Here is a 143,185-nt window from a genome sequence, read left to right on the forward strand (position 1 = left end):
CCACCAGCAAATCAACAAATCCCACTTATCTCTAATTTATTAGCTTTGCATTGATCTAACGCCCTTCAGTACAAAGCCCTATAAACACACACTGTTTTCCTACTGACTCCCAGCCAGGTATGTGGTGGGGAGCTGGGCCAGCTGGCAGGGAGCACCACCCTGGCCAGGGAGGCAGGCAGGGATGCAGCCAAGTTTTCCTCCTCTGCTCCTCTGCCTGGCCAGGGCACTCATCTGCAATCAGGCAGGGGACAAGCTGGTTTTGTAGGCAGCCTGGGTACCCCCTACAGCTCACCTCCCCACCCTGGTCAGCTGCATCATGTTTAAAAGCTTTGCAAGTGACAGCCATGGGAGGGGCAGGGGGTGCTCAAGTTCTGTTCATTTCAACTGGCAGCAAGTTTGCTTTCTGTGTGCCACACAAATTCCTGCTGCCTGTCGACGCTGTATCAGTTTGCTAGTGCTGCTGTAACAAATATTCACAAGGTAATATTTCAACAACAGAAATGTGTTGCCTCTGTTCTGGAGGCTGAAGCCTGAAATCAAGGTCAGCAGGGTTGCTTCCTTCTGAGGTTCTTGTCTCTTCCTGCTGCCCATGAGGGAGAATCTGTTTCATGCCTCTCTCCCAGGTTCTGGCAGGATTAGGCATCTCTTGGCTGTGGACTCTTCACCTGATCTCTGCCTTGTCTTCATGTGGCATTCTCCCTGTGTGCATGCAGCTTACCCCCAGCACAGGGTAAGCAAAGTGACCCAACCCTGGAGGAGAGTGCATCTTTGTTTAAAACAATCATCAATTTTTGAAACCATTTGAGACTCTCCCTGTCTGTTTTGGGTGTCAAGGGAAGTGGCCAGGCAGAGCCATCTGGGGTTCTCAAAATGCACATAAACGCTGGCCACAGTGAAGGGCCCCTTTGGAACCTGGATTTAGGAAACAAAGTTGTCTTCAAATTTAAACTCTAAGACAAACAAAGCTAAGGTCAGTTAGCGACCAAGACTTTGTTTCACTAGATTGACAGACAGTATTAACACACCCCAAAAAATGTGGTTGTCAGATGTAAGTGTGTGTGTGTGTGTGTGTGTGTGTGAGTAGAAGCATGTCTGTGGATGTGTAAGTTTCTGTGATTTGCACAATTGTGTGTGCAATCGTGTGTGTAGCGAGGGGACAGCCAGGGAGGCCCAGGACAGAGTAGCTACCCTTCCCTGGGGACAACTGTCCCTGATTAACTGGTACTTTGTTCACTCTTGGAGCAGACAGTTAGGGCAGGAGTTGGATACCAAGTTCTCTGAACAGCCACGTGGGCTCCTTCTTCATTAGTTTGGAGGGCAGTGTCCCTGAGCATGGCTGGCATCCTCTGATTCCAAGTGTGTTCCAGGGACCAGCAAAATCAACTGAGCGAGGGGCTTGTTCAAAATGCAGAAAACAGGGCCAGATCCATGGAATCCCAGTCTACCTTCCAAGCAGGTCCGGGATAGCCATGTGCATAGTAAGCTGTGAGGCTGCTGCTCTGGAGGAGGCGCCATGGGGACCTGGAGTTTGGTCATTGCTAAAAGAAACTCCAGCATTTGGGAACTGCTCCTTCTTCCCCCTCCAGAAGGTGCGTCCACGTAACGGATCCACCCAGACAAGGCTGCCCTGGGTAGGCGCGGGCCCTGGCTTTTTGCTTCTTGTCTCCCCTCTCCCCTCCCCTCTTTTCAAACTCTTTCACCTGTCAACAACCAAACTGTTACGCTGGTCAACAGCCTGGTTTTCCTCATGATGATAATGAAAAACTTCTCTGCTGTCTGCTGACTGACTGGTCTCTACTGATTTTAAATTCCACGGGAACCATCGTCAAGGCAAGTTATACTGCAGACAGTTTTACTGTCCCTCTGTGGGTAGCCCAGACCCTGGCATGCACCTTGTGATGCCTGAGGAGCTAACGGCCTCCTCAGCCTTCCTCCGCACCTCGCCTCCCGCCCGGCTGGGCAGAGATGGCACCGGGGCACTCCCTGCCTTGGTTCTTCCCCCTCTTACCTGCTTTGGAAAAACTACAAGCAACAACAATGGCAATGCACTGAAACCTGATGACAGCCAGAGAACTCCTAAATCTTCCCAATTGCCACCTGCGCTTCCTCTAACTTGTCGCCCTGGCATGCCCGCCCCGCCCTCCCCCATCCGGTCCCAATATTGTAATCTGCCACCTGCTCCTCCAGCCGCTTCAGGGAAATGCTGGAGCTCCAGGTGCCAGCCTGTTCCCAGCACACCGTCCCAGAGTGGGATGCAGTAAGGAGCGGGGACCCCGTGGGGTGTCAGGAGACAGTGTGGCCTAGAAGGCACCCAGATCCAGCTCATTGGGAAGGCTCCTTTGGCTTCCCACATGGAAAACCAGCCAAGAAATGAAGGGATCCAGTGCATCTTTCACAGGTCAAAAAAAGAACTCCTGGTGGGTGGGAAGGGAGCAAGGAGAAGCTACCTTCTTCCTGCACAGCCCCATGCTAGGTGTGGGAGCTCAAAAGGAAGGTTAGAATTTTCCTCCAGCAGCTAGAGATTAAGCCTCTGCCCGGGGTTCAAGTTGAACACAGAGGCTGGATTTCTGGTGTCAACTTTACCGGAGAAAGTGGGTGGAGAAAGCCCTTGGCTTGGCATTGACATGACCTGCAGCTGACTCCTGGCCCCAGCACTGGAAAAGGGCTTTGGGAGACCTGTGCTCCCCAAGGGCCCCTCACTTGTCAAAGGTGCAGAGGCCAGCCCTTGGCCGCCAGTGCTCCTTTGATTTTAGAGAAGAATCTTTCAATTTAGGTAAGGAGAAGCAAGGCCATCTAGTCTTCATTTCTTAATGCAGAATGTTGTTGTTGCAAACCTTCCTGTCCCTTTTACCAGCTGACCCTGTCATTACAGCGAGATCACTCTTTCTATGACATCTCCCCATCGAGGTCCATTAGTTAGGACCTAAACAAGAGGGCACTTTTATATCAGAGCCTTTAAGGACCATTTACAAGGGTGTGAGTGAGGTACTGGGAAACTGAAGGGCATGCTACAGGGTCCTGGGGTCAGTAACTTAGTGAGGCTCTCTCTACCCTGGACCTGAGGGCTGCTAACAGGAGGTGCACTTTCTGGATCAGGTAGAAGATGATCCAGGAGAGCAGGGGCCTCAGAGGAGCAGGAACCTTCAGCCCAGGGGTGCAGCTGGCCTGAGATGACCCTGAGAGGAGGGAGACAGGGAGAGTGATCCTAGCCTCACCTTCCCCCTTCCCTGCTGTCTTATGCCAAAGTCCCCAGTGACTGGACTCACCCGAGAGGCAGGGGGGAAGGAGCCTGGGATGTGACATGCCCAGGGCAGAAGGGCAGGATGGAGAAGGTCAAGAATGGATCAGGAGGGACCAAGAGGAGCCACCTGGCCCCCAGGCTGCCCTTCCATCCATCCATCCTGGCCCCATCAGATTCAATCTGTGCAGCCGTGTAGACAGCTGGTCATTTTACTCTTGCACTGTCCACTTCTTATCATCAACATCACTGTACACTGCCAGAGAGCCCATTGGCCGAGGCAGCTCATAAGCTTTTCAGGGACAGAGATCACATCTACCTGGGATTCTTTCTTGGCCTTGGGTGCCTCCTTTGGACAAGAGAGGCAAGTGTGTGTGTACACACATGCACGTGTGCACATGGGAGCATCAGCAAGGATAGGTGATATTGCAGTGACTACCACTAGATCTCAGCAGCTTTGTACAATAAATGTTTTTTCCTGTTCACATTACCCATCTGTCTTAGTCCGTCTTCTGTTGCTATAACAGAATACATGAGACTGATAAATTATAAAAGAAAGAATTTTATTTTTCTCCATGGTTTTGAAAGCTAGGAGTCCAAAAACATGGTAGCAGCTGGCTTGGCTTCATGTATCACGTTCGTGTGCTGAGTTATAACATGGTGGGAGGCCAGAAGGAATCACGTGGTAAAAGAGGATGAGAGAAAAGCCAAGGAAACCAATCACTTATCACTTTCCCGATAACTCCCTCCTCCTGAGAATTAACCCTCTCCTTTGAGAAAGGAGGGACTCGCTCTTCACCACCTGATCGCCCTTTAAATGCCCCACCTCCCAACGCTACCCCCAATGACCTCCAAATTCCACAAGAGCTTGGGAGGAGGCAAGCCACATTCAGTCCACAGCACCAACCGTTGTGGGTCTGCAGGTCATAATACTTTGGTACCCGTGATGGCTTCATCGAGATACTTGCATCCACAAGAAGATGAAGAAGATGGAGCAGATTGCATGCTGGCCTGAAGTTTCTGTCAGGTGTGACACTTCATACATTTCATCGTCCAAAGGTTCACGGTCACACCTTTTACAGGTAGGAAGGCAAAATCCTTGCATACTCAGAAAAGAGAGCAGAAATACTCTTGTGAGTAGTCCCAACAGTGGGTGAGGGTGGTCCCACAGGGAGCTATGAAGGAGTGGGTGATGTTTTTGAATTTAATTTAACAGCAATTGTTAATAAAAATTAAACTTAAAAGTAACCTATTGTCTTTTTGACATACTCAATATTAGTTGTTTGACTCAACAATAGCAACAAGTGTTCAAGAATTACAGAAGTCAGAAGATTTTTTAAATGCACAGACTGGTTTACATTACAATGCTCTATTTTGGGCTGGTTTTCACATAGCCTGTTTTGTTTGATAGGAATTGAATTGTCCCTGGAGAATGGATTCTTCACCCCTTCCCCCAATCAGGTTATCATTTTCCAGATTCTCACGTCCTTGGCTGTTCTTTAAGTCTTGGATGGATTGACATAGATCTGCTCACCAATCTTGATCCCTTTGGCTCAGATCCAAGGACACTCCCTTCTCTGCCACTTGTGGAGCACACCCAGAAATGATACCTGCAATGTTCCCAGGTGCTGGGTTACAAACTTGCCCAAGTCTGGGTCCCCAAGAAATCCTGTACCTCGAAGGAAATCACCTTACCTCAAAAGGGGGGAAAAGTAAAAAGATGTGAGGACCTAGGCAATTGCTCCATTGAATGAAAATTTAAAAAGCAAACAGACAGACAAATAACCCCCCCCAAAACATCAAAACCAGTTCTTACCATTATTGTCAAAAGTAGAAAAGCATCTTCACCCATCTTCAGAGATTGTCTACATCTAGGAACTGTTCGGGTGGTGACCCTGGCCAACTGGGGTAATCATCCAATTGGCTCATCCAATCAGTTTCCCAAAGGGTTTACCTAATGAAAACAGAAAGAGATTGCGGCTCAAGGTGTAAAAGATGGTTATATTAAAAATAACAAAAAAATGAACAAACAATAACAAAAACAACAACAACAACAACAAAATAATATCTCTTCTCTGTTCGCTCCTACTTTTTGGTTATTTTTTAAGCCCTGAAGGTAAATGCCAACACTACTTCCTCAAAGTGTCAAAGCAATTTTGGTGGGTGGATTTAGAAAGAGAGAAGTTTCATCTAATTCATGGGATCTCAAGGGGCTCTCCACAGTAGAAGAGAAAGGCTGAAATGGACCCTGGGGTTCAGGGTGCACAGGACCTCAATGATAAGGCGTTTGCTGCAACCATTACAGAAGTGTATGCCACTTGAGTGGCTAGCTGCATCCTCCCCTGACCCAAGGCCCGGGGCAATTTAGCTCTGGGGCCTCCTGGAGGGTCCTTTTGTGACCCTGTTTCTCATCCTCAGTTTTTTCACTAGTTCAAATTCTGATATAACCTGTCAGGGAGGGCGTGGGAACCATCAGAAAGAGCAATCCTCACTTTTATAATTCCTTTACCTGATAGTAAAAGTAGTGTATGCTCATTGCAGAGAATTTTAAAACCATAAAATGTAAGAGGAGAAAATAAGAAGAAACTGTGTTTCTCCACCTAGTGATGATCACCATGGATTGTTCTCATATCTCCCGCCCCCTTTTTGATTTTTAAATTAAGTATTTTAATCATTCGCCCATCTTTACTTATTGGTCATCTACTTTTGTCCCGTTCTCAGTGTGAGTGATATAAATAGTAGAAGAAATGTACGGTCCTGTTCTCACGGGGATACAACCTCAAAGATGATTATTGAAATTCAGTGGGCAGAAAGACTACAAGAAAATCTCCAAACCCTCAGAAGTTCAACAGCATATCACTGAATACTTCATAGGTCAGAGAATCTCAAAGAAAATAAGAAATACTTGGCACTCTGAGGTGCAACTAAAAATGCTGACCTTAGAGCACAGGAAATCAACCAATAGTCAAAGTTCTCACTTCAGGAAACGAGAAAAAAGGCACAAAATTACAGTCAAGACAAGGAGAAAAGAGAAATCAAAATAGGAGCAGAATCAATGAAATCAAAAGTGGGAAAATAATAGAAAAAAAAAAACAATGGAACAGAAAGAGCTGATAAATCTCTAGGAAGACGGACAAAAGTTAAAAATGAGTGTCAGCAATTACCAGTATCAGCTATTACACAAAGGATCTCACCACAGATCCCGCTGTCATTAAAAATATAATAAGCAGATACTTTGAGTAACTTTATGCTCATAAATTCAACACACCCTAAAAGAAATGGGCCAATTCCTCAAACACTGCAAATTACCCAAATCCAACCAGGATGAAGCAGACTATAGCCCTATAACCATTAAAGAAGCAGAGTTCGTAATTTAATAAGCTTCCAAGGTAGCTTTACTGGAGGACTCTTGCAAATGTTTAAATAATTAATACTCATTTTACACCCCTTTTTCCAGAAAATAGAAGAGGAAGGAACATTTCCCAACTCATTTTTGAAACTAGTGTCACCCTGATTCCAAAATAGTTAAGGATGGTACAAGAGAACCACTGCCCACCATCTCTCATGAACTTAGGTGCAAATGTCCTCAACAAAATAGGAGCAATTTGAATCCAGCAAAGTGTACTGAGAAAATGAAATGGCAGGCCGAAGAAGTCAGTGCAAGTTATCATTTTCCATATTTGTCTCTGTTTATTTCTTAAAGAGAAATGGAATGTCGTGGATATAGTCAATGTCTACTTCCGCGATGGATGTTAGCATGAAGTGGTTAGAGTGTATCTTTCTGTTCCAAGTTTTTAATAGTATTGCTACTCAGATATATGTTAGGTGTAATTTGTACATCATTATGTGCCTCTTTTAAAAGAACATAAGTGGCATTATATAGTATCTATCTCTTAACAACTTCTCTTTTATTCTTTTAATGTGGGTGTAGACCTACACATAGTTTTAACAATCAGGAGCATATGGAATATGTGCTTCTAGAAGACTGAACACCTGCTTTTGAAAATTCAACATTGATTGCCTGTCAACCTTACATCCAACTGGAATATAACTTATTATGCTTTCAGCACACATGGGCATATGACACATAGTAGGAGCTCAGTAAATATCAAAGACATGAATAATGGATTGATTTCTTAATTCCCACAACTATTTATGAGTGGGGTAGTGACCTTCCCATTGAGGTGGAACCTGGGAGATGGGGTGGAAGTGGCGAGGCAGGGAGTCGGAGCTATACCACTGGCCTCCCAATCTCTCACCTCTCTGCACTGCAGCCAGTATTAGTCAGGTGTCCAGTGAGCCAACAGATGGTCACCTCATTGCAGGCAGGGCCGTAAAGGTCTCCCCAGCCCTGCTGCTCCATGGGAGCCCAGGTAGAGGCCTGGCTCCAGTCCGCAGAAGGGTGGATGATGGAAGTGCAAGGAGCAGGAGGAGAGGCTGAGCACAGCCTGCTGGAGGCAGAGGATGGGGCTGGGGCTCCTGGGCCTGGGCAGAGATGTGGGGACAGGAGAGGTGGGGCTCTGGGGGGAGGCCAGCAGGTCCTGGGAAGCAGGTGCTCAGGCAGGTGCTCTGGGTGCAGGTTGCTGGGTGGGGCTGATGCTAGGCACAGAATGACGCCTCAGATCCTTGGTGAGCGTTTGCTCAGCATCACACCCATCATTGGTGTGGAGTGCACCTGGTTCACACCCACACTGGCACATCACCTGGCATAGGTGGTTTGACTTAGTTTCCCCCCATTTTATTTACGTATTCACGGAATGAAGAGACTTGCTGGAGGGGCCAGTGTTCTTGATGTCCAAGTTTTTCAGATGTCTTGGCGTTGGGGACTCTCTTTTCCTTCTCTGAAACAAAAGCCAATGCTAAGGACTCACAGTTGGTCCTTTCCCCCTAGATGTGCGCACTGAGGAAATGCACAGAGAGAGGGCAATGGTCTGCAGGCCAGGAAGAGCCCTCCCCGAAGCCCAGCTGGCCAGCACCTCCCAGATCTTGATCTTGACGTCCAGGCTCTAGAACTGTGAAGAAATGAATCCTGTGTTTCTGTCGCCCAGCCTGTGGTATTTGTTACAGCAGCCAGAGTAGACCTGCTAGACCCCACTCTTCTCTCCAGTCACCTCTCAGACTCCTCCTCTCAGGCTCCCTCCCTCTAGCCACCCGTGTCCTTGGTACTCCCTGATGCAGGGAGTCCATGCCAATCTCAGGGCTTGGCACTTCCATCCCCTCTGCTGCAGGTGACTCTCCTTCCATGGCAAATCCCGTCACTTCCTTCAAGTCATTTCTCAAAAACTGATAACTACTTAAATTTGCAACTCACCTTTCCCACTGCCCAGCACTTCCAATCCCTTTGCATATCCTACTTTTTAATTTTTTCCATGCACTTATCACTCTGCAAGAATATCACCCAGAAGAACGGGGATATGCATCTGTTTTGCTTTGTGATTAATCCCCAGCACCCAGGACTAGGGCCGTGTTCCTTTTCCGTCAGTATTTCCGTTGCTTAGTCAATGAGCCTCTTCATCCCTGGAGAATTAGCCTGCCATCTGGGAGACCTGCCATGCCAGCACTGCCCAGCAGAGGGCAGCAGACGCACACCAGACTGGAGCTCAAGGTTTTCTCAAAGAAGTGGAAGAGACCTGGGAGATGGAATCCTATTGGACTTTTCTCCTAACCCAGACTCCTCTGTGTGCCCAAGAGGCTGAATGTAGGAGGTGAGCTGGTGAGCCAATCAAGCCATTAGCTAGCACAGGAGGCTGTATACTCAAAATTCTGGGGTAAAAATTGCAAACTGCTGTTGAAAAGAAACAAGCTCATTCTTCCCACCATGGAGAAGGACTGTGGTCATGGATCTGTGTCACTCCTCCAAATGATGGGAAAATGATACTTGCCCACTACTACCAAGGAAGAAAAGTCAGCCCCTAACCCACCACTGGGGTGTGATGATTCTAGTCGTACCCCCAGCACACCAGAGACGCTTGTCATGGAAACTTCAAGTCTCTCTCTGGGTGCCTGCAGAGTGACCTCTTCCCAGGTGCTTCTGTTACCCATTCAATCAGGAACTGAGTAGCAGTTGACCATAGGCCCTTCAAAAGCCAAGTTCAAGGTGAAACTACCTTAGATCCAAGTCAGCATTCGAGTGTCAAGTTAGGGTGAGGTTCCAAGGCAGATACTGCTCAAGAAACCTGAGTCTAGGGGCTGGGGATCTAACTCAGTTGGTAGAATGCTTGCCTTGCACTCACAAGACCCTGGGTTGAATCCTCAGCAACACACACACACACACACACACACACACACAAAGAATCTGAGTCTACTACTAACCCAAAACAATCCAGCCAGTTGCTCAGTCTTGTTACTACTACAATGACTACGAGAGCCAGAATTTATCGAGCTCTTTCTTTGGGCAGGGTGGGTGTGTCACCTGCATTGCTGGGCTCATTCTCCTGGCAACTCTCTAAGTCCACATTCTTCTCCTTCTCATCTTGCAGGTGGCATAAGATAGGTTGTCATTCACCCAGGGACCCAGCTAGTTGCTTTGCAGTTCAACTTCAACCCTTGGGAGGAAAGAATCTGCTGAGTAGACACGCCATAGGTGCTGTCAACGTCGGGGAGCACCTATTCCAGCCCCCTCTGTGACAGACAGAGAAGCTGAGGGAGGGAACTGGCTCCAGTTCATACAGAGAACCCCAAAGCCTAGGCACAAAGAAGCATCCTGAGCCTTCACATCCCCGACTAGTGCTGTGAGGTAAACCGCAGGTGTTTATTTTGCCTTCCATATTTCCATCAGTCCTCGCTGGCACTAGATTCTTGTGCAAGATTTGTGAAAACAACAATTTGTCTCTTACTTTAGGAGTTTTGTCAACCCGTAGACTGTCCAGCTGGAATAATCACTGGCCTCTCATATGGTGAATTTGCTTCTGTGGCTCTTAGCTGGTGTCCTGGTCAAGCCCGTCAACCTACAAGCTGATTCATTCATTGGGAAGAAGGAAATAATGCTAGTGACCTAAGGATGCCTTGGGTTCTAGGCCAGGGATTCCAGCGCAAATGGGAGCTGCAAATGCAGGCCACCTATGTAATCTTAAATTTTCTAGTGGCCACATCAAAAAGAAATAAAAAGAGCAGGTGAATCAATGCACCACTCACCGGCTTTAATTTTTACAATTGTTTTACTTAACTCAATATCTTCAAAATATCAGCAGGTCAATAGGCAGTTGTTAGTGAGATCCTTTATGTTTTGATTTCATATCAAACCTTCACGATCTGGTGTGTATTTTGCATCAAAAGCACATCTGATTTGCACCAGCCACGTTTCAAATGCTCCATAGGCACGCATGGCTAGTGGCTACTGTATTGGACAGACCTGTCCTAGGTCCTTCTCTGACCTCCGCAGGTACCTTTGGAAACCGTCCTTGCCCAAATTCCTCTCCCTCAGTGTCACCAACTGGACTTATTTCTTCCCTGCAGAAGTTCATTTGATCCTCTGTCTCTCTCAGCAGGAGTTTTTGTAACCAGCAGGACAGATTGTGATATAGGGAGGTGGGAAGGCCCAGGAGGGTGAGGTGATGGGAAAATTTGAAGAGCCAGTCCTCCCCAAGGTCCCAGGGGTCCTGGATCCAGGGCTCTGGGCACCATGAGACCTGGGCACTAAACTAGCTTATAAGCTCCCCTCAGTCCACCCCACTCAACTCTGTGGCCTGAACAGAAACACCCTCATTACAAGAGCACCCCACCCTTTGTGGCCATTACTGACATTTGATAATTATTGTGTGGAAGGCCTGCGATTGTGCATGGGCTGCGCTCAGAGAAACGTAAAAAGGGTTGGGACGGGTGATGGGAGGCAGTGTTGCCCGGGTTCTCCTGATGGCAGTGGTTCCTGGGCTCCTAGAGAGGGTCAAGGTCAGGCCAGTGGTGCTGGAGCTACAGAGGACTGACAAGGACAAGGAGGGCCCCTGTAAGCCTAGACTGGGACCAAGTGGGAAGCGCAGATGGGCCTGCTCACACACAGGGCTTTCCAGCACCTGGGGATGACAGAGACCCATCCCTCTCCCTTCACCCCCAGCTTCCAGATGGTACCTCCTTTTTTCTGGAAGGCAGTGGCTGGGGCCCAAAGTCTGCATTCAGACTGCCTGGGTTCAAATCCTGACTCTTCCACTCATTGTGTGAATCCAGCAATTACCTCTCTTAGCCTTGGTCCTCATCTGGGACTCCTTGCTGGGGTTTCTGAGCATTAAATGAGGCAATAATGTGAGGCTTAGCATCATGCCAGACTACTATTATTATATTTTACTGGGGAGTGAGCTGGTTCCCCAGCCCTTCAGCTTGTCCAGGATAGAGGCATCCTATTATTTTTTTTCAATTAACACATTTTATGAGTTAAAAGCACAATATTAGTGTAAATCTATGCTGATAGAGAACAATCTGAAATGCATCTTTAAGTTAAAAAAGGAAGTGCAGCTAGTATGTAATATGGACCAACATGGTGCTGTATGTGTGGCTTGGTTTTGGAAAGGCAGAAAAGGCACACTATTTTGTAAGGGGTGACTGGGGTGGGGATCTGGGGACAGGGTGCCAGAGAGGTTGACTTTCCATTATCCAATTCCTCATATTCCCATTTTACTATGGATGTGCATTACTGCTTTTTGAGGTTGCATTACTCCTTTAGTTAAAAGTAAGCATTAACCCCTTCACACCTATCACAAATGGTTGCTGTGGAAAATGTCTGAATTCTGAAGGCAGTTCATGAAAACATAGTGCATTTCTCTGTGGAGTGTTTGAGGATCCAGGTCCCTACTGGGAGAGATGGCTTGTTTGATTCTAAGTTCATTTTCTGTGTTTCACCCTTTGCGCACCTATCAGGATATAAATCAGGCAAAAAGAAAATACCAAAGGGTCCATTCATACGTGTACATGTAACATACATGGGGCCACTCACACATGTGTGTCCAATGTGCCTGGGATCATCCACGCATGTACATGTAACAGTCATGCACTCAACAAAGGAAGCATGTCACATGCTCACACGCATGTGCAATGTCAGCTACACACGCACCCCTCAAACAAACTACTCCACACCTACATATCAGCAGCAGAAGGTCTACCTCCACTTTACCCACCCACGTCCCAGTTCCCCAAAGCACTTTGCACCTACAACTACACACACACTCCAACAACCAAGCCTGTCTTCACATGCCCATCAACCAAAGCGCTTCACACACCCCCAGTAATCAAAGCACTCCATACATGCACCAATACAGGGTCACACACACACCAATAAACAAAGCACATCACCACTATATACACCCCAGAGAGCTTTACTCCCCCAACCAAGTGCTTCATACCTAGCCCCCAGCAACCAAGATATTTCCTGCCACCCCCCCAGCCCAGCTCCCCACGCAGCCCCCAGCCCCCAGCCCCCAGCGCGTGGGTTTGCTTTCTGCAGCAGCAGATACTTGAACACTAAAACACTAGGCTGCGACTTTCTTTTCAGATTAATGAGCAGAAAAAGATTGGAAGAAGGGGGGCTGAGAGTGGCGGGAGAGAGCAATTACACCCAAATCTTTTCTCTGTTGATTAGGGATTCCTTCTCCAGCCTGCTTTGGCTCTGGCTAAATCTTTTTCTAATGAGATGTGGCTTATCCAGATCAGAGCGCTGAGAAAAAAGTTGCAATTAACTTTAGGAAGAAAAGGAGTGAGTGAGAAAGAGAATGAAGTGCAGGGGGTGGGGGGTGTGGGGGCAGGGCCTGTGCGTGGGGGCAGGGACAATGGGGCAGACAGGGAGCCCAGCCAGGAAGGGCTTCCGGCAGGTGGAGGGACACAGGCCAGTCTCACCAGGACCTCCAGCCTCTCTGAGGCCATGGCTCCTGCCCCTTGGATTCCAGAGCTTAGGGAACTCCCACGAGGCCTCCATGTGTCTGGGTCAGGACTCAGGGCCTCTTTGGGCACAAGTAAGGCTGGAAGATGGCAGGTCTTCTTGGGTGGGGTCTGCCCACGCCAGAACACCACCCCTCAGTGCTTCTCTCCCTTTTGCTTGCCCATCCTCAAGAAGACACGGGCCCTTGACCACCCGACAGGACCCTAGGGCCCCACGTCAGGACAGCACCAACTCTTGTCTTAGGAGCTGCCCACTGGTGGCCAGGGGCCATGGTCCAGGAGGGGCCTGAGGATCCAGAGCCACTGCTGGGATGGCCCAGGCCTGCCTCACTCTTCCCACCTGAGGCGGGCCCTCAGTTTTATTTTCATATGAGCCACTTGAAAGGGCAGGGGACGCTGCCACTGAAGAGGTGTAAATGCCTGCGGCCCCGAGAACCAGCGCAGTCCACCCGAGTGCGCCTTTCCACAGCAGAGCCCGAGTGTGGCCAAGCCACAGCTGCGGACCAGCTTCCCCCTGTGCCCAGCGTCTTCATCTGTAAGAAAAATCAAAGAGGAGGACAGCGGGCTCCATAGCCTCTGCCGGTCCTGGCACCCCTCGGTCAATCACAGATGTGGCTTCTGTGTGTCCGCACTTGAGTCACGGAGCTTGTGTCCCCTGACTTCCTTTCTCTGCTTTGCATATCCACGGGAGACTTTTACCTTCCTGCAAGTTCTTGTCCATGAGGAGACTGGGTTTGGCCCTATCTGGTCATAAATACCCAGCAATGCCTGACGGACGGCTCCAACCTGGCACTCGTGTGGGCTCTGGGGTCTCAGGTCATAAGTGGATGTGGGTATGCCAGTGGAGCTGGGGACCCCAAGCTCGGACCAGCTGGAATTAGGTGAGGAGGGGTGGGTGGAAGGGCAGGAGTGGGGTGCAGCCTTCGTCCTCTTCCGTCACACATGCACACACATAGCCATGTATGCTGAAGGGTCCAGGCAGGTCATCCAAGGCGGGACCCTCTACTCTCCTAGTCACAGCCTAGGTTTTTCCAATCCTCTGTCTTCCCAGTGTGACTGGGAAGGGCTTTTTATTGATGGCACTGCTGGTGACTCCGTTGGAGCCAGTAAAGCTGGGCCTCTGAATTTTGCCCCACCTGATGAGCTTGTCTGATGCCCAAAGAAGGGCCCCTGTGTGTGTGTGGCCACCCGCAGACACACAGCTCCCCCAGTGGCCCCAGACTGGGGACACACAAGCTGAGGCCATTTTTCCTATGCCTAAGTGCAAGAGTCCCAGAGTTCCCACCTTTAAGCCTTGAAGCCTGGTACCTGGGTCCCAGGCAGCCCTCCTCTCTGCCCCCTGCCCTCCACGGCACGAGCTATGGGAGTCAATCGTGGCTTTCTCCCACCTCTGCCTGGCCATTGTCAATCCAATAAGCATATGTGTTAGAAATACTAGCTGGAGTGCTAAGTTAGAAATCCCCCTTAAACATATAGCAAGGTCAGATGAAGGGAAAAAAAAAATAGAAAACAAAACACAAAACCCCGAAACAGAAATTGGACACAGAAGGGCAGATGTGGACTGAACAGGAAGTGCCGGCCCTGAGCTAAATGAAACAGCTGTCACCATTGTTCTGGACCTGGGACAGCCTCTGCAGGCTCCATGCGGCCCGGCTCAGAAAGCAGATGTTAATAATTACAGCACATGAAACGAAGGGCACAGGATTAGGCAAGTGACGAAAAAGAAATGGTACCAGTAGATTTATAACTCACTCAGGCAAATCTGCCTGGGTTGGGGTGGGGGGTGGGCCAGGGGGCCTCACGGCAGAGGCCCCCTCAATCCCCTCCCTAGCTCTGCCTTTCGACTCCCGGGATGGTCTCAGAATTGGGGGGTTGTTCAGGTTGTTTTATGGCGGAGGTCTCTCCTAGCTGCTGTCCCAGGGACCCCAAGACTACAGGGCCACAGCCAACTGCCTCCAACCTACAGGAAACAGATACAATCCACAATATTCTGCCTAAATGCCAAAATGGGATCTCAGGGCAAACTAGAAGTTGGATGGCTTACTGGTGAGAAGCGACTTTGAATAAACTGGGGCTCTTGCTCTGACTGCAGGGTTCATGCTTTAAATCCAGGAGCTGACGTTCTTTGCAGTTCAAGTTGATTCAGGTTTTCAAGTGGGCCAGCGGCTCGTGCCTTGGGGAAGGTCAGGTAGCGCTGGGAGAAGGCTGGGACCGTTGCAGAAAGGAAACGAGTCAAGTTTGGGGGCTAATTACGTAAGTCGAAAAAGCAGAGTCTCCACGTGTTTTCTGAACACTCCTCTGTGCTTTTCCACGTGAATGGTAAAAAGCAAAACACGACAACACAGTGACACCCACCAAAAAATCCTCCTCTCCCGCCGCCCGCCGGCAAGAACGTCTCTCAGAAAGGTTAGAAAGAAGGTAAGGCATGTGTTTACCATCTTTCTGCCTGATATGGAAACCATATGCTTAAATACACTAGCAAACATACTTAATATAACACTCTCTTTTATTAAATGTGGTTTTATAAACGCTCTCCCCAGCCAGGGCACCTCTGCGGAGCTGGAGGCTGGAGCTTGGCAGAATAATTTTCCCGCTGTTCCATCTATTGATACACATTTTTTTGAAAATGAGTCTCGGACCCTTGGAAAATAGACTGGTTCTGATTATTATTGCAGGAGGGAAGGGGCGCACGAGGGCATCTTTTTTTCCTCTGATAAATTAAAAGAACTGTAACGGGTGCGTTCTGCAACCTGCAAAAGGGCAGCGCCATCTGTGATTCATTTAGCAGCCCCTTATAGAAGATTTATTTGATTAATTCGGTCAGAAGAGAGAGAATATGGATTTTTCCTCTTCTCGGAAAGGCACATACACGCACACACGCTCCCACCCATGGGTAGATATCTGAGGAATGAAAAATGACTAATCATGTTATTGGAACCGGGGGCCGTGGGACCGTGTGGTGAGAGAGCAGGCACCCGCCCTGCCGATGGGAGGGCTGGCTTCAGAGTAGATTTAATGTCCTCAGGCCCAACGCCACTGAGCGAGCCCAGAAAATAATGCCAGAAGGCTGGGTGGCTTGGATTAGGCGCGATTACTGGGTGCCAGGCACTGCCCTGAGCTCTTTGTATAATTATCTCACTGCTTGGTTCCAATGTCCTCACTGGGAGGTCAGTGGGGGAGATATTATCGTCATCAATGTCCAGACAGGGCGACAGCTCCCTTCCCAGCTACCTCTGCTCAAAAGTCTTTCACTTTTTTTTTTTTTTTTTGGTACCAGGTATTGAACCCAGGGGTGCTTAACCACCAAGCCACATCCCCAGCCTCTTTTTATCTTTTTAAATATTTTATTTATTTATTTAAAGGAGAGAGAGAATTTTAATATTTATTCTTTAGTTCTCGGCGGACACAACATCTCTGTTTTTATGTGGTGCTGAGGATCAAACCCGGTCCGCACGCATGCCAGGCAAGCGCGCTACAGCTTGAGCCACATCCCCAGCCCTAAATATTTTATTTAGAGACAGGGTCTTGCAGAGCTGCGTAGGGCCTTACTAAGTTGCGAAGGATGGCTTTGAACTTGTGATCTTTCTGCTTCAGCCTCCCACACTGCTGAGATTACAGGCGTGCACCACCGTGCTCAGCTTTTTTCACTTTATTTTTTAGATGTTATTTGACTTTCTCTGTCTTCCTCACCTAAACCGGGCTCAAGGTGTGTATTATTACCATGTCTGCTTTCTGATCTGTGGGTGCCTCTCTTTTAGGCTTATTTCTGGTCTCCAGGACAGCTAGCCTCCCCAACCTTGGTGGTCTGTAACTCGCATGGCCCATCCCCTCAAACACCGTCGTAACTTCCTGGTGGATGGGTCCTCAAAGAAAGCAGCAAAACCAAGAGGAATTATAAAATTATACAAGATAAATACACATGGCAAGTAAATGTGCCCCTTCTCTCTATCCTTTGCCCAGAGCAGGCATTACTAATTGATCTCAGCTATCCTTCAACATCTTCTCAACACAGCCCCCCAGGTGGCCTCCAAGTAGGTCAGCATTCGCACCTGAGCTGAAAGTTGGTAGCAGTTCCTTTTGGTTGAAACAGGAACCTGGGGAGAAGTCAGCTACAAAACCAGGTAGGAAGTGGTTCCAAGCCTCCCTTCTCTTTCCCACCCCCACCCCCACCATTTTTTTTTTTTTTGGTATCTACTCCAGTGAGGCAGGACCAAGCCAGGCACAGTGGGTCACAAACCTCTGAGTCTCTGCTCCCTTTCCCAGTAGATAGGCACCTAAGCTACTCGCAGACCTGGTAAAATCTTTCCCAGGGAAGAAGGCAGAAGACTGAAGGTCTCTTTGTTATTTTAAAGTAATTAACCCCAAACCAAGATGGGGTGGGGCGGCTTGAGCCCATGACATGTTACAGCCCAGGGTCCAAGAGTCTAGAAAGCAATGCAGTTTTTCACTGAGGGAAACTCTGGGGTCAGCAGACACTCCCCACTCCTCACTGGCCTGACCACAGGAAATGCCAGGATCAAAGGCAACCGAGACTCAATAGGCTTAAGGTATTGAGGGCTTGTCTAGCTGCGGCTGCTTTTTCTGCGAGGCAGCCTCTCTCCGTGGAAAGAACAACAGGGTTCTGAGAAAGGAAGAGGGAGTCTCCACGTCCAGATTCCCCTCTGCAGCCCCTGTCCTGCTGACCCCGCCTGACGGTAACTGCTCCTCAGCCTGGGGCCGCTCGGGGGACTTGAGGCTCGCTCCCTGAATGTCTGATTGGCAGGAATAAAGCCTGTCCACAGGGGAAGGGACACTGTGAGCCAGAGCTCTGGTCCCGCGAGCCAGAGGGTGAGTCTGAAACAGCACATTGCAACGAAGGCATAGGTGGTCAGCTCACTGTCCAGGTTGCCTGGGGTGGGGGAGGGGACGGACCTGCTTGAAGCCTGGATGTGAGTGGGGGGGACCGTCCTCACAGTGCCTGGGAGCGCAGGTTGCCATCTCTGAGGAGGCTGGGAAACACTTTGTTTAAGCCTGATTTCTACAATCTTGTTTATACTCTGAATTTCTGCTTTTTATGAAGAAAAGTTTACTAACCAGATCCCACACTAGCTCCGCACAGTCTCTCTAAAGGAGCACAAATATTGAGTTAGTGAGGTCCTAAAGAATGAAGGACTTTACAGGGATCAATAATACCCCTTAAAGGGTTTTGTAGATCAAACCTCATGTGTTGACTAAAGATGTTTGTCTCGATAGCAGGAGTGTTTTTTCTAGAATGTTCCTGACTGAGGGGGTGATTGGATCGCTCAAAGAAGGAGCCAGATTGCAGGGGAGGTTGATGAAGAGAGGCCCTTGGGCCATTTTGAATTCCACTTGGGGATAAGGAGTGGACTTAAGGGTGGATGAGTCGTCCCTGCCAACTGGGAGTCACAATCAAACTCCGGAGCTAGGCCGATATTCACTAGCTATGTGACCTTGGGCAAACCAGAGAACCTCTCTGTGCTTCAGTGTCCTTCTTGGTAAAATCGGGGTAACCATAGCACCTATCTCCTAAGGTTGTTGTGAGGATTAAATGAGATGAAGCACTTAGAACAGGGACTGACACATAGCATCAAGAACATATCATCTTCCCAGTGCCCACCGAGGACAAGTGGACACAGAAGGTGGAATATTCATACAGTGAGATTTTATTCACCCAGTGAAGTATCCACACGTCCTCTAAGGTGACGCATCTAGAAAGCATTACATTAAATGAAAGGGCCACATATTGTCCAGTTCCATTCAGATGAAAGATCTACAACAGGCAACTTCACAGAGCTACAAAGCAGATCAGTGGTCACTTAGGGCTGGTGGGGGAGGTGACAGCTAACAGCAGGGGGCTTCCCTCTGAGGTGACAGAAGTGTTCTAAAGTTGACCATGGTGGGGGGTGCCAGTATCCAGTTCACTACTGAAGAGCATCTGTTGACACCCTAACTGGATGGACGGTGTACTCTGTGGCAATCTGAATAAAGCCATTTTAAGATGAAACCAAGATCTTCTTTTGACAGTAACAGGGTGGTAGAAACTGATAACTGGAGAGTGCTTGTCTCACCTAGAGACCCTCAGAAGGAAAAACTCATGAGACAGGCCTGGGGGGTGCCAAGCCCGGCCTCCGTATCCCCATGTTCTAGAAGGGAAAGAAGTTCCTGATGAGATAGTTCACGGGAGCACTCGGCACACCCTAGGCACTAGGGAGGCAGAAGGGACGTCATCATCATCCTGTTAGACTCCAGAGTTCATGTGGCTGGTGTCTGGGGGACAATCCTGTTGGAGAGTGGGGGAGTCACATAAGGAAGTGGTAACACCCGCAAATCCAGCCTACAAATCAGCCTAGGTCCTGGGTGACAATAACAAGAAATTTGCAGTTTTCTAAGGTGCTTTCGTTCTCTCTTCTCATGAGGTTGCAAACACATCTACATCACATAATAACATGATTATTTTTTAAAACTTGGGGCGTCTTTGATGGGAGGCTGGTGCAGACTTGGGAGGAATCCATGTCTCCCTGCTCCCTGCCTTCCACCACCCTGTTAAGGATGAAGTGCTTACGACAAACAGCACTGTTACAAAGGGCACCTGAGAATCAAGGCTGATTGGACCCGACTCTGACGCTCACTGACTGCAGGACTCAGGAAAAGGACTTCCCTGGAATCCGGTGTTTTGGGCTATAAAATGGGAAGACATGGGTGCCACCTCTGGGTGTCCTTCAAGCTAAACTCTTCAGCGTCTATGGCAGTGGACTGAATCTCACCAGTGGTCAGGGGAGCCAGACCTGTCTGCTGTAGGCTGGGACTTGCTCCTTCTGTCCCAAGGGTCTTAGGTTCTAGAATCTCAGCTGGAAGCACACACTGGCTGTTGCAGCCACCAGATTCTCCTCCCAAATCCTGTCCTCCAGAATCTGCAAATGTGACCTGGTGTAGAGATAGGACTTTTGAAGATGTGATCTAGTTACGATGTGATCCTTAGGATGGCCCCTAATCCAATGATCAGGCCCTTCTAAGGGAAGGGAGTTTGGAAGCAAAGACACACAGAGACACAGAGGGACATGCCACGTGACAAGGGAGGCAGAGAGGGGAACGAAGGTGCTACCAGTCTAGGAACACCAAGGATGGCCAATGCCTCCCAGTAGCGAGGGGAGGGATGGAGGACAGATTCTCCAGAAGGCACCAGCTTTGATCCTGAACTTCCAGCTAAGGATGTACCAGACCTGGCTGCAGGGTGGTTGAGATTGTTCTGTAGATTCTTGAGCATTTTTTTCCAATTTCTGAATCTAATGGAGATGGTGGAGCTACTCCCAGCCGGGTCACTCGGGCTTCTGGGCACGTCACATTCCTTTGCAGTGATCTGAAATGATATCAGCTGCACACAGCGTTGCTCATTCTCCTGGGGGGGGGGGGGGGGGCAGAGCTGCCCAGATGGCAGCACTGCAGCCAGAATTAACTTCTTGCAATAGCAAAGCAGTTAGTACACGATGAACGCTCAGCAGATAGACACTTTCAAACTGCAAAACCCACTGTAGGAAGAAACAAAGGGATCTCGGGGAAAGGAAAGCCCTTGCACTTGATTTATAAAACACCTTTGATAGCACCTGTGCCAAACTCTGTGCTTGGTGCTCGGAACAGTGATACACAGGAAGGTCCCTGCTCCCTTGGAGCTGATGCAATCACTACAGGAGAAAGACAGTCCATGGGGACAAAAACATGATCTTCTTAGGCACTTAATAAAGGGTACCAATATAAATGTCCCACAATAGGGTTCTGGTTTGGTGTATTTTAATATACCCACACCTTATGGCCCTATCCTGGGCTCTAGAGACAGAGCAAGGAGCATCTGAAACCTTGGACAGATTCCCTGCTGTTTGGAAATTTATATCCTATCAGGAGTAACAACTACCAGCCTTATGGAAAAAGATCCAAATGGGAAAAGATCAGATGGAGGCAACAAACAGGGTGCCATGGCAGACTCCCAGGGAGACAGGAGGGAGCTGCTGGAGCAGGTGGTCAAGGAAGGCTGCCTGGAGGAGGTGACCCCAAAGCTACGACTGACCAAGAGGTGACCAGCAAGCAGTTGAGGATTTCCTGCAAATGATCATCTCTCAAGGGACAAGTGAGGAATCAGGGTCTGGATTTATGCTTAGACATGGCAGGTCAGAGTGGTGGGTCCTGCGGGGACCAACTGGCTTTTCTTTTTTTTTTTTTGATATTTATTATTTAGTTGTAGTTGGACTCAATACCTTTATTTTATATATTTACTTTTATGTGGTGCTGAGGATCAAACCCAGGACTTCACACGTGCTAGGCAAGCACTCTACCACTGAGCCACAACCGCAGCTCCCCAACTGGCTTTTCTTTAGGGCTCTAGATGGGTACCCTGAGGTGCTGCAGTCTGTCTTGCATTTCTCAGGAGGTCCGTGGCAAAGCCAGGACGGAACCCTGGACCTGGGCTCCCTGGATGGTGCCCTTCCCAGGCTGTGTACCTGCCTCCAGGAGATGTCCCCACTGAGTGCTTCTAGGGACATACAGAGGGTATGTGTCTCCATCAGGGAGGTCCCAAGCACTTCTGGAAGTCCTACAGTGTGGATGCTGCTGGCTCAGAGCCAGCAGGGAGACCCACACCCACACAGTAAGGGGAGGCAGCAAAGCCAGGGAGCCAGGGTTCAGGGGGCTGCGCAGGGCGGGGCACGGGGGTCTCCTGGGTGGAGAGGCAGGCGGCTGGGCTGCGAGGTGGAAGCCATTCACTCCCAGGCGCCTTCTCAACCCTGTGTCTTTGGCCCCCAGGCCCTGGCACAGGATGGGGAGGTCCTGGCTGGAGCCCCAGGCCTCGCCCGACCGCCCAGGTCCTGTGTCCTGGACCTCCAGAGAGGCCCCGCCCTCAGCACAGCCACGGGATGTGGCACAGCCCGCTCCCTGCACTTCTGTTCCTCGTTGCTCTGGTCCCGCTGGCTTTGATCTCCGCCCCACTTGGCTTGGCCGGGCTCGGAGGTCTCCTGCTGCGACGCCTCAGGACAGGGGTCTCCAGCTCCCGACTCTCCCGTCTCTATCATAGTCCAGATCTGGCCTCCTGCTTGCTGCGCTGTCGCCACGGGACCCCTCTGGGGCCCAGGGGGGCGGGGACGAAAGAAAAAGATAGCTTTTGGTGAGATGGGGGGAGGCTTCTGCAGCCAGGGGCAGCCAGGTGACCCACTGGGATGGCCATCGGGTCACCAGGGGTCAGGAGTTTCAGCTCTGGGTGGGAAGAGCTGGTCACGGGCCAGTTTATGCCATTTCTTCCCCGGAAACCATGATCAAGCTCATAAAGCCACGTTGTGCCTCAGTTTGCTGATCTTTAAAATGGAGATAAGAGCGGCCACTTGATTGGAATCGCAGTAGTACAGTGCAGGCACCCGGCTCCCGGCGACTGCGCAAGGCCGGGCTGTGTTTCATGCCTCCGTGGGCTTTGGGAGGGATCAGAGCCAGCCCTCAGGACAGAACTGCTGTGATTCTCGGAGCCCTCTGCATGCTGGGACTCTACCTCCCCCTTTCCCGTGTCCTCTCTTCCCCCGCTGGCCCTTGGCCCAGGTGGGCTCTGCCAGCCTCAGAGGCTGAGCACCTGCTTCCTTCATCCCTGTCCAATCCCCCACCCTCTTTAGGCTCCAGCTTCTCTTGTTTGCAACGGACCCATGAAGCTTGCAGATCTGCTCAGAGTCCTCCGTGGATCTCAGGGACTGCAGAGGAAATAGCCACCTCCCCAGTCTTTATTGAAGACCCTCAGTAAACTGACCTTTGTCTTAACATCTCAGCCTTCTGGGGGCCTGGGAAGTCCAAGCCAGCGCTTGAAATAGGGTTCTACTGCACCTGAGCTGTGAAGCCTTGGCACATGCACATGACGTCTCTGTCCCTTGGTTTTCTGATTTATAAAATGGAGAAGATGATACCTGCCTTGTCGACTTCACGGGGTGCTTGAGGATCCACTGAGTGGAGCTGAGGGTGCTGTTTGGAATCTGGAAAGCGAATCCCTGTTTCTGGATCATACAGTGGCTTCCTTTCTTGAGACCTTGGGCCACAATGTTCCCTCCCTGGGAGTGCCTTGTGACCCTCAGGTGCCACCTTCCAGGTGGGGATATCATTCAGAGCTCCGAAGAAGTCGCCCAATGTCCTCCACCAGAAGTGCTCCCTTCCTGTACTGAGCCCCCCCCCATTTCCAAACACACCTCCTGTGTCTGCCCGGCTCCCTCCTTTGATGGGGGGCTCCTGGGGGTCAGGGCCACACTGGCCAGCGCTTCCCTTCCCACAGCACCTGGCCCTCCTCACCTCACGGCAGGTGATGAAGGGGTGGGGCTGCTAAAAGGATGAGCAAGGGAGCTGGGAAGAACCAAAGGTGGGGGTGGGGTGGCAGACTGCCCCCCAGGTCTGTATGACCCTCCATATCTGTCAGGTAGCCAGTTCCAATGTGTGACCCAAATGTTCACACACAGCGGACCCAGAGTGCCTATAGGAGAGGGACCCAGGGGCAGAAACTTGATTGGCCGTCAGGGACGCTGTGATACGGTGACCAAGTACACACACACACACACACACACACACACACACACCCAGGAGCGCACATCTCCCTTGGGGACACAGGAACATGTGTGTGGGGTGTGTCCCACACCAGCCCAGGGAGTGGGGGTGAGTCATTATCCTGCTGGGGAGTCAGTCTCCTAAAGTGCCTTCCTGGGGTGGGGTGGGGGGACGGGCTGGGGAGGTGACTCTGGGTGCCCTGAATCGTGTTCCACACACAGGAGCCCTGATACATTATCAGGGACTGAAGTACAAAGAACAAAGGGCCCTGGGGACATCTGTGACCCCTGCATTCCCTCTGGGTTCTGGGTGGGGCATAGCACTGGGTCATTCTCAGGGTGTCTGCTCTGCAGGAGCCCCGGGCCCACCCCCAGGGTATTCCTCCACACGTTCCTCAGGCGATGCCGAACCTGAGTGTCTGAATGCCTGATATCCATCACTGTATGGAGTTCTGTTTTATCATGAGGCCATAGAAAGTTTTTTTTTTTTTTTTTTGATATCTCTTTGAAACAGATGTCAGCAAAAGCTCCCAGCACAGATCAAGGGCAGGTTAAGGGCTTTGAGATGGGTCTGAATGTCCCTTTAACATCGTTCAATCTAATACCCAAATATACCTCGAGTCATTACCCTGTTTTTATAAGAAGCTCTGAACCATATGTTCGGGAACTAATTAAGCATACAAATCAAACCCCGGGATCAGGTGGCGCTCTGTTTAAATATCTTAACCTTTTATGATTATCTTAATTTAGAGAAAATTCAAAACACATTCAGAAGTCTTAGAAAATGAACTAAGTAGGAATTTACTGGCCGGTGCTTTTCTTGATGTCAGGATCCTTTCTTTACGAGCCCAGCCCGGGTTCCTGGGGAAGTCCTGGGCGCTCGCTCCAGTTCCCTGGGATCTGGAGGCTTTGGATCTCACCTCCCCAGGGTGGCGGAGGCTTCTCTCAGCGGCAGCCCCCCACCTCCTGCAGCCACCCACCTGTCTCCTGGAGCCAGTGGGAGGAAGAAGAGTGGGATCTGCACTTGGGGGTTTTATCTTCTTTTTAAATAAATAAAACATGAAATTAGTTGGGGGGAAATATTCCTGCAGCCCGAGGTGTTTGGGGAGCTGTGGAAGGGAGTCCGGGCTGTGATGGGAACTGCCCAGGCCTGCTCCATGGTTGCATGTTGGCTGCAGGTGGCTAAGGGAGAAGACCCGAGCACAGGAGCTGCCCTCTTCCTTGATTCTGTTTCTTCTTGCAGTGGAAAGTGGGGCTTGAGGTTTCATCTTCTGCCCTCTTTAGGCAGAGGAGATGCTCAATCCAAAGGGCACATGTGAAATATAGATACTTACCAAATCCAACTGTCTCATGACAAATTCTTACAGTCTCTTAGCTGCTTAGTCTACACATTTTTTTACTGAGCACCTACTATATGCCAGCTCTATTCTAGGAATAGTCTGTACGAGGACATTAAACTCCCCTCTGACACAGGTGCCCAGTTAGTGTAGCAGGACTGGACTGGGTCTCTTTTCATTCTCAGGACAATTTAACTTTTACAACAGGGCTTCCAGACAAACTACAGGATGCCCGATCAAATATAAATTTCAGATAAAAAATACATACTCCTTTACTTGAAGTATATCCCAAATATCACATGGGACATAATCATACTAAATAACGATTCATTATTTATCTAAAGTTCAAATTTAACTGGATGTCCTGTTTTTATTTGTCAGATCTTACAATCTAACTTTAGAAAAAGATTAGAGTTTCTGGGGATGGTGTCTCAATCTTGGATGCTAAATACTAACTTTGCCCGGGTGACCTCCCTTAGATCTCATCACCACTCCCCAAAGTAGGTTCTATTGCCATCCCCATTTTGCCCATGGGTGATCTCAAGCTCAGAGAAGTTAAGTGATCTTCCCAAGGTTGCCCAGCTGGACTTTTTAGCCCAGCTCTGCTGGACTTCAAAGCCTGGGCTCCTTTCATGGCACCCCCTGTGCAAAACTGATGGTTATCTTTCCAGACTTCTCAGGTTCCCAGCTTGCCCTGGCTTCTCTCAACTTCTCCTCTTTTTCCACAAATGTTCAAGGAGAGATTCACTCCGTCAGATCAATGTCACTGCCATAATGAAAACCTCCCAAGCCCACGCAGGACGAGATCTGTCGGACCCTAATGAGAATGGTTCCGATTATGCAAAAAGCAACCTCATGGTTATTCTAATGTTACAAGTAAATATAAAACATTTAGAAATACTTGGCTTGGGAGTAGTTTTTTTTTTTTTTGTTTTTTTCAAGTACAGATGTCTGACTCGCTGCCAGTTTGTTATTAAAAATGCTACGGTGGTTTGGGTACAAAGATTGCAGTAAAAATAAAAGCTGATGTCCTCTCAGCATTCGCTTTGACTTTGCGGGGAAGTCGGAGACGGGGAGGCAGGAGCAGATGGTGAATAACAGTGGCCCTAAAAGTCGGGACCCCCATGTTCAGGGCTCAGTCACTGCCCTGCCGAAAGTCCTGCTGGGGTCTCCCATTGCCCCTCCAGTCCCAGGGGGGCTCCTGCTGGCCCACGTTCCTGGGCTTCCCTTTCCCGACTCACCTGCACCTGCCCTTGCCCGGCTCTGCGTGGGGAGCGTCTCCCAGCTCCCCTCTGCCTGGCTCCTCTCGCCTTCATCCTCAGCCTCTCTGACTAACTCCTCTGGCATGGTTCTCCTGCTCCTGCCTCCTGTCCCTCTGTCCCCTCACTCTGCCGGCCTCCTGTCTTCCCCTCACATTCCTCTGGGATGATCTTGGTCACTTTTGGTCTTTCTCACGAGTCAGTAAACCCTGGGGAGGCCTTTTCCTTCTCTGTTTGGTTCATCCAACACCTAGAGCCAGGCTAGCCACATACTAGTTGTTCAATAAACATTTGCTGAACAAATGAGTCTATCAAAGCACCTGAAATCTTGCCCTGCCTCGTGCCCTCTGGGGCCACAGGCAGAAAGGAAAGTGGCAGCCTCTACAGATTTTAATCAACTCCTGGAAAACACTGGAACTTGAGAGAGTCCCAAACCTCTGTGAGCGATGGCTTTGAATCCTGCTGGAATTTCCAGGACAACATTGCGAACTGCGGCAAGGAAAACCCTCGGTTGCCACTGCGTTTGCCTACGTGTAGGAGGAGAAGTGCAAAACAAGATCCAGGAGTTCCGATGCACCGACATGATATTGTCACCCTCAACAGTGACTTTGATGTCACTGAGTAGTCTGGGAGTGTGGGCACAGAGGTGCTTCTTCACCTGGCATTCGGGGTCCTTCCCACTGGTGCCTCCCCCTCCCCTCCGGGACTCCTGCTCCCCCTGTCTTTGGGCAGCCCACCCGCCCTGGTCCTGAAGGGCTGGCCATGTGCCCCATCCTTCATGCTTCCCGTGCCGGCCTCCGTGTCTGGCCGTGTATCTTCCCCTGTCCTTGCATGTCGGACCTAGCCACTCTCACAGCTGGGCTCGCACTCCATGTCCCCCCAGACCCCATCACAGCCACCCCAACCTGGCCGCCCCCTCTTCTCGGAACTCTCTGGGCATTTTTGCCTTTTCCTTCTCACCGTCTTCCTGATATCAAGCCTGACTTCAAGCTGCTTCCGGGCAGGAACTGTGCCTCACTTTTGTGTCTTCTGCTGCCCCCGGAACAGTTGATTTTTGTGAATGAGTGATGAGGATGTTGCTTAGGACATGCCACCTTGGTCAATATGGGCAATAACCGTTGCCCACGTGGTGTGCGAATGCTGCGGCTGGACAGAGTCCTCCCTCCCCAAGATGAGAAGGACGTGCCCCATGGACTGGGCAATCCAAGCCAATGTCCCCACCACCCCACATGTCCAGATAAAAGGCCCCATAAACAAAAAATCCAGAAAACAGCCTAAACCTTCCCTGTTCCACTCAGATGTTTCCTGTTGGGTGGCTAGAAGCCTGAAACAGCTGAATTCCTGGGCGCTCTACAAACCTCTCCCATCCCCAACTTTCTCAAATGTTTTATTCCAAAACTTGGTCCAAGCAAAAAAAAAAAGTCCCTCCAGAAACTCAAGTGCTAACACTGAACACATGAGCCGGAGAGCCAGAGATCCAAGTGGAAACAAACGCCCAGTTCTTGCTAGGTGAGTATTGTCACATGGGTTTATCTCAAGTGGGTTCTTACAGAGGATGCCTCTCACCAGAGATCCCAAGCACTTGCAAAAGACAGCAGCTGCTTTTGGAGAATCACAGGCTCAGGAAGCAAGGATCCCTCCTTTCAGCCTGATCTAGGAGATGTGGAGGGTTCTGCAGGCAATGTGGCTTAAAATGAAGCCCAGTGCAAGCTTTTGATCTATACAGGATAGTATGTGTTCATGCATCACTGAGCCGGCGGGCTAAATTTAAACGCTCCCCTCATGGACAGAATCTGGATTCATTACTTTGTTTTGGGACACACGGGTCATTTGAGTTTCTACATATAGGACACAGAGGTGGGAGCAACAGAAACAGTTTCTGGCAGGCTAACACCGTGTGTCTTAGCTGCGATAGGATCATCGTCCTATGTCAAAAGCGATTGCTGTTGGAGAGAGCCAGCGAGCTGGTAGAAAGGTTTCCCCGAGCTCACAAAGGATTGCAACAGGAGGAAACACTCCATCACCGGGAAGTGACACTAATATATTCTATTAGATTTGCTTATCATGTTAAAGAGTGTATTAAAGGGAAATGTTTGGAAAAGGGATGCCCTAACGTGGGATGATGGATGGAGAATTCCTAATTTGGAAAAAATGTGCTAAGAGGACATGATGGATGTGAGTGACCTACTTTATTTTATAAGAAAGTCTGAGTTGCCTGGGGCCCATTGGTACACATATTTGGAAAAAGTTGTTTTTTTTCCACATTAAGTTTTTATTAACATTTTCAAAAGAGCGAAAACACCATAGAAGGATATAAGTTTTGACTTGTCAACGCAGATGTGTTTGTAATCATTTGCTGTTTGGGAAAACGTGTCCCCTTGCTCGAAGTTCTTCTGAATGAGGAGTGTCGAGCCAGGGGAACACCTGATGGGGGGAACAGCGTGACATCCTTTCTGGTGATAAAAAGTGACAGGGAAAGGGTGTTTTTATTGAAAGCCCAAATGGATCCTCTGCCACGTGTAAGTAGTGACCTCTTACAGTGGTGAACACCTCCTGGAGGCCCTGCCCTTCTGCTGCAAGGGGCAAAGGATCAAGGTTGAGTTAACCATTCTAGTTCCACCCTAGATGATGGAGCACAGGGCTGAGAATCCCCGACATGGAAGGGAACTCCTCTGTCTGGGAGTCAGGAACTCTGGGGTTTGTCTAGGCAGCAGAAGGGACTGACAGGGTCCTCCAGGGGACTGGTGGCAGACAATGCTCCGTCACCACTGTAACGATGTTGTCAGAACCTAAAAAATACCTGTGGTGTCACGTTTACTGCAGCAAGTGGGAGGGAAGGGGAGAAGGGTGCCAATTTGTCACAAAAGTCTTGGATTGCTTCATATCTGGTTCTAGAAATTCTTTAGGAGATACAGTCACAAATAGTCACCAAGATTTAGCCAATAAATTGTTTACTATAGAACTATTTGTAATAATAATAGATAGTAATACGGGATAGACTCAACCTAAATGTCTGAGGCTGGGGGACTGCTTAAATAAATTCAAACATTTACTGCAGCCAAAAATTAAAATGATAATGTAGAAGAAGAATGTGGAAAAACCTTTAAAGCATTGTATTAAGTAGCAAAAGTGGGTTATAAATATTATGCATGTTATAATGCTCTTTGAAAAACTTATGTAGGTTTCCTGCAGAAGTTAGATGTAAAATGTTGTATATATTATGATTGTCTTTTATAGTACATATGTGTATACATACAGATTTTGATGAAGGACAAAAATGAATGTTAGAAGTGACTGTGAAGAGTAGGTTTTATAAGCAATCTTTCATTTCTTTCCTTCTGAATGTTTGCATTTTCTACATAAGACATGCTTTACTTGGGTAACAAGTAAATCAGTTTCAATGGAAAATCTGAGATGCAACTGGTTACTTAGTAGAAATAATCAAGAGAGCTTGCAAGGATTCCCAGACACAAACTAAATGGTTTTCTCATACAATAATAAGAACTCAGAAATACAAAATGGAAAATTACTCCATTCCCAATAGCAAAACCAAAGCCTAAATCATTCACAAAACCGAAAATACAATGACTCATTCATGCAAGACGCATCTAAGACCTATTTAGAACCGAATAATGAAACATATCAAAGAAACTCTAAACAAATTACTGTTTCTGGTTAGGAAACCAAATATTGTGAAGGTTTCAATTCTCTCCCAAATTTGTTTATAAATTTTAGACAATTTCAGGGAAGTTTCTGATTAAGATAGCTGGCAAGTAGATTCTAGACATTATCTCAGAGCAGATACATAAAAATAACTTTTTTTTTTTCAAGAAAAAAAAATGAGAAGGAGGAAGTTTACCCTCTTGGTTTTAAAAGATATTACGAAGTGAGAGTAATTAAGCAGTAGATAATCTAGGGATACCAAACAAATAATGAGTAAAATAGAACGCAGAATAGAATAAACTAGATTAATGGAATAAAACATGGGCACCTAGCATTTTATAAAGATTTAATTTCTTTTCAATTGAGAAAGACTCAATTATTCCATAAATGATTTTGAAATAATTAGTTACTCATTTGGAGGAAAATAGAGTTTCGTTTTGTTTTTACTTCATGTCACATTCACAGGAAAAAATGCCAAATGTTATCAGATACATTGTTAAAAATTATAAAAGTTATAAAGGGGGCTAAAGAATAATCATTTCATATTTGAGGATGAGAAAGACCTTTCTTGAAAAAGGACAAATCTCAGAATGCATGAAGGAAAAAATTAACAATACTACCTGCAAAAATATTTAAATATAATTAAAGAGTAAATTAGGAAGGAAATGCAAGCAATAGATGAGGGTCTTTGCTATATAAAGTGCTGTTCTAAGACAAGAAGAAGACCATCATATGCACAAGGTCATGGGTTTGATCCCCGGTACCACAAACAAACAAACAAACAAAAAACAGTAAAAGATCATCGTTTCAATCGAAGTATTGGAAAGACACAAGCAAGCTTTTTACAGAAGAAGAAATACAAATAATCACTAAGCACACTAATAATCAAATAAATATTGAACAGAAAAAATGTTATTTTCACTTACCACTGTTAATTTTAAAAAGGAACAATAGTCAATATACTTAGGGCTCAGAGAAAAACTTTTGATGCAGTAATTTCATCCCATGGAATTGATCCTGTAAGGACTCACCAGATGGTCTGGCAGAGCTCTGGTGGTACAAGGTGGTTGAATGACTGAGCCAGAACCGTACCCTGGTGGAGGCAAAGTCTGAGAGATATTGACAAGTAAAGCCAGAGAGCAATGGATCTTTGCTGCCCCAATCTCTCTCTCCGTGTGTGTGTCTCTCTCTTTGTCTCTTCTCTTTCTCTGTCTATCTCTCTCTCTTTTTTTTTCTTGGCACCAGGGATTGAACCCAGGGGTGGTTAACCACTGAGCCATACCCCCAGCCCCCTTTTTAAATGTTTTATTTTGAGACAGGATTTCACTAAGTTGCTTAAGGCCTTTCTAGGTTGCTGAGGCTGGCTTTGAACTTGTGATCCTCCTGCTTCCTCCTCCTGAGCCCCTGGGATTACAGGTCTGCACCACCCTGCCTGGCCCAATATCTCTTTAAGAAGCAGATGGACTATTTGTGTGTTTGGATAATTCTGTAGTAGATTTTTGACATTCTTTTTTGTCATAGTTTTTTTTTTTTTTAAGAGAAAGAGAGAGGAGAGAGGAGAGAAGAGAGAGAGAGAGAGAGAGAGAGAGAGAATTTTTAAATATTGATTTTTTTAGTTTTCGGTGGACACAACATCTTTATTTTATTTTTATGTGGTGCTGAGGATGGAAACCAGTGCCCCACGCATGCCAGGCGAGTGCGTTATGGCTTGAGCCATATCCCCAGCCCCTGTCATAGATTTTCAAGATCATCATGCTTTTATAATAAAACCAGCACACACCTGACAAAATCTGCCCGTTGAGGTGGGGTGACTTGCCCAAAGTCGACAGCTGGTGAGGACCAGAAGGAGCTGGGTCTCCGGATGCCCAGGTGGCTGGTGCTCCTGCAGAGTCCCCTCTTCTTACTGAGGGGCCCACAGGACCGCGGCATAGCCTCTTAGCCAAAGGGGGCCACAATGCCCCCAAATTTGCCACTGGCGGCCACCTGTCAGCTTGCAGAACACCCCAGACCCCAGGCACAGGCAGCTGGGAGGAGCACATGCCAAGGCAGGAGTTTAGTGAGCCCTGTGGAGGGGTGGGCTGCAGTCTCAGTGGTGACTGGGCTGCTCAGACCCTGCTGAGCAGTGGTGCCAGCTGCCCACGTGCCTCCTGCTGGTGTCGATGGGCTCTGGAGGGACCCCTGCAACCCACAAGAAGGGACCGGGCCAGGGATTCACCCCCAACCCCAGGCTGCTCCTGCAGTCACCACACTGGGAAACCTCACTCCGCTGACAGGAAGGGTCTGGGGGGGGAGGGGCTAGGTATGAAGGAGACGTAGGAAGGGGAGGCAGCAGGCAGACACAACTCTTCGGGGACATAATATCAGCTTATGTTTAAAGTGCCTTGTCATTCACTTACCCACCCACTTCCTCAGCTGACCTTGAGGATCATTTATCTCAGGGAAGAACAAGCGTAACTGTTACTATTCCATTTAGAGAAGGAGAAACTGAGGCACAGGAGGAGGTTGAGCCATCTGCCTGGTGGCAGAGCCGGGACCTGTGGACAAAGAATGAGAGGAGGGGGTCAGCCGGGGCGGCTCTTCTGCTCCTGCCACATGGCCTTCTATCTTCTCTTCTGGGTCAACAACACCCACCCTCAGCCTGTGGGTGCTTCTGCCCACCAACGCCCTGGTTGCTAAGCCTGACCTGTGGTTGATTCACACCTGCACTCCCACAATCTGGCCAAGTGCTTGGAATACAGCGGATGCTCAACAAGGTTGCTGAATCAGCGGAATGACCAGAGGAACTCTGAGTCCATCTCAGTCATCCGAGAGCTCACCCTGACGTTAAGCCATCCTTGCCCCCACCTGAGAGTCTTCTCCCGTACTGTGACATGGGTGTGAGGTCGTCACTAGGTCCTGAAGCCACCTGGCTAGGTGAGGGGCTCTATCGATTTTATTTTGAGAAGTGAGAGGCTAGAGGACCAGCAGCCAGTGTTGCCGGGGAGATCCAGAGGGAGACATGGTGGGGAAGTGGAGGAGGGGCCCACGGTCTGCTCTGAATCCATCTGTCTATTGGTTTCACCAGCTTTGACACCTCTAGTTATTTGCTTTGGCCATGAGCAGCCTCTTAGGGACAGGGACCTTGCCTCTTGCTCCGATCCCCAGGGGCACATGAATGAAAGAATGACAGTGAGCTCCTGCCACGGGTTGCCGTAACAGAAATCAGAAGCCCAGGACAGGAGCCACAGTGTAGGCCACACCGCCAACTCCCTTGCTTGGAGACCTGGACATGGACGACTCCATCAAGGGTCCAGAGGGAACCAGGACAGATCCGGGTAGGAGGCGTGAGCTGGTTTTCCGAGATCAGATCAGTCAAAGCAAGGCCAGTTGCCTTGGCTTGTTTCGGGAATCAGAGGGACCCTGTTGGGAGCCACCTACATGTACTAGAACCCCCACACCAATTATCCCAGAATCTCTATCACCAAGGGGAGAGGCCTGATGCTCTCCTATGACCTCACATCTATAGCAAGGATCCTTGAGGCTACTTAACGGTGAAATAATTATATGTGCCCAGAACTGGGAGAGCAAGCGTTTCTGTAGAGCAGCCCATGATGCTCTTAAACAAGGTTTCACTATAAACTGCAGGCGGGGTGGGGAGAGGCAAGATTTCCAAGCCAGGACTCCACGTTTTAATTCCACCTTTTATGTTTTGGCACCTTCCCAACTGTGTGTCTATATTGCTGTAGAGACATATTAAAACAACATTAAAGGAGATTAAAAGAGTAACAATTGTCATCCATAATCATATTGCTATAACTAAATTGTACGCACATGCATGTGTCTCCTTGTTTAATGACGCCCGTGATACAGGAATGCATTATCATCAGTAGCAATTAAACAATCAAGAAGGACACGCTGCAGTCAGTAAAAGTGTCCAGTCCACGCCAGACACACCCGTTCCCTTCTTTCCGGAAGCAACACAATTGTCAGCATAGTGGCTGACAATTAAAGTGTATCTTTCCAGAACTTTTCTGAGTTCACATCTAAATGTACACAGGTAGCTACCCAATGTGCAAACACACAGTGTTTATTTCAAACATTAACAGGATCATAGTATGTGTTGTTCTAGAACTTGCTTCTTCTCCCCTTCCTAGGTCTTAGAGATCTTTCCAGGACACTACAGAGATCTACTTCCACCTTTGTAAATAGCTACATAGTTTTCTATAGTATGGAAACATCCTAATTTTTTTAAAAAAAGTAGTCACCATTAAGGATATTTAGGTTGTTTCTGATTTTTCAATATTCCAAAAAAGGACTACATGTAGCCTCATCTTGCTTTAGGCTCCTGCCTCCCTCCCAAGGCTGATCAATCTTTTTATTCTCGTCAGCAGAGTCCTGTGGGGGAACATCAGCTCCACGAGGGCAGAGGTTTTGCTTTATCCCCAGTGCCCATAACCATGCCTCGCTCAGCACATGTACACAAGAAATGTTTGTTGAATGAATAATTGACTGGCAAGACAAAGATGAAGCTGCAAATCATTTTAGCAATTACTGCTCGTCTAATTCTACACTTTTCAAAGTGTTTCAACTCCCTCCCTAGAACCATTCAATGCTCAGAACTGCTTGTGAGGTCGGCAGATCCTGCACTGTCATCGCCCCTGACCTCCTGATGAATCCTGGCCTGAAGTCAGGGTTTAGGAGTTGGAAGACAAAGGTCCAAAGCCTTGTGCTGTCATTTCTCTGTGTGTCTTTGGATAATGCACTTAACTTCCATGAGCCCCAATTTTTTAACTTATAAAACAAAGACACACATACCTCCCCTCGAAGGGTTTTTTGACAGTTACTGTGATTGGCCATGCAAAGTCCCCATACACAGCAAGCACTCAATAAGTGATTGTTCCCTTTTGTCCCTTTCTTGGTATATTCTTTCTGCCTGTCCAGGGTCAGCCACCCATTCCCTACTTGTCATGTACCTACCAATGACAAAATACCCTACTGTTTTCTCTAAAGGACTCCTGGCAAACTTACAGGAGTTTCCTGAGGTGAGGTGCAGGAAATATTTGCCTGACTTATTGAAATATGACATCAGCACCATTTTCCTGAGTATTTTATATTTGAACACTTATCACATTAAATTATATGGGGCTGACTAATTCCCCAACTAGTTCTTGAGGGAGAGAACCATGATTGACTAACTTGGTTAAATGTGGGTCAACTGCAAGTTTTCTTATAAATAGTCAATGCTCGGTATGGGTACGATAAAGAAATGATCCCCAAATACCGTGAAAGTCTGGTCCTGTGCTTCTAGACTTCTGAGGGACAGGCTGACATGCTCTGCTCTCAAGAGCCTTCCGGCAGCCACCAGGCTGCCCATCCAGTGGCTGGTAGAAGGAACAGACCTCCTCTCTGCCCAGTGCTGGGTTGATGCTTCAGCCTGCCTGCTCCTCAGTCAAACCTGCCTCCGGCCGTGCTTCTGCTGGGCTAGTACGTCTTTCCTTTTCCCTTTGGAATTGCAAGACTTGCCCATTTCTACTCCCTTTAAATAATTTGAAAGTCAAAAATAATCAACACACCCCAGTAGAGACTGGGGAGTGAAACTGTGAAGCCCTCATAGCAGCGAAAGGAAGACATTTCCCGCGATACCTGAGACTGTGTGCACTTAAGTGCCTACAGGGGGGTCTTCTTCTACCGGACTCTGAGCTCCTTGAGAGTGGTATCATAGGATTTGTCATTATTGAACCCCCAAAGCCAACAGAATGCTTGGCACGGACCGGGGTGTGTTTGGGGGATAAGGATATTGCTGTCTAGTCAGTTTTCTTTTTATTTTCATGCCACACAATCACTATAACTCAATATACTTGTATTCTTACCAAATTTAAAATTCTTGTGTTTTTTATGAGTAGGTCTTTTACAGGCCTTTTGGGTGGAATCGTAACCAACTTTTATAGCGTGGTTTTTACGAGGGACAACATACTCAATGCCAGATAATGACTAGAAAGAAACTTTTGGAATTTGTGTGAAAGTTAAGGTTTTCTATTTTCCTGCCCTGCCTGAGTTTGGATTCCTTCCCCCACCCCCCAACCCTCTCTGTTCCATTCAGTACTGGGCAATGAACCAAGGAGTGCTCTACCACTGAGCTACGATCCCCAGCACTTTTCATTTAAAAAAAAAAAAAATTAGCTGTTGATAGACTTTTTTTTTTTTAAATTTATATGTGGTGCTGAGAATCGAACCCAGCGCTTCACACATGCCAGGCAAGTGTGCTAACGCTGAGCCCCAGCCCAAAGCCCCTTTCATTTTTGAGGTGAAATCTCACTAAGTTGTCCAGGCTGGCCTCAAAGTTGCCATCCTCCTGACTCTGCCTCCCAGGAGCTGGGATTAGGTCTGAGCCACACTTCACAGCTCCGCACAGAGCTTAGCGGTTCTCCAAGGGACCCTCACCCCTGCTGGAAATACAGGACGTCCCTATGAACATACCACAGGAATAACAGCAAATCTGGGAGATTGTGGGTCCCAACAGCATCTTAAAATGGCATCACTCTTTGAAGGATGCAGCCCCCTTGGATTTAACAGAACTGGAGTGAAGGGGCCCTGCTGCTCTCCCTCACCCCAGAGCTTGGTGTGGGCAGTCTGTCTTAGCTCAGCCTGCTATGCTTTGAGCTCGGTCTTTTTCTTCTCCACCTCTCCGGTTGGCTTTTTACTACAGTATCTAAGATTCCTTCCTTTATCTTTCTCTATTAAGGTATGATCATATACTGTAAAAGGCTTTAAAAGTCTTAAATCCAATGAGTTTTTATAGTTGCAAACACCCCTATAACCATTACCCAAATCAAGATAGAGAACATCTCTGGAAGGCTGAAAGGCTCCTTCTGGCCCTCTCCAGTCACCCCTCTCCAGGATGCAGTCATATCTATAGATGAGATTTGCCTGCTCTGAACTCATAAAAACAGGACCACAAAGCCTGTTCCTTGCCTTTCATTTATTCACTGGAACAACAATAACAAAAATCATTAATAACAACAATAATGAAAAGGTACAGACATAATCTAATTTCTTTTCTTTTCCAAAATGTTCAAAGTTAACATTCTAAAATGTTTGGCAGTGGTGGCTTCTGGGTAGAAGGAATTTGGGTTATTGTTACCGACTTCTTTATAGAGTCGGGTATAATATAAACATATGCACATGATTTTTGTAATAAAAAGGGGAAAAAGGTTTGTGGAGGGACATGGCTCTTGTGGAGAAATGAAGAAGTGAGGTTCAGAAGGGGCCTGATGGGGGAGCCCTGGCCTTCTTGAAGGCTGAGAACACCCATCCTTGGTAAGCTCTTGCTGGTGGTGGTGACCGAGGCGGGACTTGGCATATTATGTCAAACTCACTAACCTCTCAAGCCATTTCATATCTGGATTCTTGTTTGTCTCTTTGGACATGGAACCATTTGACTAAAGAATTCCTTCTCCCTCAAATTCTTCCCTTGGACCTTTTTGGAGAGAAAGCACCATCTAAGGATAAAATCCTGGTCATTATTAGTTATATCATAAATGTCTAAGTGAAAAATATTATGAAATCATGAAACACTCACTGACACACACACACACACACACACACACACACACACACACTTTAAACCTTTGGTCCCACATTTGAGTTTTAGTGGTCTCTGTAAGACAATAGCAATGAAGTGAAAGTCACAACCGTAGGTCACAGCTGTACACCAGGGTCTCTGAACCCCACCTGACTACAGATAGCGCCAGCCCCTCTTCTGTTTCCTCAATGGCTTGTGATACAGACGAAGAAGGAAGGAGGAGGAGAGCGGCATAACGCAGAGAAGTCTAGAACCCTGAAGTGATGGTCACAGGAACCCTCAGAACATGAGAAAGAGAAGACAATTTCACAACAGAACGCAAGGCCTCCCTCCGTTGGCTAAATGGTCCCGTATGTGGTAATCTACAAAGTGGGGAGGCTTGAAGTGGGCCCGCTGGGCGGTGCCAGGGCTCGGCACAAACTGGCTGGGTGGTGGGCAAGTTGTGCAATCCACTGACCCCATTTCTGTCTCTGTACCATGGGGTAATAATGGTGGGGTCCACCTCCCAGAGCTGGTGGGGGAGGTGGCTGGAGGGAAGCATGGGCCATTTTCCACCTACTAACCGTCCACTGTCTCTTGTGGACCGGGGATAAGTGCTCTGAAGAGGAAGTGAGATCCAGGCTCTGTATCCTAGGATCATTTTCTTTTGTGGGCACTAAGGAGCTCCTCACCCTGTGGGCTGTTGCTTCCTCAGTGGGGAAAAGGTGGTATTTGATTAGGAAATTAGAGGAGGGGGGGAAGACAGGGAAAGCTATTGGGATCCTGCAGCCCTGGGTGGAATCCTGACTCTCTCAGTGTGTTTGACCTTGGGTGAATTCCTTAACATCTCAAAGCCTCAGTTTTCTCACGTGGAAAATGGGGACAGTCTTCAATGGATTCAATGGACTGCATCTGTGGATTGTGCTGGGAGGACTGAGTGAGATAATCCTTGTAATAGGTGCTTAGCACAGCACCTGGGACAGGAGCCATCAGTGATAGAAATGGATTTCCTCTCATGCGAGATGCCCTGGCAGCAGGCAAGAAATGAAATAGGCTCTGTCTTCTTTCTGGCACACCTGAGCAGCTCTTTTTCATGGGAGCTCAGAGAAAGGGGCAGAAATATGGAGCTCTGCTGCTCACACCACCAGAATACAGCTTTGCATTGCACTGTGAGTGGACCAGATGGATCACCTGGATGAGAAAATGCTACAGAGGGGCCAGGTGTGGCCAAGCCCATGGCGGGCAGAGACACATGGTTGGCCTTGCCATCGGCATCCACTCCTCAGCCAGAAGGCTTAAGGCTTGGTCTGCTGCGCATGTTCAGACACCTCCCCAGGCAGCCAGGCCCAGAGGCCCCATCACAAGGAAGGGGGACCAGGTGTTTTTTTGTTTTGTTTTAGCAACAACAGGATCTTTTTCTCTCTCCTCTTACTGCTCCATCCCCCCCCCTCCCCAGCTCATCTCTGCAGATACCTGAGAGCTTGTCAGAGACAGAGCAGGGTCACACAGACTGAATTCCTCCATCTCTACAAAACCTTCCCCCAAGCCTGGGAGCTGATTGGGCCAGGGCTTTGCTGAACAGAATGCCAATAGGTATTGCTGGAACTGGGGCGCCAACCTGGACAGGTTTTGGTTTCAGTCTAATGTTCTATACCCATGGTGGGGCAGGAGGGAGGCAGTATTTTTAAGAAATAAGGAAATAACCCAGTGCCTAATCACTGTCTCTTTCCCCTCCTGATCCTCTTTGGGGACCCCCTTTCCCAACCCCTTCCACCCCAATTTCCCTTCTCAACTCCTATGCCTTTGAACAAGGAGTCTCCTGTTTTAGGGTAAAGTTAGTGGATTCTCATTTCTTCTTCTTCTTCTTCTTCTTCTTCTTCTTTTTTTTAGTTTTCTAGATGTAGATGGTCATAATACCTTTATTTTGTTTATTTATTTAAGCATTTATTTATTTGTTATTTTTTTAGGTATAGATGGACACAACACAATGCCTTTATTTTTATGTGGTGCTGAGGATCCAACACTTGAGAGGCAAGTGCTCTACTGCTGAGCCACAATTGCAGCCCAGTGGGATTCTCATTTTGATGCTTTAGTTGGCTCTACCTGACTGCCCCCTGCCCACCCTCTGCCTCCCCTGCCCTTCTTAACCTGAGTCCCTCTCCTGGTTCTGGTCTTTTAAAGAGGGGATACCTTGCGCACATCTGAAATCCTGACTTTATTTCCCTGGGACCTGCCTAGCTCTGGCCCTTGTAGGGAAACTCCCAACTGCCTACCCATCTTAGCCCTTAAATTGATATTAAAAGTGGGCTGGGGCTGGGACCATCTGACTTGTAAGCGGCTGGGGTGGGGGAGGGCAGCGAGCTGCGCAAGGAAGCAGCAATTCCCTCAGGCTTGTCGCCTGGAGCCCAGGACCCAAGGTGAGAGGCCTCTGCTACTCTCCCAGACGCCTCAGTGAGTGTATGCTGAGCTCCCAAAGTTCATTTTTAATTTATGACATCAGTTTAGGGACAGTTGAACCTCTAAACCTCCTTTTACAAAACCAAAACCTCTGCCACAGCAGGAGTGAGCAGAGACCAGGTAGGCTGGGTCTGGAATATTGTCTCTTTGGTCCCTAGAAAAGGGTCAATTGGGAAACCACTTTGCAGAGGGGACCTGCTGTCCTTCACCACAGAGTTTCTCCTTCCTTACCTTTTCTTGGAGATGAAATTGGACCCCAAGGTATTTGTTATAGGACGTAGCTGGTCTCAAAATGGTTTCGATTAGGACTTTATAAAGTTACATCAAAAATGACCAAATATGCACTTGCAAGGGATATTAGACGCTCCCCAAAGACATTCATAAATCCCCACAAACATCCATACACACAGAGTATAGTACAAATGCATATCTAGAATGGTGTACAACACATAAATGTACAATAAAACAGGTTAGATAAATAATATAATAATAAAGGAGCTAGATGTATATATTAAAACGGTAGGATGAGACCATAAGATCCATTTTATATGTTAAATGGCATATAATAAAACCAGATCCTATACATTATAGATCGTTTATGTGAAACGAAATGCCCTCTTCTGAAATATCCAAGGTGCTGTGCGGGAGCTTCCTCCAGCCTGGAGCTGGCTCAGTACATGGTGCCGCAAACGATGAAAAGCAGCCACCACTGTCTCTCCTGTCTCCCCGTGTTGATGCTGTGACTCTATTCCTTGCCCTTTCCCAGCTCCCCATAAGCCCACCTGTCTTTCAGGTGGATGAAGATTCCAGAAGACTTTATTGGGTTAACTGCGGAACAGATTATCTCTTTCAGGGGTCAGATTCCAAACTGGGGGTAGTCACAGTGCTATAAATGACACTATGAGGGCAGGCTACTTTAAGTCCTGTGTGGTGGGCCTTTGGTCCCTGGCTCAGAAACCTAAGTGTTGTGTCTCAGACATACAAAACAAGGTGACATGCCATTTTCCAAAATAGGCATTTAGGGACAATTTGGAAATAGAACCGAATTTTTAAATGCAAGACCCAGAACCCTCTGGAGGCCTTTTAAGCTGCGGTTGGAAAGGCAGTTAGGGGATGGTGGATGGGCTGCCGGGAGACAATTCAAAGCACAGCAAAATGCACACTTAGAAATTTGATATTAACTGTGCTGTCACGTGTAAAGCAGCTTAATGATAATTGCCGCATGCGTGTTTACTCTATCAATGCAGGAGAAATACGAGCGAGCGACAGTTCTACAGAAAAGTTACACTAAAGAGTGACACCATTTAAAAGGGGAAATATTTCAGTGTCGATGTTGACTTACTAGCAACCTAAAACGGTCGGTGGGAATTGATTTTTCTCGAATTCTCTAGAAGCGGAACCTCAGGATCATTTGGAAGATAGGAAGGGTGTTAAAGGAGATCTATTTTCGAAGGGAATGCGCAGCGCAATTCCTCAGAACGGCCCAGGACCCCAAGACTCGTGGCGACCCCTAGTTCTTCAGTGCAAGGCCTGGGCGCAGCCGCAGCCCCGCCGAGGTTCGCGGCCCCGGGACGCGCCGCGCGCTAGCAGCTTTTATTTGCAATCTCTTTAACTCTGCATTTCTGCTTCTCTTCCCCGCGAGCGCCCTGCCGCGGAGTGTTAGACAAGCCCTGTCGTCTGTGGGCTCTCACCTCAGAGTCAATATTATCTCAGATGGGCACAATAGACTGGAATGAAAAACTAATATTGAACCAATGCGGTCCCTGCCCACGCAGCGCCAATGCCACCCTTTGTTGTATAGCCCCGGCGGGCAGCCGGCAGCCCGGCTAAGCACAGGGTAGCAGGGGTCGGGCCTCCTCGGGACCCCGCTGGGGGAAGGGGTTCACTTGGGGTCCCCTGCGCAGGCTGCTGCAGGCCCCCATAGGTCCCCTTGGGCCCCAATTGTGGCCTCTTCCCGCCCCGGGAAGGGCGAGGAAGCGAGGCCCGGAGAGAAGCCGGACACCATGCACTTCCCTTTACCCAGGCGCCTAGGAGATGCAAATAGGGGCACCAGGAGTAGTGTATTCAATCACTGGCTCCAGGGGCCCTGGACTGTGAGTGTGGTGTGGTGGCCAGATTAGGGCTCCTTACCTCTCCTAGGAGGCTGGGCTGCAGGGTCACTTGTATTTAAAACTTCCAGGAGTGCAGGGGTTGGGGGGTCTTCGTGTGTGTGTGTGTGTGTGTGTGTGTGTGTGTGTGAGAGAGAGAGAGAGAGAGAGAGAGAGAGAGAGAGATCCCAGCCCCTGTCCATTCAAGGCTCAGGGCTCAGGGTTCCACCAAGCAGGATGGACGAATAGGGAGACCAGGGAGTTCCTCCTTACTCACATTTTTCTACCTGCAGCACTAATACCATGCTCTGGCTACATCAGGAGTTTCAGGGTCACTTTGAATGCCTCACACAAGTGACATGGGTACACTGGGCACATGGAGTCTCAGCAGTGGGCAGGCACTACTGCCCTGCCTGCGCTTCAGCTCATAAGGGGTGGCCAGGTTACCAATGGCCCTCCAGTGCTAAATCCTGGGCTTGAGTGAGCGGGAGGCGACCTGGGGAAAAGGAAGGCAGGAGGCAGGCCCTGGAAAGCAGCCTGGAGGTCAATGGTGGGTGACTGCCTGTGAGGCAAGAGTTACCGTGATGTAGGAGGTGTAGGGCCTCCTGGATGTGGGGTTCCAGGATGGTTTGGGCACAGACAACGAGGGCCATGGCTCTTCCCTGCCTTTTCTACTTAGCTTGAGTGCAGGTGCATGGAGACTGGGTGGGGAGGACAGGTGGAACTGTCCCAGGGTTCTTCTTGGAGTGACCACTGCATCTATAACCAGGAGTTGGGGTATAGCCAGGGACTTTGTTCAAGGTCCCTGAGCTTCAGTTTTCTTACCCAGAAAATGGGTATTACTGCTCCTTTCCTAATTTATCACACCAGACTGTGAGGTTCAGGGAGATTATGGGTGGGAGCACACATATTTAAAGCTGAAATTCCATGTAGGTGAGAAGAACTGTTAAGTGGTTTTTTTTTTTGTTTGTTTGTTTTGTTTTGTTTTTTAAAGTCTTCTGAGCATCCTCTCTAATGTTCAAGGAGATCTCTTCCCTCCTCCAAAAGAAGAAGCCCTCTTTCCTCTTTTCCTCATAAGGCCATGACCCCGTTTCTGAACTCAGCCAAGCCCTTGAAGAAATTGGGGAGGTACTAAAAGAAGAGAGGATCAAGTCCCTGAGAGGGGCTACTGGGTGTCTGCTTTGAAAGTTATAGGTTTGGAAGGTGAATTGCTACACCAAAGCAAGTCTAGGAGCGAAAGAAGGTGAGGACGGAAAGAAGACAGAACTCCAAGTTGGGAGGCTGGGCCGCAGTGGTGGAGAGCCCTCTTGAACTAAAGGAGGAGAAAGCCTGCAGAGGGTGAAGGCGCTGGGTTCCCAACCCTGAACCGGGTGTAGGGACTCCAGCTGCACCCTGCTGTCTGGAGGTACTCAAATGACCTGATGGAGACGGAGCTTTGAGGGCGATTGCTGGGGTGGTGGGAGTGCCACATTTACACACACACACACACACACACACACACACACCTCCTGGGAGACTGCAAGGGACAGTTGCCTTCTCCTCTGACGGGGCACAAGGGTGTCGGTTTTCTCTTGATTCTGCGTCTGGTCTGTCTTCCCTTGCCCGTCCTTGCTCCGTATTAGGCTTTCGTTTGCAGGCAGCTGAGGGAGAAAGAAACTGGGACCTCCCTTTGATTCGATTTCTTTGCTTTCAGTATTGAATCAGGTCAGCGCAGGTCGACACAGGGAGGAGTTTTGACGCGATGAAGAAAGTAAAACCCGACGGCGCTGCGTGCGCCTGCTGGCGGGAGTGCGGAATTCGGAGCGCAAACGTTGGGTCTCAAAACGAATCATCTCCCGTACACTCACAGGTTCCCCCGCGCAGAGGCCAGGACTAGGGTCAAGACTGTCCTGCCAGGGCTCGGACCTCCAGGTCGCCGCTCCGAGCTTACAGTAAAGCCGAGGGCGGCACTTCATATCACGCGGGTTTCCAGCAAACCCCAAATAGATTCCTGGACTTCACCTCACCGGAGGAATCGGGAAGGAACCGGGAAGGATGGGAATCCACAGCACTCTAGGAGGCAGGGGCGAGGCATCTGAACCCTATCTCAGTAGTCCATTTTTGCCCTTGGAATGTGTCACTGGTGATCAGTCGTCACTTCCCCAATAGCCAAGGACCTTCGGTCTGGGGCGTCCTCCGCCAGCCGCAAGGGGGCGCGAATCTGGGAGAGCTGCACTCGGAAACCCCAGCTCTACCCCAGTCAGGGCTCCGGCGAGGGTCCCGGCCCATTCTCTGAGCCACCGTGGTTGGACCGGGTGATCTGAGACCTCAGGCAATGGAGTTGTGGACGTCTTTGCGCGATAGCTGGCCATCTCCTTGGTTCAGGTGGTCTGCCTAGTCCTTAGAGAAGAACCTGTCCTCTCCTCCCTGTCCCTTTCGGAAGGGAAGTCTAACTCTTAATGAAGCTGGAATTCCAGCGCGGATGAACTCTGGAGCCGAGCTGGAGCTGATAGATGGAGGAGGGACGATTTCCAAGCGGTTATCTCGTCTTTAGCTAATGAGCCTCTTTAGTCTTTCTTCTCTGGCTTGGATTTCGGTCTCTGCGAGATGTTTGTAATGGGGGTAACCCTGTCGCCCCGCGCACCGGCTCAGGGACTGCGAGGGTATCGTTCCTGCGCGGGTCCCTCGCCACTAGGCGCCGCTGCGCGCACACCGATCGAGGACTTGGGCCGCCGCGCCCGCCTTCCGAGAGGCCTCTGGGGAGGACGCCAGAAAGGGATTTGCCATAATAATTTTAAAAAATGTTTTAAAGGTATTAATTCTACTTTTTGTTCCTCAACACTGCCCTACGCATTCAAAGAGGCCAAGGTGACTGGGAATCACAGTAAGTTGGAGGACTTCTTAACCGGTCCCTAGGCCTCCCCATCACCGGACACCTTTTGCATGTCTTGGGCCGGGAAGGGGCTCACCCTTCGCTGGTATCGGCGCTTTCCTCGCGGCGCTGCCGTCGCACAGTAAGGACTTATGACTCTGGCCACTGGGAGGATACATACCGGGGCGACCCTGTCGCAGAGGGAGAACTTCTGGTGGGCCTGACAGAACAAGGCCCTGGCCTAACAATAACTAAAATTCGGTGAACGCTATCGTGTGCCAAGCCTACCTATTTCTCTCCACAAGCTTCAAAATATTGATATTTCCTTTTTACAGATGGACAACCAGAACTCAAGAAGGTGGTCCAACAGGTAGTGACCCCGGATAGCCCCCAAGCACCTGAAGTGCATAGGCTGTGCACCCACTCCAGATAATGCTCAGACCTAGAAGGAAGCAGGTAGGGGAGAGAGACCCGGGTTTGCTCCTTTGCAGCATAGGGGCCTTACAGAAACTCAGAGCAAATGGTTATGAACCCCCACCCCCACCCCCACCCCCAGGAATCAAAGTACTTTGATGCCTCCAGAGAGCCAGGAATACAGGCTTCACTCACCCCAACAACTCCTGAGAGTTGAGAGCCTTTGAGAGAGTATGGAGGAGCTTGGCAGAGTGTGAGACCAGCATAAGTGCATTCATACATCTTTATTGTTCACAGTCTGTGAAGCCCAACAACAAGCCCTGGTGGTGGGTAGGTAATAACAGCAACATCCAGTTCAGGTGATTTTATTGAAGTTCATTTGTGCCAGACACTGAACACTTTGCTTATCAAACAAGTCCAAGGGACAAGGTACTATTATTTATTCCCATTTGAGAGAAAAGAAAACAGAGGCACAAAGAGGTTAGGTAACTTGCCCAAGGCCACACAGTTAAGCTGTGAATGCAAACCTCTTTGGGCTTATTATTATACCTTACTAATAAGGTATAATTACATATGGTAAAATTCACACTGTACTGTACAATTCTGTAAGTTTTGAAAAATAGTGGTGTAAGTACCATCGCAATCATAAAGTAAAACAATTCTACCCGCCCCCCCTCCCCCACCAAAAAACCCAGCTTCATTACTACCCTTTACTACCTTCCAGGCAGTACTGGCTGTATTTTTACTTATGACAAAATGTCTGGAGAGGTTGTGGTGTTGCCCAAGGTCGTTCAGTAAGTGACAGATCCGGGTCAGATCCTTAGCATGTGTCTGCTAGGCCAGCTGCCTGAAGAGCGTAGATTCCAGAGTCTAGAGTTAGGCGACGGCTTGGGGCACACACGCAGAAGGGAGGAAGCCCCGCTGCACGCACAGGTTTTGTGTGTTGTTTTGTTTATAAACTGGGCGCCCACTTCTTTATCAGCGGAGAAACAAAGCCCGGGGGCGCATTTTACAACGCCTAAAGCCACGAGTAAAGTGAAAGGCAGCCTTATGGACTAAGAGCTCAGGGTCCGAGCCCAGTCCTGAGCTCCCAGCGCCCTGGCGCACCTCGGCCGGCCCATGCGATTAATGAGTTACTCTGCTAGTTAATTCCCCCGCACGTCGGGGCCGAGCTGCGAACCTTCCCGGGAGCCTCAGGTCCGGCGCATGAATTAGCATAGATTACCCAGCTTCCAGGGCTTCCGCACCGCCCCTGACTCACCGGAAACGCACTACTTCTTCCAGGGGGCCCGGAGCTCGGCTTAGGGTTAGCGGCGCTTGGGCAGGAGGCATGTCTTGCTTCCTTCTAGAGGGTGGTCACTAGACATCGCTGCTCCCTCACTCTTGCCCGCCTGCCCACCAGCCAGAACCTTTGGGGTTACCCTATCCCTAAAGGGAATTTTGCAAGAGGCGGGTGGGCTTCGGAGGACGTCACAGGACAGAAGACAGAACAGTCTGGTCCCTGCTCCAGCCAAATGTCCCTCATTGGGCATGAGGCTAAGGGGCCCAGCCTTCAGTCTGTCACTCACTTAAGACATTCTCCCAGGGTCCTGGCCAAAAAGGTGAAAGGTTAAGAAAGTACCAAATAAACTTGAAGCACTTAGGGCTGAAATTTTTAAATGATGGAAACACCCTTACATAGCATACACTATTGGGGTCTCACCCAATCTCTCAGACAGGACTGCATTCCCTTTGCCCTCAAGGTCAGTGACTTTTATACTTCCAACCAAGATCACTAATGCTAGCTGTGCAATAAATGACCGTTCCATGCCCCATGGCCTGGGCAATACTTTAGTGACCCTGGTTTGGAGCTTCAGAGTCTCAGGCCTAGTGTGAAGGCCTGGTCTAGATTTCCTACAAAGATCACACAGAGAAGGTGCCCCCTCCTTCTCTCCCTCTCTTGCTTGCTTGCCACAGGATCCAGGATCCACAGTTTACCCAAATTGGATGTCTCCAGCTTCAGATACCCCAGGACTGATCCCTGGCTCCACTGGGGCTGCTGGTTAGGCACAACTCAAACACCTCTACCCTTCACCGTGGCTTTAGGCTCCCTGCCAGTGAGGGCTTGGTGGGGCTATTTCCATAGCTTGGTGGAGGGAAGGACTTATGAGGTGGTTTTGTTTTTGTTTTTTGGTTCAAGTCTGAGGAGTGTGTGGCATTTGAATATACCCCTATTCCAAGATCCAGTGCCCAGAATCTTTAAACTTGGAAAAGGTGTGTGTGTTTGGGGGGGGGGGGGGGTTGACACAGCAAGGCAGTATGGAAAAGACAAAGGGTACAAACTGGGCCAGGACTGGGGACTGCAGCTGGTGATGCAGATTTTTGAAGCCTGAGATAGGAGGAAATTTTTCCTATCATGAAGGCAAAGATGAGGCCTACACCTGTCGTGTGTGTGTGTGTGTGTGTGTGTGTGTGTGTGGACATGCATGCACATGATCTCTGTGGACTCCCTACTAATCTGTTTAAAGCCCCAACAACACCAGAAAACACCTCTCTCCCAACGCCTCTTTTTCCTTGAAGATTTCTCTCTTGGAGGAGTTTCTGGACAATTCCCTCAGCAAGCACAACACTATAGGTGAAATAAAGTTCAGAAATTGACACAGCCAAGGGAAGTCAGATGCAGTAGGGAGAGGTAAAGAGGAGGGAAGGGAAGGAAGTAGCTGAGGAATCTGGGGGCATGTCCTAAGACCCAGATCCTTGGCCGAATCTGGTGGCATTGCAGCCTCCTTCTTGAAGACTTCACTTCTCCCCCATCCTAAAGGATTTCTAGGTTTCACGGAAACCAACCTAGTCTTCAAACAGGCATTTCTTTCTCCTTAAGATAAATGACATGGGCCTGGGAGTAATAGATTTAAAGGATGCCAGCCAGGATTTTTTTTTATCATTAATTGTAAACGTGCAAAATACCTGCTGGTACTTCACTTTAGAAGAATGTGATTGGCAAAAGGGTGGGGGGGGGGAGGTAAAAAGAGGCGGCTGATGAATAGATAATAGATCTTTAACCACCAATAAACAGAGAGCAGCGCCAGCAGCCTGGGGGATGTGATCATAATTATGCCGCTACGCGAGCCAATAGGGACAAGAGAACTGGGCCCTAAAATCATCCCAAAACCGAAGGCAAGTTCGAAAATGCGGACACGGTCTGGGACCGGAGACACCATCCACAGTCCTTAGTTGCTAGTTCTGGTTTTGCACAGCAACCCAGCTCAGGGACAACAGATGGCAGAATAATAATAGAAATAATAATAATAGCAGCAATAATAACAATGTCAGCACTAATAAAAATAATTCCGGCAACAGAACGGTAGTAATAGCACCGCATCAACTGCTCCCTAACCTTGGTCCCCCGGTCCCGGATATCTCAGAAGGAGTCGTTTTGGGGGGGGGAAGGAGGTGCGCGTTTTTTCCAGGCTGAAAAAACTAGAGGCTGTGGTTTGACAGCGGCGGGGAGGTGGAATCGCACAGCCCGGGAATGGTTGGAGGCTCCAGTCTCATCTTGCAAACGAACCAACCGGGTCAAGGATCGCGAACGCGCGGACCCCGGAACCTCGAAGCTTACCGGTGGTTAGAAGGGTGGGAGGACACCCTCCATCCCCCACCCCAGCCTAAGAAACCGCCGGGAGTTTGCTGGGGGTGGGGATTGCTATAACCGAAAGGCGCCTTCAGTCCTCGCCCGGAACCAGTCCCCGCCCGCTTACCCTCGCGGTGCTCCCGGGGCGATCCCAGCTCCCTAGACGCGGAGCCGCGGGGTGCAGCTGCGGCGGAGCGCTGAGCGCGAGGAATCTGCCTGTCGGTCGTTCCTACAAGCTCCAGTGCAGCAGGCTCGGGATCCAGGGGGCTGCAGTGGAGGCGGCGCGGCCCGGGACTCTGCAGGGACCCGGGTGCCCCGGAGGGAGTGGTGGTGGTGGAGGAGGAGGCGGTGGCTGAGGGGGAGGAGGTTGGGAAAGAGGAGGAGGAAGAAGAGGAGGAGGAGAAGAAGGAGGAAGAGGAGGAGGAGAGGAAACCGGAGGAAGAGGAGGAGGCGAAAGAGGAGGAGAGAAGCCTCAGCGGGAGCCGGGGGAGAGAGTGAGCTTGGAGAGCGGGGCGAAGGCACGAAGAGGTCGAGGGACCGGGCGCGCGGCAGGAGGCACGGCCGGGGCAGCGGCGCCGACTCCGTTCCACTCTCGGCCCGGATCCAGGCCTCCGGGTTCCCAGGCGCTCGCCTCCCTCTGACGCACTTTAAAGAGTCTCCCCCCTTCCACCTCAGGGCGAGTAATAGCGACCAATCATCAAGCCATTTACCAGGCTTCGGAGGAAGCTGTTTATGTGATCCCCGCACTAATTAGGCTCATGAACTAACAAATCGTTTGCACAACTTGTGAAGAAGCGAACACTTCCATGGATTGTCCTTGGACTTAGGGCGCCCTGCCCGCCTTTTGGAGAGGAGAGAAAACTTTTTTTTTGCCTCCCCCAAGAAACTTTCCCCCCCTCTCCTCCCTGCTTCTAACTCCGATCCCCCCCCCCCTCCACGCCATCTCGCCAAAAAAAAAAAAAAAAAAAAATCACCCCAATCCACGCCTGCAAATTCTTCTGGAAGGATTTTCCCCCTCTCTCCAGGTTGGGCGCGTTTGGTGCAAGATTCTCGGGATCTTCGGCTTTGCTTCTCCTTCCCCTCCCCCTCCTTTCCTTTTTCCTTTCCTTTCTTTCTTCCTTTCCTACCCCCACCCCCACCCCAAACAAACGAGTCCCCAATTCTCGTCGGTCCTCGCCGCGAGCACCGGGCGGCGGAGGCAGCGTGCCACGGTCGCCGGGAGCAGGGAGCCTGGGGCGCCCGCTCCTCGGCGCAGCATGTTCCAGCCGGCGCCCAAGCGCTGTTTCACCATCGAGTCGCTGGTGGCCAAGGACAGTCCCCTGCCCGCCTCGCGATCCGAGGACCCCATCCGTCCTGCAGCGCTCAGCTACGCCAACTCCAGCCCCATAAATCCGTTCCTCAACGGCTTCCATTCGGCCGCCGCCGCCGCAGCCGCGGGCAGGGGCGTCTACTCCAACCCGGACTTAGTGTTCGCCGAAGCGGTCTCGCACCCGCCCAACCCCGCGGTGCCAGTGCACCCGGTGCCGCCACCGCACGCCCTGGCCGCCCACCCCTTGCCCTCCTCGCACTCGCCACACCCCCTCTTCGCCTCGCAGCAGCGGGACCCGTCCACCTTCTACCCCTGGCTCATCCACCGTTACCGATATCTGGGCCATCGATTCCAAGGTACGTGCCACGTCGCGGGACTGCGGCGCGCCGCTCCCGCCGCATCCCTCACTGCGCCTGGCCTGCTCCCGGTGGGCACTTAGCAAGGCCTGGGCGGGGGTTCCACCGGCTCTCCGGCCCACGCGCCGGGTTTGAAAACTGGGCAGCGAAGGGCGGCGGCGATGGTGTTGAACCCCGCTCTCCCAAACTAGGGCTGATTTGGGGTTCTGGCCCGCGGGCCGCTTGACCTTTTGAGAAGGGGCGCGGACAGAGTTGTCCCCGTGTGCGCTTGAGTCTGGACACGCCAGAGCAGCCTACTCGGCGTGCCCGTCGCCAGGGAGCCCAGAAACCGCTGTCCTTAGACTCGCGGTCCCCTTGGTCCGAGGGCCACGGACAGGGCCGCCAGGTTCACCTACGACTGCGTTCTATTCTGCTCGCCACCCATTCCACGCCCCTTCATCCCAGACCCGCGACTTCAGTCTTCGACCCTTCTACCCAGACCAGGGGACTCTTGTGACCCCGGAGCAAAGTGTGTTTCCCCCTGCTTTTTGGAGGCCCAGCGAGGGGCGGAAACCCGAGCGGGTAGCAACCTCCGGGGCTCGGCTCTCTCGCAGAGACCTGCTTAATTGGGGCGCGGAGCGGCCCCGGCGGGAAAGCAGGTTCGGTCTGGTTTTTGTTTTTCTTTCTTTCAAAAGAAATGAACCAGGTCGAAAGATGGCCTGGGAGGGAAAGATCTGTCTGGGTGTCTTCGTTTCTTGCTATTTAAAAATTTTGTTTTTCTCTAGTTGGGGGTTGGGAGGAAAGTTAAAACTTCGGAAAAAGCAGCGAATAATTAGTTTGCCAATTCGAGTCGGATCCAGTTATAATAGACCGACCTCAGGCGGCAGCCGATCAATACTCAGAGCCTTGTCTGTCCATTAACCCTTTACATTCCCTCCAGAGTCTGGAATTGGGTAGATGTCACACCCCTCCCCATAGTTTAAAAAAACAAAAACAAAAAAGCAATCCAAACCAAACCAAAGAACTTTTTGCCCTTACTCCTGACCAGAATTTGCCTCCATTCTCGCCTGGACTGTCGGTCTGTTTTCTTTGTTTGTTTGTTTGTTTTGGTGAATTGATTTCCTACTCAAATGAGTGAACCCAAAACATTGGATTTCCTCTCAAAGTTCAGGGCTTCCCTTCTCCATTCTCTGCCAGCTGCCCTCTTGGTCGCCCCAACATATCTGGAGCATCCAGGATCTTCCCCGGCCGCAGACCGTCCTGGCTCGTGCCGGCAAATCGTAACCCCTGGGTTTCGATCCCATCGCTCAAGTCTCTCCCAGTTCTTTGGAGCCGGGGACCACGGGAGCCAGGTCATCCGGAGGCAACAGCGGTAGAAACCGGGCACACCAGCCGTGAGATTCTTGTCGCAGTCCGGCTACAACGACTCTTCTGGCCTCTGTACTTTCTCCGAGGCGTAGCAAGACAAAAATAAAAAAATTGAATAAGTCCGCGAGAAAATTCAGGATAGCGGCCCGCTGCCTCTCCACACTGAGGTCAAAGTTTTATGAGAGGCTAGAAAGAAGAGAGATTTCTGTGGGTGGTGGGCACCAATCTCTCGGCCGGTCTCTGCTGCCCCCTCCTCTGCCTCGGGCGCCGGGAATTGGAGTGTGAGGCCCGCGGCTCCCGGGCGGCTGCGGAGCCCGCCACGGTCCGGAGCTGGGGACTGGCCCCACTCGGGCAGCTTCTGGTTGTGTGCGGCACAGGTGGATCCCCGGCTGTCCGGGGCTTGGCAGCTAAGCCGGCCTCCCTCTCGCGCTCCTGGGGAGGGCCACCAGCATCCGCAGGTCTAGAGCCGCAGACTAGGTGGAGGCCTTGAGCGCTCTGCCCCGCCAGCCCGGCTCGGGAGAAGCGCGGGTCTCTGACCAGAGCCGCCACCTAATGGCACTTCTGCTGTGCCCCCTGCAGGGAACGACACAAGCCCCGAGAGTTTCCTTTTGCACAACGCTTTGGCCCGAAAGCCGAAAAGGATCCGAACCGCCTTCTCCCCGTCCCAGCTTCTAAGGCTGGAACACGCCTTCGAGAAGAATCACTACGTGGTGGGCGCGGAAAGGAAGCAGCTGGCTCACAGCCTCAGCCTTACGGAAACTCAGGTGAGAGCGGCCAGGAGCCAGGACATCCCGTCTAGGCAGAGGCCCCCTCATCCCAATATAAGGACCCTAGTAGCTGGCACCCAGCACAGCCACAAGTGCTGAGCTCCGACAGGGCCTTTGCAAAGGGCCCTGTGGTTCCTTTCAAGCCAGAGCTCTGGATTTATAACTTCCCTGTTGCCCAGCTTCCCTGGGCTCCAGCAAGGAGGCTCTAAGAGTCTAAGCGCTGAGTCGCTCCCTCTGCCTAGCTGTACAGGCCTTGTAGCCTCTGGCTAGATACCTCTGTAGTTTTGATGAGACTTTTGGTGAGAGTCATGGGGTCCAGGATGAGGGGAAGTGAAGCGGCATTGTCTGGGTGACTGAGGCTCAAGGTTGGAGAGGCTAGAGAGCCGGTTAAGGGAGAGTTCTGAGCGACTCAAGGCCCAAGGCTCTCATCATAGGCCCCAGTTACTCTTCTCAAGGAAGGAGAGTCTTGGAAGCTGGAGGCCAAGAGTGCTGGGTGCAATCGAAATCAGAGAAATAGAATTTGAAGATTGCAGAGAGGGCCTGGGCATAGGCCCTTCTGCTCAGCAGGGTCCCGTGGCCGGCCTGGCTTGGGCTTGTCCCAAGGCGGGAGTGGGCTTGGGGCTACTGTAGGCGCTACTGTACGGGAGCCCCAGGGCGGGGTCAAAGTTCCCAACAAACAGTAACGTTTTCGAGCAGATTAAGTTGTAACACTTTTTCTGGGAAGCGCAAAAAGGTCGAGGCTTTTGTTTTAAAAGCGTTCCCCCCACCCGGACAAAACTGAAGAGGGCCTCGCGGGTTTGTGCGGGGCGGGCACAAGGCGCGGCCCGGCTGATTTCTCCTGGACAGGCGAGGCGGCGGTGGTCTTTGTCCGCCTCGCTGCCCACGCTGCCTGGAGTCTTTGTGTGCGTGTCAAGCCCCGAGCGCACCGACGCGCGCCTTGGGCGAGCGCCGGGGGAGAAATGAACCGTCCTCCCCCTCAATTAGCAAACTCAAAGCAAATTAAACTCAGCCTTGTTCCCGCTCAGCTTTTCCATGGGGCACTTTGGGGGACTGCGGCATTCGGGGAGAGCAAGCGGATCCGTGGTGTCTTAAGGGAGAGAGTGGGCGCGGGCCCTCGAGGGCACTGCTCTGATCTGACTCCCTGGCATGTGGAAGGTGCGGCCGTCACGTATTTCTAACCAGGACCCACTGCAGGAAGCTCGGACAGGGGCTACTGTTTGGTCTGGTTGCGGATGGCGACCCACCACCCAGTTTTCCCAGGGGGCCATCGAATCTCAGCTGACTCCAACCTCATTGGTCTCCGGACCTCTAGCAGTTGCTCTGGAGAGGCCAGGCTGCCTGCTCTGTCTGCCTTGGTAGGAAGTGATGTGGCCCAATCTGAGGTTGACCCCTGGCCTGTTCTGGGCTGGATAGGAGGGAGGAATATGGAGACTCTCTCTTTCCCCCTCCTCTTTGTCAGTTTCTCTTACTTCCCTCTATTCCACAGTCTTTCCCGAGCTTTCACTTTTGAACCCCATTTCCTGGCTGGAAAGGCTAGGCTGGGTTAGTCCTCAGTCCCTTCTCCCCACTGTTCCTTGGCTTGCTCCATCTCAGCCCACTTTTGCTCACCTGCAGGGTCACTCAGCAAGGAGGCAGTGGCTGAGGCACATCCTGATCTTCTACCCAGGGCCCAGCGCCTTACAGATGAGGCTCTATATTTAGGCTATGAAAGACCCGCAGAAAATGGAAAGCATATTGGGCCCTCGGGGAAGTTGCTGCCTGGACTGAGGTCTTCTTGCACTCACTTGTTGGAGGGAGTTAGGGACATAACTCTTTTAAATTTCTCCTACTTATTATTTTATAGGGGTTCTTGTTCTTTGCAGTTTGCTCTCAGAGGGAAGTGGGTACCTGGGCAGGGCCAGGCAAGAAGGGGTTCAATGCGCTGTGGGCAGTGGGGCCCTGGGGAAGGGCTCTCTAGGGGGGATTCAGAAGGGCAGGGAGCCAGGCTTCCCACTCATCACTGGGGACCCTGCTTCCCGAGGGGAGGCCCTGGGCGGCCAGCCTTTAGGTATGCATTTGAAAGACTGGACTCTCAGTCTTGCTCGGGGAGCCGTCTTGGGAAGGGATCAGGCACTTGGTACCAGGATGCTGCTAAGGACCTAATACACAGCACCTGCTTCTGCCCCTACAGGTAAAAGTATGGTTTCAGAACCGGAGGACGAAGTTCAAAAGGCAGAAGCTGGAGGAAGAAGGCTCAGATTCGCAACAAAAGAAAAAAGGGACACACCATATTAACCGGTGGAGAATTGCCACCAAGCAAGCAAGTCCGGAGGAAATAGACGTGACCTCAGACGATTAAAAACCCAAACCCAAACCCACAGAAACGGACAACATGGAGTAAAACAGAGACAGGGAGAGGAGGGGAAGAAGGAAAAAAAACCCTACAAAACAAAAACAAACCGCGCACACATTCACCGAGAAAGGGAGAGGGGATCAGAGAGCTACGGCAGGCTTCGCAGACTTTGGACAGCGAGGGCGCTGGGTCCCAATCCGAGACCACGCCAGGATGGCAGAGGATCCAGGCTCCTACATCAACTTGCAACCTTCGTCTAAAGAGGCAGCTGAGTGAGTGAGAGAGACAGAGAGAGGAAGAGAGAGGGAGGGAAAGGGAGAGAGAGAGGGAGAGAGAGGGAGAGGGAGAGAAAGAAGGAGATCTCCAGATCCAAATGTGGTAGAGCTGAAGGCGCACTCTGACAAGGAGAGCTGTCAGTCAATCGCCAAACAGGGAGACAAGATGATTGGCAGGTATTCCGTTTTTCACAGTCCACTTAAAAAATGATGATAATGATAATTTTTAAAAAACCAACCCAACCAGGCACAGGACTTTTAATTTTGCACTTCGCAGTTTTCCCCCAGTCTTTAAAAATAATTAGTTATAACAAGCGAAATTCCATATCTAGCCTCATCCCACACCTGTTTCAAAAACTTGAATTGCATGTAGCAGTTGTTGGGCGAATGGTGTCTAAAGACAAAATGAATTGTAATTTTATTTTCCTTTTAAAGACAGGTTCTGTGTGTTTTTTATTTTTATTTTTTCCGAGAAATGTGCAGTCTGTAAACACTTTTTGATACCTTCTGATGTCAAAGTGATTGTGAAAGCTAAATGAAGTAGGCTCAGCGATAGTGGTCCTCTTACAGAGAAACGGGGAGCAGGATGGGGATGGGGGTGGTAAGGGAGGGTGCCCACCAGAAGAATCAGGATTTGTGCTAGGGGAAAATAAAACATAAATTAATTCTATTTCTTGGACATTCCCTTTCCTTACATTCTGAGGCTCAAAACCACCAAGTTAACTTTTCCTTGTAGTGGTTGGAGAAATTGGCTGATTTCAACCATTCATTGTAAGGGCCGTTCAAAATTTTAAATCTATGTATTGCAAAAATGGAAGGACTGTAGTTAGCGGGGATGATGTTAGTGTGGCCAAGGACATGTGGCAAGTTTTCAAGCACTGAGTTTCTCTTCCAAGACCATAGACTTACTAAAGAGAGCGACAAATGCTTCCTTAATGTCTTCTATACCAGAATGTAAATATTTTTGTGTTTTGTGTTAATTTGTTAGAATTCTAACACACTATATACTTCCAAGAAGTATGTCAATGTCAATATTTTGTCAATAAAGATTTATCAATATGCCCTCAGAGTAGTCGTCTTGGGAAACTGAATTGGATCTTTACAAAAAAGTACCTCTATGATTTGAGTGTGGTCCTTTCCCAAATGGGCTCAAGAAATCCTGGCTCCCCACCTGCAAATGGGCCGTGTTGTTGGCTTCCGGGGACATGTTAAAGAGATATGAAAGTAGAGAAGGGAGTTGATTAGGATAACTAAAGTCTTTTAGAAAGAGAGAAAAAGTTTTTTTCAAGCAGACTTTTGCCTGTAGGTTGCATGCCCTACTGGAGGGGGTTCCGTTTGAACTTCAGATCCAAAATTGGCACTTATCTTTACCTCTGTTTTTTTTTTTTAATTTAAACATATAATTATGACTTGAAGAACATTCTCCCAGTATTGGGAAAAACACTTAGCGGAATCAGAATCCTGGGACTTCTAAACTTGGTTTCTGACTTCAAAACCCCTTAAGTACAAGTCTCCCCCACCCCCTCTCCCTTCTTTCCTTCCTTCCATTCTTTCCTCTCTCCCTGGCCCCAGTCTGCCAAAGGTGATGGGATGAACCCAAAGGCCTCAGGAACCTTATAAGGCAAGCATTTTGAGAAAGCTTCAACTCTTAATTTTAACATTAAAGAAAAAGTTGTAACCATTCTTGGAGGAAACTTAGCTTTTCCCTTCCTCCTTCCCCCTTCTGGGGGTATGAGGTTGTTTTTGCATGCTTCATTTGCTTCTTATCCTGATAGGCTGCATTAATCAGTTTTATTTCCATTGATAGAGAAACCTCGTCTGTTCTGTTCGAGCTACAAAGCGTCCTGCGAGCTTTTGTGAAAGTGCAAATCAGTTTAAGCAATTATCATACCAGGAATATGAAGGGGAAAGAGGAGGCCCTGCCCAGTGGTCTCCTTTAATCTCTTAATCCATGGATCCAGGGGGGCTGCCTGGACATAATTTAGGACAATCTCCCCACCCTTTACACTGTGATAAGGCCAAGTTACAATGCAGGGCAAAAATACAAGCTTTGTTAACATCCTGCCTTGAAAAGTTAAGATTAGACATTCTGTGCACGTGTGGGGACTATAGGGCACTATGGAAATTTTCTTTCTGTTTTTCCTCCCCTCCTCAAAAGTAGAATTCATTCTCCATCTCTCCCCCATCCACCCCCCATCTCTGCTTGTCTCCCCACTTTCCCTCAGTAGACCTGGTTGCTCATAGTGCCTGTGCATAGACCCCTCTTGGAAAGTGTGCCATGCCAGGGTGAGGGGGTGGGTTTAAGGGAGACCCCCCACTGGCTTCTTGCAGGGACAGGTGCAGCCATGGTATCACCGAAACCCAAGTGGTGCTTTTGGCCGCTTGGACAGCAGGACTCTCAGTGACTGCTAGCTGTCCCTTGGCAGGCCGGCAGTGTTCTCGAAAGGCATCTCTTTCACTTGAACTAGTCCAGGTTACCTTTTCTTTCCACCTACCTTTCAAACCCAGAATGCCTCACACCATGGAGCTCTCTCCCAGTAAAATTTACACTTGCCTTTCCAGAAAAAAAAAATCTCACCTTGGTTTATGGCTAATTTCTGTAGAAACCATATATTTTTTTTAAGTGCAAGAAGAGGGGGCAGTGGTGAAGATTTTTTTTTTTTTTTTTTTTTTTGGTAAACGTCCTATGTAGTGTAACAGCAATAAAATCATCAGAGAATACTATTAGCTTTGAGGAAAAAAAAAAAAAACTAAAAGCTTTATTACAAACCAAGCTTTGAAAATAGGGGGGATTAGGTGGCTGAAAGGGTCCCACAATGGTAAGAAGAAAAGGTTTCATGCTAATGAGGTTAATGCCCTTTGTATCTCCGGCCTCCACATCTTCATTACGCGCTATCTCCGGCTGCACGGAGCGGCTCAGAGCGCTGCAATCCACTCCAACGCCCCCCTTCCCGGCCCAAAGAAGGATTTGATAGCAGCTCTGTTCAAACTAGATAATTATATCTTTTCAAGTCGGAATTAAGATAAAGAAAGTGAAGCAGAGGCGGCTCGCCTTGATCCACTGCAAACAAATTTGGCGCACTTTCGAGTCCTTCCCCCCGCCTCAAAAAGGCAGGACAGTCAGCTTATTAGCCGCTCGTTTGCTTTATTAATTCATCTATTTAAAGTGGCAGGATTAGAGCGTCTAATGTGGACGCGGGCTGCCGTGGCGCTGAGGAATATAAATATTTGCGAGATGCCATCCCGCGATGACTATCTGGGCGTGGGGCGCCGCGCAGGGTGCGCGGGACGCGTGTGCTCTAACTGCGTCCCCTTCCCAGTATGCGCGTGCTAGGCTGGAGTCTTCTGGGAGCTGTATGCCCTCTCCTGTTACATGGGTGCCAGGCCTGAGTGCTCCTGGGCAGGGCTCTTTGGGTACCTTGGGCCGGACTCTGCGTTCCTTCCAGCAAGGGGCTAATTGCATGCATGTTGCCATGTGGTTTTGTGACCCGAACAGGGATGTAGGTCACGAGTTTGATCCACGTCCTGTTTCCTTGTTGGTTACTTGTGGGCCTTTCCTGTGCACCCCCTGTGTTCAGGGGATGTTCCAGAGACGTGGGTTCCTAGTTTGGGTTGCCCGGAGAGGGTCAAACTGAATATACAAAGCAAGTGGGCTGAGGCGACGCTCTCCTGCCTGGCGCACTTGGGTTCCGTATGCGTTTCTCGCTGGGTAACCTGTTCCTCCGCGAAGGCTGCAGAAACTCTAGGGGTGGCAGAAGCCTTGGACCTGCGTCAGTTATCCTTGCTAGCTCTTGTTCTGGTTGTTCGGTACTCACAGCTCCCTCGACTCTGCTCCTGGCAGCAGAGCCAAACCCGAGCAGTGCGTTGGCCACCGTCGGGAACCTGCCGGGCTACTTTTGTGCTGGGGGCGGATTGTGGCAGCTGGAGAGGCCCGCCAAGCGGGCCGGGCAGAAAGGGAACTCCGGCCTGAGCGTGGCTTTGGAAACCTCGGCTCCTCCCCGTCCCCAACACGAGTTGTAGGAAACAAAGTTGTGGACGCTAGGGCCGACTGGCGAGGGACTCTGGCAGGAAGCCTGGCCAGGGGCCCCCGCTCTGAGGTGGTGGGGATATGGGCTGGGTTGCCCAAGTGTGGGCTGTGGCAAGTCGGTATCAGGTCGAGTTAGGGTGAGGGTCAGCGATCGATCGTGAGCTTGTAGAGGTGTGTGTACTAGTTAGTTGTGATACAACTGTCTGCGGATCCTGGAAATGCAATTGTGTGTCTCACTCGGGACTTGAGTCATTTTGTGTCGGTAATGGTAGAGGGTGGAGGCTGCTAAGGCTAGAGCTACTTGTGTAGATGTTGCGAATGTGCCAAGATGTCGGTCTTTCATTTCCCATGCAGATTGTTTTGAGTTAGGGCAAGAACTTGCATTTGTAGGACTGCGGAGTGCCTATGAAGGTGTGAACATGCAGTTTATTGGATTTGTGTGCCAGGGTCTGGTTGCCCGGTTGAGTTCCGTTGAAGTTCCATCTCCGAAGATGGAATGGCCTCAGGGCCTCAATGTGTGTGACTTGGGGGGACATTTCTCCGTGTTTAGGTGGGAGCTCCTGCGATGATCATCCTAGAGCCCAGCACTAGGGCAGCATTCGTATCTGTCCTGGGGGCTAGGTGCTCCTGTGTCTTGTCAGGAGGCTTGGGGTGTTGTTTCCGTCTTACCTGGGACCCCGAGTTGGGCAAAACCACCGTTCCCCGCCCCCCACCCCCTTAAACTGCGCATTTTTCTAGTTAACCTTTATTATTCCGGCAATCAGCGATTGATTTATTTGGGTGCTGCCACCCGGCAGCCGCGGGTGGGGCAGAGGATGCGGGCCTACAGCTATGGGCCACCGCGCCCGGATACAGAACTGCGTTGGCGTCCGCGGTTCGGCCCTCTGATTTATTTTCCCCACTAACCAGCCCCGTAGCGAGCGGGGAAGTGGGAGTTTTGAGAACCCTCTGACCCCAGCCTTGACCCCGCTCCAGGAGGCAGCTTCTCCCAGCACGACCCTGTGCACCAGGAAACCCGAGGCAGTGCCACACTTGAAAGCGAAAGGTCCATTCATCAGCCGCGCCCCAGCGTCTAATTGGCCTTTTGTTTATTAGTGCCTGTTGCCCGGCGGGGGGAACTTGGGAGGGCCCTGGGGCTGCAAGTCGGGGTGCCTGGGGTGGGCAGAGGGCCAGTGCCGGGAGCCAAGGTCTCTTTAAAGCAAAGGCGCGTCGCACTCCTCCAGGGGGGCGCCAGAGAGCGCCAAAGATCACTACCACGTGCGAAAATGCGCTCTCGGAGGTTGGTCGCCCTGCGATCTGGCCTGGTCCTGGACCTGGAAAGCCCATGGCTTCCTCCCTGCCCCACCTCCACCTGCAAACCAAACTCTCCTCTCTCCTCCGATTGCAGGTCCGCCTTCCTGCCTCTCCCTATTTTCCACCGAGGCACGCTGGTTTGGGGCTGAGTTGGTCTCACATCCTGCCCTTCTTCATGCATCAAGTTCATCTTCCTTGTCAGCTTCTTACCCAAGAGAGACTCTGGGCTACCCTCACCAACTAGGCACCAACGGGCACTGTCATGGCACTCTTCTGCTGAGTGAGGAATTGAGAGAACTTTTGGCATAGCCAGGGAGGTGGGAGTTTCCCCAATTTTCATGGATGGGAGGGAAAGGAAGACCAGTTCTCCACCACTCCAAATTCCACCTCCTAGATTCCTACGTCGGATTCAATGTCCAATTTCCAAACCTAACCTCCCAGTCCCCCTCTCTACTCCACCCTCTCTGCCCCTCCACACACCTGCCAGAGGAGCCCTAGAGAAAGCACAGGGGTCCTACCAGAGGCCCAAAGGCCAAGACGCACCTGAGGGGCCTTGGAGATGCCCAGGTTGGCATGGGATCGCTTTTGGAAAAAGAGCAAAAAGGACCAGCTTTGCCTGGTACTGGCCTGACCGCCAGCAACCTCTGAGATCTGGGTGCCTCAGTCAGGCCCCAGACTGCCACTGCCCCCAGCAAACTCCAGGCCCTATATATAGCCCGGGTCTCTATAACCCTGGCTGGACCCTGACGTCAGGAAGAACTTGATCTTGCCTGCTTCACTCCTGCTTCTGAAACTGATCCTTGAAATGAGAGAACAGACTCTACACAATTCCCATGGCCTTGACATAAGGTACAGCGATAAATATACACCACTAATGAGCAATTACCATATAATCACCTTCCAATTAGCTCGCATAATGATGAATTAAACATTCTAGCAGGCGGGATTAGGTTTCTTACTTTGTATATTATTTACGAAGGCTATAGCTTCTGCAAAGAACCAAATATCAAATTAGATGGGGGAATTTTCACTTGGGGGTAATTATGCGCTCAGGCCAGCGGCTGTGTTCTGGTCACTTGTCAAATGAGGTCTCCTGCAAGGTACTGACTGGTTTATTTTCCCTTTTCCTTCTCTCTTTAGTTTGCAATTGCCTTTCCTTTTCCCTTTTACCACCCTGGGCTGGGTGGGACACTGGGGGCTGGGTGATGACTAGGTGAGGTTTGGGGAGGGACCTCAGTCTTGCAAGGAGGATGCCATGCGCTGTAGGCATCCAGGCCCTCCCATCATCTCTTTGGGGTCCTGTACTCCCTGGTCTCTGGTCGCATTTCTCCAAGCCCAGGGTGGGCGCTCGGTCGTTCCTGGGGGTCTCTTCGCTGCAGTTGCGACCCCAGAGCAAAAGCGGCGGCTCCGTGCTGCTGCAGAGCCTAGGGCCAGGGGGCTACCCACTCCCTCTACCGCGGGCTTCCCACCGCGCCCGGGGCGCCGCCGCCTGCAACCCCTGGCCTCCTGGAGGCTTCCTGCGGTCTTTCCGACTTTTACCCCCACTCCCACCCCAGTAACAGCGAGAGGAAAGGTGGCGATGGGGGGACAAGGAAACAAACAACAAACCTCAGCCCCGCCCGCAGCCACCTCTCTTGTTCGGAAATGAATTTTGGCAAGAGATTAGTTCCTAATCTGATCTAACGCGGCTGACATTTGGGAAGAAGATGAAAATGGCAGCTCAATTTCATTCTGAAACGGGGTCACTTCGCGGGGCTCTGCTCCCCAGAGAACGTGGACGCCCCTCCCCCACTCTCCCCTTAACCAGAGGAACTGGCTTGGAGCTGGAGGGGCGCCAGCGCTGGAACTGCCCCAGCCCCCCACCCCGGGGCAGGGGCTAGACCCTGACCTGCATCGGTTGAATGTCGCGGGTAGGAAGCTGAATGGGTCGGGCAACTCTGTTCTCTGCCACCTCCTTTCAGTACATTTGCTTGATCAGAATGGGGGCTCCTGAACCCCCATCCGGACTCTTCATGCTAGAGAATCTCTTTCTTGTGGCAGGCTCATGGAAGATAAAAAAGTTTCAGGAGAGATCAATGAAGTAATTAAAATGCAATGTCCCCAAGGCCTGCCCGTTTCTTCCCTTGTGTTCTTGGGGCAGGTAAAACTGCATCTAGAGCTGGATGGCTAGCCTTGGTAGAAGGTCTGGCTTACTAGGAAGACATGGATCTGGTGATAATACTTCTTGCACTGGCTCCAGGAAGCTGCAAAGTCCTGGGAGGTAGGAGCCAGGCCTCCTTGGAGAGAGAGGTTCCCTTTCTCCCCAGACCAGTTCACACTGCAAACCCAGAAGTGGGAGGGCCATGTTCTCCGTCACCCAGCAGGCCCCATAGTGCCCAGTCTCTGCCCTCAGCTGGGACTGTGCCAGTTAGCGATGGCTTCATCCTGGGTCAGGTGAGAGGGGGAAGGTGGAATTGATTGTTAGGGGACCTGTTTACTCCCTGGATCCTGTCCTTCAGGGAGGATTCCTGGAAGCCTGGCACTTCTGAGGGGTGCAGGGCCTGATATGGTAGTTGAAGGCATTGTCTTCAGTGCAGGCCAAGGAGCAGGGAAGAATGTGTGCCTGAATCCCTGCCAGTGAGCATGGTAATGCAGAGGGCTCTGTTCCTGACTTTGGCCTGGAACCTTGCGTGCTGGTGTCCACAGAGGCATGAGTGGCTGTACCTGAATGTGCTTGTACAGCACGTAGCTTTCAGCACGTGATCACATACTGTGTATATAAGTGTGCATGGGGCACATAGTTACTGCAGCCTGTGCCATGTATCCTTTCTTCTGGGTGGAGGGTTGCTGTGGCCTGGCAAGTGACATCTGGATTTCAGTGAAGCACCCAGACTCAGCCTGTATACAAGCTGTAACTTTGGCAGGGATGTCTGGGTGTTGGATGTGATGTTCTAAAAAAAAAAAAAAAAAAAAAAAAAATGCTTTTATTATTGAGAATCAGCTTTTCTCTGAGCAGTCTCACCTTTACTGGTGTACCCCTAGCTGAGGACTGTTCCTGCCCCTTCCAGTATGGAGGATTTAAATAGCAACCACCACTGCCATCTGTGACCTTCAGGATTCCTGGACATCTTGCCAAGGCTGGTAACCACAGGGACCTTTGCACTTGTGAGTGAGGCTGAGCAGCTGGAAGTGCACATGCACATGTTTGGAAGTGTGTAAGTGTGAACATTTGAGTGTGTGGGGATGTGTGGCACAGGTTTAATGGCATAGTGAGGCATAACTGAGCATGCATTTCCCCCCCATTTGTTGTACTAGACACGGAATCCAGGAATGATCTGCCTCTGGACTATATCCCCAGCCCATTTTTAATTTTTGTTTTGAGATAAGGTCTCCCCAAGTTGCCAGGGCTGGCCTCTCACTTAGGCCTCCCAAGTGGCTGGGATTACAGGCATGTGCCACAGTTCCTGTCATGACCAAGCATGTTGGTCAATAAAGTGCATGGGGAGGTGCTGGCTTTCCTGGCAACTTTGTCGACCTGCCCCCTTGGTCAAGGTAGTCTGCCTCTGCAGGGCTCACCACATCCCCTTCCCGCTCCCCCCACACCACGTCTAAGTGACTGCAATTATGCTCTTCCACAAAAAACAGAAAGTGGAGTCTAATACTGTAGACCACTTCAAGTGGAAGGCCACTGCTTTGTTAAGTAAATGATGCCACACAATTCAGATGTTCTTCTCCTACTTGTATAGGAACAGCACAGAGGGACTTCTGCACCCCAGGAGGGGGCTTCCAATGCTGAGGTTTAAGAAAAGCCAGAACACTGTAAAGACCCCTCTTCTCTGCCCACACCCCTTGCCACCCCATACCCTGCTCCCTCAAATCTCAAGCTTTCACAGCTGATAAGGAGATTTTTAGAATATGCTATAGGTCAGTCCTGTTTGTCCCAGCCCCAGGAGGGGACAGAAAGAGGTTGTGTGTTGGCCTGTGTGTATTGTGAGATGTGTGTGCCATCAGTTGTAAGTGTAAACCCCTGGAAGAATAGTCTAGAGAGGTCACTCATTTCTCACCCCCTTGAAGGAAATAGGTGGGCCAGCATCCGACCTCATGAGCTCTCAGGAGCTCTCTCCCTCTCCTGGTTTCTGGCCTCACACAACCATTGCTTTTGCTCTGACACCTACTATGTGCCAGCGCTTCACAAATATGATGGTGGTTCTATCCCCCTGCCCACACCACAGGTCAGGTCCTTGGCATCTGTCCTTCCTACCACTATTCTCATGGGGCTTTCTTTCTAGTGCAAACTAGAGGAGCCATGGAGAAAATGTGGGGGATGAAGAGAGAGAGCTCTATGTTCTCTCTTCCCCAGGCCCCTGACTTGCTCTCTCCTACCAGTGAAAGGGACCAAATAAGATAGGATCTGCAGTAGGCCCACCTGGACCCATGTACTGTCTGCTGTTCTGTCTGATTGTGGTCTTCACCCATGTCTCCAAGCCTGTGCTCTGCTTGCTTGGAGCCAGGGAGGTAGCTGTGCCCAGCAAGAGTGGAAGACAGACCCCCCCCTGCCCCTTCTCTGGATGTTCTTTCTTCCCTCCCTCCCTTCCTTCTTTCTTTTCTCCTATCATATCTGCCTGCCTGCCTGTCTGTCTGTCTATCCATCCACCCATCCATCCAACTTATAGAATTTATTACACAAATACATTCATATATATGTGATTAATTATAATTATTGTTTACTACAGGAAAATATTTGAAGCAATTGAAATGCCCATCAGTAGGAAATTGGCGAAATAATTTACCTTAGGATTGGGTGTTATGCATTAGTTGAAAAGGCAGAGTTCATGTTCTAAAATGGGAGTTCCTCTCAGATATGTAAATGTTAATTAACAGAAGCAAAAAGAATGTGCAAGGAATATCAGGAGTGTGATAGAAATACATACAAGGTGTTTGAATTCATTGGAACTTGCCCATAGTCTTTTTAGGAGGAGACAACAGGAAGTGGTAAGTGGATTCCATAGTCTGTTCTGGAAGCAGAGGTGTGGTTTCCAGCTCCCTCAACACCTGGCTCCAACCCTCCAGATTCAGGTCTGTCTTCTTGAATGCTAATGTTGCCTTTGTGACAGGGACATGATATGGAGGCTTAGGATCCTGGAGGTTCCCTCCAGTGCTCAGCAGGCCCATCCCCTGCTCTAACCACTGTACTTCTGTGAATGCGATCCAAGGTGGCACTGGCTTAGTTCCAGAAGTTGGCCAGCCCAACTTTTCCTCCATGAAAGAAACCTATAGGAAGCCTCCCCGGAGGTCCACAGCCTGGGTTTGGAGGTTTCCAGTGCTGAGAAGCTCAGTACCTACCAAAATTGCTTTGTCTTTTCTGAAATAGCCTTGAGTAGGCTTTTCTCTGAAGTCTGACCTGGCGACATGACAGTTGTTTGAAACACTCCCTCTGCCCACTCCCTCTCATTATTATAAACAAACGAAACATACAAAAAATACAAACAGTGCAGGTAGTGTAAGGTACATACCTAGCCCATCTTTATCATACTGTCAGTGAATTGTGTCCCCTCTCCAGGTTTATATATTGAAATCCTAACCCCTAGAAATGCAGAATGTGACCTTATTTGGAGAGAGTGTCTTTATAAAAGTAAGCAAGTTAAAATGCGCTCATTGGAGCAGTTCCTAATTCATTATGACCAGTGATCTTAGAAGAAGAGGAAATTTGGACACAGACAGATATGCACGCTAGATGATGAGAAGACTCCATCCTGGAAAGTTACCCAGGGCTGGGAAGAGCTCCAGGGCCTCTGGGAAGACCAACACTGCTGACACGCCGATCCTGGAGTTCTAGCCTTGTGAGAAAATAAATTTCTGGTGTTTAAGCCACCCCGTCTGCTGTGCTACTTAGTTCTGGCAGCCCTCGAAAGTTCATACGAATTATCTGCTCAAGGTCAATCTCGTTCTGTTTGCACTTCCTGGGCCTTCCACATCTCAGGCTATTTTGAAGAAAATTCCAGACATTATATCTTTTCTCTACTAACACTTTTAGGATATATCTTTAATAGAATGCTTCAAAAATGTTAACCACGAAACCACGATTCCTTAATAATTTGACCGTCTATGAGGTAGGCAAGGCACCGATTTGTGAGGGGACTCAGGTCCGGCCAGCCTGGGCTCTGGACTTTGGACTCCTTCACAATTCAGCTTCCACTTTCCTTGAATGTGAGGGTCTTGTGGATCCAGGTGAACCAGACTCGCCAGCCCCAGACCCTGGGAAGGAGGATCTGGCTCTGCCTTCATGCTGCCACACCCCCGGTTAGCCTGTACCATAGTGACGCAGTGAGAACACCTGTAGGTTCTCTGAGTCTCATTAGGCAAGATGTTCTCAGAAATTTCCAGAAATAGCAAATGCTTTGTAGAACTGAAAAAAAAAATATATATGCAATCCTTCTGCTGGCTGGGAGGTATGAGGGCATGAGACAAAATATCCGTTCTGCCTGTTTGGAAACCTCCATGATAATGGACCTGAATCAAAATGAATGAATAAGATGAGTGAATAAAAATCATTTTAAGAGCTGGCTCTTGCGTGCCATGTACTTTCCACGTAATGTAGTAGCTCTCATATCAATACGGTGAAGGCAGTGTCATAGGATTATCCCCACTTTGCGGATAAGAAAATAGACCAGGAAAGTTTTTTTGCCCAAGGTCTCAGAGCAGGAAGTGGCTGGGGCAGTACCTGATTTGAGGTGAGCTGTGACCTGAGGGCTCATTCTCTCTATTCTCAAAACCGTGCTTGTGCTCCTGTGGCCCAGGCTCTGAACTGAGCTTTTCACATGTCCCGTTTCATTTACTCTTCGCAGCATCTCCACGGGGTGGATTCTGGGCGCACGCCCATGGTACAGACGAGGACACTGAGCTCATGAGTGATGGGATGGCCTCAAGGGGCCAAGGTCAGAAGTGGCAGAACTAGGTCAGGAACTAGGTCTGCCTCGCTATAATGTCTAGACTCTTAACCCCAAATCCTTTATCTAGAACCTTCCGTGGCTCAATCAAATGTATCAGCTGTGACTCAGGGAGGGACCTCCCGGTGACATCAGGAGATAGATAGGAATACAGTTATGGGCCTGTGTGCTTCTTCCCTAAGATGTGACTGAGGAGGCAGCTTGGACACAGGGGGAGCCATCAGCACAGGTTGGTGACTCCCTCCCCACCCCGGGAAGGAGACACTCAGCAGAGGCAAACAGGCTCCCCATCTCCTCCTCCTCAGCTGTGCTGAATTGCTAAGTAATTACACCCATGGCAGCTCGGCTGCACCCTCAGCAAATCAGGTGCTGATCTGAAGGTGTAATTAAGCAACAGTGAGTGCAATTAGCAATGGCGAGTGCCTTCCCTCGCTGGTGGGGCAATCACGGGTGAAGAGCCTGTTCAAAGACCTGGTAGATGCCCCCGGTCCCACCCTATTCTAAGCCTTGGCAAAGAGATACCTCAAAGCCAACTTCTGTTGGGTTTCTAAATTTTGGGGAGAACCTTCGGTTGTGTCAGGGTGCTAAACATAATTAGCATTCTTGAGGAACAAAATACACACAAGCCTGCTATTGTTTTCTTAATTATACGTCTTCAGATATAAAACAATCCCTTGGTGTTGGTGATGTGTTGATTAATTACCCCAAACAGTTCCTTTTGAAAGTTAGGAAATGTGTCTCTTGACCTCCTTCTCCATTTCACAGGAGCCAAGCTGGCCGGGTTCCTCCTTACTGGGCCCAAAAGGAGGAGGAGCAAGGGATACCTTGGGCAGGGGGGCCAGGCTGGCTGGCAGGCATTTGGGGGCCTTGCTGGACTTGAGGTGCTAGTGAGCGGTGCTGGGTGATTCCCTGGGCAGACCCAGGGAAGCCAGGTCTGCAGCCTGTGGGGAGGGACCCGTGCTCTCCTGGGTTGGTGGGGTGATGTTGGAGCCAGGTGGTATGCCCTGGTAGCTCAGTGAGCATCCTCATCTTGCCCCTCAAGCCTTGGAGAAGCAGGCCATGGTCAGGCAGCAAGGGGCACATGCCTGGCCTGAGAGGGTCCACAAGGCTGAGCCAGGAAGGGCTTTGTCAGGTGTGTATAAATAACACTGTGGGTGCTGAGGGCGAAGGACAGGCCCCTGCAAAGAGCTCTGAAGGTGTGTGTGTGCATGTATGTGTGTAAATATGTGCATGGCTGTTTATGTGTGTGTGTGCACGCACATGGGTTCTATGTATTTTTGTGTGTGCATGTATGTGCATTTGTGCATGGGTGTGTTTGTGCATGTTGGGGATATATGTGTGGTGTGTGCATGTGTGTGTATAAGTGCATGTATACACAGGCGTGTATAGGAGTATATGTGTATAGGTGTGTGTATTTGTGTGTTATGGGTGTGTGTATGCATAAATGAGTGTGTGTTTGGGGGTGTGTGTGTTTGTGTGTGTTGGGGCAATGGGTCAGGATGGGTTTTCTTTGAAGTGCCAGGTTTCAGCCATTGCTGACTCGGGCCTGGAGTGTCTACCTCTGTCCCTGTCCTGGGGACATGCTCCTTGCCCTTCTAGGGCAGGCTCACACTCTCCGTGCCCAGGAAGTGCTTGTGGGGCCTCTCCAGCATAGAGGCTGCCATCATTGCCCCATCCTGGCGTCCCATGTGGTCACCTCTCTCCCTTAGGTCACAAGACTGCAGGTGGGAGCGGAGCCAGGCCTTGTCCATCTCTGCTGCCCAGCATTGCCACTTCCCCTGGGGCTGCTCAGTGCTCCTGTCCTCTCCTGCCCCCTCTCGCAGCCCCGCCTTCCCCCATCTCTCCTCCCTGTCACTTCTGCCTGTCTGTGTATTTCTCTGAGCATCTGCCTTTTCTGTCTCATTACTAAAAATATTTGAGATGGCCCCACAGGGATTATACTTAAACTTAATTAATGATACATAAGAGGTCTAAACACATTAAAATGTACAAATAAGACAGTAAAAAAATCCATACTGGGGAAGCCATAAATAAAATAGTCAAGACCGGGGGAAAGTTGGCAGGAGACATTTTAGATCTTATCGTCTCTGCCTTGCGGTGACAGCGATCACGGCCAGCAGTCATGGAATGTGCTTGGTGCTGGGCTCTGAACTTCATGTGTATCATCTCATTTCAGCTTCTTGCTAATATCCCCAGAGCCAGGAGCTCTCGTTAACCTCACTTAAAAAATGACCACACTGGACTCAGAGTGGTTCAGTGTCTTGCCTGAGGTCACACAGCCAGTAAATGACACAGCAGGGATTTGACCAGAGATGTCTGGTCTTTGGAGAAGTTCATAAGCAGGCTGTACCAAAGAGTGACAGGCTGGGCCCCTGGGAATGTGTGCTGGGGGGGAAGGAGAGCTTACTGGGAGCTCTTGAGGAGCAGGATGCTGAGACGAGTGGAGAGGAAGGAAGGAGGAGGGTCACCTTGATGACCCAGGAACATCGAGAGGTCAGTGAAAACCAGAGAAGAGAAGGCGTGACTCAGGCAGCCCTGTCAGGAGGGCATGGGAGCCAGCAGACCTGGGCAGAGGCGCTGGGAGGTAAGGTCACCTCAGGGTTCTGGTAACCCCAAGAGGAAGCAGAGTCCCTGTGTCCCCTCCCCAGTGGGAGGTCTCTCCAGGAGAGGAACACAGCCTTGTCTTGGGCACACCTGGTTGCCCCACTGACCGGCTTGGATTTCAGGAACGCCAGATAACAGGCTGGGAGCCCTCCCCAGGGAGGGGCCTGTGTGCGCCGATTCTCTGGCCAGGCCCAGTCCCCTTAACTGGCCACCAACCAAAAAACTACTTACCCTCCCAAGAGCAAGTGAGGGAACTGTATACCCGTGGGGTGCAGGGGCGCTGGGAAGCGAGGCTGCTGCGTGGTGGGAAGATGGGGTGGGGCGTGCGGCTGTAGAGAGAAGAGTCTTTCAGGAGGAAAGGAGAGAAAGTGTTGGTCTCAGGGGGAGAGTTGAAAGCCGGGGCTTACAAGGGGAAACAGGATCACTTCCTGCCCCCTGCCCAGGGCAAGTCTTGGGAAATCTCTTAGCAACGTGCGTTTACCAATCTTAGCTGAAATTATTGACTTGGGCAAGACAAATGACCGGGAGACCCAGCTGCTGGCTCCTGGGGATGAATGAAGGCCCATCCTAATGGCCCCTCGCTCATTCTGGCCTGGAAGCATCCGAGGAGCTGGCTTGTAGAGTCTAGTTTTCTTGGCACCCAGAAGCCAGCTTCCCACCCTGGCTCAAAGGTCACTTGGGCTATCCGGGCCACTCAGCTCACCTACCTGCTGTAAGCTGCTCAGCCTCGCTTCTTCAACCACAAACGAGGGCAATAAGAAGACCTACCACACGGTGGTTGTTTAAATGAAGTGAGCCGAGTACGCAGCAAGATTTCAACGCAAGGCACTCTGAGTGCTCCCAGCCACCTGGGGAGCAAGGCCATTACATTACCAAGAGTTCAGCTTTCTCTTGACCTCGCTCTGCTGTCACCCAGCCCTGTTGTCAGACAGTGTCAATTTCTGCAGTGAGATGAACCCTGGGTCAGAGCCAGAAGACACGAATCCAGCTCCAGCTCTTTGTCTGTATGACTTTGGGCCAGTTCCTTTCACTCTCTGGGTTCAGTTCTTTCACCTGGGCGGCGGGGGAATGGACCAGGGAGTGGCCTCCTGGGCCTCTGAGCTAGGCCTGGCAGGATGGATCCTAAGCTATAAGGAAGATCTCAACGAGAAGGGAAAAACCTTTCCTCCCAGCACAACTCAGCCTGCGTCCTGGGGCATCTCCGCTGCCATGCAGGCTTTGTCTGAGACGGGTGGAGACGATTCCTTCCTGTGATCTGACCAGGCCTAGCCTCTGAACACACGCAGCCCTGGGATGCAGGGAGCTGCTCCCCTGAGATGTCTTTGTAGAAATCATTGCTCTGTGCCCCTGCCCAGAGTGGGGTGTGCTTGGTGATCTTGGAGCAGCTGAACCCTGGACTGGCACGGCCAGACTTAGCAAATAGAAACATAAGATGCCCAGTTAAATTAGAAGAGCTCTATTGGATTGTTGTAATTTATTGACAAAAGCTGAACATAAGACATCTATTGTGGACCACCTTGACATCCCATCCAGGACACGGAACACATCTAGCAAACACGGGACACATCTTTGTATCCAGGATGCCCGGCAACACTGCTCCCAGAGGCACCCAAGTCTGTGACATTTGGACTGAAAACTGCAGAGAAATTCTCAGCTTGGAAAACAGGCAGGTCACCTGAGGGAGTTTTGGGGAAAGAGGAGAAACGGAGGAAAAAGGTCCAAGGTAGGTCCTAGGGCTTTGCTGGAGGAGGGGGCCTGATTGCACTAAGTCCCAGAGATGATCCCTTGTCTTCCCTCAGGGAGAAGTGCCCAGCAGCCTGCTTACCACACCACTGACCTGTTACTTTGGGGGCAGCTGCCTGGGGAACCATTGCTACTCCAGCATGGAGAAGGGAGCATGGGAAGGACCCGGCTCAGACTCCACTTCCTGCCCCTGTGCTCCAGCTTGGATCAGCCTCTTCCTAATTCTTTGTTCGTCCACCCTCTCAGTGGGCAGCGGGACCTCGAGCTTTGCAAATGATTAAATCGAGGCCCAGGGCGATTCTGCGAGCACCTCTAGGATGTTTGCTGTGGAACTAACAAGAGGCTTCTATCCCCCCCCCCGTGAGCCATGCTGGACAGGTCTCTCCGGCCCCATGGGGCTGGAGCCTGTGCAGGGTGTGTGAGGGCTGGAGGTGGTACCACAGTATATAGGGAACTGACCAAGCTGTGTGACAGGGCTGAGGTTGTTGAGTTAATGCAGGAAACAGCACCTTGCCCAGTGCGTGGACTACACGCAGGGGCTGGGAAGGATGTATTTATACTGTCAAGTGAAGCTCTGGCTGCCTTTATCTCATGCACATTTATAAAGCAGTTTTGATGAACCAGGCGCTGTGCTAGAAGCCAAGGGGATTCTTGGAGCAGGTATTGAGCACTTATTGTCTCCAGGGAGCTGCTGACAGGCTGGGAAGTCAGGGAGGGCTTCCTGAAGGAGGTGAGGTTCCGGCTCTGGGCTAGCTTCCAGCCCAAGGCATACTCTTTAGCATGCTGAGCTTTGGGGCATGCTAGCAGGGAGTTGCCTGGTGTGCCCTCAGGCTGGATAGACACTCTTGGGTGGGAGAAGAGGGGAGCAAGTGTCCATCCTTGGCTAGAGTTTTGAAGGCCTGGGGTGACATCAGCTCTTCTTCTGCACTGTGACTTCCCAAAGCCAAGAGGGGAAATGACAGGTCAGACCCAGGTGTGGGCCATCTTGTCCTGGCTGGAGACTGCTCTGCTGAGAAGCTGCCAGCTCCTCCCTAGGTGCCTGCTGTGGCCTTTGTCCCCATGTGTGGGGATGCATAGACCCCCTTCTCATCTTAGGGATTCCACGTGGTCTTTATTTTCATGTGTAGCAGTGATGGATGTTACTACAAAACAACAACAACACAAAACAACAACAACACAAAACAACAACAACAACAACAAACAAAACACAAGAGAAAATGTCAAGAGAAGCCTACCTTCTCCTGCCTGGCTCTTTCCTCTGTTCTTCTGTGTGGACTGACTGACGGAATTTGACATTCCAGGCTCATTAGCTCAGGAGTCGCTTACAACGAGCAGCCTGCTTGGGGAGGAGAAAAGGGCTTTACTTTGGGGTCAGTGAGAACTTTGGCCTCCAGGGAGAAGATGCGGCGGGGCTCACCCCCATTCCCAGGCTCCCCCTTCTGCTCTGCGCAGGCTTCGTCCAACTGGGCTGTGACTCCTTTTCCAGGGAGGGGAGTTTCCTAGGTTCTGGAGGCCAGCCTAGGCCTGCCTCCCCAGTCCATCTCCCAGCTTGACATCTGATGGTCACCTAGAACTCCAAAATTTTTCAGATGGGAAAACTGAGGCCCAGAAAGGTGTGGACAGGAGTGTGGGGTCTGAAATCAGGAAGACGAGGCCACAGAGCCTGCCCCTACGGCTCCATGGCTGGGTGACCTTGGACAGTGCATGCCCTTACCTCAGAGGACTTCGAGAGGATCAAGGTAACACACCTAAGGCACCAGCTCTGGGCCTGACATGGACCGAGGGCTCAGGGCCCCACTTACCCTGTTCCTCTCGTTCCAACTGTGGTTGAGCCCAGAGTGCCTGATTTTCCTGTGTGGCCCATTAGTTCAAGGTGAGGCCTTTTCATAGCCTTGAGTTGTCCAGCAAAAGTCAAGTAGCAAGCAGCAGGGTCGTGGAGCACCCAGGTCCGCTCTGTGTTCCTGTTTTGACCTTCTTCTGAAGCATCCAGGGACTGGGCTTCAGGGAAGCCAAGCTTCAGTGGGTTCCAGTGTCCCCCCTGTGGGCAGCAGCATGTGTCCCTGTCATCACCCAGCACCCACTGAGTTGGCTTTGTAAACGCCTTGTCAGATGAATGAACGGATGATGGAATGTTTTCCCATGGTCCTTTTCTCCAGACCCAGGCTCCTTGAGGGCTCTCTTCCAAGGCAGAAATAAAGCATGAGTTTTGGAGCTAACGGTCCTATTTCCTCATCTGCAGGAGGAGCATCATGTATCCCCTTGGGACGCAAGAGAAGATGTGTTTGGAGAATTTGGCAGAGAGCAGGTGGATCCAAAGAGGGTGCCCTGGCCTCACCCCATCCTACCTGCTGATGTGCCCCCGCTTTGCGGGCACCTCTCCTTCCTCTCTGTTCCTTATGATGCTTTTGGGCCAGGAAGGAGACATACTGCAGTTCTCAGTGTACAGGGAGGAAACTGAGGCCAGAGAGGTAAGTGACTTGGCCACAAAGTCAGCAACAGAGCCAGGGACTCAGGCCAAACCTCTGCTTGCGGTTCAGCAGGCTGACACAAATGCAGTCGCAATGAAACAGCTCAGCAGTTTCTCAGCCCTTTTCTTCACCTGCCCTGGGGATCTGCTGAGCTTTCCTGTTCTGAGGCATGAACAGTCCCCTCAGATAGAGGGCACTTGGGGTTGTCACCCCACAGATTTGGGTCAGGTTCCACAAAAGGGAAGGAGTCCCCAGGCATAGGGTGGGCAATGTGGACAGGGGGGTGAGGCCCCAGGCTGGGGGTCCTGCTCAGGCCAGCGTCCAGGGCGATGTGCTTGATTTCTTCCATGCACCTCTCACATAACCCTGGACAAACAGGCCTCTCCACCTGGCTCAGAGTCCTGGTGATTAGGATTTAATGAGCTGGCTGCAGAGAGCTCAGCGGCTGGGGTCAGTCTTGGAGGCCTGTGGAATGCGCCTCCACCGTGGGCTGGGGCTCTGCATCTTGTGTTTGGGGCCAATCTGATCCTTGTGTATCTATTTGGAACCAGCGAGTCCCCCCAGAGCATTTTATCAGGTTATTTGGAATTAGGAGTTTAACAACCCACAGTGCAGATGTAGAAGGCTTGAAGGAGAGAGAGAGTAAATGAAGTTGGCAAGGGACAGCCTGCAGGGAAGAAAGGCGGAAGTCCCAGGCTGAGTGTTGGAAGAGGGCTTGATGATGTTGGTGACAGCAGGCTGCATCTTCCAGAACAGGAATCCCCCTGTGGTTTACAAAACACTTCCCCCGACATAATTCTACTTAAATTGCACAATGCTGAGAGGTAGACTGGGCCTGCCTTAATATCTTGATTTTACAGACTGTGAAACTGAGGCTCTGAGAGGTGCTGGCTTCAGCAGAGAAGAGCAGCCTTTCACGAGCCCTCTGGTTTTCCTGCCCTCGTTGGGTTTCAGCGGGGTACTGTGGCGCATGCTGGTGGTACTCTGCCCAGATCTTCCTGTGGGAGCCAGACAGAGGGGCAAACGGGCCTGAGAGTGAAGGGCCTATGAGGTGATTGATGGCAGCAGGAGTGGTGTGGGCCTGGCTTCTTTGCCCCAAGTTAGAAGGACAAATTCTGAGGTAGAATTGGCCTCCCGGCTAGAGCTGGGACTTTACCTGAAGTGCCCCTTGCAGGTTTCTGTCCTTCTCTGTGCCCCAGGCCTTCCTCCCAGCTTTGCGGGGTCATTTCCTTAATAAGTCACCAAGTAGGCAAGTGTCACCTCCAGGTCTGTATCTGACCCCTTTCCCCCAGACAGCAGCTGAGGGCTCAGGGCAGGGAGTACCAAGATGGTGACAGAGACGGCATCTGCGGGGGAGGGGAAGCTTTCTTGTCAAAACCTAACATGGGTCAGGGAGTCCTCACTGTAGCTGCGGCTGCACGGGGGTGGGGTGGAGGTCTCCTGAGAACCCGCTCCAGTCTGTTCCAATCTGGTTGAGCTTAGAGAGCTCGGGACAGGGCCACAAACACATGGGGTACTGCCTGGAGTCCCAGAGAGAGATTAGTAGGTGAGCAGGCAGGACATCTGTTACCCCGCCCTCCCCACACCACCGCTTTTCTTTTTTTTTTTTTTTTTTCCCTTGGTCAAACAAGTCTGCTCAGATTAATGGTAAGCTGTAGAAGTGCAATTACACGAACAGCCCCGTAGTTGACACGTTTAACTGGTTTTCATTGTCTTGTAAGGTGGTGAAGGCGGGACCCACTCTGGAAGATTCTTTCTGGTAGTGCAGAGGTGGCCACGGTGATGCAGCATGGGGCACCCTGAGTTCATGCTTTGTCCAGAGGAGTTGACAAGCAGGTGGTTCTACGGTTGGAGGACCATCTGTCATACGGGGAAGGCCATGTGCCAGCACCAGGCTTCCACCCACATCTCAGAACATTTACCGTTAATTTTCGTAGCATGTATGGCTCCTGGGTGACATCCTGAAGGGAATTCGTAGGCAGCGCTTTCCAACTGTTATAGCCCGCGTTTGGGGACTCCAGTGACTCCAGCTTGTCCTGGGGGTCTCTTAGGCACAAACCTGTAAGAGTGAGGGCAGCAGGATGGGTAGAGGGAGATGTTGGGCTGTGGTACAGCAGAACCCAAGGCCCCTGCTGGCCCCATGGGGCCTCTGGAGCTGGGATTGCCCTTCGGAGATGTCCTGAGTGGGGTCGGGGGCTGGGCCTTTGCACTCCCGTGATGACAACTCCCTGGGCGCGGACTGCCCAGAGAAGTGTGAAAGCTTGAATGAGGCAGCTTTCGCCAGCTCAGGGCAAGTTCTGCAGAAGGACTCAGCTGAGGGCTCTGGACAGGGCAGCACAGGGCTGCACAGCCGTGAGCCGGCTGCTGTCTGACCTGTGCCCACTCACCATGTTCTTGTCCCTGTTTCGTCAGATCTTTGGTACAGAGTCATCCAAAGGGAGGAAACGTGCCTCTTCCAATCCCACTTTAGTCAGTGTGAATTTCTGGGGCACTTCTTATACACTGGGCCCTGCAGGCACCATGGAGGCCTGAGTGTCCAACAGGACACCTTCCCTCTCCTCAGGAAGCTCAGTCCTGCTGGACAGTCAGCTCTTGCCTGTGACAAGGGACTGCTCAGAAGGGCTGCTGCCCTCATGGCTCCTGTCACCATGTGCCAGACACTGGGCCAGATGACAGCTCATTTACCCTCATAACAACTCTGGATGCAGGAGGGTATTTTAGCCTCATTTCTCAGATGGCTTTACTGACTCTTCCATAAAGTGGAATAGTAAGTGGACCTCTATCTACGCTGTCTACGAATTCCCTTCAGGATGTCACCCACAAGCCATATATGCTACCAAATTAAAGGAAACATCTTCTGAGATGTGGGTGGAAGCCTGGTGCTGTTGCATGGCCTTCCCCGTATGACAGATGGTCCTCCAACCACAGAACCACCTGCTTGTCAACTCCTCTGGACAAAGCATGAACTCAGGGTGCCCCATGCTGCATCACCATGCCCACCTCTGCACTACCAGAAAGAATCTTCCAGAGTGGGTCCCGCCTTCACCACCTTACAAGACAATGAAAACCAGTTAAACGTGTCAAATACGGGGCTGTTCATGTAATTGCACTTTAGTAAGTGGACAAAATAGGATTTTTAACTCACACATGGTGACTCTAAATTCTGAATTCTCAAGACCCATCCTCTACTGTCTGTGTAGAAATCACTGAGGGATTCTGGAGCTTTCTGCAGGGTGAGGAAAGGAGGACTGGGAAGACAGCCTAGAGGTGGTGGCCCAGGGTCTGTCCTGGCAGCATGTGCTTTCGAGGGGAATGGGGTTTGCACAGAAGCTCCTTAGAAAAGAGGCAGCTCTCGTTGAATCCCTGGCTTCATAAAATTCACCCTCATCTGAGAGTCCACCTAGTTAAGCAGTAGCAGCTTGATGGTTCAATGGAGTCCCCTCTTCTGAGTAGGGGAGGGGCTTTGCTGTCTGCTCCTTTGACTTGCAGTGACCACTGCATCTCAGTAGTTATACCCTGTCTCCACCGCTGCCCAGTGATGTGGTGGTAAGTGTTCAGCAACTTGCTCACCCCATAATGTCTGCCAGTTTCTGGGATAAAATTACTTCTGTCATATCTGATTCAACTTAGCAGCATGGCATCACTGGGGGGCGCATTGGGAAGAGATGAGCTCAATGGGCCAGTGTGAGTTGGCTCTAGGGACCACCAACAAGTGACTTTCTTCTCCAACATCTCTATTTCCAGAGTTGGATTCTGAGAACCAGATTTCAATTTTTCTCATGTCCAGGAAGAGGGATGGTTCTCTTGGCAGGTGATGTCTCACATCGTCGTAATAGGAAGCTGAGGATGTGGATTTCCTTGTGAAAGGCCACTGTTCCCACAGAGTGAACACCTTTCAGTGCCTGCCCTGGGACATCATGCTGTCTACTCACCTCCTTCCTCTGCGTCACATGCTCTGGTCTGGGGCCTATGAGAGGGCAAGTACTTCATAGGGCACTGATCACAGCCGTCATCTGACGGTCCTGAAAGTGACCGAGCTGAGGCAATGACCATCCCAGGCTGGGGAGGTGTAACGACTTACTTCATGTCACACGGGCTGGTGAATGATGGCAGAGCCCGGCCTAAACTTTAGCTTCTGAGGCTCATTCTAGCATTTTCTTCTCTTTTAGGCAGGTTAAAATATCATGAATATTCTAGAATACCCCATCAATTAAAAGCTGTATAAACACCCACATGCCTGGACTTATTTTAATTTAGAAATATTAACTAAACATCATGCCGACATATGTGCAATGTTTTCTCCATTGCTCCCCTGTTGATTTTCGACAGCAGTCGGACACCAGGAGATTTGGGTGGAAAATGGCCCTCTTTGTGAGTGCTTCAGTCCTTCCTTGGCCCGTTCATCTTCTCCTGAGCCTTTCCCCAACCCAGACACTGCTGCAGCCCAGGTCACAGTGGTGGTGGTGGTGGGGGGAGGCAGAGGAAATATTTCAGCCCAAGGTGTTTTAGATCAACAACTTCTTCAGTCAAGATGACAAAAGTATTTATTACAGGAAATCCCTGGCAAGGACGAGCTAATGGTTCTCGGAGAGCAATAAAGGCAAACTCTTGCCGGGAGCATCAGACTTCTGAGGCTGAGCTGCCAGGATCCCGCCAAGGCACCTCAGCATTCCTGCAGGGGGCGGGGCCTGCTCTCCTGACCAGGAAGTCCTGAACAATGGACACCCACCAGTGCAGCCTCTGGTGGAGGGAGATTTATGTCTGTTCTTCCCTCCTGACCTGCTGTCCCCTCACCTCTGGGCTGGAACAGCTGTTATGTTTGACTCCACTTTCAGGAAAGATAAACCTGCCATCTGCCAGACACACCCACACACCTGCCCACACCCTCCTAGCTCTGTGAAGTCCCATCCGGCTCCCTTCCAGCGCAGGAGTGAGGAGCCCGGGTGAATGCTTCTAGAACCTGTCTGATAGGACGTTTAGAAATACCGAGTCCAGGTTCTCGCTGCCCCTTCCCTCAGTGGAATTCAGTAGCCCCTGTGGGGCTGGGGTGGGGCAGGGACTCTCTGAGAAGGAGGCCTGAGCCAGATCATGGGGGGTTCTCGTGATAAATTCCAGAGGCAGCGGGTGTGGATCAGAGGGTCTCCAGCAGAGCAGGCACCTGGGTCACCAGGAGGTTTGTTAAGGAGAGCGCTGACACTCTTACTGGGCCTGAGAATCTGCATTCCCAACACCTCCCCAGGCTGGGCAGTGCCATGCAATGGTTGGGGACGCTCCTTGGAAAGCTGCTGCTGTGGTTAACAGCAGAACTCTGGGGCCGGACTTCACCTCCGAAGCCTCGATTTCATCCTATTCTGTAATGTGGGCTGATCATCCTACCTACCCTGTAAGCAGGGCTGTCCTGAGGATCAAGTGAATTGATATGGGTCCAGCACCTACAGCAGAGTCTTCTTAGTATGACATGTTTGCTAAATTGGTTAAACAAATTGGCAGCCTAAGTGAGAGGTCTCTATTCATTTTTCCTTTCAACGACTTGTTACTGAGCACTTACCCTGAGCTGGAACCATAGTTAGTTGCTATGGTTTGGATGTGATTGCCTGTGCCCTGCCCCCCACAGCCCCCCATGGTTCATGTGCTGGAAGCTTCATTCCCACGGTTTAGCTTAGTTTGGGAGATACAGAGTGCAAGATCAGGAGGCCCCATCTATTTGGCCTCTAGTGAGGACTCTCTGGTGCTGAAGTTGTGGAAACTTGAAGAGATGGGGCCTAGGACAAGGGCGTGGGGGGGCACTGGAAGGGATTAACTAATATTAACAGGTTTTGTGGTGTGAGTGAGTGCTCCGGAGAGCAGATTGTTATAAAGTAAGGTCACCCCATGTGCGTGGCCTTTTCTGCATACAGCTGGCTCATTTTCCATTTCTCTGCCATGTTATGATGAAGTCAAGGGGGACTTCACCAGGGGCCAAATAAATGGGGCTGCCTGATCTAGTACTTTGTTCCAAAACTGTGAGATAAATAAACCTCTTTCCTTTATAAGATACCCGGCCTCAGGTATTCTGTTAGAGCAAGAGAAAACAGATTAACACAATAAGTATGGGACAATAAGGTGGTACAGGAAGCAGATGCCATACTTTCTTATTTTTTTGATAAGAAGCAGTGAATTTTTTTGGTTACGGATGATGCATTTTCCCAGCATGTCACTGTTGGGGCTCTATGTATCTCCCCATAGTCTTAAAAAACAGTAGTATGATCAACATCAGAACTCTGTTCTCTCCTAGTACTTTATCTCCATAGAACCCATCTTGCTCTGTAATCACATGTTCATTTGTGCAATGGCCAACCAGTTGCTTCCTCATGGACTGCATGCTCTGTAAGTGCAGGCTCTGTCTTTGTGGTCATCCTAGCACATAACACCATGCTGGGTATATCATAGCTGATCAATGAAAACTTATTAACTGGATGGGTGGATGGTGGTGCAGTGTAGGAGGACCCAGGCCCACCCTAGCCTTCTCCCCAGTGCTGGAGCAGTTTCCTGATCAGGCCTCCTGCCTTCATTCCTGGCCTCCTAAATCCATCCCCTCTGGCGCTGTGGAGATGGTACTAAAAGCCAGGATTGATCTGCTCCCTGTTCAGTTAACCCCCTTTTCATGGTATCCTCTTTTAAGAACTATTTTCCATGGACCATGTGTTGACTAAATCCCATGTTTTCTGAATGAATTCACATCTCTGTTTGCAAAAATCAAAGCAATGTGGCTACCATGCAGAATGTCCCCTGGGATTGGAGACCTGGGTATGTAGGTCTTTCCATGAGCCAGAGAGACCTGCAGGAGACAGTTGGTCTTAGCTGGTGGGACAGTGTGTCCCCAGTTGAGAATGTCTGAATGTGGGGGGAATCTCTGGAAGCACAGGGGACGGTGTCCTCAATCGCAGGAGAAGGAGCAATTCCCAACAGAGGAGACCAGAGAAACCCAGAGACCCCTGCTGCGTGTCAGTCCTGAGCTGGGCCTGTCCCCAGTGGTCAGGTGTCTTCCATAACTTTGTGTGCTCCGTATATTCGTCAATTCCACGTCTGTGTGAAATGCTATCTTGATTGATTGATATGCTGCTGGCCCAGGTTAAGAGTTCCCCTTTCTCTGAGCATCTTTGGATCTTGGGCAGCTAACACAGTCTAGTGCACATGAGGAAGGTGATTGAGTTTTCCAAGATTTGGGGACCCCAAAGTAGAGGTCATGCTGTGGAGGGGCCAAGTGGCCTACAGCTTGATTATTTGGTAAAAGAGGTCCCCTTGCTCTGGTTGAGTTTGGGGTACACAGCTCTGCCCCTTTCCTCCATTCCCATCCTTCCTGCATCTGCCTATGTGGCCAAGGGTACCCTGGTCATGTCTCCCATGCCATTTATCACTGTGTTAGGTCCTTAAACCCAGTTCCCCTGAGATCTCATGGTGCTGTGCAGGGAGGGTGGGGAGGAGCCAGTGCCCGGATGCATCTGTGTACTTGCTCAGGATCTTGCACTAGATTTAATGCTCTGCTGTTGCCAGCTGGATCATATTTGAATAAGATACCCTGCCTTTTCAGCTTGCACCAGGCCCTGCAAATTATGGAGCCAATTCTGGTGGGAGCATCTTTGTAGAACAAACCCTTGTGTCTCCCTGGAAGCCAGTACCATAAAAATCCAACCATATTGTATATAAAACTGTTAAACAGCAGAGGCTGAGCTGCTGGGCATGCCCTGTGTGTGGCGTGCAGGTGGGTCTGTGAGGTGTCTTATGCGTGACCCAGGAAGAAATGGGGTGTTCAGGTTTTTGCCCAATGGTGAGAGGAGAAAGTGCTGTTACCTGGAATCTCACTCAGGAAGTTGCTCTTCTCAACTAGAGGAAAGGAATCAAATGCTCTCCCAATCTTTATGCCAGAGAGGGACTCCAGAAACAAATACCCAAAGCCAGGCATCTGGCCACAAAGCCTCTAAAACAGAGACAAGCCATCCCATCCCCTTGGGTAATCAGTAATTAGCAGCAGGCACTTTACTAAAAGGATCGGGAGGATGCAAATCTTCCTCAGTAAGCGACTGATAGAGAACTGGCACTTGCAGTAGACTCCGAACAAGTGAATAAGCAATTACAATTAGTGTTCTGCAAATCTCAAGGGTCCTATATACCAGGTGACCAACCATCTGTACGATTAGGGGCTGACCAGGAACCATGCCAGGTACTTATAACAGAGGGAATGTAATACAGGGAATTTGTTACACAGGTGATGTGGAGGAGCCCAGAAGCCAAACAAGGTCACTTCAGTGAAGTACCCTAGGGTTGAGCAAGGCAGGAAGCCACAACCAGCCCAGGCTGGAGAAACAAAGGGAAGAGACAGTTCTTGGAGCCCAGTGTGGTCTGCAAGCCTGCTGGGTGGCAGCTGGGGCTACAGAGGAGCGGGACCCTAGGTCTGTCTTCCCTGATCAGTCGACCTCTCACCGGTGCCTCCCATTAGCTAGTGCAGAAACCTGGGGGATGCAGCTTGTAGTGTGGACCCTGCTGTGATTCAGAGCAGGATAAGAGGGCAGTAAAGATCTGAGCGCAGACAGTGCAGCACGGTCTAGCATCCTAGCACAGAACAGTAAAGGCCACTGCACGTAGGACCACTGTCACATCTCAAGAGCACCAGAAAGCCAGGCAGGGTGTCAGTAACAGTAACATGAACCATTTATTGACAATTTACCATGGGCCAAGTGATCCTTGACTTCATGGAATCTTTTTGTTTGTTTGTTTTTGTTGAGACAGGGTCTCGCTATGTTGCCCAGGCTGGTCTTGAACTCTTGAGCTCAAGGAATCCTTCCACCTCAGGCTTCTGAATAGTTGGGACTATAGACATGTGCCACCATGCCTGGCTGCACAGAACCTTTTATGACAATTCTATGAGGTAAATAGTGTTAGCTCTGTTTTATGCAAGAGGTGACTGAGGCTCAAACTAAATAACTTGCCCAAGGGCTCAGTGAACTCCGTGATGGGGATGGAGCTGGAGGCCAGGTTCATGTTATTCAGAGTTTTGCTTCTAACCACCATAATGTGACCCTTGCTTAGTTATATGGATTAAGGGAGGGGGACATCCGTAACAATAGAATCCTCTGCAGATCATTCACGATTTGTGTGTACAATAACATTCAAGAGGACTGTGTTTCGAAATGCTTAGAATTTTCACTTCATGACTGTTTCAGCAAATTCTTCACATTCTCAGCAAATTCTTTCACTGGCATCACTAAGTCTCAAATCAGTAACCCCTCAGAGAGTCTTGGCCAAGTACCGGAACTGGGGAGATGGCTTTTGGTAGTCCAGATGTGTTCCGGTTCCCAAAGTGGGAACTTCCAGGAGACGATAATAACCTCAGCGTGGGCATTGCTCACTCTGATTTGTTGGTGTTTAACAGTAGTTGTGGTTGTGTAGTGCAATCTCATTATCCTTTTAATTTTCATTTCCCTAATGACTAATAATGTTGAGCATTATCAGTGTCTTTTTTGTGAAATATCTATTCAAATCTTTTGTCCATTCCCACCCCCACCCCCGCCTTGGATTGTTTGTTTTCTTACTGAGTTGTAAAATTCTTTATATATTCTGGATACACATTCTTTGTGAGACGTATGTGTGGTATGTATGGTAAATCTGTTTTTCTCTCTTTCATCCTTCCTTCTTTTGCATACCACTGAGCTACGTCCTCAGTTCTTTCTCTTTTTTTTTGAGACAGGGTCTCCATAAGTGGCTGAATGGCCTTGAACTTGTGATTCTCCTGTTTCAGCGTCCCAAATTGCTAGGATTATAGCTGTACACCACCATGCTCAACTTGAATTTTTTCTTACCGTTTGTTGTTTGCCTATTGTTTTTCTTGATAGAGAAAAGCAGAAATTTAAAATTTTGATTAAATCCACTTCATTTAAAAATGTGTGTGTGTGTGTGTGTGTGTGTGTGTGCGCGCGCGTGTGCATGGGCCCCATTTAAGAAATCTTAGCTTACCTCAAGGTCAGAATTTTTTTTCTTCTGTCTTCTAGAAATTTTGTAATTTTAACTTTTATGTCTAGGCTTATGTTTCATTTTGAGCTTATTTTTGTGCATATTGTGAGTTATGGGTCAAGATTCATTTTTGCCCTAATTTATGGATAGCTATTTTTTTCCAGCACTGTTTGATGAGAAGACCCTCCTTTCCCTATCGAATTGGCCTGGTGCCTCTGTCAAACATCAATTGACCATTACATGCATATCTGCTTCTGGACTCCATATGTCTGTTCTTACCCTAATGCCACGCTGCCTTAATTACTGCAGCTCTCTAAGGTGTGTGTGTGTGTGTGTGTGTGTGTGTGTGTGTGTATGTTTATGACTTGTATAAATTACAGTTATAAGAAATCGAGTAATGCAATTTGCTTAGCTTATTCTTTATACTTCTGGCTGTCCAAAGGTCTTTATATTTCCATACCAACTTTAATCATCAGCATTTCAATCTCTGCAACAGAACCTGATGGGAGTCTTATTAGGATTAGCTTATACTGATAGATTAATTTGGGGTGATTCAATAGCATAACAATTTTGAGTTTTTCAAAGTGAAGACATGGTCTGTTCCTCCATTTACTTAGTTTTCTTCAGAAATTATTCATTTCTTTTGGCAATGTTTGGTAAGTTTCCATATAGATATCTCACACATTTTAAAACTTTCATTCCTGTTGCTGTTATAAATGAAATTGATTTTAAAATCACATTTTAAGTGTTTCCTGCTAATACAGGATTTTGATATATTTGTATAACCAATCAGTAGATTTTTATTTTTTTAATGTGTATGTCATTTAATTTTAAATAGTTGAAAAATTTCCGGGCATCTTTTTGTTATTGATTTCTAATTTGATTTTTGCTGCGAGAGAACATACTCTATATGACTGTCCTTTTATATTTATGAGATGTGTTTATTGAGGTGGTAGATGGTCGACCTTGGTGAAGGTTCTGTGTGCACTGAATAGTTGTTGTTACAGTGTGTAACTATCAATTAGCTCGAATTGGTTGCTAGGGTTGTTCAGAATTCTATATTATTACCTACATTTTACTTATTTGTTAATGAGAGAGGAATGTTGAAGTTACCAACTATAATGAATCTGTCTATTTCTCCTTTCCGTTCTGATTACTGCCTCATGTAATGTAAGGCTCTGTTAGTAGCTAGGTAGACACTTAGGATTATTATGTCTTGCTGATTAATTGACCCCTTTATTACTAAGAAATGTCCTCATCCTGAAGTCCAATTTGTCTGACTTTAATACAGACACTATCTGTCTTATGCTTACTATTCTTGTGCATGTTTATCCATTCTTTTAAGTTTTGGGGAGAGATGGGGAAGGGGTCAAGGATTGAACGAAGGGCCCACTGTGTTAAGCCAAGCACACACCTGCCACTGAGCTACGTCCCCAACCTCATTTCTTTTTTACTGTTGATGTATCTGTGTCTTTATCCTCTAAGTGTGTCTCTTGGACAGACTAGAGTCGGGTCTTGATGTTTTAATTTTGTTTGACAACATCTTCCCTTTAATGGGTGTGATTATTCCATTTCAACTTAATGTAATAAGGATATGGTTGGGTTTAAGTCTGATATCTTGCTCTTTGTTGACTTTGTGTCGTCTGTTTTTTTCTTCATTCCTGATTTTTTAAAATAGTTCAGATATTTTTGGTATTTTATTTTATCTTCTCTATTGGCTTCTTAGTTATATCTCTTTCTTTTTTCCTTTTCTTCGTGATGGCTTACAATATGCATCTTTTTTTTTTTTAAAGAGAGAGAGAGAATTTTTTTTTTAAAGAGAGAGAGAGAATTTTTTTAAAGAGAGAGAGAGAGAGAGAGAGAGAGAGAGAGAGAGAGAGGGAATTTTAATATTTATTTTTTAGTTCTTGGTGGACACAACATCTTTGTTTTTGTATGTGGTGCTGAGGATTGAACCCGGGCTGCACGTATGCCAGGCGAGTGCGCTACCGCTTGAGCCACATCCCCAGCCCACAATATGCATCTTTAATTTTATCATCATACATTCTGAACAGGTTTATTTCACTTCTATATAGTGAACTAATTTTATAATCAAAAATTTCCAATCTCTGCTCATTTTTCTTATTGGGCGTATACAATAAGCCCCACAACACAGATTCATTACCTTCATGACTTTTCGTCAATTTTCTTTTAAAGAAACTGAAAATGGGAAAATATACTTATTTATCTACATATTTATTGTATGTTCCTTCTGATTCCTTCATGGAAGTCTGAATTTGCCTGGTGTCCTGTCATGTTTTTTTCAGTTTCTTGGGAGTGCAGATCTGCTGGCTATATACTTTCTTATCCTTTTGTTTGTGGGAGGGCATGAAGATGTTTTTATTTTGTCTTTTTTTTTCTGGGGGTAGGGTACCAGGGATTGAACTCAGGGACACTCGATCACTGAGCCACATCCCCAGCCCTATTTTGTGTTTTAGAGAAAGGGTCTCACTGAGTTGCTTAGTGCCTCGCTTTGGCTGAGGCCAGCTTTGAACTCGAGATCCTCCTGTCTCAGCCTCCCAAGACCCTGGGATTACAGGCATGTGTCACTGTGCCAGGCTCATCTTCCTTTCTGAATGATTTCTTTCTTACTGGATACAGACTTCTTGTTAGACAGCCTATCTATCATCCACCCCTCTGTGTTACTTTCAGCTTTCCAAGTTGTTATTCCATTTGCTCTTATGTCACATTTTTCTTCAAAGGAGTCATTGGTCCTTTTTACTCTGTTCTTTTGCAAATTTTGCTTGTCTGTTTTCTAAGATTTTAATTAATTAATTAATTAGTTCTAATTAATTAAATTATTAGTTCTAATTCATTAATTAATAAGATTTCAATTAACTTGTTCCCAGCAATTTGATTATGATGTGACACGGTATGGCTTTATTTTTGTTCATTCTTCTTGGGATTCACTGACATTCTTGGGGATATGGATTGAACTTTTCATCAAAATCTGGGAGAAACATTTCAGCCATTATTTCTTCATGTATTCCCACCCTTTTGAATTTTGGAATTCCGGTTGTGTGCCTGTTGGGCTGCTCAGGGTTGGGCTGAAGGTTGCTTTGGTTCTGCTCATCCTTTTTACCACCTGCCCCCACCAGCTTGGGGCATCAGATTGAGTTGTTTCTGTGACCTGTCTTCTAGTTTGATGATCTTCTCTTCTGTTGTCTAATGCGCTATTAAGCCCATCCAGTGAACTTTTTATCTTATATGTTAAAATTTTCAGTTTAAAAGCTTTGGGTTTTTTTTTCATAATATTTCCTCTTTTTTTTTTTTCCAAATTATGTTCCTATTTACTTTAGGTCCTTGAAATTATAGTTATTGTTTTAAGATTTTTTTCTCTGCTAATCTTGTCATCCAGACCATTTATGGATCTATTTTTACTGACTTTTTCCCTAGCTATAGGTGATTTTCTTGCTTCTTGGTTGCCTAGTGATACATGATTGGATGCTAGACATGTGATTATCATGTTCAGTTGTGGATTTTATTGACTTCATTTAAAGAACAGTGCAATCATTTTAAACAATCTTCACGTTCAATACCTTTTAGTTTAGGACTTATTTAGACATATTCCTAAGGCCTGAGATTTCTGGGTCTCCACGGGATGCTTGGCTACTTGGTACTTGAACATCTCCCAGTCCTGCGTGAACTCTGGTAGCTTTTCTTATCCTGGGGATTGTTCTTTACCTGGCCTTGTGGAGTCTCACTCTGTGTACGAGCTGCTCAGTAGTAAGACAAAGATCTGTGGGGTCTCTATAGCAATTTCTAAGACGGTTCATTGGATGGTTTCTTCTTCTCTAGCGTTCTATCTCACAAATCCTGGCTAGCCTAACTGCTCTGAACCCCAATCTTTGTTTCCTTACTCAGCATGACGGACTATGCTCTGCTTGAGTTTTCTTTTCCTGTGCCACCATCTAAAAAGTGTCCCTTCCTCCCCAGGCAGAAAGTTGTATTTATGTAAGTGCACATAATTTTCATCTCTCCTTTCTCAGGGACCACAGTGCTATCATGTCTATTGTTCAGTGTGAAAAAAAATTGATTATTTTCATCCAGTTTTTTAATTGTTTCAGGTCTAGTTATTCCATCACAGACAATGGAAGAAACCCCTCCATTTTAAAGCATCGGTACAATATTCCTTTGTGTGTACCAAATTTATTTAACCAGTTCACGATTGATAACCCTTTATGTTTCCAATCCTTACCTTTTATAAACAATGTTGTAGAGGAAGTCACCATACCTAACTCATTTCATGTACGGCTGAGTATATTTGTCAAGTGAATCCTCAATAGATTAAAGGGGGGCTAAATGGCATGTGCATTTTTACTTTCATTTTTTTTGCATTTTTAATTTGTAAGACATTTTTATATTGCTCTCATCAAGGGCTCTGTTTATATTTCCACCATTGATGTGAGTGCATATCTCTTTCCTACACTTTTGGCAACTTTTTGATCTTTACATATTTGGTGGGTAATCTTCATTTATTATGCATGAGGGTTGGCATCTGTTCGTATATTTAAGAGCCATTAGTAGTTCTTTTCCTGTGAAATATCCATTCATAACATTTCCTCTAACTTTTGTAATTAAAAAAATCACACATAAATAAAACATAAATACAGGAGAGGGTTGCATTGGCTCTTTTAGGCCTCAACATGCTCAAATTTTAAAGTCAAAGCACTCAGTGCAAGTCAAATCAACAGCAAACAAATCTGAAGCACACAAATGGCTCTTTGCCTATTGCAGCCGAGCACTGAGTTGAGGAAGATGGAGGATACCCAAGGTAAGCATATGATTCCGTATTGGGATTAATCCAGATGCAACCACCTAATGTAAAACAGGGGCATGTGATTTATCAACACGTGGGAGACAGAAAGAAGGTGCAGCGTGAGTCGGAAGTGGGGCAGGAAATGCCAATCCACTGTTAGGACTGAAATGCTGCTGCTGCAAAGGGGAGGACTTCCCTGCAGAGGGCTGGTGAGAACTCGCCACTGGCTTCTATCCGTGGCTTTGTAGTTCCGAGAAGAAGTGGCAGCCCATCCGGAATGCCACAGGTGTGATGTGAGCGGGAGATGGAGATGAGAGATGGAGGTGCTGAAGACTTGGGACCAGATCATGAGATCAGTGCTGGGAAGGATGAAGGGTGTCTAACAGGCAGAGAAGAAGTTCAAGGGTCTCATGGATCGAGTCCTCAAAGCAGGTTAGACCTACCTATGGAGGAACACACTCTGCCCATCTCAAGAGAGAGGTCAACCACTGGGGCAAGCAGAGAAATAGATTTCAGCCTACTGTAAGGAAGGTCCTTCCAGGGGACCTGTCCAAGGATGATAAAGGCTTCCCAGAGAGAGGGAGTTCTCCATCATCAGGAATGTTCAAGGATAGGTTCCATCTCTTCCACTGAAATGGGCTTCAAGCATCCTGCGGCTGGTTAGACTAGACGGCCTACAATATCTCTGATAATTCTGATGCCTTCTGTTTTTACACTCTCTCTACAGGCGTAGAAGACCAGGCTCCAACAGAAGGACTTGCTGAATGTTAAATGACTGGAAAGTGGTGAAGCCAGGCCCAGAGCCTCGGCTGCAAAAGTTAGGATGGGTTCATGTTCATCTATCTCCACTATGTAATCTTGAGACAAGACTGAGCAAGACCCTCCGGGAAGGTTGTTAGCGAGGGGAAGGACTCTGACATCCTGGATGAGCCTGGGACCCACACTCAGTAGAACTGAGTGTGAATTCTGGTTCACAATGCTTGTGCCAGTGAGGTCATCCTTCTCAGTCTTAGTCCCTTGTACATCAAGCATTGATGAGTCCTGTCCAGTCAGTCTCCAAAACCCACCGCCCCAATCCTCAAGACTCTTACAGGATTTATCATCTGCACCAAGTGCTGCCTTCTCTTCTTATGATTCTACCTTAAAGCATGTGCTGTGAGGGTGAGGACAAGGCCTTGCCATGGCTTGTGTCCCCAAAGCTCCTGATACAGTGCCTGGCATTTAGCAGGTGCACCCCAACATGTCCTTGCTTCCTAGCACCCCCAGCTCTCAATTCCCAGGGCCTGGGGAAGTTCTTTGAGCTGATGAAGAGTATCTTCCCTTACACAGGAGAAGGCAATAAATCAATAAAGGTGCTCAACAAGATAAAAAGAAGACCAGGGCATCTGCTCTAAGCAGATGGTTGAAATCAACATGTTTCCTGAGGAAGTTTTGACCAATCACCTCAAAAATGTACTGCTGTTTCAAGTATTAGAAGAGGTTTAACAATAAAAATATGCCCCAGACAAGAGTCTCTGTCAGATACGGAGCTCAGCCAATATCCCTGCGTTCAATCTTGTCCGTAAGATGTTGGTGACGCTGGATACTAGTAATAAGTGTCACAATCAGTGGAATTGGGGGCTCCTCTTGTGAAATGTAGCCTCATGGCCTCAGAACTTCCTCCTCTGTGGAAAGATAGAATCTTACCCACATATTATCTTTTTGGTCATTTCTGTGGTGGCACCCGGGTACAGAAAAGCTTCAGGGGGGATGCTGTTCCCCTGCCAAGGCAAGGCTGGCTACCCTGCTGGTTATCTCCAGTTCCAAAGTGATGGAGATGGGGTTGGGGAAATAAAGGTCTGGAGGGACAGGGAGGCATGTTGTGGCAGATGGAAAAGTTGGACCAAATTCTTACATGTCCCTGTAGGAGTCTTCTATAGCCACACCTGGTCATAGTTCCATGAGAGACAGGGCAGTTCTTTGGCATTGAGCTTAGCCATGTAACTGGCTTTGGCCAGTGGAATGCCACAGGTGTGACGTGAGCCGAAGATGGAAATATGATTGAACATTGGATGCTCTCCCTTGTGCTGCTGCCATTTCCAGGAGAAGTGTGTGCTCTTCCAGTCTAAAATTAGAAGGCAACATGGAAAAGGTAGCAACCTCAGCTGAGCCTAAAACAAAATGAATCCCAAGTGACTCATGGATTCATGAGCAAGAAAGATGAATATGTGATGTAAGGCATCGATGTTTCAAAGCTGTTTGTTATGCAGCATTATGTGACAATAGCTGACTGATACACAGGGGGAAGCTCTCTCTCTCTCTCTCTCTCTCTCTGTGTGTGTGTGTGTGTGTGTGTGTGTTTGTGCATGCACATGTGGTGCATGGTGAGTGCACATAATCATGTTGACAGATTCATTTCCTTTCTCAGGATTCCAGCCAGACTTGACAGCTCATAGGCAGCTGCTTCTTAGTCTCCCTGGTCCCCTGGTGATCTATGATGCTGTGCTTCTCAGAGAAGTTTATGGGATGTAGGCACAGTCAAGCCTTCTGGGTTATCTGGTGTGGTAGGTTGTTGCATTAATGACCTCCAATGAATTATGCCTCCCAGGTCTGTGCCCTTCTGTGGTCCTTTTCCAGATTGACCCTGGGCTTGGCTGTGTGACTCACCTAGCCAGTAGATGGTGACAGCATGACACTTCTTTAGTTCTTGTGCACAGAGATTGTGTTCTCTTGCTTCTGGGAACTCATTTTCCAGCTTGTGAAAAGACTGAGTTAGCATCCTTGAGCATAAGAGACCAGGTGGAGAGAGGCCCAGGCACCCAGCAGTCCTGACACAGGAATGAGGCTGTCCTCCATCTTCCAGTCCACATCAAAAGAACGGCTGTCTAGCCACAGAAGCATAAGAACTAGTACTTGTTCTAGTACATTGTTGGAGTGTTTGCTTATACTGCAAAAGTCCATGAACACACGGAGGCCTCATTCATGCACGTGCAGTTAAGCAGTTCTTACTGTGTTCTAGACATTGTGCTGTGGGCTAGGCTTGAGATTTGGAGGTAGGGGACAAGTGTTATTTTTTATAGAGACCCAGAAGACAGATAGCATGGCAGAAGCTTTGTCCAAAGGAGACCTGTGAGTGGTGGACATTGACACAAGGGGAAAATGGGCCATCCAAGGCAGAGAAGGCCAAACCAAGAAAATGGTGACTATGGCCCATGCAGAGGTCTGAGCTTCAGGTACAGATTGGGCTGACGGTGTGGTGGCAGATGAAGAAGACTAAAGGACCTAGAACTTGGAAGAGCCTGCTCTAGGCGGGAAACTGTTGTTCTTTAACTGCAACAGCAGGGTAATGAGAATAATCCTCACATCTGTTGAACAGCTTCAGATATCATTTCCCAATCAATTCTCCTGAGCCTGTGAGTAGGTGGGCCAGATGTTCTCGGCTGTACTTTACCCAAGTGGACCTGAGGTACAGTGACCTACCCAGGGCCACCTGGCCAATAAGAGGCAAAGCTGGGTTCTGACCAAGTGTAGGGCTGCCTGTGTACATTCATCGATGCATGGAAAGATCTCGTGGGATCTGGAGCTCAGCCTTGGTTGTTCAGTGGCCCTGAAGACCCTGAGGATCTTGGAGGAAACAGCAAGTATTGGGGTGACATGGTAAGTGCTGGTGTTGGTTCGAGCAAAGAGTCAAGTTGAAGGGAGTTGGTTGGATGTCCAGGATCCTGAAAGAAGAGGCTGTGTAGTGAGCAGGGCAGATATTAAGCCAGTCAGTGAACGAACCAACCTCTCTACTACCCATCTGCCAAATCATCAACCAATCCTTCATCCACCATCCAAGCATCTAACTATCCAACCACTCACTCAACCAGTCAACTACCCATCTACCTGTTAACCAGCTATCCTTCCAGCCATTAGCCAACTACCCAATCAACCAACCATTTAAACAACTAAACCACCACTGAACCTGCCCACAGACAACCAAGTGTCCAAGTGACAATTATTTCCTATTGTGGGCAATGTATGTGCTAGCACTAGGGGACAAACAGAAGTGACTTGGAGTCTCACTAGATTCCTTTTGCTCCCCCACCCCTCCCACTTCCACCCCATGTGCCAGGAGTTAAAAAATATTGGTCTTAAAAATATCTTTTGAAGCTGACTTCCCTGTCCACCTCCACTGTGTCTTTCCAAGTCTGGGCCACCACCACCTTTCCTTGGCTCCTGGAAGCCTCTCACCTGGTACTTCAGGTTTTGCTCCTGCCTTTTGACGGAGATTGACTGCATCCCTATCCTTCTTCCAGATTCTAGTGGTGTCCTCATCATACTTGGAAATAAATCTAGGCTTCCTGCCGGGGCCTCCAACTCCTGCCGTGAAAACTCCAAGGCTGGCATCTCTGACCCCCTGCTACCCCTCCTTCGTCACCTTCCCTCACTCCACCGTTTCTGGTGTTCCTTTTGTTACTCCCACTTGGAAGCTTGTCCCTCCCTTGCTTTGTGCTCTGGAATGATCCATCCTCAGATCTCAACATGGCTGCAGTGTCCTAGGAAGTCTAACCTCAATTCAGGTCATCACCTCATCAGAGAGGTCTTGCCCAACTGCCTGCTCTGAAGGCCACCCCTGTCACTCGCTAATCATGCCGCTCCGGGTTCTTCCCGGCACCTGTCATTCTTCAGTTTATGTGTTTAGTTGTGGGTTGTCGGTCTAGATCTGTAGAACAAGCTGGACAAGATCAAGGGCCTTGTCTGTCTCAGGCACCACTGTATCTCTAGAACAGCGGCTGCACCTCACAGGCTCAGGCAGTGGCACTTGTTCATATTGTGGCCACCACCCGATTTCTCCCTGTCGCCTGATTTCTTGTGTTCCAGAATGCTCTGCTTGATGCTTCCTTCCACTTCAACAGTCCTGGTTCTTTGTGAGAGAAGACATGCTCTTTTCTTGTTGTCATGCAACACAGGTCCCCAGGGAATGTCCACACCATAGCAGCTCTCTAGTCATGAGCCTGAGGGCAGTGTTGACCGACCTCATTTTCAGACCCAGGCCTAGTGGGATTGGGTCTTTATGATGTGGCAGACTTGCTGTCCACGTACAGGCTACAGCCTCCAAGATGGCGGCTCATCAAGGTCTCTTGTGTTTGGCCCTGTACAGCAATGATGGCCACCGCCTGTCCAGGAGGCAGCCTGACCTGCACAGCAGTGGACATGGTGGATTTCTGGGCACTATGTTCCCTGTTCCCATTCATCATTTGTCCAGGGGACCTGGGCTCAGAGAAGAAGAAGTTCTATTAAGGCATTCAAATGACAAGAATCAATGACCTGGGAGCATTTTTTTGTGAGAGAGAGTAGAATAAGAGTCCAGGAAGCTGTATTTTGCTTAGCATTGATTAAATGTTGCTCTCTGCTCCTGTGGAATTCCATGGACCTCCCAGGACACAAGGCCTGGATGCCATCTTTATATGAGGACATCCTTCACCTTCCTTTCTGGGGCCTCACCACTCCACAGAACTCCCCTTCTGTCCTGTGTGGGATTCACCAGATGGCGCCCAGGTGGAGTCTTGGAAGGGCACTGGCAAAGCTCAGGCACATTTGAGCAAGCGGCCTAACTGGAGAATGTGACTCTTGTCAGTGAGGAGTGTTGTAATGCCGTATCCGTGTCAGGAGTGCCGCAGTGAACATAATATAGGATGAGAAGTATAAATTCCCTAGGTAGAGAATTCACTAGACCACTGAGTGTTTTCATTCATGTATTTCCAAATGTATTTTCCATGTTCATTTCCTTATTAGGAAGAACCTACAGAACACAGTCTTTGGCTTCAAGGCTTGGAGCTTGCAAGATGGGCAGCAGTGGGAACGTTGGATCTGCTTTTGATGGCTTTTTATTTTGCTGTCGACCGTCATCACTCATTGCCATTGAGTCTTCCCTTCAATATCCTGTTTATAATCACATCAATTTCTTTCCTAGTAAAATGGGGATCAAAACAGTTGCTTATTCAGGTGGCTTGGACACTCACCAGCAGACACCGTGTGAATCCCTCCTGAGCGCACACTTGTCACGGGAATGGAGATGCCCAATGCCACACGGGGTCTGTACCCTCAGGGAGCCCACACCCAGTGCTGGCAACCAGATATGAGCATCCAGAAGGAGTCACCAGAAGGGCTGGTTTTGGAAAGGCTCCCTGAGGGGTCAGTGAGCAATGCCGAAGAACTGGGGAGGCTATGCTTTCCAACCTGGGCATAGCTGAGCTCACTGTGGGAGCAAGATGGAGGTGGCCTGGGGACCTTCCCAGGTTTTGCTGAGATGTGACTTATAACCAGGTGATGACAGATCCAAATGAGACTTTTCTAGAACATCTCTACCCTCTGTATATCCCAGCTAGTCCCCTTCAAATGCAGTTAATAGATTGGGGCCAAATCTCTGTGACTTAGTGTCCCACCAGGGTGGGTGGACCTCCTGGTGTCATTGTCAGGAAAACACTTATTCTGAGTCCATCAGGTGCAGGTCAATGCCCTTGAGGACCAAGATGGCAGGATGTGGCTGGAGAATCACACATACTTGTTTGAGTTCTACCCTATTCCTTCCTGGGTGTTTATGAGATTTAAAATATAATATTTTAAAAATAGTACTTTTGCATGGCTCAATGCTCCAAGGTATATCTGATGAAATTCTTACCAATTTTGTCCTTTGTCTACCCAGAATTTCCTGTCTGGAAGGCATCTATTAGAAGTGACTTCTTTCCCCCTATCTTGTATATACTTCAGGTATTAAAATATACACAAGCAGGTGTGAATGTGAATTCATATATTTTTTTTCAGTTTTATGATAATAAAGGTAGATTCTCTGTAACTTTTTTACTGCAGAATACAGCTTGAAGATATTTCCATTCCTGTTCAGAGAGACCTGGCCAATGTGTTTGGTTATAGCTATATAGCATTCTATTGTATTAATGATTTATAGATGTATAAAAATACAGATATTTTCTTATTTTTTTAAATACTTGTTTTTAAGTTGTAGTTGGACACAATACCTTTTATTTATTTATTTTTATGTGGTGCTGAGGATCAGACCCAGAGCCCTGCATGTGCTAGGGGAGTGCTCTACTGCTGAGCCACAGCCTCAGCCCTAAAATATGTATTTTTAACCAGGCTCCTACAGAGGGACATTTGAGTTGCTAAAGTAGGAGTTTTTTTTTTTTATAAAATATTTTCCTTAGTTGTAGAAAGACACAATACCTCCATTTTTATTTATTTATTTAAAAAAATTTAAAAATATTTTTAGTTGTAGATGGATACCTTAATATTTTATTTATTTATTTTTATGTGATGCTGAGGACTGAACCCAGCGCCTCCCACCTGCTGGGAGAGCTCTACCACCACTGAGTCACACCCCAGCCCCTAAGCAGGAGGTTTCAACAGCCTGGGAAGGCTCTCCCTGTTGGCCTCATCCATGGTAAGAACCTCCCTCTTGGCAGGTGGCCTGCAGTCATGGAAGGCTGGCCACAGTCCCTAGAGAGCCATTAGGGTAAATGAGACTAGGACCAGCCCTGGAGACAATGTCCCCCCTCAGGGAAGGATTATGAGACTCTACCAGTGGCTAAAGACTCAGACTTTGAAGGCAAAGAAGAAGGACCTGATGTCATCCCACAGGCGGGGAAGCTGTGTCCTGGCGAGTCTTGAATCCCTGGGTGCACCTGGAGCCTTGTAGGTGGCCTGGCCCGTGCTCAGGGCAGCTGCACACACACACACTCCTGTCCTACCGCAGCCCTAAGACCTTATGTGCTTAGAGGGGCACATGGAACAGAAGACCTAATGTGTGGGTGAGTGGTGGTGTGGTTGATACGGAAACTCTCATCACTGGAGTCTCTTCTTTATTAAATGTGGCACTGAGTCTGAAGTTCTCCATCTCTTACTCCTAGGATTTCAGGGTAGAGGGGACTCTATTTATCTGGCAGCTGAACTCACAAATTCATTGTCAGTCATTGACATCTTTCTGATTGGCTCATGAGGTGGAGCAGTGGGGTCTTGAGCAGAGGAGGGGTCTTGCCAAAGGGGCAAATGAGACACAGGAAGGGGGCTGTCTGTCCTTCAGCCCCAGAGAGAGCGCAGTTCATTTGTGTTATGTAGATCATGCCAGGCCCGGATAGTGAGGGTCTTTCAGAAACTGCAGATAAACTGCATGAAATCCTGGCATAGCCACTTCCAAGCTGCATGACCTTCAGCAAATGACAACCTCCCTAAGTCTCAGTTTCTTCTTATCTAGAAGAAACTTCTAGAAACTCTGATCTTCATGTTAGAACCCTAACATGACACTGAATGAAAGATGGGTAAAAATACCTGCCTAGGAGCACATTCCTCACTCTGGCCATTCCTGCCCCTCCCTGCTACAAAGTCAACACTTTTGTCCCTTCCCCTCTTCTCTGCATGGGAACCACACACATCTTACTTAAATGCTTGGTAAATCATGAAGCTGGGAAATGGGTCAAGGAAGCCCTCACACCTGTCGTCTCTCTGTTGATTGAGTACGTGTGTCTGTGTGAATCAGGAGAATGGGCGAAGAGTTCCTCTTCCCTAATTCTAACCACAGACATACACTACACACCGTTACTTCTGTTTCCTTTCTGTATCTCAAATGATTTATTTTAAGGCCTGCTATAAAAGAAGACGTTGCTTAATTGTCTTGCTATAAAATATGTAAAGTATTACACTATTGGGGCTCATTAGCCGAAGCAGAGCTGCCGTTTAGCAATCCACGAGGTGCTACTTGTTAATGAATGCTACAAATGATTCTCCTAACTACCTGAAGAGTAATAATAGATATGTCAGTGAGAACAAACAAGTCCCCAGTCCCCAGAGGGCGTGGAGACACTGGATCATAATTAGACAGAGGAACGGAGCAGACGCTTGTATTTTTGTGGACCTGGCTCTTGGTGTGTGTCTCCATTGTCCGCCAGGGCTGGGGAGTGGCACACCACCTCTGCATCCTTCTTTGGCGAAGGATCTCTCCTTGCCCAGTGGAAGTCACCAAGGACATTACTGAGAATCCAAGCTCTGTCCCCATTTATGGGGCAGTTCTTATTGAGAGGCCTTTGGGCACAGGGGTGTTTCCGGTGGCTCTCTCCATGCCTGGAGGCTAGAGCTGAAGCTCATTACTGTAATCCATCCCATGGTTCTGAAATAAAGCAGAAGGTAGATACAGGGCAGGTGGAGAAGGGGGTATCTTAGGCACAGGTGTGCTGAAAGCCACCTGAGTGTTGGAATATAGTGTGGCACTTCCTCAAAAGATAAAACATGGAATTACCATACGAGGCCACAACTCGTTTCTGGGTATAACAGAAAGAATTGAAACATGAATTTGAACAGATATTTGTACACTTAGTTCATAAGGGCATTATTCACAATCGGCAAAAGTTGAAAACAACCCAAATGTCCATCGAGGGACGAATGGATAAGCAGAATGTGGTGTGTATGTGCATAGGAATATTATTCAGACAGACAGAAAACGAAATCCTTGTTGTAGCGAGATGCATGCGGTGACACGAACCTTGAACACACTATGCTACATGAAATAAGTCGGGCACAAAAGGACAAATACTCCATTTACACGAGAGTCCTAGAGCAGCCAAATCCACAGGGCTAGAAAGTGGAATAGAGGGCAGTAGAAGAGTAGAGGAGGGAGGCTATTGCTTAGTGGGTATAGATTTTCAGTTTAGGGTGATGAAAAGTTCCAGAGGTGGACGGTGGTGACAGCCGCACAACAGTTGGAGTGTGCTCAAGGCCACTGAGCTGTACATATAAAAATAGTCTAGGCAGGCACGGCGGTGCACGCCTATCACTCCAGCTACTCAGGAGGCCAAGGCAGGAGGATCACAAGTTCCAGGCCAGCCTGGGCAACCTAGTGAGACCCCGTCCCAGTCAAAAGGGCTGGAGGTGGAGCTCCTTTGTTTAGCATGTGTGAGACCCTGGGTTCCACCTTCAGTCACTCATACACACACACACACACACACACACACACACACACACACACACATGACACACACACACACATCAAAACAATAAAGTTGATGCTACAAATATTTTGCTACAATACAAAAGTCATTTGGTCCTAATTTAGGCCAAACAGATACCCTGTGGTCAGTTGTAGACAGGAATGGGGGACAATGTTGTGTCCTGACTCAATGGCTGCGTGGAAGGGGGCACAGGCGTGGCAGAGGCATTGGCAAGGATAAGGCTCTTTGGTGGGCAGTGAATCAGGTCAGACTAGGGGAGCTGGTGGTGTGAATGTTGGCAATTTCTCTGGCTCAGTGCCGTGCTCTTGGGTCACTGCAGAGCTGGCTCTGGGATTAGTATTGCCTCTGTTTGCTCTAGTTTTGATAGTTGTTGCTGGGCCCTTGACATATTGTGAGATCCTGGACAAGGGACATCCCATCTTAGTCCCCATCTGTCAGTGGAGGGGGCTGGTGGAGGGGACCTCAGGGGTCCCTGACCTCTGGCCTTCTAGGATGCAGGGACACCCCTGGAGGCCTTTAACGATGAAATGGTTACCGCGTCCCAAGCTGTGCTCATGCAGAGCTTTGAGGTTCTGGAAGTTACGGGTGTGAGGGAGGTGTCCTGGACTCCTGCCCAGGCTGGGGAGCTGGGCCAAGACAGAACCACCTCTCCAGTGCTTTTTGAAGTTTCCAGATGAAAGTGATTAAGAGCAAGGACTCAGGAGACAGATGGTGTTCCTGATTCTTCAACATACATAATGTTGATTCTCTATATTAACCTTTCTGAGGCATAGCTTCCTCATCTAGAATTATGAGATTGTGAGAATTAAATGAGATAATAGAAATCAAATGCTTAGGAAATATTGTCCATCATGGTAATTAACAACATGTATTGTTGATGGCAGTAGAGAGTGTGCCTACTAATGCAAACTCTAACATCTACCTTAATTCATGAGCTTGAAGGGCATAATTACAGATTTATGAATTCATACAATAGAAATAAATAAGTAAATAAATAAAGGGGAACTTTTTCATTATAGTAGCTTTCAAATAATTGATAAAAAGGATGGAATTGAAAAATTACAATTTGACCACTACTACAGTAGTAATTGTTTCAGGCAAGATTCATCCATGGATGATAAAGTTTTGGCTGAGATTATGATGAGAAACAGGATATCCAGGTAGTTTTAAAGTCTCTTTCCACAAGATGCTTATGGATGATAGAGGGGAAATGTCTATGGTACAGAAACCTGGCAGGTACCACAGAACCGAGATCAGTGTCACCATTAGCAGGAACAGGGACAAATCAACATGGTGTACCCTGGATATGATGCTGTGAGAAAGCTCAACTTCCTACTGTGACATCGTTGCTGAAAGTGCCCAGCCTAGTCTGATCATGTGATCAGGCACACTTAATGGATGGCCATTCTACAAAACACCCATGCTCCCTCTTCAAAATGGTCAAGAAAAAGACAGAAAAGCTGAAGGCTGTTGCAGGTTCAGGAAGACTAGAGAGACAAGAGGAGGCAATGGAACATGTGACCCTGTGTTGGATTAGATAATGCTATTTTATCAAGGCCAGATTCATGATTTTCATAATTGCACTGTGGTTATATATGTAAGTGTCCCTGTTTTTAGGAAATAGACTTTGAAGTATTGGGACATAAAAGGACATCATAGTTTCTACCTCCTCTCAAAAGTTTCAGAAGAAAATTAAATTTATGCCCATATGTTTATACATATAAGGAGGGAGACACAGAGAGATAAAACATGGGTAAATTTACACTTGCAGGAGCTAGAATATGGATGGGTAGATGCAATTCTATATCCCACTCATAACTTTTTGTAAGTCACCTATTCCAAAAGAAGCAGTTTAAAAAATTGTGAGCATTATTCAACTACATAGTTTCTTTTACCATTCATTTCATTCAATTAAGTTATGGGCTTTGGAAGGTAGGCACTGATATGTTCCCCACTTTACAGATGAGAAAACAGAGGTTCAGCAGGATTAAGTAAATTGCCCAGAGCCATCCCAGGGCACATAAGTGGCAGAGCTTCAGTGGCAGGCAACTCACTGCCGTGTCTGAATGTTCAAACACTTCATAACAAATATTTATTGAGTGCCTATTAGGTGCTAAGTACTTTTCACATAAGGCTTTATTTAATTCTCACTGTAACCCTTTGAAGTAGCTATTATCATCCCAGTTTTATGGAAGAGGACACAGCTGCTCAGTGAGGTTAAAGGATGCGCCGGAGTTCTATGGTTAAGAAATGGTAGGCCCAGGATTTTAACTCGGGTCCCCTGGAGGCCAAGGTGCGTGTGTGTTCAGTCTAGGTCCAGGCTGGGAACCATCAACAGAAAACTGGGACCCCACACCAGGCTTGTGGGTGTGCTGTCCCTCTTGCTGGTGAAGCAAGTATCTCTGTCAAAATCATGGGCTTGCCCTCCCAAAGTCGGGGAGCAGAGTGCTAGATGCATTGCCAAATGCACTGTCATTTGATAGGAAGCCACACTGTCATCATGGTTGGAAAATCTGGAGATTCCTGGGGGAAATCCCACAGAGAATGCCATGGACATGATGATCTGATTATGCACATCGTGATCTGCATGGCTCTGTGCCTGGCTCTTGGCCATCCTCTGTGGAGTGGGCTCAGGAGGGGGACCCTCTTCCCCCAGGGGCATTTTTTTTTTCCTTGGGGCCTGTGGGACTTGGACTCAGGGACTCCTCATGAGAGTCTGCAGGATTTATCCAGGCCCTCAAGTCCCGCTCTTGGAGGAGTGGCTGTGGACACTTTGTGCTCACAACTTTGGCAAAGAAGCTTGGTCATGAGTTAGGTATAAAAATATTCAGGGGAAGACAATGACTCATAATTGGGAAGTTAGAGGGGACACGCGTGATTCTTGTAATTATTGTGGTTTTAGTACAAAATCCAAGTGGCCACCATGGTGTGAAGGAAACTTGATCCTCATAGGAAGAGGCCAAGGAGGACAATTAATTGCTTTAAGCAAGCTATAGATGTCATTTGGATATTTTCTTAAAGGTATGTATGATGTTATTAGATGTGTGTCTTAGAATATGCAAATAAATCAACTTCCAAAACAGATTCTTAGACTGTTTTCACTTGCTGGAGCCCAGAAGGAGGGGGTCTGGTGCCACATGCTGGCCAAGGAATGGAGGCCAGGGAAGCCCCAGAGTCCTGATCCCCAGCCTGCTGCTCTTTAGTCCAAACCTCTCCTCGGCTCTCTCCACCCAGCCTCATCTCCACTTCTCACTCCTGCTGGACCCAAGCTATTTCACATTACAGTTCTTCCAGGCTGATTCTTAAACTTCTTCGATTGTGACCTACAGTAAGAAGTGAATTTTACAGTGCGACCCAGCACACACATGCACATGCGCATACATTCACAAAACTTCATTCTCAAACATGCTTTCACACATGCACCCACACATTCACATATACGCACACTATGTACAAACACACACACGAACACATGAACACGCTGAACCAGCACAGGCCCCAGTCCCAGCAAGCAGCAAAATTCCCTGAAGTGGTTCCATAGCTTTCATTGAAGGGGGGACTCCCACAGGTTGGGCTGGGTAAAGGGGACACACGAGGTTGTAGGGTCACTCGCAGCCTAGTAACAATGGGAAGCTGTTTCTATAGGGCTGAAGGGACAAGTTGAGGGTAACTGGTGTCTAGGGAGGGCTGGAGCCTCAGTAGGAGCTGTGGTCCTGGGGTGCAGGCTTTATGGAGGTTTTTGTGCTGGGACCAGGATAGCTGGCAGAGTTAGGATAGCATCAAATTAAAGTAGATGAGATTAGTAATACACCGGACATGTGTACAGGCTTGAAAAACAGCACGGCAGTTATGAAGACACCACCACCCTGGGGACCCCAGCAAGCACCGTTCCTGTCTTAGCCAGGTGTTGAGGACTCCGGGTTCGTGTAGTCTTCGGAGAGTAAGCCCCAGCTTCGGCTTTACCAACCTGTGAACTAAATAGGCCAAGATCAGCCTCTGGGACCCTGGGAGGACAGGCGAGGCCCCACATCGTCATTAATCACACCCGTGGACTCCGATTTATCCAGCGTCCAGACTGGAAAATCCGAATATTCAACATTTTTTCCCTACAGTTTGCTTTTAGGAGGGAGAGATGCACACAGATAGAGCTGAGAGCAGCTTCCTGGGCGGGTCCTGGCGTGGGTGCAGAGTCCGCCCTGCACTGCGGGCCATTTGCCTCTGCAGGCACCCTCAAGCCCACTGTGCTCTCATCCCCGGTCCTGGTGTGGAAGGGCCTCGCTTCAGACCCAGTCTCCAGGCAGCACCAGTGGAGTCATGGCGCCAGCTGAGACCGTCACCAGCTACATTCCTAAGGGAGGACAGCATGTCGCCCTTTCTCTGCACTTTGCCAACCACTTGGTACTTTTAGGTCTCACCTTAGGACTCCTCTCCCTTACCAGGCTGGTCTGGGTTAGTCCTGCCTCTGTGCTCCCCGGCTGGCCACCAGGATTCACTCTCTCGCTTACAGACCTGCCTCTTTAGCTTGAGGGGCTCTACGGTGGGCGGGGCTGCGCGGGGCGGGGCTTGCCCCATTCACCCCCAACTCCACCCAGGAAGGAGCTTTGGCTGGGTGAGCGCTGAGTGAATGGAGGGAGAAACACTCAAATGAGGAGTTTTCCAGCTTCCTGCCATTTCCTCCATTTTCTGGGTGACCTTTGAGAAGGCCACTGAGTGAAACTGAAACCTAACGCAAACCGGATCAGATCCCTTCCCCCCAAACTTGTCATTTTGTGTAAAGAAACATCAGTCAAAGTAACTTTGGGAGGAAAAAAAAAAATCTGGGCACCATGATTCCACATTTCTTCTTTGGATTCTTGCATTTTATTGGTGAGAGCTGGTGGGTTCTTCCTCCCACACTAATTCCCAGGCTATGGGGGCTCACTGGCTCTCTCCTTTCTTAATAAAAACAGCTGTGTTTTGATCACCAAAGTAGTATATTCTTACAGTAAAGAATCTGAAAACATAGGAGGGTAAAAACAGGAAGAAAATCAAAACTACATTTAAGTGTGCTCCCGAGAGAACACCCCCACCATAAGAGTTGGGCATATTCTTCCAAAAATTTCCTTAGCATATGCAAACACATACACATTTAAAAATGCATCTTTGTCATCATTTAAAACTGCTTTATAACATGCTTCTGTCAGTTATTGCCACACTGTGGACATGTTTCCACATTAATAAACTTAACCATGTCATAATTTTCAAAGGCTTCTTCATGTGCTGACTGTAATATGACTTTACCATGCAGTTCATCAGGATTGGGCATGGAGATTATTTCCACTCCTTTCAACACTGAAAATGACACGAGCACCTGCTTGGGACATAACTAAGATAAGGACAACATGGAACCCCAAATCCAAATGGAGAATGAGATTTCTTTTTCTAGAAAAGACTCAACAATGAGATTGCCCATTTATTCCCCCACTACATAGACTAATTAGTGTGTAGACAGCTTTGGAGAGGGAAAGCAATTTTCTCTTCTGCCAAGACCAGAGCTAACTAGATCAGAAGGAAGAGGAAGACTCTTGGAGGAAAGGGTGTGATTTCAAGTGTGTGGGAGAAAGGATGCTACCTTACCTGGCTGGGTGAATTGTGGGGAAGGGGTGGCAGTTTTCCCTGCGGCCACCTTGCCCATGGTAGGGGCTGTATCCCTCACCGTACCAGGACACAGATGTGTGTTTTACTCTCTGGCTTGACAACCTACTAGGGAAATAACAGAGAGAAAGCCCCAGAGAGTAAGAAAACAGAATAAACATGCCTATATCTAGAGGGTGAGAATTAAGACCAAGACCTAAAAATTCTCAACTTCTTCCTTTTCATGGAAAAAGTGTTCTATTCCAATGGCCATAATCAAATGCAAAAGCATGCATCACAATGACACAAAGGCACTTAAATTTGTGAACTCAAAGGAAAATCTTGGTGATGTAAGTTGATTGTGTTGACAAATTAACCTAATGAGAATAGTTTCCCACCACGAATTCATTAAGCAAAAATGTGCAAAGATGGTATTTGCAGCCTGTTAACCCTTAATTGGCTCAACACTGAAAACACTTAATTGTGACGTGTCACCAAAATCCCTAATGTAGTTAATCGCTCTTAGACTTACAAAATTATACATTTTAAATGATGATCTTTAATTAAAAATTATTTGGGATTATCCTTAGCCCATGCTTTCAAATGAGCAGCTTTGGTACACTTGAGAACATGGTGGCGAAGAGAGTGGCAGGAGGGTTGCTTTTTGCTTGTAGCCCGACTTTTCTATGTGGAAAATATGGAAATAAGAGACAGGTGGTTTTGAAATAAGCTTCAAATATTTCAAAAGGGTATGGTGGGAAGGACTGGGCCAAAAGATAAGAGAAGCCCTGATTTGATTTCTGGGCGTTCTATTTTTGAGACTCAAATTCATGATCAGTAAATGGAGAAAATTGAATGAGGTTGGATTTGGAAAAGTCTGGTGCTCTCACCAGAGGAGAGGTGAAAATAAAGATTTTCATATATCTGTTGGCTCATCCAAAAGTAAGACACCACGGACAAGCCTCTTACCCAATGGGCCAATGAACAAAAGCTCTGTAGAATCTAGAATGTGCTATCGAAACTTACAGAAAATGAGAAACACAAAAACAGCAGGACTCAATTATGAGTTTCTTTCTGGCTCCTGACACCTGTGCTTTTGGAACATGCAGCAGTACAGACATCTAATCACCTTCCTCCTTCTTTTCTGGTCCCCATAGGTGGGGAAGAGACTGTTCATCCTAACCAACAAGCCCATTTTGCAAAGAAAATACTTCTCCCAAGTTAAAAAAAAAAAAAAAAACAATTAAATTCTGAAGTTGTGCTAATCCTCCCTACACCTTCTATATCCTACACCATCCATTTCAGAGTTCCATTTCAAATTATAGTAGCATCTTATGGCTCCCTGGTGACCCATCACCACGTACACAATTTTAATGATCTATATTCTAAGGTGCTTGAACAGTGGTCTCTCCCAAGAGGCTTGGAAGTCTCTGAGGCCTGTGTTCAAAAAACACAGCTGGTGGCAGGCCTTGAAATCCCACTGGGGTTGGATGGGGAGCAGGTGGGGGAGGGGAGAGGCTGGCGAGATGACCCAGCCTACTCACGCTTGCTACCAACTGGGCACAGGATGGCCTCTGGTGTGGAAGGAGAGCGTGGAGTGAAGTGGCCGAAATTCAGGAAGTCATATTCAGAGGGCAGTTGGGTGCTCTTGTCTCCTTGTTGTGAAATAGACGGGGACAGAAGCTTGCCAGGGTCTTTGGGTGCAGCCCTGCCCTTGGCAGGTCAAGCGACTTCATTTTCTTTGACTCCACAGTTACCCAGTGTCTCCCATGTAGGAGGCTCCATGCTGGCTTCCTGTGAGGAGGCCACGGAGCTCCCCACCTCCATCTGCCTCCCCTTCCTCCTTCTTCCACTCCTGCTCCAGTCCAAGGGCTCAGTGGAAACCCACCAGACCCCTGTCCAGCACTGATGTCCCTGAGGCCTGTCCCCCACGGGCTCTAGGCCTGTCACCCACCCGCTGCCCTCTTTCTCACTGGGTGGACTCCTCAGCTCTTAGGTAACTGTGGTCCTGGACTGGGCTGTTTTTCTGGGCCTCCTCCTGGGGTTGTGGGTGAGGGGCACCACCTTAGCCACCAGACTTTCCCTGCGGCTGGATCCATACCCCTTGCCAGGGAGAGGTCAGATGGAACACCAGGGGGCATTGCCAGGGGACATGAAGTGCAGTTCTGACTTCATGGGCTTCTGGGCTGGTGGGAGGGATCAGGACACCCAATAACCAGACAGGTGTGGCACAGGGCTGGGGACGGGGGAGCACAGTGAGGACAGTCAGAGGGAAGATCTTTCCAAAAAACAGTCAATATTCATTCTCCCCTTCAAATAGCCAAGTAAAACAGACCAAGGTGGAGGGCACAGCTTCTCCGGTTGAAGCGAGAGATGGGAATTTCCAGAGAATATTAAAAAATATGTCCATTATTCAATGAAGCCATATATATATATATATATATATTTAAATAGAGCATTAAAAGATTAAGTTGGGGGCTGAGGTTGTGGCTCAGTGGTAGAGCGCTTGCCTTGCACATGTGGGGTCCTGGGTTCGATCCTCAGCACCACATAAAAATAAATAAATAAATAAAAATAAAGACATTGTGTCCATCTACAACTAATATCTATATCTATATTTATAATCTATCTATCTATCTATCTATCTAAAAGATTAAGTTGGAATGTGTTGACCCTCCGGGCCCACTGTCACTGTGTCCTCTGTGAGGTGACCACAGTTATCTGTCGGTGTATTTCTCTAGACCCTTAAACTGTGTTTACACAAAAATCTATATTTCTCCACATCGTTGTGTGTTTTATTCAAAATTAAGAAACTGTCATCACATACACCTGAGTCATTTCTTCCACCCACCACATGGCTTTCTGGGGGAGGAGTTCCGAAGGCACAGGGCTGAGTGGCAGCCTGCCACATCTGCCAGAGTCCCTGTGGAGGGTGGGCCTCTCTGCTCAGGCCCTGCAGCGGTCAGCAATGCTCCAGGAAGTGAGGACTAGCCTGTGGGCTTCTGGGGAGCAAGGGCTCTTGTCAGGACTAAGGCTGGGAAGTGGGGAGTAGGGGGTTGACAGGCAGCTGGGCCGGGATTGTGTGGGCCCCAGGTGTCGGTGGATGGCTTGCCACCATGTCCTGTGGCATTGGGGTCATGGGTGGTTTCTAATAACAGCACCGTATTAGCTACGGGGTGGGCACAGGCTGGGGCAGAGATATCATCCAGTTGCAGGGGCTGGGATGTCCAGGTGTTAGGGACAAAGATCAGCACTGTGGGTCAGTGCAGCAGGAAAGACAAGAGGCAGGAAGAATTCTGAAAAGACTCAGTGACTGTCTGCATTGGAAGACACCACCCAGTGGCCCGCTAGGCCAGCCCCTGCCAGCTGCCTTTGCTTTGGGAGAGCCTGCGAGTGAAGGAGACGTTTGTCAGGTGGATGAGTAATTAAAAGAGCAGAGCTTCTAACCTTTGAGGCCCTTAGCAGTCCCAGGTCAAAAATAATGGTCTGGTCCCCAGAGATAGCTAATGCCAAGGTAACGGGAGAGGTGCCTCCTGGAAGGGCAGGGTGAGCAGCACCTGGCACAGCCTCCAGCCACACCTGAGATGAGCTGTGTGCCCCAGAGCAAGCATGTGACCTCTCTGAACCCACATTTCCTTATCTGTAAAATGGGGACAGTGACAGCCCTGGTCTCCTTGTTGTGAGGGGATTCGCTGAGCTGATGAGCAAGGTGCATGCTGACAGGGAGCCTGGCACAAAACCTACACTTAATAAATGGTCCCCACAAGGACATCTTGGGCAGCAGGTACTCACAGTTCCCTGGGACTCTCCCACGCCAGCTGCCCTGTCTGAAGTTAGCATTTCCTCAAGCGGGTTTAGACTCACCTTGTCTACCAGTGAATTTCCCCTTTTCCTCGCCTGTCAGAGGTATTGAAAGCAGGTGATTTCTGGAACCTGGGTTTGGAGAATCATGTCTTTCCTTCTTTCTTATAAGGAACTAGCAATTTCATTGGTCCAATGCTGACAGGAACCCAGACAAAGGCTTTGCCAAAAGCAGTGACATGCTACCTCTCCGACAATTAGCACAGCTCTGAGTACAGTGACCCACACACTCCTCTTGTCATGGAGTCTGCTTCTTCCTGGCATGAATGAGGTGGGTGGGTGCCCAGTGTCCTGCTGAGAATGGAGGGGACTGGTCTTTGGAGCCTCTGGGATGGAGGATCTCAGAGAGGGAAGAGACTTGGGACATCAGGACAAGGACTCCGACTCTCACTGTCGGATGGAAACTGTCTTGCAGAATGGGGTAGAAGCTGGCAGCCTTTGCACTGTGCCTCACAGAGGAAGGGGAAGAGGGGGGATTTGGGGGTTTTGGTCCTTTGCCAAGGATGGAAATAAGGCAGGACATTGAGGTCCACTCAAAGTCTGATGGGGGAATTTCTGGCAGAGAACCGAGCTGTCCCTACAACTTCAGCTGTCCAGGGGGTTTATTATAGAGGAAATGTTTGCCTCCTCAGTGCATCTGCCTGGATGGATCTGGGTCCCTGAATGTGTAGTAATGTGGATGGATGTAGGTGCAGCCATTTGGGGCCAGATACCTGTGCATCAATGATTGGAAGATTCTGTCTTAGGAATACAAAAAGACATCATGTGAACATGATGTCACACATACAGGGAAAAAAGGAACCTGCTGGCCAAGAAGTCATGCCAACCAAGTCACAGATCTCTAGTATGGTGGGAGGTAGCTGTAGGTGATCAAGTTAAATAATTAGTTCAGTATCCATTTTTCCTTAACTGGGAAACAGACCTATTTTATTTTTCTGGAACAAAATCGTTCCTTTCTAGTCTCAATTCATTAGGTTTGAGTGGGCTGGCGTCTCACTCTGGTTCAGAGTGTTCCACTCCCCCTGGGCCATGGTGAGAGGCACCAGCCCCAGCCCATCTGATGAGGTTGTATCCAGGATTTTTCTTGGTACTGCCAGGAGTGAGACAATTTCTTCACCAGAGGTTCTGGGTAGTGTGCAAGCCTGAAAGTATTAGTAGCCACAAGAGGGAAGCTGTCTGAAAATGAAGCAATTAGAAAGGAGGGTGCAGAGATAAAGACATTCTTTTGACATTGTTTGTATACCTGGATTCAGCCATGCTTGAAGGCCACCCTAGTTAAATGAGCTTACATTTACTTAATCTACTTTTTGACTTGTATTTTTGTCCTTGGCAACCCAAAGCATCTGGCTCACTCAGGGTCCTAGGAGTAGATTCATTTAATTATCTCTATCTGAGCCTCTTTGTGGGTAGGGATCTCACTCCTTTAGGATGCAGAGAGACCTAGACTCAAAGCAACATTCTCTCCAAAGCATCTCCTCTGGGAATGAATTCCTAAATGCTTTCGGATCACCACTGTCTTTTCTATTCTTTTTGTTACTCTCAAAATTGTGCTGACATGGGGGTAGAAGATGGTAAAATGAGTTGGACATTATTACCCTAGATATGTGTATGATTGCATGAATGGTGTGACCTTACTTTGGGTACAATCAGAGAAGTCAAAAATTGTGCTCCATTTGTGTATAATGAATCAAAGAGCATTCTGCTGTCTTGTACAACTGATCTGAACAAATAAAAATAATTTTGATTGCCCTGAGAACACTCTGACATATACTTGGCAATGCCTGGCATGTGACAACATCCAAAAGGGTTCTATTTTTGGAAAGGTGGTTTCTGGTACCAGCCACCTCCCAATCCCTAGGCTGGAGCAGTGAACTCATGACCAACTAAACCAGGGACACAAATCTATGGCACCAGCAAATTACGTACCAATTCACATTGCCGCATTTTTGAGTTGACCAAGGAGGAATTTTATTTCTTTAAAGATAAAGCTGGGCTCCTTCCGGGTCTACTTTTTCTTTGCTTGTTTATTGGTACTTGCACGTGAGGACTGAGGCTCTGAGGAGTCCCTTGGGGGCTGTTCTCCCTGAGGGTCTGTGGGGAAGTTGCAAAGGGTCTTCCTGGGGCCAGCTGAGCTCCTCTCTAGCCCTGGGAATTATGAATGGAGCTAGAGGGTGCAGGGATGCAGCAGCTGCGGGGGGTGGGGGTGGGGAACCCAACAGGTGCAGCGCCCAGGTAGATGCCGGGCAAAGCTGAGTTAGATGAGTCCCCAGCCAAGATGTGGCATGGATAGACTTGCACTGTGCCTCAGAACGAGAAAGCAGGGCTAGCCTTGGCTTCTGGGCGACGGGATCCAGGATCTAAACAATGTCACCGGGGTTCCTCTCCCCTCCTTGTCTCTGCTGTACTGCCATGTCCTTGCCCTGTTCTTCCTCATGGCCGGGATCCCAGAGGGATCATCCGTCTGAACCCCCAGGAAGACTCTGATTGGCAAACTTGGGCAGCGCCCTTCCCAATCAAGAGCTAAGGATGGAGACTGGGCTACACTGATTGGCTAGCTGAGGGAGGAGGCGTGGCCTCTTCCTCGACTGCCGGGTCCAGTAGGTGAGGTCTTTCCTGAAGTAAGGGATGCCAGGCCGACCCAAGGCAGGAGGGGGACAACACAGTAATTGCTTTCTGTTCACATCCGAATCCGTCGGGTTGGCGTTGGCTGCCCACGTCAGGGGATGAAGACGCTGACCAGCAGGTGTCATGGGGTAGGACCTTGGTGTGGTAGGCACCTGCTCTGCCCTTTCTGCCTCTGAACTTCTGGGGCCTGGCGGGCTGGGAAGTCCCCACTGCCTTAGTTTGGAGGAAGCGCCAGTGACACATCAGGGGAGCTGATCCAGAAATCCCAGGGCACTTCATTAACTCGCTCCCAGCCTCTCTCCCTGTCCCGTTTGCCTGCGTCACAGGGGCACTTCCGGCCCTGAAGGGCCTCGGCATGGGCTGGGGGAGGACGCTGGCTGTGAAGACCCTTCTCCTTCCCTAGTGGCCTGTGGCCGTCCTTCAATCTTCCCTCGCTGGGAGGAGGGCTGGTCTGGGGCCAGGAGCTTCCCTCTTGCCTTCCATGCTGGACTGAGAGGAAAAACCAAGAAGGGAAAAGGTGAGGACTCTGAAGAATTTGGATGTTTTGCTCTGAGGTGAGTCTTTTCTCCCCAGGGGACAACGTGGTGGCTGGTGGAGGGGAAAGGGCAGCTACTGGGACAGCCGGGCTCCAGAGCCAGCTCTGATCTGGTGAGTGGGGGTTGGCTCCTCCCCTGGGCCCAGAATTCCTGTCTCTAAAGCAAAGGGTCCGTACTTTACAGCCTCCCCATCTCAGGCTTCCTGGGGTGATTCCAGAATTAAGAAATCCAATAGCAGCTGCCACATCTTCTCACCATGGCTTCTCACACAGGGCAGGGAAAGCTGTTCCATCTACTTATACACTCATACATTTAAACCCCCCCACCTAAAAAAAATCTCATTTTTTTTTTAAACAAAGACATCTTTTACTCCACGGGGTGATGGTTTAATTCACCCCTTGGTCCTTTCTCAGTGATCATGGGGCATGAGTTATAATACCAACTTTGCTGTGTGACCTTAGGCAAGTCTCTTTGCTGCTCTGAGCTTACTCTTCTTTCTTTGTAATGTGAGCATGACGATATCCACTTTATTGGGCTGTTGGAATACTCAAATATGTTATAGGCTTTGGAAACCACAAAGAATTACACAAGAGACAGAGATGAGCTGTTATGGAACTCTCTGGAAACTGGCCTAAGGGTGGGCTAGAAATCTCTATTGGCCTGTTCCTTTGTGCCTCACACACCAGACATGCGGCCACTATGTGTTGAATGACTGGAATCCTGGGGGCTTGTGTGGATTATAATGCAATGAGACACGGCACTTGGGCTGTGCTATTTTACGTCCCAGCCTCAGATTCTGATGGGGTCCCTGGAAGGGGGGTTGAAGGTCAAGACCCCAGGGCTGTCTGGGACACGGAGGGTGCTGGAGCTCTTGACTATCTAGTGCCAAGGCCACTTACTGGCCTGAGATGGGGGCATCTGTGAACCCCAGTGGAAGGGCAGGGTCCTAACAGTGAGCAGGGTGTGGGCGTGCGTCTCCCCTTTGCATCTTAGGAAGTGAACCTGCTTTTCCTCTTTGGGGCGGAAGTCACTGGGCCTTCATAGTCCTTACGGGAGATTCTGGGAACTCCCCCCAAAGCAAAAATCTTTCCTGGGTTTCCAATTCTCCCTGACCTCTGTTTGGGAAGGAAATGGGGTCAGTGTTCCTGCCTCTGATGGTTCATGCCCCAGGTGCTACTTTGGGGCCACGACCCTCCTCGACCAATATGCTGAGCACTCCCAGGATGAGCTGGGGCGGCCCAGCTGCCTGCTGCCATCTCACCCCCCATGTTCTCTTCCTTCTCCTTAGAAAGGCAGGTCCACATCCCACATGCACATGGCTTAGGAAGCGTGGGAAGTGTCGGTGGCATTATATTGTCAGTGAAATGAAACAGCCCCCCACCAGCCCCACTGCACAAGTGAGTCCTGTTCATCTGTGACCCCAGGTCTGCGAGTTCCTGGGTTCTGTTTCCCTCCAGACAACAAGGTAGAGGAGCCGAAATTTATGCCTTTGGAATCTGGGGCATTAACTTCAGTAAATCAGCCTTCAGTGCCCAAAGGTAACAATTACCGCTCTCATTAATAGATTTCCCCAGCCTCGCTCATAAAGCAACTCTGGAGATGTCTCCGAGGACAGGGTGGGGGAAGTGTGCCCAGGGATCATGAACAGTCCAGCACCCTGGGTGAGGAGGGAGACTGAGTCCCTCTCCCTAGGGCCTGCCCAGTGGACATGAAAGCGAGGTGCATGGGTCCCCAGACAGGGCTAGGTGCTCCTTGGAGGAGCAGGACATCGTGAGGGCTGACCAGACTCCACCCTGGTGGGGAGGCACCTGCCCAGGCCCAGGGCTGGAAGCACTGTCGAAGAGACTGGGGGAGAGGAAAGAGGGTCTCCTGGGAACACCAGGGCTGTGCGGGACCCTGGGGTCCTGGGGCCTACTCCTTTTGTACTCTCACAGAGACTGCAGGAACTGGGGAACGTGCCCAGGATTGCCCAGGAAGTTGGTGGCCAAGCTAGGCACCAGGAAGAAAAACAGAGGACTGGCCAGACACAGCGTTGGCCGGGCTTCTCCAGTGACTTGGACTCTCATCTCTTTTTGGTTGGAACAAAATCTGGATTCAACCTGGACAATGTGCAGGTGGCACAGGGGTGACAGTTCTGAGGCCATGACTCTGGCTGCTGGGAACGGGAGGTTATGGGGCTGTGCTCTGTCAGAAGCATATATAATAATAAATAATATATATTATTATATATATTTATATATGTATGTTAATATATATATATAATATTGGTGTGCAGAGATATCCATATGAATCTCTCTCCTCTCTCTCTTTCTCTCTCTCTCTATATATATAGTGTGTGTGTGCGTGTGTGTGTTGTGTGTGTGTGCGTGTCTGTGTGTCCACATATCACGTATTTTGGGCATATACTTAAAAGTGAAATGGATAGATCTGTAGCAATTATGTTTCATTTTTGAAGATCCTCCATAGCACCCTTTTTCTGGACTTTTCTGTGTGCAGCAGGGTAAGCTGGTGTCAGATGGGACCACCCACTGTCATGTGAGACCTCTCTCAAGCTGGGAGCTGTGGCTGGACAGAGAGGTCCCCAAAGTAGTCACAAGGGTCCCTTGATGGCTTAGCAATCCCTCCATCTTCCCCCACTCCAGTTTTACACTAAATTCTAGGAAAGGAAATCCTAGCTCTGCTCACCATGGATGGAAAGAGATTGTTTTTATTCTTACAATTAAACAAAAAGAACAAAACTCCTCACCCCATGCACAAACTCCCAGTTTGGTTTAGAAAGACAACTTAAGTTCTACAGTTTTGTGATCAAACACCTGGCTTCAGAGTCTGTTACAGTTCTGGCTCTGTCACTTACTAGTTGAGGACCTCGGGCAAATCACTGAACCTGTGAGCCTCAGTTTCCACATCTGTAAAATAGAGACCACCAGTTGTTGTGATAAGTGTCGGAGAGACATCCTGGTCTGTAAAGAGCTGAGCACACCTGCAGGGAGCTCTATCCATGGGGCAGATTTGTGTCCTGAGGCCAGAGAGGACATTGCTATGGGGGGTGGTACCAGAGGCTGCCTGGCATTGGCTCTGGCCTCTCTCACCTGCTGGGCATCTGGAGGGCCACTTGTGACAGGTGCCCAGACCCTGCCCCAAGCCCTACACATTCACTGCCTGGCCTCCCAGGACTTAGGGATGGCTCTGCCCCCCCGGGACTCTCACCATGGGAAAAGTCCCATAGTGGAGGGATTTATTATCTCTGGACTTTGGTGCTTCACGGGTTACGTGACTTGGCTAATCCTTAATTATCCCTAATGTTAAAGGTCAGACCACTTCTGGGATATTTCCCAGTTTGAAGGTACCCATGGAAAATTAACTCATTTGTAAAACAAAGTGTCGGGTGATGGCTCCAAAGGCCTTCCTGATGGAGAGGTTTGGCAGGGGCTGCTGGGGAGCCCCTCTGGGCTTGCCTCCTGCCTCATCGCTTCCTACAGCAGGGTGTCCTATCAGCTGGGTGTCCCTCCAGATTGAGCGTGGTGTACAGAGGAAGGGAGGCTTCATGGGGCTCAGGAGGCCCTGGACCATCCCCCAGGTGGTTGGATGTTGAGCGTGGAGCTTCGGTGGGGTGGGGTGGCTCCACCCTGTCCCCTCCAACCCTGTCTCCACTGCCCCTGCACATTGTGTGGACAATGGAGGTGTTGCAGATGCTGAGGGTGCCACAGCCACTGGCTGCATCCTGGGCCATTCCCTGGGGTCTGGAAGTCAGCACAGCCAGACTCCCAAGCTCCAGAGCAGCTCTTTTGGGACCACATTCTGGTCCTTCTAAGGATGGGCTGAGGTCACTCCCTAACTTATTGAGTCATCCCTTTTTTTTTCTGGGTGCTACTGTGCCAAGTATTAGTCTAGGATTTGGGGCTATATTGCAGGACATCAACCGACAAACCAGAACAACAACTCTCCCAGAGCTCACCTTCTCATGGTGGGAGGTGCAGACAGGAAACGGGTGAAGTTCAATGATGGCGGATGAGGGAGGCAAGTCATGGAGAGATGGGGGCAGGGAGAAAGGAAGCACAGGCCTGTGTGGGTGGCAGTGTCTGATAGGGTAGCTGGGGAAGGCCTTATAGAAAAGTTGACCTGGAGCAAAGGTGAGAAGATGATAAAGGGATGAACCATGGAGAAATCTGGAAGAATGGCTGCTCCAGGATGGGTGGACAGCAGGTACAAAAGTCCTGAGGAAGGAGGAGGCCAGGTTCATTTGGATATCAGCACAGAGACTGGAGCCGGGAAAGCAAGGGGAGGAGTCCTAGGAGATGTAGTCAGGAGAGCCTTCAGCCTGTGTCCAGCATCGCCTGGCCTTGACACAGTCATGGCATGTTTGATGCAGTGTCTTGGAGTAAGGGTCAGTCAGTTGCTGTGGCCCCTGTGCCCAAACTGGGCAGCCTCCAGTTTTTGTAAATCGATTGGGACTGGAGCACAGCCACACCCAATATGTACATATTTTTTACGACTGGGACAAATAGCACAAAATACTTACTGTCTGGCCCTTTAGAGAAAAAGTGTGTTGGCTCATGAGGTTTCAGGCTTTGGAGCTTCACCATGTTGGCTCAAATGCCTGCTCATTTAGTGTCCAGGTCACCCTGTGTGAGTTGTTTAGCTTCTCTGAGATGAACCCTGCCATCTGTAAAATGCTGATCATATCTACCCTGCAGGGTTTGTGAGGTTACATTCGATAAATAACCAACACAAAATGCACACAGAACTGTTAGACACAAATATTCTGTTAGGAGGTGGTGTTAGGTGCACATTCTGGAGCTCCCACGGGCAGATTCTTGGGTTCATTGGGCAATCTTGGTGAAAGGTTTTATTGGTCTTAGCCTCAGTTTTCCTGTTATGTGGGGATAATTACTCATGAAACAAAAATAAGGCAAATGGCTCATGGGAAGCACCCATTGAACGGAAGCTACTGTTTTCTTGTCATCAAGCCACCCTGCATCATCTAGATGCTGGGGCATCTGCTGATCCTGGGGGGCAGGGGATATCCAACATCTGTCTTTGCATCGGTGTGCCCCTGCCCAGCCACCCGCCTCTAGCGCATATCTCAGAAGAGGGGGCAGGAAGGGGTGGGTTTTACAAGGTCTCCCTTTCCCTCAGCTTGGCACCCAGCCTAAACCCACCGCTACCTGAAAGGGTGCCAGCCTGTCCAGCGCATTTGAATTTGCAAATTATCTCTTGTTTACTATCAGAGGATCTGCGAAGCTGAAGCTTGTCGTGGGTTTCCATTATGCTGCAATCAGTCCTGTTGGGGAAGCTCTGTCTTTGCAAAGCCCAATTAGAGTATTTATTTATTAGACTGCTTCCTAGCAGGTGAGAGTAATAAAAGGATCATTAAAGGATTTTGCCCACTGGATCCGATTTGAACATTTGCTGGACTGGGGGCTTGGGTGGGAAATGGCAGGAGTTAGGGAGTGGGAAGGGGGTCTGGGATTGGAAACCACTGACTATTTGAGGACTCTGTCACGCTGCTTGGCTGCGATGACAATCCACTTGAGTTACGTTGCATTTAAAAAAAAAAAAAAAATGTGGCTGGAGTCCAGCGGTTGAAATGCAGACGCCCGCGTGTATTTATATTCGCAGAGCCGGGGCCATGTGTGCGGTGACATAGCGAACGAGAAAGTGGTGGAACTGAAAATAACATATGTCTGTCTCAAGTGCCAGAGGAAATTGTAGCAGTGTGAGAAGGAGCAGGGTACAGATTTAGAGACGGGAAAGAGGCACGCTCCTTGTTACCCCGCGGTGTTTACACCCAGGTCTCTGCACACAGAATGAGCAGCCCCAAGACAGGCAGAAAACAAATCCAAACCCACTCGTCGCTTCTTCGAGAGCGAGTTGGCTTCATGGAATTCTGGGCCCCAAATGAAGTTTTATTCTTTTTTTTTTTTTTTTTTTGTCTTTTTTGGAACTGGGGGTCGAACCCAGGGCTTTGCGAATGCAAGACAGACGCTTTGCCACTTAGCTACATCCCAGCCCCTAAATGAAGTTCTGGCTTCAGATGGAAGGTTGGCCCTCGCACCACCCCTTGCTGTGGTTTTGAGTTCCTGGGGATCTTGTTCATGGGAAAGAGGCTGGGGATCGAGCTGACGCCGGTGGAGGTGGCCACGGTCAGGGGGGCTCCAACCTCACCGCAGAACTTCCTGCACTTGAAAATGACTCAGAAGCCTCCAAACTTGCAGTCTATTGAGAGCCAGAGAATAGTCTAGAATTTTTCTGGAATTAGGGACCCCTAAGGTCATATTTCTCCTCCTGGTGGGGCACTATTTTTAAGACTTGGGTTACCACCCTCCAAGTCTAAATTCCATGTCTGTCTGTATAAATAGATGTGACAAAATTAAAGAAGAAATAATAGATTGGATTTGCATTTTTTTTTTCTTTTAACTTTGCGGAAGCAAGTAACTGGTTTGGCTTCAGTTTCTACATTTTGCTTTGCTGTTTTGTCATTCTCAGGGCCTGAGCCCAGAGCATGTGTCTGCAAACAAAACTCTGACACATCCCTCTGATTCTGGGAGTCATCCCTCTTGGAGCACCCTTGACAACCTGGAGCCCTGGCTGAGACCCCAGAGTGAGCTGGAAAGGTCCCACCAGGTCCTTGGCTTGCTTGAAACTGTGACCGCAAGTTTTCAATATACACACTGGCAAAGTCACATACATTTAACTCCACCTACCTCTGTTTTCAATACATAGAATGGAGGTAATATCCGCTGGCCAGGGCCAGGAGAGGGTGAGGTACACTGGAGAAACACCCAGCACGGCTCAGAGGATCTGGTGATGTGAAGTGGAACCTGGTGGTCACCGGAGCTGCCATTTGCCACTTCTTCCTCAATAGCTACAACATCCACAATGCCTGGTTTACATGTTCTGATCACCTTTCTTGTTCTCACAGGAGAGTTCAGAAACACTGGGCCTGAGAACTTGAGGTGGGGTGAACTACCCAGCCTGAGCAGCTCCTGTGGCCCTACTCTTGGTCCTGGGCATATCACCTGGGTGCGTTCAGTTAGGCCTTGCAATCTCCGGTGAGTGTGGCATTGCTGGACCCATTTCCCAGACTGGGAGACCGATAAGTTCCCTTAATACCAATTTCAGTTTAACTCCAACAACCATGGTCATTTAAAAAACATTTTATAATCAACCAAGGAGAATTCATGCTGCTATTGATGAAGGAGGAAGAGCAGGCTTGGAGGAGTAGGGTATCAAAGACTCATGTTTTGGGAGGAAAGCACCAAATCCTTCTACATCCTATGAAGTGGGCAAAATAGCATTTCTCCAAACTCATGCTCCCCCAGAAATCCAGAATCTGACCTTCCTTGGAAACTGGGTCTTTGCAGATGTTTAGGTAAAGATCTTGAGATGAAATCATCTTGGATTTAGGGTGACCATGAAATCCGAAGACTGGAATCTGTAGAAAGAGAGAACGATGCAGAGACACCAAGGGAAGGAGGCAGAGATGGGGGCAGTCAGCTATGAACCAGCCAAAGCCAAGGGCTACCTGGAGCAGGAAGAGGCAAGAAAGGATTCTCCCCTCAAACCTTAAGATGAGCATGATCCTGCTTACCCTTGAGTTTGGACTCCTGGCCTCCAGAACCACGAAAGAATACATTTCTGTTGATTTAAGCCAGCACGTTTGTGGTCATTGGTTATGGAAGCCAAGGAAACAAATACATCCTGTGCTTCTGGTTAGCTGTTTACATTTGGTTGTTAGAAATAAAGCCAGGCAGGAGCAAATGCTAAACAGACTTAAAGTAGTTGACTATGTGAAGGGAGAAGCTGACATCTCTGCATAAGGCAGCGACAACCCGGAGCTTTCCTTGGAGTGAGCCCGAGGGTCCTGGAGTCTGCGGAGGGGTTGGGCTGTGAGAGGTGCCGGATCAGGGGATGATGTAAGATGATATGATTTATTGCTTTGTTAAGCAATCTTTTCAGTCATGGATCTTGCTTTCAGGCTTAAACTGTTGCTGAAATAACAGGCGGGCCACGGCGATTGGAACACACCAGGGCTCTGAGGTGAAGAGACAGCAGGGCCGCATTACTACCAGGAAGGTGGGCGGTGAGCTGCTTGCAGACTCAATTCTGGAAAAACTATGTGAGGTCCAGACCATGCCACTCATGATTTAGTGAGATGGAGGTTTGCAGAACATGGAGGTAGGTCAGTTGGAGTGCATCTCCAAGGGACTCAGATGAGAAGCCCTTTATACTGGGACGGTGATGGGGGACCTCCAACCCAGGAGGTGGTGTCCTTAGCATTGCTGTGATCCCTGAGAGGCCCGGAAGGGTCCTGGCAAGTGTGAGGCTGGATGTTGAAGAAGACACACAGTATGACAGATGGGAGAAGAGCAGCCAGGAGCCACTTACAGCACTTCAGCTGGGAGATGACCAAAGCCAAGTCTGGAATGTCCTGAACAGTGTCATTAGGTATCTAGCCATCACTGCATGCGAGTGCCTGTATTTTTACTTTTCAGAGATAAAATAATAATAATAATTGTAAGACTTCATCGATGCCTCCAGAGAAGACAGAAATGATAAACCCATGTCCCCAAAGACACCCAAATTTCTAATCTGGGGTGGTTGGGATGACTCAATCTCTGGAAAGTCGTGACTTGTCCCTGGGGGAGGAGTAAATCATGGAGCAGATTGGGAGAGCGCTTCAGTGAGGGACTCTTCGACTGTGCCTCTGCTCAGCAGAGGGGACAAGCACTCATGCCAGTGTCTCTCTCTCTTCTGTGCTGGTGGAGGGAGCTGGGCCTCCCATCGGCCGGCCTCCCTGTGTCCAAATCCCAGAGGCAGATAATTATTCAACTTGATGGAGATGAAAATGGGACTCATCCTGACATAACAGCTCCTACGTAACAGGGGACAGCCCAGGGCAGGGGCTCAGAGCTTGTCCTCTGGAGTGGGAAACCTGCATCCAACCCGACTCTAGCTGTTTGATTTGGGACACGATGTCAAGTTCATCTGTACAGGAACTGGATTCTAGAACCCTGAGGCAACCGTTGAGTAGAAGGATCTGTATGAACCAGACTGGCGCCCGGCACTCAGCAGACACCGATTGAACACCGGCTGTTGTTTTTCCATGGTCCCTGAGCTTGCTCTGCATCAGTGACATCCCCCTGCTTGATCTGCACCACTGAACCCGGTGGGGAGGCAGCCATTTTTCTCTGCCGCAGAGGAGGCCGTGATTCGCCGAGGTTCCTTGATGAGGGAGTGGCGGGGCCAGGATTTGAACTGGAGACTGTGAGCTTCCAACTGCTGTGCGCTGGCTCCTGCCTTGAGTCAGGCCGAAGTGAAGAGCAGGAGCAGGACCAGTGAGTGGCCTCCTCATCCCAAAGGCACATAGGAAGGCCGCAGCCAGGGGCTGCCACGCTCAGGGGCTTCCGGTGTCTGCCTTAAGGCCTGTTCTCACTGCTTCCTCTCCATTACCAGTTGGGTGTTAAGGACAGACAACGTGGAGATGCACACCCCCCTCAAAGGCCTCCTCTTGGTCCTGGTTCTGATAAGATCTGAGTCGCGTTCTGTCAGATTCCAGAGCTGTAGGCCTCTGAGAGGGTGAGCAGCCTGGAGGTGGCTGTCAGGCTATTGGGTGGCAGTCCACCTGGGACCCTGCTTTTCTGGAGGAAGGACGCCATCCCAACACAACCCCTGCACGTCCCCTTCCTCAGGGGTCCATCCTGAGGCTCCCCTGGTGTCCCTTAGCCTCTCTCGGATGGTTTCTGCCTAGGCATGGAGGCCCAGGCAGTTCCCCTGGGGGCTGATGAGTCTAGAGCTCCCGTAGCCTTCCCAGCCCCTCCTGTTTCATTTTCTTGAGTTCTGCTTTTAGAATCAGGGCCGTGCTCAGGGACGCCAAGCCTCAACTGTTCCTGGTCCCCCTGACCTTCCTCAGGGCAGTGTCCCTCTCCTGCTCCTCCCAGGCTTCCTCATTTAATGTGGCCTAGGATCCCACGTTCTTCTCCCTTTTTTCCACTCCTTCCCTCCCTATGAGTGGCCTCAGGGAGCCAGAAGCAGGTCTTCTTCATTTTGAGGATGGCAAAGCTGAGTGCTCGTACCGACTCACCCCGTCACCTGCTTAGAAGGCTCAGGACCCCAGAGTGGAATGACTTGCCCAAGAGGGGCCTGAGAGGTGTCAGTTTCAGCCACACACAAATCCTGAGTGGTGTCTCCAGGAATTGTGAAGGCTGCAGACCACTTCCAGAGGGTCGTGGAAAAACTGTGTGAGCTGGCCAAAGAGAGAGTCTGGCTGTACAGAGGGACATGGAGGGCTGGACACGAGAGGGTGAGATGAGGGTGGAAGGGACAGCTAGGGGCTTCCATGAAGCCAACTTGAGCCCATTGATGGGGAAACCAAGAGCTCATGGATCCTTGGCTGTGTGTGTGTGTGTGTGTGTGTGTGTGTGTGTGTGTGTTTAGATGAAAACATTTTATTTGTTTTCCTTAATAACATGCATGCTTTTCTTTTTTTTCCAAATAGACAAAGTGTTAGTGGATTGGATTTAAAAAATGTCAGGCCTGATAACAAGAGCAGGGGACCACTTGTAGTGACACAGACTAATGTACTCTGTGGGTTGGTAGCTGGGCCCTGTCACCTGGTTTCACTGGGACTTCACGGAAGGCTGGTACCAACCACAGGCATTATTGCTACTACCCACCCTGGGAATTGAACCTCTTCCTGCTTACAGGGGATGCCAGCACCCAGCCAGGTGCTTCACGTCTTTCTGAGTGGCTGGGTTGTCCTGGTCACCAGGAAAGTATTCTGTCCTTTGAACTCCATAGTGACCCCTTTTATTCTTGCCAAGACTTGGTGTTCCCTCTCTCTCTCTCCCATTTTCTTTTTTTCCTTTCTGTTTACCCACTCCTACTTCTCCTCCTAGTTGTTCCAGTATGTGTGTAGTGGTTTCTCTTTGTGGTACAGTAAGCATTTCCTTAATGGTTATTCATGTTGAGCTTTTTTCTTGTGTGTATTGGCCATTGGATATTCACTTTTTTTGTGAAGTGCCTGTTTAAGATTTTGTTCTTTTTTTTTTTTTTTAAATAAAGTTACTGCCATTTTTCTTATTGAATTCAACGAGTTCTTTATATATCCTGAGTATAAGTCTCAGGCCAACTTTCTCACTTTCTTCCTGCTGCCTTTGTTAAGCAGAAATTTTCAAAGTTTTGAATAAGTTAAGCACATTTTAATAGATACTAATAATGGTAAAAGGCTGAAACATAATATAAATTATTAGAATTTTATTTCCTATATTCATTTTATACTTTTTGATTGTGGAGTAATTCTTAAGTTTTGTGAAAGTACAAGGTGTCGATTTTTCCTTTACGATTATTGCTTTTTATCTCCTATTAAGAAGTTTTTGCCTATCCGAAGGCCATGAGGATATTCTCTTTGTTACCTTCCAGAAGCTTCTTTGTTTAACTTTCACATTTAGGTCTACCTCCCATCTGGGAATAAGTTTTCTGTATGATGTGAGGTTGGGGTCACTAATAGCTGCTTGTCCATGGAGATGCAGCCTGACCCCAAGGTGTGTGGACCACCCTTCCTCCACACAATGCAGACACACTTTCACTACCAGCCAGGTGACCATATATATGAGCATCTGTTTCTGAACTCTGTTATGTTGGTTCACTAAATATTTCAGGAGTGAATGGTGGCTGGCCCAGGCTCACCATATTTCCAAGGAAGGTGAAGCTGGGTACTCTGGACTACTGCCTTTTTTTTTTGGTACTGCGGATTGAACCCAGCATGCTTTACCACTGAACCACATATCTACACTTTTTATTTTATTTTATTTTGCAGCAGAGTCTTGCTCGTGGCTTAGTGCCTTGCTCAGTTGCTGAGGATGGCCTCCAATTTGCTGCCTCAGCCTCTTGAATCTGTGGGATTGCAGGCGTGCATCCTGGGCTACAGCTTTTTGAGCAGATTCTGTGCTTCCTCTGTAGAATCACTTGGTCTGTCTTTGCCCTTTTCCTGACTTCTTCTCACAGACAATACTAACTGGCTAGCAAAATCAACCATTAAAATGGCAGAGCCTTACATAACACTCCCTGTGTGCCAGGCTGTCTTCTGAATATGCGCTTAACTCATTTTTAACTCAAACTCATAATAGAGTTGTTATTAGCCTCATTCTCCTGATGAAAAAATTGGGGTCCCCAAGACCACAGAGGTGGTTGGTGCCGGAGCTGAACCCAGGGATCCTGCCTCATAGTCTCTGTTGTAGGCAGTCCCCATACTTTTTTTTTTTTTCCCCATTCAATGGCAGGAAGTGGAATGTGGCAGACAAAGTCACCCTGGCTGAAGAGCACAGCCATCCGAGTTCGAAGCTGGGCTTCTGTACCTACTGTCTGGGTGACTTTGGACAGGTTGGTTAATCTCTTTGGATCGGTTTCTTCAACAGGAAAGCAAGACAGTAAAATGATACTTGAGGTTCTATTCAGCTCTGGCACCTTGTGATATCATGTCTCTGGAAGAGTCCTAGAGAGACAGCAGGTTTTTTGGAGGGAAAAAAATTGCACAATGAGTTCCAGGGTCGAGGTGTAGGTGGGGGAGTTGCCCAGGGAGGGTGGTGAGAGCCGGGAGGGGGGGTATCCTCTGCCATCTGTGCAACCCCGGCCTGGACCCCAGAGCCAGCCTATCATGTTACATGCTGCGGGAGGGTGATTTCTCCATGACCCCTCTTCTGGGAATTAGTTTGAGAGTCCTGTGGATTCCCAGGGTGTGGTTCCTGTGTAGGCCTCCAGGGAGGCTGCGTCTCTTCCCAGAGCTGGCTAATTGTTCACCCACCGTGTCCATTCTGTGCTCATAAAAACCAAGCTGGGCTCTTCCACAGGACACAGAGGGTCCATGGGGGGCAGGCGGTGACCTTGGAAGCCTTCACAGCCGAAGCTGGGGGCCAGGAACAGCCTTTTATCATTAACTCACCCACAGGCACATGGCAGGGGCTGTTAAAAGTAATAGAAACTTCACACGAGTGTGTATATATATATATATATACTAGTTTTAGAAAATTTTAGAAAATTCAGATAAACACAAAGAAGGGAACAACAATAAAAAAGTCATCTGTACTCCATTAATCCACAGATAACCATTATTAAGATTTTTAGAGTAATTCTCTTTGGACTTTTTGGGCTTTCTTTCCCTTGCTCTTACAGTGCGTATGATATTTATGTATATGAGCACACTTACATCGTGTGTTTACTACATGCATGGATTGGTTCCACTCTTCCGCATCTAGGCTTTTATATTTCCTAATATATCATAAGCCTCCCCCACATCCTTCCACATATTTTACCATCTTTACTAGCTGCATAATAAACCCATAGAGACCATTTGCCACAGTCACTCTTATACACAGTGATTCTCCTTGTTCATAGAACACACCTCTGATTATTTCCTAAGGAAACTTTAGACATGAACATGCTCCAGTATTATTTTCAAAGGACAATAAAGCCCTTTATATTCTTTTGGTGATTTTCAATAGATGTTTATTATATTACCCATAATATCAATAGCTACTTTTTAATCGAGTGCTTTATAAGTGATCAACATTCTGCATATATTATTTCATTTCATTTTCCAGAGAATTTTATAGCTATTCTATAACTTATTCCCAATTTATGACTGGGAAAACTGAGGCTTCTTGAGGTTAAATCATTTGCCCCAGTACAACAGGAGTGGGGGCAAGTAGCTGTCCACTCTGCCCTGTTCCCTGCCCCATGCAGGCTGTGTAGGGCCTGTGCCACCAGGTCCTGGCTCTCAGATACCATAGACAGGAGACTGGTGCCTACGAATAGACAGGAGATTGGCATCTGCCAAAGGAGAAGTAGGGTAATGTGTATCTGCGGCTCTGTGAGGAGAGGACAGCTGGGTCTCCAGAGGAGGGGGACAGGGGCCACCCAGAGAGGCTCTGGGCAAAGGGCAAAGTCGAGACTTGAACCTCCTCCCTCCTCCCTGCACAGAAGGCCTATTCCAGCACCTTCCATGGACACCAGCACTCAGCAGGGAATTCATTGCCTGTCTCAGAGAGCGTGGTAGTAATGGAAATTGGCATATATATTTAAATAATTTCATTATACTCCAAGATACAGTTTCTCTTTTCTCATTTTCTGCAAACTGGTAATAGCCTCTTTGTCTGATTAGAAGAATGATATCTATTCATTGCAAAAAGTAAAATCTTACATAATATAAAGACAAAACCAGAAACCTCCACCTTGAGAGAACCACTCTTTGGGCTTCCAAGTGGACATGTGGGGGACTTCCCTTCAGTTTCACAGATGCATACTCCTCTAGGGTGCTCCACCCCCACCCTATCCCTGCTACCCTGGCAATCTGTCTTGGGCACCTGTCCTTGTCATTACCTACAGATTCCCATCATATCTTTATTTTTATAGAGTCTGACTTACAGTAATTCATAATGGCCCAATTTCTGGTGTTTAAATGTCCATCACAGCGACTCTCCTAAATGAGGTCTTTGAACTTCTCAAAATGACATAGGTTTGTAAACCACAGTGGCCCATGAACAAGTGACTTTCTGTTTATTTTTTTTCAAAATGTTTGCTTCCTTATTGCTCAGATTTTCAGACTTTTAAAAGCAGAGAGAAAAAGTATAATAAATCCTCAAATCCTCATGGATTGGATTTAACAATTGTTAACATCTTGTTCCATTTGCTTCGTCTACCATGATTTCTATTTAATTTATTTCTTTTGCTGAAATACTTAAAAACAAAGCTAGTTATCTTGTCATTTAACCCCATGACCTTCCGTGTGCATTTCTGGCGGGCAAAAAAAGAAAGGCTATTTTCCTGTGTAGGCCCCACAAGGCCAATGTCACAAAATGGACCTTAGTTGGCTGGTGTTGGCTGGACTCCATTAGGTCTCCCCAGGAGCTCAAACTGTGGTTTTTACTCTTGTGTTGTTCAAATCAGGAACCAAACTTGGAGAATGCTCTTATGTCACTTGTTGTGTTTCTTAAGTCTGTGTCCCAGAGCCATCCCCAGGTGACATGGAGTCACCTGGTGAGATGGGAATCCACATTCTTCAGCACTTCAGGTGACATGAAGGGCGAGCTGGCCGGGAAGACTTTACCTCTCCAGACACCTATCTCCCCGAATTCCTCCCTTTCCCCTTTTCTTTCCTTAGCAAGCAGCCCTGGGCTCCCGTCTTCAACAGGCAGATTAACCAAGCAAGATTTTAATAAGGTTATTTTCCTTCCATAGAGGCTAGATGTACTGCTTTATTTTTATTGTATGGCAACTAACACTAATAACCCATTTGGGATAGCATAGATTTTTTTAAAAACACTTCCTTGTTTTTTAGTAATGGGGATGGAACCCAAAGGCTCTGTATCATGAGCCCCATGCCCAGCCCTTTTTATTTTCTTCGAGACAGCACCTCAACAAGTTGCTGAGGCTGGTATGGAACTTGTGGTCCTCTAGCTGCAGCCTCCCTCCTGAGTAGCTGGGATGACAGGTGTGCTCCACCGTGCCTGGCTCAGGAAAATAAATTTATTGGATTAGAACAAGTGGATCTGTTTAAGGAAAGACCAAGGAATGGATGGCCAGGAAACAGATCAGCCCCGAGGCACCGGGTTGACAGGGGCCAGGCTTCCTCGGAAGGGCCTCCCGGGACCTCCAGCCTTTCCCCTGGAAACAGTGCGGAGCCCTGCGGCTCAGCTCGTGTGGACCCCTGTGCCTTCTGATCATTGCCTTAGGATATGGGTTTCAGAAATGAAATTCCTGGTTGTATTGGGAACAGTAAAAACTGTAGTGATGGCTTCCCTTCCCGCACATTTTCTGTGTGTCCCCAGATATGACGGTGGCTACTTACTTGTCGTAGTGTTTCCATCTCATCCTTTTCCACGAGCGGTCCCTTCTCACTGTCCCCCGCAACCCTTCTAAGTTATTCCTCCTCCAGTCCCTGTGAGCAGTGACACAAGATAAACAAGTTTGTTCTGCTGGTATCTAAATTAAGAGTAAATAGGTTCTGAGTGACTGTCTAGGGGGACAAACAGGGGAGTGTCCACGTAGGTCACATCCCTTTACCTTTTCCCTGTGCTCTGTCCTGCCTCACACTCTGATTGCTGAGGATATTGGGAGGATCCGCTACTAGGGTCTAATTAAGTGACAGATGAGAGTGCGTGGGCCCCTTGCATTCCCAAGGGACTGTTCAGGACACAATGTGGATTTGCCTCATCGCCTCCCTCCATCCTTATAGCCTCTTGATATAGACGGAGTCAGAATGATAACCTTGGATTGGAGAAGGCAAGTTCTGTAGTTCAGAGAGTTCAAGTGACTTTATTTTTTGTACAAGGAATTGCACCCAGACACACTTTACCACTGAGCTACATCCCCAGTCCTTTTTATTTTTTATGTAGAGATAGGGTCTCACTAAGTTGCTTAGGGCCTTGCTAAGTTTCCCGGGGCTGGCCTTGAACTTGCGATCCTACTGCCTCAGCTCCTGAGTTCTTGGGATTACAAGCATGTGCCACTGGGCCTGGCAGCCAAGTGACGTTTTGAAGGCCACACAAGTGTCTTATCATGATTCAGATCCAGCTCTCCACAGCACACATGGTGATTTTTGTACTCTGTCTGCTTGCTTGTTCGTGGCCTGGGCACAGGCACCTCAGGTGCTCTGAACAGTGAGGGTCCGTTGTGGGAGGGGTACCAGGGGGAGGGTCTCTCTAACATCAAGGCACTGGTCTTTCTCAGAAGGGACAGAGTGTGGTCAAGATCCAAGGGGTTGGGACTGAGTCAGAGTGGCAGATCCAGGGGAGTGTGCCTGTGAGGGGCAGGACACTCCTGTGGCTCAAGATGTCCTCAGCCAAAGGGACGGCTGGGCAGGAGTAGAAGCCAAGAACTCGAAGTCCTCATTAGTTTGGGCTCCTGGCTGTGGACGGAGGCACAGGACCTCAGGAGTCCCTAAGCTGGGTTCTGGGGCCTTCCTGGCTGTGTGCCAGGGCTGTCAGACACCCCATCTCTGAGCCTCAGTTGAACCGAGGGGCACAGGCCTGGGTCAGGGGCCTTCCAACTGCTGTCCTGGGAGGTCAGCCTCCCCGTCACCTTTCTGGGTATGTCAATATTTAAGGCAGTTCGGGTTTTTTACTTTTTTTTTTTCTCTTTCTCTTCTGTTTTGGATTCTTGTGATTTAATTTGAAGGATTCTGATGCCAACATTTTTCTAACCAACTGAACAAAATGATCTTGTATGTTTGACTCTGGGCTCCTCCTGTGTTTCGCTCTCGATCCATGGCCCTGCCACGTCCTCAAATCAGCACCTTGGGTCCTGCTTCTCTTCACTTCCACTGGGTTCTCGCCCTGGCCCTGCCTGGGTTTCCCGTTCACCCTTCCTGCCCTTGTGCTGTTGCCAGGGTTCCTGGCTGCCCCTGCCTTTGGTCTCACCCCCGTCATTTGGCCTGCACTGGGTCGTGCCCGTGACTCCCACAGCCTGCGGGAGAAGGACTCACCCAGGGGCTGAGCTGAGGATCTGTTGAAGGAAAAGCCAAGGAATGGATGGCCAGGAAACAGATCAGCCCCGAGGCACCGGGTTTGACGGGGAGAAGCTCGGGCCAGGCTTCCTCGGAAGGGCCTCCCAGGGCCTCCAGCCTTTCCTGGAAACAGTGCGGAGCCCTGCGGCTCAGCCCCTGTGGACCCCTGTGCCTTCTGATCATTGCCTTAGGATCGCCATCCTACTGCCTCAGCTCCTGAGTTCCTGGCATTACAGACACGTGCCACTGGGCCTGGCAGCCAAGTGACTTTTTGGAGGCCACACAATTGTCTTATCATGACTCAAATCCAGGCCTCAAGAAAGCCCCCTCCAACCTCCTGCCGGGAAAACTCACCACCCTCTGTGTCTGCATCACCCTTTCATGATGGGTTCCATCCTCCACCCCTGGCCTCTAGGAGTGTGGGCTTTAAAATGCACTCCAGCTCCCAGACACGCGTGTGGCTGGGAGGCCCAGGCTCGGCCATCGCCATGGAGAACCGGGGTGTTTCCTGCTGCACCAGGGGCTCCCTGCCAGGTGCGGGGAGAGAGGCCCTCACCACCTTGTCCCTCGGGACATTTAGAACCCTCCGTGTTGATCCTTAGAGTCCTCTGACTGCGAATATATTTTTCTTAAAAATCAGATTTATACCAAAACAGATATATTACAACAAGAAATGACTCCAGGGAACCAGTTCAAAGGACTGGGCACTTCTCTATAGAGCTGATTAAATGGGTCCTGTTTTCTCTTGGTTTCATCCATATCAATTTTTTTCTAGGTAGATTTGAGACTAAAGATTCGCCTCAAAAAATTTAAAAAAAAATCTGTTTTTTGGGGGGGTCCTTTATAGATTTTACAGAGGACAACACTTTCTGGTTGGAGTTTTCTTTTATGGGTGTTACTTCTACCAAATCCAGGTTTTGTTTGTTTGTTTTTTGGTTTTTGGTGGTGCTGGGGATTGGACCCATGGCCTTCTGAGTGCGAGGCAAGCACTCTAGCAACTGAGCTATATCCCCAGCCTCCAAATCCAGGTTTTTTTTAGGATAAATTTTGTGCTAAAAATTTTATCAGTATGATCTTAGTCTTTTGTTAATTCCAAATCTATGCAGCACATTAACACATATAATTTAAGCAGTCATCCCATCCATTTTGTGTAGATTTTTACTGAGAACAATTGATTAAAAATTAATTTATATTTATCTCTCAGATTATTTGTGGGAAAATCAAGGAACCCTACTGAGGCTCCCAGGCTTTATTCTCTAGGATATTGTGTAGGGCTAGTGGAGGGGCCAAGAGTGGCTAAGGAGGTGAGAAGGTGAATGTCAACTGTTCCTTTTCAGGCCCCTGCCTTCCCTCTTTCTGGTCTCTTTATCTCCACAGTGCAAACAGCCTAATTCTCTGGTTAAGCTCCTGGAGCTTAGCTGAGGTCAGAATCAGGACCCAAACCCTGGCACATGGCCCCTGAGCCCACTCCCTTCTATTGAGCTTCTGCCAAGCAACTGTCCCATGACAAAGGTGCAGGTGCTCATCAGTCACCATGAGTGATCATGGAGACCAGATCAGCTCTGAGCTGTGAGAGCTGAGGGTGTAGCTGAGTCTCTTGGAAGCCAGAGGCTAGCTTCTAGTCCCAGTTCTCCAGTTGACCTTGGGTGGGACCCGAAACAAGTCATTTGCCTTTGCTGACTCCTGCTTTCATTATTGGGAAGAGTTATTTATCCAACGGATATTTCTTGGCTCACACTATGTACCAGGCAGTGTTGTAGGTGCCAAGGAAACAACCATGGGCTAAAGTTCCTGGCCCATGGAATTGGCTCTGGACTGGGTGGTCTCTGAGTCCTCTGAGCTTGATGATTATTTGGGTAGGGGTAGGTACTGGGGAGAAGGGAGAGGGCATTTTGTAGGGATACAGAATCAATTTAAGGCCAGTCCTTGCCCAAAGTAGTTTATCCTTGTGTTGGGAACCACAGGTTGTCACCATAAAACAACCAGAGAATTCAATTTCCTCTCTAGATGCCAGGAGCCTACATGATCTGACCCTTCGTGTCCTCACCTGCAGGAGTGACAATCTTCCTTTGCCTCCCAGCCAAAGCCTTTCCAGCCTGTCTAGGTCTAGCTCCCCCGTCCCAGAGTACCTCTGAAATTAATCATTTGAATTGGGGGAATTGAATTTGGGGTGATTCAAGAAAACGACAGTGAGTAGGGAAGTCAGACAGGAAAGGAAAGGACACCAACAGCATGTCTGTCTGTCTGTCTGGAGACGGTCATTGCTGTGCACAACTGGAGCTTCCCCTGATGGAGACCTCTGGGAGACAGCGCGAGACACACCTCCCACAGTGCCACTCCAGGGGTGACGAAGCAGGGTGTTTACCCACCGGCTCCCACTGGGCATTTACTGAGGACGTGTCTAGGGTGGCAGCTCTGGTCTGTCCTAGGCATGTTCCAAGGGAGCCCTCTGGTAGAAGGTCTTCTGTGCTGGGGCACCCCAGGTGTATTAGAAAGGTAAGTACTCAGGTGGGCTGCTCTAAGGCCTCAGGGCCTTTGCACTTCCTGTTACCCTGTTGGGAGCAGCCTTCTCCCTGGCTCTTTGAAGGGCTGGCACCTCATCTTCCAGTTCTCAGCCTAGAGTCTCTTCCTTGGACACAACCTCTCTAAATTAGTGATTACCTCCCAGAACTTGCCACCATACTATCTCATTTCTTTCCTTCACAGCATCACATTCAGACATTTACAGAGGTGATTGCTGGCAGGCCATGCTCTGTCTCAGGGCCTAGAAAGATCTGAGTCATAGTTGCACCTGGATAGCTGTTTTTTTCAAATAAACCATGAGTAGACTCCTTCTCATGTGTCTGCATACGCATGTGCCTTGCTCTTTGCACCCCAGCTAAATACAAACTTGTCCACCACCCTGCCCCAGGCTCACTGCCAGACAGGGGCAGTGAACACTGAATTTGGGTCATGGGAACATGAAGATGCTGCATATTGGCCTAGATGTTTGCTCATCGGAAATCTGAAGTCTTGTTGTCCTGGTGGAATTGCTATCCCAGCAGGGGAAGGGAAGAAATGCCCGATATCGATGCAAAAGGTTGATGTTGTGAGTTCCCTGAGTGATTAGGTATTTTTACTTCTGATGTAACATACAGATCCCTCCTGACGACCCACTTGTAGGTATTTAACAGACAAGAGCCCCGTGAATGTCCTTCAAGATATATTTCATGTCATCTTTTCTTGTGCAAAGAGGTTTATTCCATCCCTTCAAAAAAATCTGTAGGGTATCCTGCTTCTATTTTTTAAAAACTATATTTAGTTTGCTTTGAAGATGAATAAAACTGAGATGCTATTATGTTCCTCTCCTACTTTGCAGCATCCACAAATTCCTTTGCTATTAATACTCTAGAGAAACAGATTTCTTTGATTCTTTTTTTTTTTTTTTTCAGTTTAGAAGATCAAAAGCTGCCAGGAATTGTTTCAAAAGAAAAATAAATCTCTGAGAATTCAATTTGAAATTCTGCGGGGTCTGTGCCTGTGTCCACTGTGCTGGGAGTCATGTAACGAGACAGTTGCTTGAATTGTGGGGTTGACCTCCTTGCTGTGTCCCCTCTGCTCCCAGGAAGCCCCACTTAGCCTCCGTCATCTTCTTTGTCTTGTGAAATCTTAGTTTAATAGGCCTCAAATTAAATTTCTGGCAAATTTGAGCAGGCAGAATGATTTCCCAAAGAGAGTATTCAAAATAAACAACTATCAATTTCTGGCAAGCACCACGTCTTTCTTGGAGATGCAAATTTTAAAAGTTCTGAATGAAGGGCCCCATTTTCTTTTGGGGTCTAACCCTATGCACACACACACCATATGTTCAGTTCAGCACCCCCCTTTTTGATGTAGGGGGTGCCTGGACCAGTACTTGGCTGCTTGGGTGCTCCTCTTGGCGGTATGAAGATCTAGGGCTTTGTAGTCATCTCCCTGTACTGCTGTGGTCTTTGGGCTTTGCAAAAGACCCAGAAGTCTTGGATGCAATGTTGGTGGACGGCACATGAGATGCAAACAGAAAAACTCAGGTAGAGATTGGACACCAGCTGGGAGGTGGAAACCTAAGAAGGTCCATCAACGCCCAAGACATTCCCTGGGATAAAACAGGTGGAAGAAGACTGGAGCCTACAATCCCCTCACCATATATATATGCCTTGGAGCTCAATCCTGAAGGAGGGTCTTCCACTAATCCCCAACTCCACTCTGTTCTTGGATCACACACAAAATCAAATAATAAAATGAGAAAATACAGGGCTGGGGTGGTGGTTCAGTGGTAGAGTGCTTGCATTGCATGCAAAGGCACTGAGTTCTATCCCGAGCACCACATAAAAATAAATAAATAAAATAAAGATATCATGTCCATCTGCAACTAAAAAATATTTTTTAAAAATTAGAAAATACATGGTAAAACATGTTAGCAGAAAAATTGGAAAGTAAATACAAGTAAAGAAAAGAAGAAAAAAAAGCTACATCAACAATCTCACCCTTTCTGAGAAAGCCAGTGCAATGTTCCTTAGGTTATGCACACTAACTGCCTTTTGACTTATGGTGGGTTTTCAGGCTGAAATCCTATTGCAAATCAAGAAGTGCCTGGATGCATATTTTGATAATGAAACAAGCATATTATAAAAGCTAATTTTTACAATTGACTTTTTTTTCTTGATATATTGTGAAGGTATTGCATGTCCATAAGTATATATATCTATCTTTACAATGTTTAAACTTTTGAGGGGAATAATTTTGAAAAAGCAAAAATCACACAGAGAGCTCTCATGTCCCCTTAGCTGAACTTCCTCTAATGCTAACATTTTGCATAATTGTGGTAGAATGATCAAAACTAAAAACTTAACATTCGCTGAACTGCAGACTTTATTTGGACTTCTCCAGTCTTTTCAACCAGTTTTCCTTTTCTCTTTCAGGACCCACTCCAGATCCCACATCTCCTAAAGTGGGCCGTTCTCCAATCTTTCCTTATTTTTCATGACTTTGATACTTTTGAATTGTACTAGCCAGCTCTGTTGTAGAATGTCACTTGATTTTTATCTGGTGTTTGCTTGTGACTAAGTTGAGGTCACGTACTTTTATAAAGGAGACCATGCTACTCTCCAGAGGTACCTCCAGGGGCTATGTGATGTTGGTATGTCTTATTGCTGGCATGTTTACCTTGGTCCCTTGGCTAAAGTAATGTCTTCAATGGATACGGAACTATTCAGGTTATCTGTTTCTTCTTGAGAATGTTTGGGTAGTTTGTTCTTTCAAAAAATGGTTCCATTTACACCATAGGACTCAGCTATAACACCCCTTGGTATTTATCCTAAAGAATTAAAAGTCAATATCTTATAGCCATACATTCATACCCGTGTTTACAGAGCACAGTTCACAATAGCCAAATTATGGAATCAGAGTAGATGCCCATCAATAGATGAATGGATAGAAAATGTGGTATATATACACAATGGAGTTTTATTCAGCTTAAAAAAAAGAATAAAATTATGTCCTTTCCTTGTAAATGGATGGAAGCAGAGAACATCATGATGAAGGAAGTAAGCCAAACTCAGAAAGTCCAGGGTAATATGTTTTGTCTATGAGAGAGAGAGAGAGAGAGAGAGAGAGAGAGAGAGAGAGAAGGAGTTATGGGGAAATCTTATGAAAATGAAAATCAGAAGGAGATGAATAGAACAAGGAGACCAGGAAGAGATGGGAGGGGAAGGCAAAGGCATGTACTATGGAATGAAACTGACCAAATTATACTGTTATATTTGTGCATGCATGAATATGTAACAATGGATCCCACTGTTGTGTGTAATTATAACGTACCAGTAAAAGGAAAAAAAAATGGTTCCATTCAGTCTAGATCAGCCACTTTATAGAGCTGCTCCTATTATTCCATTCTCGTCCTCTTAACATCTACGGAACTGTAGTGACGTCCCCCTTTTCATTCTTGATGTTGGTCAACTTGAATCTTATCTTTTTTCCCTTGATCAATCTAAAAGCTTACCAATTTTAATGATCTTTTCAAAGAATCAACTTTTAGTTTGTCTACCATTTTTATTTTCAATATCAATAATTTTGGCTGTCATCTTTCTCATTTCCTTTCTTGTTGCTTTGAGTTTATTTTGTTCTTTCTGTACTTTCTGAAACTAGAGACTTTTACTGATGTGAGACTTTCCTTCTTCCAAATATAAGGAATTAATGCTATGAAGTTATCCCTAGACACTTGCTCTGGCTATACCTTACAATTTTTTTTTTAAATGTTGTTTTTTCATTTTCTTAGAGTTAAATACAAATTTAAAATTTTCATTGAGATTTCTTTCCTCTTTGGATGATTTAGAATATTCTTTTTAATTTCCAAATATTTGGATATTTTGAAAATATCTCTTACTGACTCCAAGTTTAATTCTGCTGGTATCCGAGAACATAGTTTGCTATGATTTGTATTCTTTTGAAGTTGTGGAAGTTAATGCCCCAGATTATGGTCTATCTTGGTAAGTATATATTTAAATTTATATGTGCTCTTGAAACATTTTGTGATTTGGGGCTAGAATGTTTCAGAATTTTCAATTACCTCAATTTATTTGGTAATTTTGTCCAGGCTTTATATATCATTATAATTTATGTCTATTTTCTAACTACTGAGAGAATATTGATGCATCCAAGTAAAATTATGAATTTATCGATTTCTCCTTTCCGTTCTATTGTTTTTTGTTTCATGTGTATTGAAGTTCTGTTTTTAAGTATGTCTATGATTAGGATCACATCTTCTTGAAGAATTGACCTGTATCTTTATATGGTATTCCTTATCTTTGATAACCTTCTTTATTCTGAAGTCTAATAGAGGGATTCTAGTTTGTTTTGGTTAGTGTTTGCATAACATATTTTTCCAATTTTTATTCTTTTAACCTAATCTTTGCCCTTTTTATTTAAAGTGGGATTTTGTAAATAATATATAGTTGTTTTGTTTTTATAAAATAAGACTCTTCTGACAGCCTCTTTTAACCTATCTATTTAGAGGATTCATAGTCATATTAATGTGATTATTAAAATGTTTGATTAAAATTTAGTGTATTATTAGCCATTTTGTCCCATCTATTCTTTTTTTTTTTTCCTTTTTCTGTTACTGGTTTCTCTTATGTTACTTGAATATTTTAAATACGAGTTCATTTTGGTTATACTTCTTTTAAATTGCTATAGTAGTTGCCGTAGGGTTTATAATATGCACCTTTGGTCAGAATCCACCTTCTAATAATACACCATTTCACACACTGTCTAAGGACCTCCCTGGATCATTCTCAATTCCTCTTTACAACTCCTCGTGATACATTTCACTTTTACATGTTATGTAAAAATGTTGCTAGTATTTTCACTTTAAATAGTTGCTTTTTAGGACAATATTAAGAAAAAGATGAAGTTTGTCTTCTCTTTTCCAATTCCAGTGTTTTGGGGATTGAACTTGGGGGCACTTGACCACTGAGCCACATCCCCAGCCCTATTTTGTATTTTATTGAGACACAGGGTCTCACGGAGTTGCTCAGCACCTCGCTGTTGCTGAGGCTGGCTTTGAACTTGCCATCCTCCTGAGCCACTGGGATTGTAGGCATGTGCCACTTTGCCTGGCCTCCAGTTTTTTAATGTCTTTTTTAGCTTGTTCAAGTTTATATTTGATATTGTTCTTGACACGAAGAACTTCCTTTAATGCTTCTTCTAGTGTTGGCCTTCTGGCAATGAATTCATTTATTTGCCTGACAGTGTTTTTTATTTTTCTCTCATTTAAGAAATATTGTTCTGAGTAAAGAATTCTGGGTTGACAGATTTATATTCTCTCTCTCTCTCTATCTCTCTCTCAGTACTTGAACATTTCATTGGCTCCTGGCTTGATGGGAGGTTCTCTATAATTATCATTTTTTTCTCCCTGTCCCCACCTCATGTGTCTATGTGGTTAGTTGGTTTTTCTTTAATTTAATATTTATCTTGCTGTGTGTTCTCTGACCCTTTTGTATCTGTGGTTTGGTGTCTGTCATTAATCTTGGATAATTCTCAACTTTTATTTCTTCATATATTTCTTCTGACTCATTCTCCTTTGTCTCTTAGGCGTCTGGTTGTGTCTCCCTTGGTTAAGTGACGTCTTTTGTCTCCTTCCATGTACCTGTCCAGATTTCTGGTTAGCTGTCTGCCCTAAGATGTCAGCTCTCCAAAGAATCAACAAATGTAGCAATTTTGTAATTTGCCTGACTGTTTTCTTCTGGTAATGGTGGGAATGATTCTCTTTTCAACTTTTCCAACCCTGCATAGAAGCAGGAATACACAATATAATTTTTAAGTAACTGTGTTTCATTTTAATAGATACTCTATGCCTTGTTAAAACTATTCTTTAGTATTTGGCATTTAGGTTACTGAATATTTGTTTTTTTTATGAACACTGAAACAATCAACATCTTTGAACATACATTTTTGTGTTCTTGCCTGAGTAGGAGAAACTATTAGAAATGGGATTGTTAGGTGTTTATCTTTTGAAAGCTATAAATGTTGCCAAACTGATTTTCTGAAAAGTACTGACGATGAACATGCACACCAGCAGAGTTGAGAGTGTTCACGGACAACAGTTTGGGGACTCTGGGGAGGTTTCCTCTATGGCCATGAGTAACTGCCCTTCACCATAGACCTGGCGCTTGCTTGACCATGCCTGCTTCTGACCCTGAAAGACCCTGGCCTCTATCTCTGACCAGCCAAAGCACAGTCAGAAAGAAATGCCTGAGTCAGTCTGGAATGAATATTGACAGACCCCAGGCCTGTCTTTGACTACAGCACACTCCTTTGATGGCTGATTGAGATATTAGAGGAACCTTTCGACATGTCTGTCTTAGGAGTTCTAAACCAATCCTTAAGCACAGACCAATGATGTTTATGCAACATTATAGCACAGATTGATCATGAAGGAGGCGAATTTCTGATCAAGGCAAATATTTTGTGCTGGCAAATAAATAGCTAAATAATCTGAAATTTTTCTGGTAGTAGAGGGAATGTCATGGTTCGTCCTTATAATTCCAAATTAAAATATTTAATGCTTTACAAAGCAGTTGCTATTTAAACTGCCAATAATATTTAACATGAATTTACTCACCATTTCCTATCCTCATACTGTATAATTTATAGCACTAAGCCCTTTCAATACTCCAAAATGCCAGATAAACTTTTCTCATTTGCTCTTAATTTGGTCACGCAGGATAATACCAACATCTGAAGGCTCTTTAAACTGCTTTTTAAAATGCATTCCCGTGAGCGCCACCCGTAGACCCTGCTCCCTGTCATCATCCATAATTATTTCCTATCCAAAGCAGCCCTTAATGCACGTATTAATCTGGCATTCTCCTCAGTGTGAAGCACATTCAGCTCTATTAATTTTTAAAAAACCCCCTTTTAAAAAAAGGGGGGACTGCAGATGCTTGGCTGTTACTGAAAAGCTATTAGAAGCTAACACCTTTCTTTCCCCAGAGACTGGCACCATCCTTGGCCTCCAAATACCACCCTATTTACATTACCAGCTGCTAAAATGAAGCACTAGAGACTCCCCGCTCTTCCTTCCGAGCTGGCAATGCTATTATTAGCTAAGGGCGGAATTCTGCTGGGCCTGTGGACAGCGCCATGGAGCCCGGCTGCAAAGAGATGGATTTTAGATTTTTCTAGCCTTCTCATGAGTGTTGCCTCCTGCTCTGGAGCAGGTGGGGTCCCGGATGAGCAAGGTTAGAGATGACATCCAGTCGGATGATGTTGGTGGACCATTCCAGACACCATAAAAACACTTGAAAATGGCCGAGGCCGCTGTGAAGTAACAAAACACATGTTTCCTGTTTTCTTAGAAACTACAACAGGGACACAGGATAGCGAAGTGTCTTGGTCCACAAGGCCTGAGGGTGCACTGGGGGCCTGGGCAGGGAAGAGGAGTAGATGCTAATAAATAATTTAACAGGGCCCGTTTTAGGATGTTGGGTTTTATAGCTTTGGGATCCACTTCCAGGTCACCCATTGGAGGGTAGGTGGACCAGGGAGGCCAGGATTCACAAATGGTGGCTCCTCTCCACAGTCAGGAGGGAGCTGGGAAGAGGCGCCATCCCAGCAATCAGTGCCTCCATCTAAGCTTCTTGGGCTCTGGGGTTGACCTCCATCAGGCCCACAGGGTCGCAAACCAACAGGATGCTCACAGTGCAAGTGGGTCTGATGGCTTCTCTCCTTGTCCTCCACACTGGCACCTGGGGACACAGAAGGCCAGAAAACAAAGCTGGGAAGGAGAGAGAGACCTGAGATCATCCTGATGGCAGGCTCTTCCTAGCAACATCTCTCCTGGGTGCAGAGACAGCCCTGGTGCTCTGCGGAGAATGTCATCCTCGGTGTCACTGACCTCCCGTCTGGATAGTTTCTGTGGGGGATACTCCATTAAGACGAGCCTAACGACAGCACGAGGGGAGGGAGTATTATTCCTAGTTCACAGCTGAGGAGACTTAGGCTCCGGAGAGTGGTGTCATGTCCTGAGGTCACACTGATAGGAACAGGACTCGGCCAGAAAAAAACTAACTAAATAAACAAACATCAAACACACCACCTTATGTAGGTGAGGTAGCTAGTGCTGGTCACTGTGGGTCATCTCAGCCACAGAGGGGTTCCTGAAGAAACGTTCTCAAGACACTTTTCTAAAAAGGGAAGGGTTTAAAAAAAAAAAGATCTAGGAAAAGTTAAGACATGGAATAGTAGCCCAAGAATATAAATCACTCATGACAGAACTGCTCTCATATAAGGCTTCCAAACAATACTGTTTTTGTAGCATTAAAAGACCTTTTTGTTGGCAGTTCTATTTTTTTTTCAGATGCCCCAAATAAGTGCAGTTATTTTACCTCCACCTAACGCTGCTTATGATTTAGAAGCCTCACTCAACTAATTTCAAAGACAGACTCAAACACGATGCTGCTGAAAACAACCGTAAGATTCCCAGCAGTTTCCATGCACAGAGTTGCCCGCCGTGTACCACTCTCTCATACCTATTATTTTACACATATGTATTTTAGGCCAGGAGTGGTCAAGCATCTCTCCCAAAGCTCCAGCACATACAGTAAAGGACCCAGGTACTCCGTTTATTTCTGGTGAATTGTATAGTTGCAATTTTTTTTTTTTTTTTTGTCGGGGGAAGAAAGTGATCTGACAATAGTTATCAGGAACACAGGCTTATTCCTTTGGTCCTGAAATACTACATGAGGGAATTAAATCTACAGGCACCTTGACCTCTGGATTTCCTGCCCTGGACATACAGATCAGGACTTTTTTTCTCCAACATTATTTGTAATGGAAAAGAAAGGAAGAAAGGAAGGAAGGAAGGAAGGAAGGAAGGAAGGAAGGAAGGAAGGAAGGAAGGAGGGAAGGGAGGAGGGAAGGAAGGAAGAGGAAGGAAGGAAGGAAGGAAGGAAGGAAGGAGGGAAGGAAGGAAGAGGAAGGAAGGAAGGAAGGAAGGAAGGAAGGAAGGAAGGAAAGAAGGAAGAAAACCACCTAAATGTCCATTGAATAAATCAATGTGTTGATGGAGAGGAGTATATGACACATTAAATGTCAAAAGCTAACTCTAGAGTAATATCATATGATCCCATTTTAGCCAGCACTGAATCAAACCAAATCAAAGCCTTGGATGTGCTAGTCCATCTTGAACGTAAATTTCCGTTGTCAATGGGAGAGAATGGCTATTAAATTTCCCTTCCATATCTTTGGGTGGATTTTCTTGGCATAGCAAGCATGCATTGCTTTGTGTTTAAACAAAAATGGAATGAAGAAAATGAAAGAAATAAAGTCACCAGGTAAAGTCAAAGCTGAGGATTTGGGTTCTTACTTTATATTCAGAGAATGTTAAAAATCAGCTGTGCTCCTGTTGTGAGAAAGGTTATTTCCAAGATGAGTCATTTTGAATATATAACAAGATTTTTCCATTTTTAAATTGCTTGCTCCCAGTGTTGTGTTCTTACACTTGACTTTAGAAAAGCATTTACATGTTAACACAGTTCAGCATTAATATCATCACTGCCATAGAGAATATTCTCCAGTTATAGAATGCTTGTCTCTCGAATAACTTAATTTTTCCTCATGATTTAAACAGAAGATGTAGATGGCAGAATAGATAACAGATAGGGAAGTAGAGTTTTGAATAAGAAAGTTGCTGCTCACCCAGAATGTGCTATCTTTCTAATAAAAAGCAATGCTGATTGAGGGCTTGATAATACACTCGATTGAATAATATTTTTGAAAGCCTGCTGGATAGATTGATTTTCTAACTGACTTTACTCAAACTCACTCATGCCTTCCTTGTTTCTCAAAGAGGGTCCTTGTTTTAAATTACTGAATAACTGACATGAGTTTCATGCTTACTAGTCTCAACGTCATAACAGAGCCATGACATTCTGTTGAGAGACTGTCCCTGAGCTCTAGGACCCTGGGGTGAACTCAAGACAGCCAGAGCCATCTTGAATGAAGGCTGCTCAGTGTGATGGGCACACTCTTCCTTCCTCTCCAGGTTCTAGGGGCTTTGATCTGGTGGCTCTCCTAAGGCCACTTCCCTCTGTGGGTCTTGCTACAGCGATCATCATTGCAGAGGTCTTCTGGTGGTGGATCTGGGACTCTCATCCATGAGTACTACCTGTATCATTTTTGGATTGATTGACACTTCTCCCTGTAAGATCAATTTGCCTGCTTCTTCAGGTGACTACTCATTTTTGTTTGGATGCCAGACATCATGAATCTTACCTTACTGAGTGCTCGATATTTTGTATTCCTTTAAGTATTCTTGAATTTTCTCTGGGATGCAGATGAATTATTTAGAAATGATTTGGTCCTTTGGAGCTTATTTCCAAACTTTGTTTGGTGGGAGCCTCTGCTGCATGCTGTGTTGTGAGGTCGTTCTCTCTGGCTGGGGTCCGTGTACATGTGAATGCTGATGCTTGTTCTGCCTCGTCCTTCCTGCGACTGTTTTCTCTCGTGCTCACAACATCAGTAACCAGCTGAAGATTCCTGGGGAGCAGATCCGTGGGGACTTTCCTGAGCAGCCCTTTGCTCTCTGATGTTCTCTTCTCACCGGTCCTCCCTTCAGCCCCCAATCTGGCCCTCTTGTCTACCCTGAGTTCCTCAGTGTGTCTCTTCAACTCAGAGGCTGTTGGGCTCCATTGGGTCTTCCCACCTCATGCTGTGTACTCTAGCAGGAAGCCAGGAAATTGGGGGGCCACTTCATTTACTTTCCTCCTCCTCCTTCTTCTTCTTCTTCTTTTTTTTTTTTTTTTGGTACCTAGGATTAAACCCAGGGGCACTTAACCACTGAGAAACATCCCCAGCCCTTTTTGTATTTTACTTAGAGACAGGGTCTTGCTTAGGGCCTCCCTTAGTTGCTGAGGCTGGCTTTGAACTTGCAAACCTCCTGCCTCAGCCTCCAGAGAGTCTTGGATTACAGCCGGGTGCCACTGTGCCCAGCCTAAATTCCCTTTTTGAAGGACTTCTGCCCTGTGCTGCCTGTTGTTCACTCTCTGCAAACTGGTTTTTTTTTTTTTTTTTCATGCCTTGCCTGCTTTTAGTTGTTTAAGGTGAGAGGTCAAGCCTGGTCCTTGTTACTTCTTGATGGTTAGAAGCGTAAGTCTTGGAGTAGAGACCCAACCTCCAGGCACCAGCTGGGTCCCTTGCTGTCAGTGACTTTCCTCATCTTTGTCTTATTATCAGCAGTGAAATGGTCCCTTAGCAAGTTCCTAGAACTGGGAAGTTTGAATCAGGTTTGGACATTTTGAACAGTTTTGGCTCTGGAAGAAACAAGATGTCCAGGGAGGCTGTTCCTGATGGCAAGAAGTGAGATGGAGTCTGCCATGGACACCCACAGGAGCGCTTTCAGTCAGGAGTTGCCTCCTTCCTCCTGAAACCCTGGAAGGGTTGCACATGGGTCATATG

General features: G+C 48.3%; 1 protein-coding gene and 1 long non-coding RNA gene across 10 annotated transcripts; one reads left to right on the forward strand and one right to left on the reverse strand.

Moving 5' to 3' along the window:
- Positions 1-3,823: 3,823 nt before the first annotated feature.
- LOC143380950 (uncharacterized) lies at positions 3,824-49,483 on the reverse strand. Of its 8 annotated transcripts, none has more exons than XR_013088768.1 (4): positions 48,995-49,483; positions 31,689-32,442; positions 5,055-5,192; positions 3,824-4,848 (listed from the first exon to the last, which is right to left on the reverse strand). It is a non-coding gene; the product is annotated as an uncharacterized LOC143380950 (long non-coding RNA). The 8 variants fall into 8 exon arrangements; XR_013088770.1 differs by lacking the exons at positions 3,824-4,848; positions 5,055-5,192 and adding an exon at positions 28,225-31,415 and having other exon boundaries at positions 31,689-32,086; positions 32,305-32,442; XR_013088765.1 differs by lacking the exons at positions 3,824-4,848; positions 5,055-5,192 and adding exons at positions 28,227-28,698; positions 29,046-31,415.
- Positions 49,484-50,055: 572 nt separating this feature from the next.
- On the forward strand, positions 50,056-56,312 carry Emx2 (empty spiracles homeobox 2). 2 transcript variants are annotated; one of them, XM_076834124.1, is made up of 3 exons: positions 50,056-50,532; positions 52,459-52,643; positions 54,817-56,312. In XM_076834124.1, exons 1-3 carry the CDS (start codon positions 50,124-50,126, stop codon positions 54,982-54,984), a joined length of 762 nt encoding a protein of 253 aa, XP_076690239.1. In that variant the 5' UTR covers positions 50,056-50,123; the 3' UTR covers positions 54,985-56,312. The 2 variants fall into 2 exon arrangements, with proteins under 2 accessions (XP_076690239.1, XP_076690240.1); XM_076834125.1 differs by lacking the exon at positions 52,459-52,643.
- The last annotated feature ends 86,873 nt before the right edge of the window (positions 56,313-143,185 follow it).

The sequence above is a fragment of the Callospermophilus lateralis genome, chromosome 15 (genome assembly GCF_048772815.1).
Source record: "Callospermophilus lateralis isolate mCalLat2 chromosome 15, mCalLat2.hap1, whole genome shotgun sequence".
Lineage (NCBI taxonomy): Eukaryota > Metazoa > Chordata > Mammalia > Rodentia > Sciuridae > Callospermophilus > Callospermophilus lateralis.

Excerpts from the sequence above, each read along its gene's own strand:
- Emx2 (XM_076834124.1), top strand. The coding sequence starts at position 50,124 with ATGTTCCAGCCGGCGCCCAAGCGCTGTTTCACCATCGAGTCGCTGGTG. Across the intron at positions 50,533-52,458 it reads TCTGGGCCATCGATTCCAAG|GGAACGACACAAGCCCCGAG; the intron begins GTACGTGCCACG and ends TGCCCCCTGCAG. Across the intron at positions 52,644-54,816 it reads TCAGCCTTACGGAAACTCAG|GTAAAAGTATGGTTTCAGAA; the intron begins GTGAGAGCGGCC and ends CTGCCCCTACAG.